This window comes from Hakea prostrata, chromosome 10, assembly GCF_041222555.1.
Source record: "Hakea prostrata isolate BN-2017 chromosome 10, UWA_Hpros_2, whole genome shotgun sequence".
NCBI lineage: Eukaryota > Viridiplantae > Streptophyta > Magnoliopsida > Proteales > Proteaceae > Hakea > Hakea prostrata.
The window spans coordinates 26,878,961-27,023,139 of NC_142609.1; the positions used below are offsets into that span (position 1 = coordinate 26,878,961).

At 40.3% G+C, this 144,179-nt stretch overlaps 3 protein-coding genes across 5 annotated transcripts in view; 1 reads left to right on the top strand and 2 right to left on the bottom strand.

Annotated features, from left to right (window-relative positions):
- Nucleotides 1-10,937: 10,937 nt before the first annotated feature.
- Nucleotides 10,938-61,935, bottom strand: LOC149002386 (mitochondrial Rho GTPase 1-like). Its single transcript, XM_089137266.1, has 15 exons — nt 61,785-61,935; nt 61,388-61,607; nt 61,005-61,137; nt 60,740-60,889; nt 59,945-60,121; nt 59,544-59,795; nt 53,404-53,472; nt 40,055-40,110; nt 39,173-39,254; nt 34,403-34,614; nt 34,181-34,250; nt 33,732-33,844; nt 13,601-13,751; nt 12,786-12,972; nt 10,938-12,134 (listed from the first exon to the last, which is right to left on the bottom strand). The coding sequence occupies exons 2-15, from the start codon at nt 61,600-61,602 to the stop codon at nt 12,061-12,063; spliced, it is 1,941 nt and encodes a 646-aa protein (XP_088993392.1). The 5' UTR covers nt 61,603-61,607; nt 61,785-61,935; the 3' UTR covers nt 10,938-12,060.
- A 39,277-nt stretch (nt 61,936-101,212) lies between these two features.
- LOC149002387 (histone-lysine N-methyltransferase, H3 lysine-9 specific SUVH1-like) overlaps nt 101,213-144,179 on the top strand; it is a 43,731-nt gene continuing 764 nt past the window's right edge. Inside the window, exons 1-3 of one of the 3 annotated variants that reach the window (XM_089136693.1) lie at nt 101,213-101,696; nt 101,974-104,419; nt 127,149-127,349. In XM_089136693.1, coding sequence (XP_088992819.1) covers nt 102,157-104,361 — 2,205 coding nt within the window. In that variant the 5' untranslated portion in view covers nt 101,213-101,696; nt 101,974-102,156 and the 3' untranslated portion in view covers nt 104,362-104,419; nt 127,149-127,349. Of the gene's footprint in view, nt 101,697-101,973; nt 104,420-127,148; nt 127,350-144,179 lie in introns of those variants that run through there. The other 2 variants (XM_089136692.1, XM_089136694.1) reach the window with 2 other exon arrangements.
- Nucleotides 132,433-133,653, bottom strand: LOC149002388 (uncharacterized). Its single transcript, XM_089138706.1, has one exon. The coding sequence runs from the start codon at nt 133,651-133,653 to the stop codon at nt 132,433-132,435; it is 1,221 nt and encodes a 406-aa protein (XP_088994832.1).

The following is a 144,179-nucleotide window of genomic DNA, read 5'->3' on the forward strand; positions in this document are numbered from 1 at the left end:
TTTTGCCCCTAAACAGAAGATTGGGTCCGACCCAACCGACTGGTCCATGTTTGGACCCCATCCAAACTCCGATTCTGATGATTTTTGGCTTGTTGGAAAGGTCTTTCAACTATCTTCGATTTGATACCTTATTTGCATCAATTGGATTCTCCATCGTCAATTTATGGACGTTCCAAAATCACCCTTTTTACACCATTGTGATTAATCTTCTCTCTTCACTTAAACTCTAGGAGAGTTGTTGAGTCATCACAAGGATAATCCACCAACATTGGTTCTATTTCCAATCCTTCAAGCTTGACTTGAATGGTCCACAGTTGTCGCCGACTCGAGGCCCAGGTTCTTGGTCTTGAAACCACGGGTTAAAGGGGTAGAAATTTGGGGGATTTCACACTATTTGCCGTTTTCTTACTCCCAATGCTACTTCGAATCCAAGCAATGAACTTCCTCCCAAGTTCTCTAAAGTTTTGGATGGATCTTGGCCTTAGGCTAGTAAACCATTTCATTGTTGGGCCCTTGAGAGAGGATGGGAAGGTTCGGCATAGCAACTCATCTTCTCTCCGATCACAGCCATGACTGACTTGAAATAGCTAATGTGCTCACAAGGATTAGACTTACCTTCAAAAGGAACGAATGTCGGCAGAATGAAATTGGGCGGAAGAGGTGCTCTCATGACTTCTTCAAAAAAGGGCTATCGATTGACCACATCATAGTCATTATCTTTATCTTGCTCCTCAAGCTAGACCATTCGCATCCTGATGCCCTTCTTCTGGAGACCAAATGCTTCCAAGATCAGAATAATGGGAGGAAGACAAGTAAGAGGATCGTGTTTGGTTGGTTGACTCTCAAGTTACCCGACCTTACCTCTCCCCTTCCTCGGCTTTCGCCCTCTTGTTCATGAACTCTTTCAGAAGTCTCCTTGGTAAGTCTTGGGTTTGCTTGACCCCCTGGACAAACGATTGAATACACTTCCCTGAGTTTGATTTCCTTGCAGAGGTGGTTCTTGAATATTTACTCCTTGATTTCTTTCTCCAACACTCTCATTCGATTGCCTTGGGCCTCCATCGATTCTATCCTTCTCAAACCTTGTTCTCAGGGCGTCATCTAGTCTGAGTATGCTGAGTGGCTTCATGCACTCTCCCTTCTCGATTATTTCAAGAGTGTCACATCCCCCCAGCCGGTACCCTATCTGGAATACCTGGAGGTGTGATCCACAACCCCGAAGATCAATTCTCATCATCCTCCCACATAGCACAATAGTATAATCAAGAGCAAGAACAAATCATTGTATAAATGTAATTAAAAAGAAATAATCATTGAAATGATCTCAGAAGGATCACAAAAGATTAATCCGAGTGTAGAAAAATGATACCAATATAGAATTAGAGTATAAAGTATAGCGGAAATAAACTCTAAAATCAATGCGGAAGGTAGATTGAATCTAATGTATTACAATTGAAAGAATTGAAGAAGTCTATAAACTAATTTAAAAACAATTTGTAATAAGTTTCCTTATCCATAGGATAATGTCTAAATTCGAAGATCTCCGTCTCTCACATGGGACACTCCTACTCCAAGATCGAACTAATTCTGGTACGCACAGTCTTCACACTGACATACTTTACTGTGAAGTTTGTGATCGCCAAAATCTTGTAGATCGTATGGATCACTCGCCGTGGTCTTGTAGTCCTGGATCTTGCGCTCATCTACACCTATAGCAAAGTCTAAAACATTGTCCCTGAAGGGTGATGATGTCAAAAGAACTCAACAAGTAATTCAAGTACAAATAACCATTACAATCACAATCTACGAACAAGGCATGAATGCAAAATGATATGAAACAATGTGCAAGTATGCTTCTAACTCTATACATTCTGGTCTCTATTGGCAAACACACATTAAGATAGAACACCATACTCCTCTGGGTAGTCTTAGTCACTCTTCCTCAACAATCTTTGTCTATTGGGTTCTCCATGGCAGTCAAGTCAGGGCATCCTTCTTGATTTTCCATAGTTGGGGTTAGGTCACCTCTCTCCCTTCACCATTGGTATGAGTACTGCTGCGTGTCAAGGTTATACCTAGCCCAATGCACATCTATTGAGTCACATCCACTTTAGGGTCGGCTACTTTGTGAAACCCAGCCCTAACCTTGACCTGGAAACCCTATTGTTTGTAGGTACGACAACCCGAAGTAAGGCAAGAAGTCAACTATGGGCCATCCCAGTGGAAGACTTGGTGTTTGGCTTAGAATCCATGAGTGTTGATGACAGTGTTCCATTTATGGAAACTACACCGTGATGAAGAAGGAATTAGTTAATGGACTTGGAGTACTCTCCGACTTGGTTCGAAGGCATTTCTATCTACTAGGTAAGTCATTTGGTGTGTGTGCAAAACCCCTTTATGTTTGGATTTGATCTGAGCCTTCATTTCCCTGTTTTGGACTTGCTGTTCTGATTGGTCGACTGGGCCAGTCGACCAATCAATCGACCAATGGGATCTGATTTGCTGATTAGGTCTTTGCTTGCTCTATTTAAGTCCAATCTCGAGTCTACTTCGTATTTTCTGCCTCCAAACTCTTTCGAACGAACCAGAGCCCTCTGCAAGTCATCTCCTCTGCATCCTTGGTGATTCTCTTGACGGATCTTTGTCAAATCTCTTGCATTTACACGAAAAGGTATGTGATCATCCTCTTCTATATTTCGTCTTTGATTCTCCATTATTTTTCTTTCCTTTTCTGATTGAGGACAGTAGAGATGATGTTGCATCTCTGTTGCAACTATCACTTTACTCATTCCCTCTCTTTTCCTAAGGATCTAAAGCTTGGTGGATGATCTTCATCAAGATCATCACTCGCTTTTGAAGGAAAACATGTATCTATTCTCTTTCCTTATTTAGATTGATGTTCTACAGTCTTAGATCTATTTTTCTAGAGAATCTATGCATGCTTTTCATGAATTCTTTAGCGGATTAGTGATCCATTATCCTATAGTTTCTCGTCCATGATTTTTGCTATGAATTCTTCAAGAACCATGATTGATCTAATTATGGTAAGTTTTTGTTTCCTAATTTGTAACTTGAAGACTTGATATGATTAGAGTTTTGAAGTCCTCTATATACTAGCATACTATCCTTGTAGTTTCCCTCTTGTTTGGTACCCTTTTGAACCACCAAATTCGGTTTTGTATTCAAAAATCTCTGATTTTGTAGGCCACTATCTCTATTGGTCGACTCATTGGTCGACCATGGCAGTAGACCAATCAATCGACCAATGAGGACAGCAACCTCATATTTGGTCTGTTTTGGATGATTTGATTTCTTTCCTTTTAGGTATCTTTCCTAATGTGTTATATACACTTGTTTAGGACTTTCTTTCTAGATTTAGACAAGATCTTACTTGATTCCCCAAGATCCTTTGCGAGTTATATAAGGTAAGGATGGTTATTTCCTTAATTACATAGATTGCATGATCTAGTTTCTATATTTGAATCTCTTTGATTTATTTCCTTAATTAGATTCTTATACTGATATACTACTGATTCAACTACCTTGATTACAGTAGCATTACTTGTTTATGCTAATTGATTCATGTATGATTTACTTACCAATTATATACAAGTTGGATGTTGTTATTGATTTCTTTCCATATAAGAAGTTATCATATATGTATATATGTGATATGATGGATTTATGTTTGTGAATGATTAAGTATGGTTTGGAAAGGGGAGGTGTCCTTTTGACACTTCTGTCCTTGGACAACTACGTGAATATTATGGATGTTTCCGGAGGTGCCCTTTGGACACCTTCCTAAACTGTTGGATGACATATTTAGGGTTGTCTAGTAGTGTTTCGCTAGGATGTCCTGTTATGTCAGACCCTAATCGGAGGGGTATTGAGACCGAACGACCTGTGGTAGCAATGGGGATTCATGGGCGCTCAAGACCGGTAACCAACCCGTGAGAGGACAAGAATCACATTGTGGGGGCCATTTATTGGTAGGGTTGCATATGGATAGACTTGGGCTCACGGGCGCTCAAGACCGGTCACCAACCCATGAGGGGATGTGAGAGCTTCCCGTTTACCATATGTGGATAACCAATAGGGTTGATGAGTCTGTAGTCAGGGACTATGAGGACTCTAGCGTGAAGGATACCGGAAAGGATCGCCAGGGGCGAGGAATGGACGTATCTGGATCTGACTTTATGTAACTAAGTAGGAGACTTGCATTTGGCTAGGCTTTGACCCTGACATGCGCCAGTACTTCGACCAATGGTGATGTGAGAGAGCGGTGACTTAACCCCCAGCCATGGAATGTCTCGAGGGATACCAGACCCATTACCAACTAATGATGAGTGATTGAGACTTTCCTAAAGGAGTATGGTGTTATGACTTAAAGCATGTTTGCCAATAGAGACCAGCATACATAGAGTTAGAATCATATTGCATCATGTGTTTCATATCATATAGCATTTTACTCTGCTTTGAAATCCTGCTATTTATGTTGTTATGGATTAACTGCCTTACTGGGTTTCTTTGAAACTCATTCCTTTTTGTACAATATCTTTTGTTAGATTACTCTACAGGTATTGATGACTATGGAGCTCAATACAAGGAAGCGCAAACTGAAGAAGCGTACTTCACGCAAGGTGTTGGCAACTATGAAGATTACGTTGAGGATTCCTCGAGTGGTCCTACTTTGTACCACGATTAGCCCTATTGTGGAGTGGGAGTGTTTGAGCATGATTGATGAAATCTATGTTTATGAAGACGTTCTTTATAAAGTAGAATAGACTCTAGCTTAGTTTGATTACATCTTTCTTTCTTGTCTTTAAAACCAGTTGTAATCTTCTTTTGACTTGCGATCTACTTTTCCGCTGATTTGTAGAGTGAGATTCCACCTCACTTTACTTATTGATTTAGACATTCTGATTGTCTTTCGTACTCTGATGATATGTGGTTTATTCTTTCCTTATTTGGATCTTTTGATTATACTTTGTACATTGATTATTTATATTCATGATTATGTTATTGTTTATGTGGGAGGTTGATTACCTCGATACTTGATCTTCAGGGCTGTGGATTACACACTCGGGTATGCCAGGTAGGGTACCGGCTGGGTGGATGTGACATACTTCCCTTCCTCGCTTCTAACGATCCGTTCCAGTATCCTTCCCCCTAGAGTCACCGTCTCCTTCTCGGTTATGTAGACTCCTAACCCTATTGGTCATCCACATATAATAAACAGGAAGCTCTCGTGTCCCCTCATACTTCTTGCACTCTTGGGCACCCACGAGCCCAGGTTTGTTATGTGCAACCCTACCAATGAATGACCCCCACAATGTGATTTGTGTCCTCTCACGGGTTGGCTATTGGTCTTGAGCGCTCATAATCGTGTCGCTAACCAATCAAAAATAAAATCCTATACTAATCTAGCTACCAGAAAGTACGGGGTCAAATTATGGGGAACTAAAAGGCAAAGTTACTAATATTGAATTCAACAAAACGTAATTTAAATTTAATCTATTAACCAATGCAAAACTTTAACGATGAATACTTGAGAATTTTTGGGATTTCGAATCCCCAATGCTTTTCACTAACTGATATAACTCTACGCTTCAAAACAATGGATGGTCTTTCCTAGATATGCCCTATCTTCGCAAGACTATTGTCCTTTGCCGAAGCTTGTCACACTTAGTTTGCTTAGCTATAGAACATCTTTGGCCAGACTCGAACACAATCAACTAGAAATATAAAACAATCAAATTAATGAAATAAGCTATGGTTCATCTACATCCATAAGAAAAGGAACTAGCTACTCATTATAACAAATATCATAAAACAAATAAAGATGAAAGTTAGAGAGAGAGAGAGAGAGAGAGAGAGAGAGAGAGAGAGAGATGTGGTCTTCTTCTTGAGCACTGAGAGAGATGAGAGCCAAGATCCGTATTCGCCGTCCTCTTTCTCTTCTCTGTGGCTGGCTTCTCTTTTATGTATCCCGCACACAATGAATTCGTCCTCTTTACCCATCCATTACACTTTTATTCGTTCGAATGTGGGTTATCTTTTCCCATCCATTACACTACAAATTTGTAGATATTTTCGTTATCTTTCCATAGCATCTTGAATCACTGCAATAAGAGTTCATACGACAGAGATATGCCCAAAATACTCAATGTGGGTTTGTTTACCCGATTTTCATATCTTATTACCAATTTTGTTCCTTGGACCTCCACCTATTTCCAATTTGGCTCAGATTAGTGCTCTCCTTGCATTAATTAAGTTAGATCTCAGCAGCAAGATGAATCTAGTCATTTTATTTTAATTAAATCTTCTAATATATTTGCCAACTTTGCTCCACACTATCTGTAGTAACCAAAATCACCTTATTCCTGAAAAAGACACAAAATTACTTAATTAGCTCTCTTTTAATTAACTATGGGAAATTAAATCAAACAAATAATGATAAATGCATGCTTATCAGCCCACAAATCCCCATTGCTGACACGGGTCACTCGGCCTCAATACGCACGCTGATAGGGTGTGATATAACAGGGTTTCCTAGCCAAACACATCTAGACAATTCCTAGATATGTCAACCAATAATTATGGAAAGAGCCAAGGGTCACCATAGGAATGCGTCACATACCACCTCCACTGGTGTCCCGAGACAAAAATACCAAAATGGCATTCCCCATTCCACAATCAGAACCTAGGCAATCACATTACAATATGATTCCATATATAATATCACATCATAATCCATTCACATTCATAACAAATATGCATATCACATAATGAATATCATACTAAAATTACAAAGGCATACCTATCATGAACAAGTCCTAAAAACAGTAAATAAGTCATGCTCTCAAAATATAAAGTAAATCATGCTATTTGTAAGTGAACATCCTTACCTTATGTTTGATTCGAAATCTCCGAAGAATAGATCGAAGGATAGGTTCAAAGTTGCCAAAGAAACCTAATCATACATTGTTTAGGTATTAGGAACAAATTATAAAGGATCGAAGATGAAACGGGGTCAACACAAGGCAATTTGTTGTCATTGTACCCTTTGATCGCTTGGGGAGACCAAGGCAAGCCGCCAAAGCTGTTGTGTACAGACAACAAAACCTAAAATCAATTGGAAACTCATCGTTTGGGTTCCAAACACTATAGGAAAACTCTGAAATAATATAAGGAGACTATCTAACATGGTTTAGGCCTCAATCATGGTCAACAGAATAAAAAAAAAAAAAAAAACCTAATGGATCACATACTAGGCTTCATCCGAAATCAATCTGCAGTTTTCACGGATAGACTAGAGTGAATCTCCATTTACTCTAGGACTTAGAAAACAATAGATCAAGGTTTGAAAATAACTAAGGAATAGATCTAGCATGGATTAGAAATCAAATAATCAAAGAGAATACAATCATGATGGTCATACTAGGCTTACCAAAATCACACAGTGATGTTCACGAAAGGAATATAGTGAATGGGGATTCACTCTAAGACTATGAGGATGAAGGAGTAGGTCATTATAGTAGCATAAGACCTCCCTCACAATCATAACAATGGGTAGAATCAATAGAGAGAATAGATCTAGAAGGACTGAGAGTGTTTACGAACCTTGAAGAAGAAGGTTCCTCGAACGAAAAATCTCACGGATGCTTGGGGATGTTCCTTGGCCTTGAAGAGAGTGCTCTAGGGTTCTTCTAACGTTCTCCAACAACTTTAGAACATAATGACATGTTTTAGAACGAAAAACTCTTAAATAGAGCTTCAAAAACCTAATTTTCCTAGAAGTGATAAATCTACCCTGGTACCCTTGGTCATTTGGGTTGGTCACCTGGGGAGACCAAGGCAAGCAACCAACTTGTCCCTTTCAAAAGTGTGTTTTGGTGTTCCGAAAGCCCTAGCTTCTTCTTGGGTCCTTCTCCAAGTTTTAAAAGGGACTACTTGGTTCTATAGGACCTTCCACTTGTGTCAACATTGTACTCATAGTCCATCTTTCAAGTCCATCATCATTCAAGTTGCATCTTCTTCCAAAGTCAGTCAAGGTTTCCATAATAGGATCTTCATCATCAACATCCATTGGTTCTAGGTCATACCTAATGGGTTCAAATGAGAAGGCTCATAGCTGCCTTCTTCCTTCACTTCGAGTCTTCAGACCTACATTAAGGATTTCCGGATTAGGGTTTTGTGGGATTTCATAGAGCGGGTCCTAGTAGTACCTCGACTTGATGAACTAAGCCTCGCACAACTCCTTAGAGTTCCAGCATTTGTTGTTGCATTTCCATTCGCATATTTTGTAGATCAGCTGTTGTAGCTGGAATTGGGAGTTGGTTCGAACCTCCTTCTCCAAATGGAGTTGGTATGGTTCTTGGAGGAACCTCTCGAGTCCCCTCTTGACCTTGCTCTTGACTTTGATTTTGTTGATTGGGAGAAAGGTGAACCTACTCTTGAACACCTTGATTGTGTCCATTCCCCATCTCCCTTCCTCTTCCTCGAGTAGTGACTCAATTAAAATTCGAAACAACATGGTTGATGGTTTGCCTCACCATGGCTCTTTGTTATGTTCCCACAAACAATGTCAATTTGTTGCGTCTAGACCTTCTTCACGTCAACCGAGTAGTTGGACGACCTCTTGAGGGCTTCTCTAACATGACTTAAGTAGGTTTGATGCTTGTACTCACAAAGGAAATTAGAGCAGCCCGACATTGAGTTGGTCAAGGGACCGCCTCTGACACTCAAGTTAGTCTAGGCAACAATGGAAGGCTCTGAGAGGATTCTCAACGCGTAGAGAATGATGGTTAGTAGAGTCTCATACCTTGCCCATCTTAGAATGGAGTTTATACAGTGGTTACCTAGGGGCAGCCCCTCCGTCTATTTCACCCACTGATTGAAGAGTGGGGCGAGTTGCCTTAGGAAGCACATTCCTTTTCGTAGTGGGACTAATGGAGCCGTCCCTCCATCAACCACTTCTGTTTTTGAGTGGGCATGATGGGTGATTATCTCTAACTGACCGTTTTGACTTGGTCGTCTTCAACGTTCCTCTTCAGACTTAGTATTAGGTGTTCTCTCATTACCCGAGTGTATCTTGAGTGACTCTCAAGGGATTCTCTAGGGGAGAGGTTCTCCAAATTCCCAAGGGAGTACTTTGCATATTCCTCGAGGGGGGAGGTTCTTCAACAGCAGGGTTCTCTATACCTTTCCTAAGGGGGAAGGTTCTCCATGCTTTTCCCAATGAGGGGGTTCTTCGACTTCCTAAGAGGGTGTAAGCGATTCTTCCCAAGGGGCTCTCCATTATCCCGAGGAGGTGTAAGTGGTTCTTCCCAACATTACCCCGAGGAAATGCAAGTGATTCTTCCCAATGGGCTCTCCATTACCCCGAGGGGGTGTAAGCGATTCTTCCCAAGGGACTCTCCATTACTCCGAGGAGGTGTAAGTGGTTCTTCCCAACATTACCCCGAGGAGGTGTAAGTGGTTCTTCCCAACATTACCCCGAGGAGGTGTAAGTGATTCTTCCCAAGGGACTTCCCAAAGCATTCCGTCTGATATACGTATTGGTTCACCCTGTGAAGCAAAGTCGGACAAGGGGAAAAGACATGGAATTGATAGGGAACCATATCCAAGTGGCTAAGGCATGAGTCTGCAAAACTTCTATTCAGCGAATCAAATCCGACCGATTCCTACAGCGCCATTCCACCCATCATTTTTTTACATGGTTAGTGGATAGAACAGGGCTCCATTACCCCGAGGGGGTGTAAGTGATTCTTCCCGATTCAAGTTGATTACCTCCACAACAAGTAAAAAATGCTTCAAAATAAGAAAAACGATTTTGAGATTTTAAAATCGTGCAGAAAACGGTTATCAGTGAAAATGTTAATTTACTTTTTTTCAAGGACATGTGTAGAGCAGAGAGGTGTATGGGGAGCATCAGGGAGATGATCCGGACTCCGTCGACTAATTAAACCGCATGTTTCGGACATTTGGTAACCAAATATCCGACCATTGTTGGCTAATTTTTCGACCATTTCAAACCCCTCAAAGATTCAACAAGGTTTCAGAAAAACATAATTGCATGCATTGATTCGTTTGGTTCTTATAGTCCTGATTATTGTTAACATCTTTTTCCGAACATTTCAAACCCCTCAGAGATTTAACTAGGTTTAAACTCATTAAACCGCATGTTTGAGTCATTTGGTTCTCATAACCACAATCACTACTAAATTCTTCTTCCAAACATTTCACCCGTCAGAGATTTAATTTGCTTTCAAACGAATAAACCGCATGTGTTGGTTTATTTGGTTCTCGTAATCCCGATCATTATCAACTTATGTTTTCTAACCATTGAACCGACTGTTGAACCAGCTGTATCAGACGGGGTAAACCCAACATAACTGTGTGCGCTTTCTTTGTAAAGGAGGTATAAGTCAATAAAAAGAGTATAAAAGACTTGAGATAATCTGTTACAATCTGAACGGATGTTCACGTTTCTAAATTAGTATGAGGGGCCAATGAAAGAGTAGTAGGATGGCTAGGAACCTGCTTTTCAGTGGAGAGGTCACGGGTTCAACTTCTACTGGTGGCATATGTAATATCCCTATCCCTATATATAAAAAGTGCCTTTGTACCCAAAAAATTTAGCATGAGGGGTCCAGATGATAAAGAATTTTTTTTTTTTACATTGAATCTGAACTATGTCAAACCTTCTGGGTCCAATATAAAAATACCTAATTCTAATTAAAACATAAACGAGACATGCTCTCTAAATAAGATCCCCTAACCCAGTACTCCATACCTTAAAATCCCCTCTCACAACACAAACCACCCTAACAACCGGTGGACTCAGAGAATTTTTGGAGGTACAAAAAACTAGGGGTAGAGGATCTAGCCCCAGGAGTCTAATTGAAAAATACCCAATTTTTATTTTTATTTTTTGGTAAAAAAAATACCCAATTTTAACTACACAAAGGAGAGAGAGCATGTAAATGCGTTGGGAGGTAAAATATTTCCACTTCACCCCAAGGCGATAGTGTGACTTGCTTCCTCCCTTGATTTGTTTTTCAACATTTTAAAGGTCATTACCAATCTTTTGAATATCAGTATTGAATGGTCTCATAACAGTGTCGATTCGCACTTCTCAATATTTTCTACCAAAATCTAACACATAATATGGATATGTATTAGCTTGTATCATATCGCAAAATACTTTAGACCTTGGCTACAACAAGGAGTGCCATCAAGAATTTAATTCCAGTCTCAGGACACTCACGAACAGCATTAATGCTCCATTCACTTCAATAACATCAAAAGAAGCGGCTACATAGGCTGAGAACAACCATAATAACAACAAAAAGCCTTTTCCATTTTACTAAATGGGATTGGCTACATGTATCCTCGAAAAAGTTCCAATAAAACCACTTCCATCGTAGCCTATTTTCCAGGATCCATGGAAAGCTTCTAACAAATTTTAAGATGAAAGTAAAGTAGAAAGTGAATGGTTATTGAGTTTCTTTTAGGGTTCAGGTGATATGCCAGCATTAAAAGCAGAAGTATATGCAAGTATATCCAACTTGATACTTCAACATAACAATGCTGAGGTAATCCGATTACTCAAGAACCCAGAATTACAAAATCTCATAAACCCTAGCAGAGCCTTGGCAGCGTCATTGGACCCAATTCACTTCTCTCATACCCTGAGAGTCGTTCGCTTCTCAAGCAGCACAAACACAAGAAGATTTCTGGAGTGATAGAGCCCCACCCCCGTCTCATACTTCGCCAATGTTACTAGATAATTTAGGATGCACGTTGGAAAGAGGTTTTACATTTTTATAAGTTAGTATTCTATCAAAAATAAGTAAAAGTAGCAGAGGGAAATAAAAATTTCAAATTAAAATTGTTAGAAAACAACAGAAGAGGCCTGCACCGAAGAAAATTGCATAGGTACTGTACATATTTATGTATTCAAGAACAACCACATAGAGGCTAGAGGTGATATAAAACCCAATTCTAGCAAAAAGGACAATACCAGTTGACAGAATGCAACCATAGAAGCTCCTTTTAACTGGAAGTATTCTTCCTTGAAGAATAAACACGGTATGCAGCCAATCCCACTAGAGCTACTGCTGTCCCAACTGTATAAATGGTGAAACACAAATCATGTAAAGAAAGATAGAAACCAAGACAGGAAGAAAAACATACTACGATGAAAAACTCCTAATAAATAAATTCTAGCTTCTGGTAGATTACTAATATACCCTTTTGACCATTATTTTACATTTGAATTTCCTCGGACAACAGTGCAGCAGTAAAAACAAACATCTAACAGCAATGGCAGATGTCATTTTGGATTGACTGATCTCACAATGCAATTCTGTAACTAAGCAATAAATATTTTAACCAACGTGAAACTTATGGCATCATGCAATGAAAGAAGCAAGAAGAATTCAAACAACCTAAAGGTTGGTCAATTTCTGAATAGAATCAAGATGACATGTGACATTTGTAAAAGCATTTGTTGAAAATTCCTACTCCTTGTGGCATATATGATGAAGCCAAACTTCGCAAACCTTTCAGAATCAAAGGTCACGAGGAAAAGACAGACAGTCATTTGGAAAACCATATCTTTTTTTCCAAACAATCTATGCCATCTTTTTTCCCCCTCATCATCTGCGAAAAGAGTTCCTTTCAAACCTCAACCTCATTTAAGAGAATTCTTTTCAAGCTTCAGTAACACAAAGAACCAGTAGGATTTTCCATGAACTATCAAAAACCAACAAACGTACCTGAAACAATCATAAGAGAACGATTAACAATTCGATGGTAATGCTTGCGGGTTCTTCCAGCTTCTGTTTCAGGAATGCTCAAATGAGGGTGCTCTGCTGCAGTAATAATCCTTCTGAATATACTATTGTAATCTCCTAACTTCATGCTCACAGGAATAGGAGCCTCAATTCCCATATCTTGACTAACCTATGGAAACAAATTTAGTATAATGCATGATAAGCATACGAACAATAAACACAAGGATAGACAACTTTATTCAGGAAAAAGATGAAGTACACCATCAATGAGGAATAACACCCAAAAAAAAGAAGAATAATGAGGTCAAATATATTAACCAAGTAGTATGTACTACAACTGCTAATCTAGGTAATCATAAGATCTTGAAAGCTGGGACATGGCATCAAACATGTTCGAGAAAACTATTCACTGGTATGGACAATCAAAAGGTATATACGGTACAGTGCATGCACGGTTTACCAATTAACGAAGATACATACAGGTGAGTAAGTCATGAATCTCCCCAGAATGATAACTTGGCAGAACCTAGGCCACATTCTTGTTTAATTCAGATGCATTAATAAATGAAGAAAAACCACATGATAATAATTCAAGTATACAGATGTAAACAAAACATTATCCTTGTGGAGTCTTAAGATTATTAATGTAGATACATACAGGTAAATAAGTCATGAATTTCCCCAGAATGATAACTGGACAGAACCTAAGCCACATTCTTGTTTAATTCAAATGTGTTCATAAATGAATAAAAACCCCATTATGGTATTTCAAGTTACAGACAGACACAAAATATTACCCTTGTAGAATCTTGTATAGCCATTGGATATGGATCACGATCATCCTTTGCAGCGACAATGAGGCAAGGCACCTCAAAGCCACTAGCCTCCCCATGACTAGCAACATCCACAAGCAATTCTGTTGCCCTCTTCCAAGAACTTTCATCAGAACTGTAAACGTGATAAGCATTTCCTGTTAGTACTCCTGGGCATAAACTAACGTGCTGGTGATATAAATACTCTGTAAAGAAGTAGATGAATAAAAGAAATAAAACAATAATTTTAGTTTACAGAAGCATATAAATTCCAGAAAACAATAACAGAAGAAAGCACACTTTGTATTAATACACTGAACTTCTTAAGAAAATAAACTGTAATAGCTAGCACATAGAAGCCAGAGAGAACGTAAAAATCATAAAAAATAAAAAATAAAACAGGGGAAAAAGAAATTCCTGCATGAAGGGTGCCTAACCAAATCAAAGATAAAAGAAAGAAACAGCATACGAATTTTACACACAGAAAATTCCAATTTGATTGGGATTGTACTCCCTGCACATCTGGCTAAGCTCTTGTTTTTCAGATTCTTTAGGGGATCTATAACCATGATTCAGAGATTGGAGAAGCAAAATGCAATAATCTTACTTGGGCAAAGAATCCGCTTCCCACTATGATACTCAAATTATAGTCCTTTATTTGGGGTTTGCAAGAAAGAACAGGTGGGGGGCACAATATACCAGAGAGGCTATAGTGCCTCCACTCCTTGACCTTCCAAGATCCTAAATCCAAGATCAAGGAGTTACCTGAACATACTGCCTAAAAATTAGAGTCTAGACCACTCCAAATTATTGGTCATCAGCCAGGGCCTACTAGCTAATCCAAACATGCATTAAGGTTCTGAGTTAAAAGTAAAACCTGTCCAAGATTCACTTCTTCAACAATGTCCAAATCCACAGAAACAAGCCAATCTAGCATTCACTATATTCTTTGCACGAGCAATGGAGCTTGGACAAAACATCCACTCCCTCAGCTGAGGTCAATGAAAGTTGGCTCAACTTAGAGATCCAACATAATCCTTTTGGCATCTCATTTCAGCCTCACTGAGCTCAATGAAAGTTAGCTCAACTTAGAGAATCAACATAATCCTTTTGGCATCTCAATTCAGTTAAGGGGTGTCCAATTGAGGGAACTAGCAGCTGGAACAAAAGATTCACAGCCCTCAGCTTAGCTGAAAAAAGTTCACTCAAATCGGAGATTCAACACAAATCTTTGGTATCTCGATGCAGTAAAGGGTGTCCAGTTGGGGAAAAGTAAGTACACAGGATAAGGATGTAACATCAAGCATTTGGGTTAAATTAGGATACTTCAAAGTTAGAAAGCATTCTATTTTCCTACCCAAAAATAGAAAAGGAATTCTACTTTCAGCCCATTTATTTAATTCAGTAGGTTTAGAAGTGTCCTTTTATGAGTCAACCAATGACTTTAGGTCCTTGAGCAACAAACACAGAAACCTATAGCTAATGAGTCATACTATGTAATTTTGAAGAAGGTTGTTGAAGCCAGTTTGGGACGAGATCCATTTCTCAGTGAACCAATTTAGCATTATGCCAGCCTTGCCAGGTAGATGCATGACAGAAGCTATTTACTTATTGAGGCTAGCTAATGGAAAGAAAAAGAAAGAGCATGAAGGATCATCATGATTTTTCATTGATCATGAAAAATTCAATAACAAAGTTCGAATAGATCTATTTTTGACATGTTCGGTATTAAGTGTCTTAGACTTTTAGCACCCGTAATCAGCCCAGGGATTGAAAGAAAATTCAAAAAGAAGAAGAATAGAAGAAGGGAGAGAGCATGCTTGCATATTTGGCTCTCCCCTGATACTTTATTTATAATGTAAAATCACATCTTTATTTTCCTAAACTGGGTTATGTAAAAAGGAAAATTGCATATTACATAAAATCTCCTAAATCTACTAAAAAGGAAACTATCCTAGGGAGATTACTTGTCAACAAGTAGAAAATAACCAAAATAGAAACCCTAAGTTTTCAAAACTTGTGACTGCTTCTCCAAAATAGGAACTTCTCCGATAGAAACTTGTGCAAATTGTGCACCAAGGTTGTTGCAATTCTCAACACTCTCCCTCAAGCTGGAGTATATACAAAGAAAACTCCAGTTTGAACAATAAGAATAAACTTGAAAGGCAGCACACACCAATCTTGAACCGCTTAACAATAGCAGACGTCGATAAACACTGAGATAACTTCACCCCGGAGATAATTAAAACTTTAAAAACAATCTTTAATTCTTCATGCCAAACGAATCACCCAATAATGAGAATAGTCAGGCAATATTGAAGATGAACAAAACCCATAAATATAGTAGTGTCAAAGGCATGATCCAAATAATGCCAATAACATCGAGGAATCTCCACAAAAAGTTTGAGCCAAAAGTCAAATATCACAAATAGGTAAAGTGCAGATCTAATGTCCATATAAGCTCTTCACAAGAAGGCAAATAAGTAGATAAAGCATGAATAGGTAAAAGACAATATTTGTTACTGTGGACCAAGTAGATATATTACAAGTATTGGTTACTGCAGACCAACTAAGTACCTAAAAGGCAGTATAGGTTAGTGCGAACCAAGTAGGTAAAGTAGTATGAGTAACTACGGAACAAGTAGGTAGATTATAGTATAGGTTACTAGGGACCAAGTAAGTAGGTAAATGCAGTATATGTTACTACAACCAAGTAGGTAGATAAACGTAGTATAGGTTACACGAACCAAGTAAATAGATAAAGGTAGTATAGGTTACTACAGACCAAGTAGGTTAAGTAAAGGTAACCAAGTAAATAGATATTATTGTTGAATACCATCTTAGGAGGATAAAAAATCTTCAAAAATAATACTCTTCAAAAGACTTGGGTAGATATAGACTCAGGCAGCAATCTCCCCCTCACGTGTAGCATTACACTTAGACAAACCATGACGGCAAATTACCAATATCTCAAAGCCTAAACTGAGGAACCACTTGGGTTCTCGAAGGAACCATGTTGCATGATGAATCCAAATACCAAAACTTCCAATCATTACAGTAGAAAATTCTGAACCATCAGCATTAGCTCAAACAGGGCAATAACAGAAATAGTACTCATAACATAACAGCAATAAACCACTTATTACTAAGGGAAGCAGCAACCAATCAGGAAGAGCCAATGACCAGTAATGTCCCTGAAATCCAAAAGGTAGCAAATCAACTTAGAGAAAATTACTACAAAACTAATGGTCATTGATATACTATTCTATCTACTAGAAGAATAACATAATTGAAGTCGATTCTAGTAGACAGAGGAGCAGGAAAATGGGGATTGTAGTCGATTCAGGTAAGTAGGACAGCAATACCATGTAAACAGAAAATTTTCCAAGGTGTTGGTTCACCCGAAACAATCAATGGCAGCATAGGGACACAATATGGAACCAGCAGAAATTCTTCAGAGCAGAAAAATTCAATAAAACATGGGCAACTATAATATATCTTGCAGCAAAATCCAATACGACAGCAGCAGTATTTTTCAGAACAAAAAACCTTAATGACCAAGGTGCATCAGCCGATGCAGTTGCTAGTATAGTAACTTTCAGACCCCAGAGAAAAAAAGGCCATCAATAAAGGAAGCAGCAGCAGGAAAATAGTTTAATCAGCAGATTTCTATTTATCAGACGATAAGGAACTACTGTTGATTCTGATAAATAGAAAATGACATGATAAACCCAACAATAGCATTCACAAATATATGCACAACATCGTAGTAGTAATGGCAAAAGTGATTGGAGCAGCAGCAGTAGATATATAAATACCTCAACAATGGTTGGCAGTAATTGCAGAAAAAAAGGGAAAGGTCATCACCAATAAAAGGACAGTAGAATGTCTAGTTTATAGACTAAACTAACTTAGACGCCAAAACAAACATCCTAGAGGATCTCGTTGGGACTGACATATCTCATGAAATAAGAATTGAAACAGCGATAGGTGGTAGCAAACCAGGCAGAAAGAAAAAGAGAGAATATTGAGAGAGAAGCAGCAGTCCCTAGGCTGATTAAACTCACTGTGATTAACCTAGGGACTGAAAGGAAATTCAGAAAGAAGAAGGGAGAGACCTTGCTTGTATATTTTGGCTCTCCCCTAGTACTTTATTTATAATGTAAAATCAAGTCTTAGTTTATGAAAATTTCCTAAACTAAGTTACAGTAAAAAGGAAAATTACATATTACATAAAATCTCCCAAATCTACTAAAACAGAAACTATTCTAGGGAGATTACTAGTCAACCAAGCAATAAGAAAATTAGAAAGTAACCAAAATAGAAAATAACTAAAGTAGAAAGTAACCAAAATAGAAACCCTGATTTTTCAAAACTTGTGCAACAAGATGGTTCTCCAAAATAGGAACTCCTCCAATAGGAACTTGTGCAACTTGTGCACCAAGACGTAGTATTGTATTTGATTGATCAAAACAGTAGCCAAATAGGACACGGAATCAAGTTCAGACTTGATAGACTTAAGATGAAACAGAATTTAGATGTGAAAGAGGGTGAAACTAGAGTGGTATAAGGATAATAGCATAACAATACGGGCAGAATAGATCTTCAAAACAGGAGCAGAACTATGATGAATAAATTGATGGGACAATATGAGGGAATTAAGAATAACAATGTAACACCCGGGCTTCACACCACAAGGTGGAGCGATTGGATCGAACACCAACCTACCTTGATCAAACACAAGGAATCTCCACAGAGAAGTAATGCTAACAAAGCAATTTGATTTCAATTGATGAGTTATGTAAGACACCTCTTACATAAGTCTCTTTATATAGCATTCTAAAGATACATAAACATTAATGGCAACATCCAACTACTAGCTAACACCACCTACCTATTAATAAATCAACTACTACCTAACTCTTGCCAAAGGAAAACTCCATTGACAATGAGTTCTTATATTTTCAAAGCACAACCCCTTTTATTGATTTTTCAAGAACTAGACTTGGGCTTAGGTCTAGGTCATGAATATGTGGGCTAATTTTAACCCACTAAAACAGCCTTAGCCCATGAAAGTCATGGGCTGATTTGGGTTATAGCTTTAGACCTTTCATGGGCCTGACCCAATGAGCTTCTTCTTTCTTAAATATGTCTTCAATTCTACATCAACTCTCCCGGCTTGAAAACATTCGTCTCCGACGAATGGATGAATAATATGTAATGCTCACACCAATGAAGATTGAGTTTCCCAAGATTTTCAGCATGAATCCAAGTGCTATCATGTCGTGGACGATTCTTCCATTTCAACCCGCCCTTGCCTTGCTTTAAACATTCGGTAATAGGTGCCACGACTGCACTGAAGTTCCGAATGACTCTCCTATAAGACGATGCAAGTCGATGGAAATTACGTTGTCCTTAGGTTAGGCCAGTTGATGATGCTTTTTATCTTCTTTAGATCAACTTCAACCCCCCCTGTGTCATAACCCTTGAAGGCGCTAGGTGCACTCGGCAGACCAAAAAGCATGACTTTCCATTTAAATAGTCCATCCTTGGTTTTGAAGACAGTCTTCCATTCGTCTCTGGGCCTAATACAAATCTGATGATAACCACTTCTGAGGCCCAATTTAGAAAATATCTTAGCCCCGGACATCATTTCAACATGTCATCAACCCGCGATATAGGAAACCTATACTCAACTGTAATTTTATTGATTGCTCGACTGTCCACACACTAACGCCATGAGCCGTCCTTTGGAGTGAGTAATGTTGGTACAACACATGGACTTAAGCTCTCTTGAATGAATCCTTTATGTAGCGACTCATCCACCTGTCGTTTGAATTCATTGTGCTCTACTAGGCTGAGGTGATAGGCCGGTAGGTTTGGTAACATCAAACCCGATACCAAATTAGTGGCATGCAGAATATCGCGCATAAGAGGTAGCTCATTAGGCAACTCATTAGGAACCACCTCAAAAAAATTAGAAAGTAACTCTTTGATAAGTGGAGGGAATGTCACCTTAGGTTGAGGGGTGACTTCTCTCATAACAAGAGCCAATACCAGCCCTGTGTTAAGGTTAGTGTGAATGAACTTCTGGTGTTCAAGCTTTACCTTTTAAGAGTCACCAACATGCTTATTGAATGTAGGTTGTTCTCCAGTGAAATAACTCCATATGTGCTCTTCAAGGGTTGGTAGCACAACAGGAATCCTTTGGGGCCCTCTCCCTGTATTCATCCGGGTAGGAAAATTAGCTATAAAGTGAGTTGGCTAGGATTCTTCACCAAGTGGAGGGTGTTAAGCATGAGTAGAGGCAACAACTCTAGCCTCCATTGCTGAGAACCACTCTTCCACTTGCTTGTGGCTTACAATGATTTGGTTGCTCTATTGTTGCAACATCCCCATCATTGCTGCCATAAGGTCAGTATCCAATCCAGAAGTTTCACTCCCTATCATGGCTCTGATACCAAATAATGTCGTACTGTATTTGATTGATCAAAACAGTAGCCAAACAGGACTTTTCACACGGAATCAAATTCAGATTTGATAGACTTAAGATGAAACATAATTTGGATGAAACTAGAGTGGTATTATAAGGATAATAGCATAACACTACAGGCAGAATAGATCTTCAAAACAGGAGCAGAACTATTATGAAGAAATTGAAGGGACAATATGAGGGAATTGAGAATAACAATGTAACACCCGGGCTTCACACTGCAAGGTGGAGCGATTGGATCGAACACCAACCTACCTTGATCAAACTCAAGGAATCTCCATAGAGAAGCAATGCTAACAAAGCAATTTGATTTCAATTGATGAGTTGTGTAAGACACCTCTTACATAAGTCTCTTTATATAGCATTCGAAAGAGACATAAACATTAATGGTAACATCCAACCACTACCTAACACCACCTACTTATTAATAACTCAACTACTATCTAACTCTTAACAAAGAAAAACTCCTTTGACAATGAGTTCTTTTATTTTCAAAGCATAACCCCTTTTATTGACTTTTCAAGAACTAGACTTGGGCTTAGGTCTAGACCATGAATATGTGGGCTAACTTTAACCCACTAAAACAGCCTTAGCCAATGAAAGTCATGGGCTGATTTGGGTGATAGCTTTAGACCTTTGATGGGCCTGACCCAATGGGCGGGCTTCTTCTTTCTTAAATATGTCTTCAATTCTACATCACCAAGGCTATTGCCATTCTCAACAAAATGCATATGTGGATGTAAATAAAGATATATATGAGGGAGCTAGTGTGACATTATGGAAGTCAAGGTAAGGACCCCCAATTTAACATTTGGGTTTTTTATCAAGGATCAGCCTTGAGCTTTTATCTATTTGAAATTATCATGGCCGGCTTACCAAAAGCGTCAATGCAGGCTCGGGAATAGCCTGCTAATGGTGGGCTTTCACCAAAGGGGAATTAGACGAATAGGAAGAGGAAGAGAGAAACCTAAAGTGGGCCCAAAGGCCCACCCAAGCAAGCTAGCCAAACCCCAATACAGGGGTATTTTGGGCATTTTAGGCTCTATTTCACTCCTGGAACCTAATTCCAGAATTCAAGCTTCACTAGTAGAGTCCCAGTTAGTTTCAGCCTATTTTAAATTTCTTATTTCAATTGTGATTGAGTTTGGTTTCATTAGTTAAGTGTTAGTTAAGATAAAACTCTTTTTACAAGAAGAGTTCCTATCTTTTAAGAGTTTGTTTTAGATTGGAATTAGTCTTTACTAGTGACTATGATTCACTAAGGTACGGAGATCCTAATCTAATCTGGATGGATCCCCAATTAGTCTAGAATAATCTTGTAAAGGCTATAAATAAACCTCATAGCTCATTGTAATTCTCAAGTCTGGGTGAATAAAAATCGTTGATATTGCAGCCAAGGAAGGGGCAGCAGGGTCCTATTTGGGTAGGACCTTGCAGTTGTTTAGTTCTCTCAATCTCTCCCTCTTTCCTACAATCCAGCAAACAGTTCAGCAACACTACTGCAGCCAATCAACAATTTCAGCAAGCATCCTTCAGGAATTTTCTGAAAACCAGTGAGTAAATCCCCTCCCCAACCCTTGCCCCACTTCTTCTCTTCTTTATTCTTTCTCCTATCCTGCAGAACCCTCTCTCCTCTTCCCCCTTGCTGCCATGACCATCCCCAAAACCCCAGCACCGTCGCCTCACCCCTTGGCCCTTCCCTACCCTGCAACACCCCCTCCCTTTTCTCCCATCCTCCCTGCCCACTCTCTCTCTCTCTCTCTCTCTTTCTCTCTTCCCTACGGCAGCAGTATCATCCCTCTCGTGTTAGGTCCCTAATACCCACCCCCTTGCCTGCTCTTTCCCTCCTAATTGAATCACACATCACCCCTCATCCCATCCCTACCCATATTTCCATCTAAAGCATAAAACCCTAACACTTCTACAAATTATGTTCATCTTCTTCTTCATTAAAATTCTGCAATACATCTTCAACCTCTAGACCTAAACCCTAGTTCAACCTGAACCCTTACCCACACTCTAAATCCACTTAGGATTAGCATCTCCTATACCTACACTACTTCCCTTTCCAAATCCTAATCCTAGCCCTAGTAGACTTCCCTAAGAGTCACAATCTCAACGGGAAACCTCCAATTGACCCTAAACCCGTTAATGTGAACCAGGTCTACGGCAAAGACAATATGGTAATTCCCAACTCCCAAGGCCTAGGGTTCAGTCCAGGAGTTTCCAGCAATAGAAAGAAGAGTTTCCAAGGGGCTTTAGGCTATTTAAACCTGCTGCAACAGAGTTTCTGATCTGAAATAATATGAAGTTTTAAGTTCAGATCAGAAAATAGAAGTCTTAGGGCCTGTTTGGTTACATGAGTTTGGAGATTTCAAAAATCTAGAGATTTCAAATCTATAGATTTCAGATCTATGGAGTTATAATTTATAAAATTAGATGTTTGGCTGGAATGGACTCTGTGGACTCATCCCTAAAAACTATTTGATCGTATTTTGTGAGTTTTGCTTTGAATCCTACCCTGTATCTTTCGTTTAGGTTCTTTTTAAAAGGCTAAGATTCATGAACTAGAATGAGATTCTCTAGATTCATGTAACCAAACAGGCCCTTAGCAACTGGGACTAGATTTAGGTTCTGGTTGGACTCTGAATCCTTCTGTAGTCTTTCAACAGAAGTGTCCAAGGTTAAACTTCAATAAAATCTGGTAAAGATGAAGTGCAGGTTTTTACTAATTCTCAGAATTGGACAGGTTTGGGGAAAATAAGAGTAGGAACGGATTCTAGAGGCCAGGGCGATTCTGACAACGGTAGATAGGAGAGGTTTGGGGCTAGCTTGGGGGGGGGGGGGGGTGTTAGCTTGCAATGGGTTTAGGAGTACTTAGGGGTCTAAAAGTTGGGTGCGACAGAAGGGGGACGGGTTGTGGGAGTTGCGTGGGCCAAGAGAAGGGGTGGGAATCGCTTGTACTTGCTTGGAAAGTGCTGGAAGGTTGATTCTTGTGCAGGAAGGTCTTGAAGATCTCTTGAAATTGCTGTTAGTTGAAGAAGAAAGCAAAATTCTGAAATATAACTCTCAACCAAGGCCCACCCAATGAAGAAGAACCTGGTCCTAACTCACAATTCACTTAATTCATCGAACACTGAAATCAAATTACAAAGAAAGGTATCTATAGCCTGCGAAGCAGACAGTGTCTCAAACTTAGGATGTCCTTCTGAAAAGGACTCCTTTACAAACTAACTTGGGACTCTTGAATGTAAAATACTAAATTAACTAAGATAACAAAACTATCCTAACTCAACTGGACTCTTTTAAACTTAACTTGACTCACAAGTAACTTATTCAAAACAATTTCAAATTGACTCAAACAAAACCCTGAAGACTCCAAATCACAGATTCCAAGTTGGAAGTAAATCCAACTCTCCAAAATGGGGCAAAATGCCCAAATTACCCTTCAAGGGGGTTTCAGCCAGATAAAGGAGGTTTTTTTGAACCCTGATGAAGGCTCCACTTGCTGGTTCGATTTGGAGCAGATTTTGTGTTCACATCACCTATTAGGACTAAATCTGAAATTACAGACAACAATGATAGCTCCATTCCCCCCAACTAATCAAAACCTTAAGACCCTAGTTTTAAAACCCTACTGTTGAACTCCAGATCTAAAACTATTTAACAGCAAGGTCCTAAGTTTAAAACTCACCACCCCTTTAACCCAAGCCTGGCCGAATTCCTCTAGGCTTTTACCTAACCCTTGTGAGCCCTAAACCCAGTCCAAAACACCCCCCCCCTTTAAATTAGGCTTATTTGCAGAATATTTTGGGCAGCCCTTAGTTTTAGGAAAAATCCACAACCCTAACCCTAAAATTTGGTTAACATCAATTGATATCAAAGCTGCAGTTTCTAGCAAGTCCTACTGTCCTAGTACACCAATACCAGAACAATAGACTCAAAGTTACAGATGAAGCAGAAGTAGCCAAAAGTATGGAGAAACCAACTAGGGACTACATCTGATGTAACCAGCCAAGGACAGCCCAAGAGGGCCCAAGCCCACTCACAATTTTAGCAAAAGCCTGGGAGGGCAAACCAACACAGGGGCATTTTTGTTATCATCCACCCCCTAGATGGAGTCCTATTTAGCTGGAAATAAGTCCTGCTATTTTTAGAGTCCCTTTCTACTTTTCTTTTGTTAGTTAAGAGTCCCAATTTAAAAGTTATTTGAAAGTTTTAGTTTAAGTGGAATTTAATTACTTAACGGTCAAGTAATTGGGGTCAAGTAAATCGTAGCAGTTGGTTTCCTTTCAAAGAGTTCATGTAGGACTCTTAGTCCTTTCTATAAATTCAAGTCGAGTCTTGTACTACAGATCAGTTTTGAGCATGGAATAAATTTCGGTCGAAATTTCGACTGAAATGGCTGCATTTTTTCAAAACGAAATGAAATGCAAGCTTTTTCGTAGTAGTAGTATATTTCGACTGAAATTTCGGAGATTTCAACCATTTCGGAGGTTTCAACAGAAATTTCAACTTTTCAACTTGTTTTTCCTTTATTCATCCAAAAAAAAAAAACTTGTTTTTCCTTAGTTTTTGTTGATTTCTATCCCATTTTCACCTAATTTCCACAACTCCTTTGCCTTCAAACACCTCTTTTGCTCATATTTTGCCTCCAAACACCTCCTAAGCAACAACAGCTACAAAGGAAACTCCGGCATCAATAGAATGTGAAGCATAAGCCATACCCAACAATTCCAAACTTCCCTTAAATGATCTTGTATTGCCTTGAAATTAATATATGTTTAGCCTAGGACTATGATTGTGTTTTGCTAAACTTTTTTTCTTTTTAATTATTTGCTACCATTTATTTCATTTTATGATTTTAAAAATTGTTTTCTAAATTATGCATTTTGAAAAAAATACTTATGTATATATGATATATGGGCTTCAACTTAATATATGTGAGATACCATCACTTGATCTAATTGGTCATTATATTTTGTTGACTTCAATATGTAACCTTTCAATCAAACACAAGTATGCTAATGATTCTATGCCTGCATGCAATATAGTTTGTACTTGTCAGAACCAATAATTTGTAAGTGTACTTGAATGATAAATTTTCAGTGATTTTTTTTTTGGCAAAATGCTAGTTCCATTGTGTTTATTATGCTTTAAATAGGTAGGAGGCAATAAATCAGATGAAATGGATGTCATATAAGGCCCGAAACCTAAGATCGAAATTTAAAAAGAAAATAATATGTTTTGACCGAAATTTCAGTCGAAACCTAAAAATTTCGGCCTTTTCTTGGGTCGAAATCCTGGTTTCAATCGAAATTTGATCCTTGTTTTTGAGTTAATGAAATACTACATCAGTTTTGAGTTAATGAAATTTTGAATTGAGAGTCTTGAGAGAAGTCATGGGGTCCAAAGGTGGGAGGCCTGCGGCTGGTTGTGCCTGTGTTTTTTAACCCAACTTGGGATCACACCAAGCTATTCTCACAAGATATGTTCACAAAGCTGACTAAGATGAATACCAGGGTTACAAACCTTGAGCAGGCCACGACAGAAAATCGAGCACAAACTCCACCCCCACTCCCACTTATTAGACTCAAACTCCCAAGTCTATATACCCCACGGTGAAGGAGGAAGTGGAGCCAGAAGATATAGAGAAGATGAGACAGAGCCATATCATCCTAGGCAATCTAAAGTCAAGAACGGCTACACCAGAGAGTCCCAATATGACGAAGAAGAGTATGAAAGGTACAATCAAGATAATTGGCAGCAAAGGAGGGCCCCAACAGCCCAAAAATCGTTCGAGAATTACATGAGAGCTTACTTCACTAGAGGCCAAGAATGGAGAAGAGGTATTGACCATCACAAGGTAAAGTTAGAACTAAAGGAGTTCAATGGGTCCTTGACCCACAAGTTTTCTATGATTGGAGGGCAGCCCTAAATGACTATTTCAACTAGTATGACCTGTCTGAGGACAAAAAAGACGCAGCTAGCCAAGACCAAACTGGTTGGCGCAGCCAAGGATTGGTGGAGCACTATGGCAAGCGAACTCTACTATGAAGGTAGTGAACCTACTACTTGGAACTAAATGAGAAGAGAGCTGACAGACAGGTATCTCCTAGAGCATTATAAGACTAGAGTCCAAGAGCAATTCCATACTCTGAAGCAAGGTAATAACCTATCAGTTTCAGATTACATCCAGAAATTTGATTCATTGGCTTCTAGAATGGGTACTAGGGAGAGTAAGCTTCAAAACATGACTACATTTAAGTTGAGGTTAAAGCCAAACATCCAACTGGGCTTGGGGGTTACTGACATTATTGACTTGACGGACTTATTTGACAAACCCCTAAGGGCCGAAACTTTGTTAGCCCAAAAGAAACAGCCCATTCAGGATGCCAGGAAAGATCCAATATACACCATACCTCCTCCGACTTCAACTATCATCCCTAATGTTCCGCCACCTAAGATTGATGTTAGGAGGAGTTTCCCCACTACCATCAACCCTAAGGAACCCTAAGGGTTGTTATTGCTGTCATCAAATGGGCCACTAAGCCAAGAACTGTCCACAAAAAATAGGAGTGGCAGTATTTGACTCCAACCAACAGGAACATGAAGAAGAGGTAAAATATGCCCCACTTGAAGAAGAATCAGATGCACCGTTCCTGGAGAAGATTACAGAACCTAAAAACCAAAACGTGATGGCCAAGATCTTCATATTGCCAAGATCTTACTATCAGAGACTGAACCAGGAGACTAGAAGAGAAGCAGTATATTCTACACCAGGATCAAAGTAGGAAGGTTCTTAGCCCGATAACTGCTGACAGTGGCAGCAATGTTCAGGCTGTCTCAAAGCAGGGCTCAAAACTGAAAAGCACCCTCAACCATACAAGGTGTCCCTCTTGAACAATGCAAGAATGGAGGTCAGTACCAGATGCTTAGTCCCAGTCAATCTTCACTCATACAGTCATACTCAGCAAAAAATTGGTGTGACGCTGTTGCCATGAAGCTTGCAGATATCATCCTAGGCAGACCCTGGCTCTATGACGATGATGTCACCATCTCTACCAGAGAGAACACGTGTACCTTCAAGTAGAAAGGCAAGAAAATTGTGTTCCTACCTCTCAACCTTACCAAAGAAACAAAGAAGCATGCTCTGCACACCAATCAGAAGAATACCAATACAGAGCACCAACTCCTGATGGTCTCACCCAAGAAGGTACAAGAAGAGCCTGTCAGAGATCTCAAGTGCACTGAGCCAAGACAAGCTAAGATCAGTCCTTCCTCAACAACCAGAACTATCAAGAAGGTTCAACCAATGCACGCCCATAACAGCCATTCATCGGGGAATATGATTTCAAGAAGGGAAAAGCTGATGTAACCAGCCAAGGACAGCCTAAGAAGGGCCGAAAGAGGGCCCAAGCCCACTTGCAATTTGAGACAAGCCGGGGGGGCCAAACCAACACGGGCATTTTGGTCATTATCCACCCCCTGGATTGAGTCCTATTTAGCTGGAAATAAATCCAGCTATTTCTCAGAGTCCCTTTCTACTTTTCTTTTGTTGGTTAGAGCCCCAGTTTAAAAGTTATTTAAGAGTTCTAGTTTGAGTAGAAGTTAGTTAGCTAATTACGTAATGGTCAAGTAATCAGAGGTTAGTTGGGTTTCTTCAGTTAATTACTTAGGGGTCAAGTAACTAGCAGTTGGTTTCCTTTAAAAGAGTTCACACAGGAGTCTTAGTCCTTTCTATAAATTCAAGTCGAGTCCTGTACTACAGATCAGTATTGAGTTAATGAAATTTTAATTTGAGTGGGACTTGAGAGAAGTCCAGGGTCCCAGGGTGGGAGGCCTGCAGCTGGTTGTGCCTGTGTTTTTCTGCAATTCTGAGGCTTCTTCTTCAAGCTTCAGCAGCAAGTTAATTCAACCCTTCCAAGTAAGTAGAGCCCCTTCTCCTATAGTTTCAGCCATGTACCCTATCCTTTACCTAACCACTGTAGCCTTCCCCTCCCTCTCTCCCTTCTTCCTGCAACAGCAGCAACTCCCCCCCCCCCCCTAGACCCACTTCCCCAGCCTCCTTGAACCCTATTTTCCTCCCCTAGGATTGAACCAAGCCTTAAAGCATATTCCTATGATCATTTTCCCAATCCAGGCCATTTCCCCTAACCTAAAAGTATCTGCACTTCATCTCCTACCTAGGGTGAATTCTGCAGAATTTTCAAAACCTCTGGAACCATAAATTAGATAAACTAGACTACCTTAAACCCTCTAAATCCTTGAAACCCAGTTCTGAACTTACGAAACCAGCAGGACAAACCCAAAACCTACCCTGACCAAGCCTAGTCCAAACCCTAAATTTGATGTTTAGTTTGAATTTTGAATCTAGACGTTCAAATTACAGTAAATTTCAGACCAGATTCTCGGTTGCAGTAGGGTTATCGGAAGCCCTAGAAGACCCTAAAACCTCTGAACATCCCTCCTTTTTGCTGGAAATTCCTGGGCAACTCTAAATCTAGGGAAATACCCAAAAAATACCCTTAGCCCTAGATTTATATTACAGTAAATTTCAGACCAGATTCTCGGTTGCAGTAGGGTTATCGGAAGCCCTAGAAGACCCTAAAACCTCTGAACATCCCTCCTTTTTGCTGGAAATTCCTGGGCAACCCTAAATCTAGGGAAATACCCAAAAAATACCCTTAGCCCTAGATTTATTTTTACATCAACATTCTATACTCATCATCATACCTACAAAAGGACACGGTAACCACAAAGACCTCCAGAGAAGTACAAGTTCAGAACTTATAAAGGTGTCAATGACCTTCAAGTATTCTATGAGTAGCTCTATGTTCTTGTTCTTGATCACTAATTGGATTAGCATTACTATTCAGAGAATGGCAAGATGGGGTTAGCATATAATCAACTGGTGGATACGCTCGTGAATAGTGGATACTATTCGAGACGAATGATGTATTAAGGCACTAAACCCAATACTTGGGAAGAGATGTCAAAGGTATTGAGCCAATTATTCTTCCAAGAACATCAAACTAGGCGACGCCAAAAACTCCATTATCACCAACAACATTACTCCCAGAAGTTCACTAAATCTGATGGAAGAAACCAAGAGGACTAATCCAGAGGAGCAAGGGATAATTATATCTGCAAATTCAGCTATGAGAATCCATTGTTTGAAGATATTAAAAGAACCCATCATCGCTCCCCACCCACTTTGGAAGAGTTTATTGGGTCTTTTTATTTTCGTGAGTGATCAAAACTTATTAGAGTACCGTCCATAGGAGGGATCCACCATCCACCAATACCTCCACAATTTTTCTGTACCCTCCTAGGATAAACCAGAAGGGAGCATGCTACACCAACTACATCAACCGTAGCTACTACAAGAAGGCTAATCTAGCCAATGAGTGTCCTCAAGAGGGGGAGATACAGCCTCCCAAATCCACCAACCAATTCCTCCAAAAGAAGCACAGTGTAGACCTCTAGAAGCAGCCCTAAAAGAACTTTCTGATGAAGGACTTAGACAGCCAAAAGGATCCTGCTGAGATAGTAGCACATACAGTGATACCGCCCAAGCTTTCTAAAGTAACGATAGAGGAGTTCCAAAGAGACCACATAATGTAGTATTGTATTTGATTGATCAAAACAGTAGCCAAATAGGATCTTTCACAGGGAATAAACTTCAGATTTGATAGACTTAGGATGAAACAGAATTCAGATGTGAAAGAAGGCTCTAAACTAGAGTGGAATTACAAAGATAATAGCATAACAATACGAGCTGAATAGATCCTCAAAGCAAGGCAGAATTGTAAATGAAATTGGCAATTAGGCTGAAGTGTAGATCACTAGAGTAGACTTGTCAATGATGAAGAAATTAAAGGAACAATCTGAGGGAATTGAGAGACAATAAGAACACAAAGTAACACCCGGGCTTCACACCACAAGCTAGATCGATTGGATCAAACACCAACCTACCTTGATCAAACGCAAGGATTCTCAATAGAGAAGGATGCTAACAAAGCAATTTGATTTCAAATGATGAGTTGAGTGTCTCACCCTCTTACATAAGTCTCTTTATATAACATTCTAAAGAGACATAAACATTAATTGTAACATCCAACCACTAGCTAACACCTACCTATTAATAACTTAACTACTACTTAACTCTTGACAAAGGACAACTAAATTTTTTTTTTTTCAAAGCACAGCCCCTTTTATTGACGCACTACTAAAAAGACTTTGTTGCACATATGCTAGGAAATTGGAAACTTCTTCGACTGGGCATTCGGCCAACCTTCCGTCATGAGTTATTGGTGCTCAGACGCACCCCCACAGCGAAAGGCTATCTCTCTGTCAAAAGGCGCTTTCAAGAATTAGACTTGGGCTTGGGTCTAGACCATGGAGATCAAAATATGTGGGTTGATTTCCCACTAAAACAGTCCTAGCCCATGAAAGCCATAGGCTGATTTGAGTGATAGCTCCTTTGATGGGCCTGACCCAATGGGCTTCTTTGTTGAATATGTCTTCAATTTTGCATCAATTCTCCTTGGCTTGAAAACATTCGTCTCCGATTGGATAAATGGCATGTAACAAGTGAGATCAAGGTTAGACCTTTGTCAGTGGCTGCATAGGACAGCCTTCGACCTCCATCTTCAAGTAAACCCCAGCATCAGAAAACACTCCATTCAAGGTCCTAACCAAGTACTACTGGAACCCTCATTAATCCTTTCTTCTATCACAACTTTTTTCTATTCATGAATTCTATTGAATTCTTGGTATTCCCAAGACACCCAAAATTCAGGTCAGATCTATGCCAATCAAAACTATTAGATCTACTGCATACTTTTAGGTACATCATGCCCCCAACCTAGTGATCTTAGATTCTAATCTGTCCCCTTTTTATTCGTCCAATTCCAAGATAAAAATGTCTTAATTGAATTTTCAAACTCCCTCGAACCCCTAAAACAAGAACCGCCGAATCTTCTAACTTAACCATCCACACCCAACCAAACTTTGGGGGATCACTTCCTGTATTATTACGATGTTACCTATATTCCATCCAAGTCTCAACCATTTTTACACCTATAGACCACAATTTCCCATCTCAAGGAATTTATCCCATATCTCCCCTTGGATTGGGCTACAAATCCTTGAGATCCTAAATACCGTTTAAGAGTGTATGATTTTTAACCACAAAGCCCTAACTAAAGCTTTTTCCCAAAAAAAAGTCATCCCATCACAAACAATACCACAAAGAGGCCCCTACATCCCATAACCAAAATTTAAAGAAACCATTTTTCGGTCCCAAATGAGCAAGGTATTACATTTCGCCAAGCACCGAATGAAATGTCAATTGAAATCCAGAATTTTAATATATAGGCGAAATATTGCCGAGATATTGCTCAACGGTTGAAATCTCGTAGAAATTTCAGCAGTTGGGCAATTTATCATGGGAAGTTTCAATTCTTGGTGACATATCAATGACATTTTGCCTATAAAAATCAAAACCAATGCAATACAGAGCTGCAGTTTTCCAACTACATCAACAACCATCAGCAGAACATGTCAGGGATGTCTATGTACATTTGTTGGACAAGAGGATCATACCGACAAACTTGTGCCCAAGCCAGAGGATGGATCCACTGAGGCACTCATCTTGGTATCAAGATGATGGAGCCACCACAGCACAGCAGACAGCAGCATAGCTTAGGTTATTCTTATTTCTTATTCTACACTTGTATAGTTGTACAGCTGTAATTGACTACTTGTGTAGTTGTATACTTGTATATTGAATTTCAGTTGCTAAATTTTTTTTCTTGCATGTTAATGAAGATCTATGTGTTTTATTGCATCATTTGCATATTTTCATTGGTTAAAATTCATATTCCAGACTTTCAGTTTCGCCTGCATACAGTCGGGCATGTGCTAATCAAGAACACCACTTCAAGTTAGGTTTTAAGCAAAACTAACACTCTTAGTGTGTTTATTGGCCTCAAATTAGGCTAGAAACTGGGCTGAAATTTCAGTATTTTGATTCCAAGATGACCGAAACTGGCAAAATTTCACACCTTGCATGTGAGTTGATTCTCTAAAAGTATCATGGAAGGAATGGCCCTCATTAAGTTGTGGCTGCATCAACCAAGGGTGTGTTTCAGCATCAACCAAGGCACATGAACACCTACGCACTGCCTTGACGACTATTGAAACTTTAAACCTAACCACTGGATTTCAATTCTGCTTCAATACTAGGCAACTGGTTTCTGTTTTGAACCTTCATACAGTTTCATAATTGAAACTGATGACCAGTTTTCCTGCTATGAGCAATAAGTCAGATTTCAGTTCAACTGATCTGCAAGTTCGGTTTTCTAGGTCGTCTCAGATTTCTGGCCATCATTAGAATCTTGTTATTTGGTACTGAACTGATCTGAACTATCCATTAATTCTCAGACTTAGGAAGTCCTTCAAATAGGATCCTTCAAGTGCTAAGAATTTGCCCATCGGGTCAAACCTGATTTCCAATATATTAAGTAAAGCCAATGAATGACCAGAAATTTTGACTGAATCTGGTCCATTGAGTCTTCGTGTTGAAGTTCTTCAGGAATCAGGTAACATCATACTTGCAATCCTGTTGTAGGTTGATCTCGCATGGGATCTCATTTGTTCAAGATTCACACTGCCTTACATCATCTGCTGAGTAAGGCATCTGTAGATTCTGTAAACAAATCTGTATATTAACTTAAGGTTCTCCTTAGCATAATTAATATTTATGTCTATGAGCTATCTATGAAAAATCAATTATAATAACAAATTATGAGTTATAAACAATTTCCATCTGGTTACTACTAGATATAATATAGTATATAATAATAAATAGGTTTGGTACCATTGGGTGAATAACATATTATGTACCATTAGTTTGGTGTTGGATTACCATGTGAAGAATATGTCAGCTTTACTTTTGGTTATGCATCGCTTTTATTGGTTTGGGCTAGTTTTGACATCCCTAAAATATTATTAAAGTGGAAATGGGAAATGGGAACAATGTGGAGGTTGGAGAGGGAGAAAAACAAGGTTTTGTTATATTTTTTGTAATTTTACAATTTGACCCCTACTTAGTAGTAATTATGCACATATTCATTAATGGTAACCCACATAAACAAAAATTAACAATTTATGGTGATATATGATAAACAGCCCTTGATCTATTTATGAATTTACGTTTAGATCGATTTATTTAATGAGAAATATATAAGGGACATAAATCACACCAAATACATCTATTTGTGTTTACAAATAACAGGTCAAACAATCATACTTTCAAATTGCACCAAAAAGAGCCTTATATCATTAAAAATCTCAACTATAGAGTTTACAATAATGAGGATCTCTCCCCAACCTTCCCACAAATCACTTGGAGAGAAAATAATGTAACACAGTTAAGACCAAAATGCAAATTATTGTCATGATTGAGATCAAAAGGGCTCCAAATTAAAAAACAGCCCAACTGTCAAAATTTGAATTCTAAGAACACTAAAATGGGAAATTTCAAGAAGAAACAATAAAATCATCCTTTTTTCTTAGGCTAAGTTAAACCAATGAATATAACAGCAATATAATGACCTGTCATGAACAAACATTGCTATGTCACAGGCTGCCAAAAACTCTTTATTAGACAGCATATGTCTAACCCTTTCTTCCGGTATCTCTCGCAAGACAAGAGTCTTCTTAGGTCCCTTCAAAGGCAAGAAAATATTTTTACCAGATAAGAAATTTCAGAATCAATAAATCCAAAGAATGAAACCACAGTACTTCAGTACAGATATATACAAACATGGTATGCAAGCAAAAGACAGTACTTCTGCCAAGCTATAGGAGGTGAACCCCGTGCATACCATAGTTGTGAAGGCACCAAGGCAACAAGGCATCTGTGGGGGCGAAGAAAACCAAGGCGACACCAAGTAAGGCTGACTAGGCAACACCTGCACACCTAGCACAGAAGGGCCTAGAAGCCAAGGCATCGCCTAGGTGCCATGACAACCATGATGCATGATTCTTCTAGTAGTACTTACCTCTAGGGGATCAACGACGTTCACTGCAAAGCACTCATTAGTGGTCGGAGTAAAATTCTCAGAGAATGGCCTGCATCCAAAATAATAAAAATGAAATATCATTACACTCAACTGAAGCAAGGATGATCGGCTGTATTGACATAAACAGGTTAAACTAAAGCAATTTCTTAATTGATACCAAGGAACTGAATTTAAAGCAGACCACTTAGTTAAAGTATGCACCTTCCAATAAATGAATTCAGGAGTGCTGATTTTCCAGCATTTTTAGGCCCAAAGACAAAGCACTGGAAAACAGTTCTTTCAGATTGTTGCTTCTTGCGGTCTATCCGCCTTTTTCTGGTCACACGGATTGCTGAAGCAGGATCACTAGCATAACCAATGTATATCAAATTTGCTAGACAACGGGCAGGATCTAGCAGGGTCATGAGGGCCCACTGCAGAACATTTCCAGATTCACATCATTTTATCATATCATGGCTAAAATCTACAAGCTAAGAAGTTTCAGAGAATGATAATTGTATGATAGCCAAAGTACATGAGAAGATAAACAGAAAGCAGCAGTAGATGATAATGTTAGCAAAGAAAAAAGGGGAAACAAACAGTACAGAAGACAACTGAACCAACAATTTTTCGAGCAGGACAAGCTAAAATCAAGAACACCTGAAAAAGGGTCTAAATATGACAATAACCTCAACATTAATAGTATTGCATAGAATACAGGTGTCTTGCAGTGTAAATAGTACCAACTGGCACCACCAATTTTCAGAAGAACTATACAGATAGCTTGACATGAAAAAACATTATTTCCAACAAATGCTAAATGAAAGCCAAGCTTATACAGGGGGTAATGGCTGGGGGAAAAAGTCAGTAGATAGCAGCAGCAGCATCAAATCCAAATAGTCAGTGGCCTGTACTTGAATGAGCAAACACATACAAAAAGTGCAATTACTTGAATCAAGTTTCTGGACTAACCTAGAAATTAAAAAAATTAAAAAAAATGCAAGGAGTAGATATGGTTTTCTATTATAACAACAATCCCATTTGGATTATGCCAAGAAGAACCATGACAGAAGCTACTTATCAAACTCAAGGAAAGATTTAGAGATTGCAAGAAGAATCTCCATATGGTCTTTATTGACCTAGAAAAAGCATATAACAGTCCCAAGGAGTTAATCTGGCAAATACTAGACAACAGAAGTGTTTCAAGAAATATGTGGACATAGTGGAAGATAAATATCAAGGTAAGTTGACAAGTGTAAGAATGGTAGGGGCCAAGGTAGTGAATTCCAAATTACAATTGGGTTACATCAAAGATCTACTCCAAGCTTGTAAACTATCCTAGAATCAGTAGCCAGTGCGGGGTAGAGAGAAAAAGAAAAAGAGATTGAGGGATAAGAAGAAACCATGACTTTGAGATGAAGCTTCACAGTTAGTCCACCCTTGCACTTCATTAAAACTTTGGTAAACAAGTCTGCTAGTTGTTCACCTAGGCAGACATCGTTGGAAGGAATCACAACTTGTAGTTTCTCAAAAACAAAATAAAACTCTACTTCAATATGCTTGGTAGTTCATGACAAGCCAGATTGAATGCTAAACAGCAAGTTCGTTATCACACATACACCTTCATTGGTGAATCATCAACAAGACGAGTTCTTTTGGTAATTGAGGTAGGTCAGGAAGCCAAAGATAGCACGGAATTTGGGCCCAAAACTGCCCCCTGGCAATGTGGCAGCAGGCTGACCAAATGCCTTAAAAGGTATTTTGGTCATTTTCACAACCCTCCTTGAGGTCTCGTGGATCCAGTTAGTTTCCTTGTGGTGTCAGGAGTTAGAATCTATTTTCAATTTTTAAGTTGATTATGTAATGGTCAACCTATTCAAGAGTCTTAGTATAAGTCGGAGTCCCAATTGGAATCAATTTTAAAGTAAGATTCCTTCTAGATAATTGTTATTTTATTTGGTTATTTTTGTGGTCCTTAGAAGACCCCTTTCAAAGTTGCTAGTTATTAATTAGTAGTTGAGTTGTAAAGGATTCCCAATCCAAATTGGATTCCCTAAGTAGAATCCAAGTTTGTTAGTTAGAGTTCAAGTCCAAGTGTCTTTCCTTCTATTTAAGAGCCTATATAAAGGCCCCCACACCTTGTATGAAAATTAGACTGGACTAATAAAATTTGAGCAACTGAAGGAATTGGAGTAATGGGCTCCAAGAGGGATCCCCATGGCTGAGTGTGATCAGCCTTGTGATAGCACCTACAGCAGTTTAGAGTGTACCAGTCCACTCCCCCATCAAGTAAGTGAACCCCAGCCCCCTTCCCTAACCCTTGCGCTAGCCACCCCACCCCGCTCTTTCCCCTGCAGCAGCAACACCCCAACAGTTCCTTTTCTCTTCTCTTCTTCTTCTTCCCTTACTTGATCTTGCAGCAGCTTAGGAAGAAAGAAGAGAAAAGAAAGAAATGAAAAGAGAGAATAGAAAGTCCAAATGTTGGATCCAAGATGTTAGTAGGATACAAAATCTACTTTTTTTATTGAATTTAGGATAGTGTTGAACAAGTTAGTGAAGAGTCCCAGTTAGATTAGGAGTCCCAATTAGAAAGGGATACCCTAGTTACAGTCCAACTGTTACAAGGAGTCCAGACCTACTCTTATTTTGTAAGTTGGACCATCCCAGGAGAAGTTATGACAGTCCTTGTTAAAGTGAGATTCCTAGTCTAGTTTGAGTCACCTTCTAATTTTGAGTCCTAATATGATTACACTCATGTAAGGCTATAATAACTAGTTTGTAAAGGCCAGACTTGACTAATGAATAAACTTGAGATTTGAAGGTGAACTACTGGAGTCAGGGTTTCTTGAGAAAGGAAGCCTGCGGCTGCTGTTGTGCTTGATTTTGCTGCGAGTTTTAAACACTGTTTTCCTAACAAGTACGCATTCCCCACCCCAGACCCTATTCTTATACTCCTTCCCAATTCGCAGCCTGTCTTCTTCTGCTCTCCCTCCAGCCAGTGGCAACCCATCCCCATCCCCAGATCCAGTTTTACTAAATCCCAATCCCCCACCTCCCACCACAGCCTTCTTCCTAGATCCACAAACCCCCAGGACCTAAATCCCATTGTTTTTCATTTTAGGAAACCTCACCCCCTCCCCTCCCCTAGTTTCTATCCCAACTTTAGTCCTAACCACCACCCTTAAACCCTAGGAAAGCTGATCCTTTCTTCTTCCCCTAAACCCCAATCTCCATATCCTTTTTTTATTTCTGGACTCTTCGAACATCTCTAAAGACCTAAAATTCAATGTCAGGCCTACGACAATCTTACCGTTAGATCTGTCCCAAACTTCAAGAACCTAAACCTAGTGACTTTACTTCTCAATTTCAGCCCAACCAGATCCTAACCTAAACCCTAATTCCCTTGCTGCCCTAAATTTCCAAAAACCATAGAAACCCTACCCTTCTTTTACGGTTTTACCTATATCTTTCAAACCCTTCACTCAAATCCTATTGCCTTTAGAACCATCATCCCCAACCCTCCTTTAACTTTGACCTTAACCCTAACCCTAGCCACCCTCTAGAAACCCTAAATTCTAGAAGGAAAAAAATAATAATGATAGTAAAAACTGATCTTCCTAAACCCTAGACCCAAAATTTCAATTCTGAATTTTAAATACAGCAAGGTTCAGATTTGAGATTCATCAAACCTTAGCTTCTAAAGCATACCTGACTCTTGTTTACCCGTCCCCAACCACAGAATCAACCGAAGGCAGCCATATACCATAACCGCAGGGTTAGTGCAACCCTATTTTACCACTGGGTTCACTTGATAGATCCTCAAGACACACCCTAGATTTAGGGTTCACATCAAACATTTTACAGGACAACCATATGACCAATTATGATTTATGGTGCCAAATGTTGAGAAATTAAGAAGCATCATATACAAAAACTGAATGCAGCAAGGACGAGCTGCAAAATTAGGAAAGGTAAAGAAAGCAATAATCATATTAGAGCAGATTTGGAGCAATGTTCAAAATCTCATCTCGTCTCAATGTCTCAACAAGGTCGAGACAACCAAGATTTCCAACACTGATGTACAATGTTCCAGTTAAGTGTTTAGGTGGGATTAGGTGGTTTTGGGTCTGATTTTGTGTGTACAGCCTGTATAAGACAAATAAATACAATGACAATGCTATTTTTTACTAAAACCTAACACAAATTCGCCTTCCTGATTCAAACATGCCTGGATGTATGTGGACAAAATTGGATCATGTATTTTCACAAATCTAAACATGGATCTAAAAGAAAACATTGAAACTTTCAATAAAATGCAAGAATAAATACTGAGAAGTACTGAAATCTCCATTATAATTTTAAAATATAAATTACAACTTATATTATACAACCCTTTGAAATTTTCAAAATTTCACCAAAATTTTGGCAAGATTTCATCGAGATTTTGTCAATTGACTGAAACTTGCTTCAGACAATAATTCATCTCACCAAGGTTGACATGGCCAAAAATTCATGAGATTTTGAACCCTGATTTGAAGAAGATTCGATACATGATAGGCTACAAAAATTTGCAGTGGCATGGTCATGTTCAAGGGATGCCATACTCCAATATGGAGCTAGAGCAATCCCAAGAGCAGACCTAAAATGCTCTCCACTGGCAGGACCTCGTGCACTGGGTTTGCCCTTTCTTTAGGGGAGTAAAAGAGCCAGGGGGAGACCCAAATGACCTTACAAGAAGTCTGTGGAAACAACTACGTAGCTTAGGCCTGCATAATCACCCTGGCAAGAGTTGATTGTAGGGCAAGGATACATGTAGGAGACCCAATCTGGTTCGGATAACACACTGTAGTCGTAAGCTAGAAATTTTAGACCACCAAAAACAAAATCTAAAAAAAATGATACAGGACAAATTTAAACTGAAATTTACGTGAAATATTTGGGGTGTAACATTAATTCATAAACACAAGGGAAAGAAATAGTGGACATACACACCAAAGACAGGAACCCATCAAGTGACAAACCATCCAATGCTGTCTTCTGAGCTGAATCTTTGTAAGGAGCCTCTCCCCAAGGACTGACATGCAGATTGTCAAATAAAACATAAGACAGCATTTATTAAAAAAAAAAAAAAAAAAGGATACAGAAAAACAAGGTCACTTCCAGATATTACTGTGACAGCATCATTAGCAGAAAGTTCGCAATTCTGGAACGGATGATATAAGTTGTATACCACCAAAAATAAATTAAGTACCATCAAATTTCAAAAGAATTCCAAAGGGGAAGAGGAGAGATCAACAACGAAAAAGTCAGAATCCAATTCCTCCAAATTTCCTTTGCTAAGCATTGTGTTTTTAATTTTTCTTTTTGGGGGTTGGGGGTGAAGAAGGGGGAATGAATTGCTAAGCATTTTGTTATCTTAAGTATAGGGTAAAAGAACCAGCCCAAACCAAAAAACAGAAAAAGACTCAACCATGTGCCAATAAGAAACCACCTTAGAAATAGAGGACCTATGAGCAGATGCAAGGAACTAAGCAGGTACCAGTCACAGTTTTGAAGCATGAAGCTTCAGGATAAGGAAGCCACTCCCCTAAACTAACCTCACGGAAAAGGCTCAAACCTTAAGCCTCAAATTCTTGCAAAGGTAAGTAAAGAGGTCTAACAATACCATGCCAACAAAAACATAGTAATCAACATTTTATATATTACTCATTATTCAATAACATGAATAATAAGTACCTAAAAGCAGTTTCAATAAGTTTATCAGTTATAAGGGGAAAGGAAAAAGGGTTCCAAAAATAATCTGAAAGAGTAGAAAAAAATAGTGCTTTCTGATGCTAATAACCAACCAACATAAAAACAGTAAAAGCAACCTACCTTACTGGAGCAGTCGAAAAAAGATCATCAAGTTCAGCAGGTCGTAGGGCCCCATCCTGGTAGACACAATATACATATCTTCAAAAACTTTACAAACCGGGAATCAGAAAAGGAGAAGGGGGGGGATGCAGTACCTCATGCAACATCTAAAATGGACAAACAACTAAATTATAAGTTTATTTCATTATGGAGGTGTTTTTATTTGATGATTTTCTTCTAGTTATGATGAAAATCTTCAAAAACATAGTGCATTGGCATGTCAATTTCAGGCAACAAAGTGAACCAATTATGGCATAAAAACAGAATAGATAACACTCAAGCTCATTACATCTATAATTAAGTTTCAGCCTGATCCAGTGATGCAAAGATACTATTCCGCGTGTTTGGTTAATATAGCTACAATTTTGCCTTTCACCCAAACCCCAAACCAGCTGTTAATGGGGGGATAATTGAGTAATTATGACCATCCACAGACCACAGAATAGTGGGAGCCTTGTACACTGGTCGCTGGTATTGCCCTTTAAAAAGAAAAGAACGAATGCAAGAAATGAACTATGCAGTTTCTATACAATACAAATGAAAATGAAAATTAAAACCCATGGAGGCAATCTCAAATCTCCAAAGAGGCTCTCCCATCAATTTCAAAAACCTGACGTGTAATGGAAATCATTCCTCAGTTAACTATGCTCATTCAACAAAATTCTGTCCAGTCTTTAAGCAAAGCATGACCTTTCTTCTTTCCTTCCCATCAAATATTCTTCTACTCATCCCATTCGACGTGGTCCAAATAAAAAAGTTCTGGAGATCATGTTCTTTGCCATCTTTGCATTGGGAGAATCCTACCATGTCAAAGAGTTCCAAGAACAACAAGAACATTGCCAAGTTAGATGCCAAAAATATAGAATAAGTAGTGATGCAAGACAACCAGCCAGGCATGGAAGAAGATCTCGCTCTCGAGCAAGATCTCGCCTCCTAGAAAAACTGAGATCTCGACCATCTCGGCAAGATCTTGGTCAAGATATACAATTTTTTGGCGACAACTCGGTGGCCCATCTCAATGGATTTTAGGGTCCCAATTGAGTTGAAACTTGGTATTTGGCCTATTTAAGGCATTTTGAACACATTGGTGGCCTTGGATTTGTCAAAAAACAACCCTATGTATGATTTCTAAGTCTACCCATAGTGTGAAACCAAAATGTTGTAGGATTAGGGAATGCGTTATACAACATGTAATATAGAACCTTTAAGGCATATAAATGAAAAACAACTGTATCAAATGCATCAAGCAACCTTAATATTATCAAAATTCCATCCATATGAGTATCACAATCTCAATTTTCAAGAATAGAATAATAAAATTATACAACCATTAGAAGTTCTATATAAGTCATTAAATCATAAGTTTATAACACAGATAAAGAATGATTGATCTTCCTTTGATGTTGTAGATGTGTTAAGAGTAATTGCAAGTGAAAATTCAGCTTGAAATCCCAAAAAAGGCAAAAACTAAGAGTTCCAACGAGATCCCAGGCGAGATGTGGCGAGATATAGCGAGATATGGCGAGATCTCAAGCAAGATATCCCAACTCTCTACTCTTGACCTCCATCTTGTCTCGCCTATGTGAAAAAACGAGATATCTCGCGAGATCTCCCACATGAGCCAGGAACCAATTCGAACCAGCATTGAAGGCCACCTCAAAGCACAAAAAAAGGAACCAAAATACTGTCCACGTGAGCAGTGTCACAGCCCATTATTTGGCATATTTGGAAAGTTCCACAGAGGATTTGTGAGGCCCCAGATCAGATTTTATGAAAATTTCATTCTTGGGAGATTTAGGACCTTAGTTTAGTTCCTATTAGTTATTCATGCATGTGGCTAAAATATAAAGCCCAGGAGTTTCTACTTTAAATTAGTTTCTATATTTATAAAATACTATTGTCATTAGTAACTAAGATATTAGTTTCTAACTACTAAGTTTCTATTTCTTGTATACCTTTAGCCATGCTATAAATAGGCCCTTACATTGTAATAAAAAGACTTATGGAAAGATGAGTGGAAGCTTCAACAGTGGACATTTGCAGCTCCTTCTCCCCACCCCCTCTTTCCTTTTCTTCTTGTTATGAGTGTTCTTCTCCTTCTTTAACTTCTTCATCTGAGATTTCCCCTTCTTCCCCCATCTTCTTTAACCTTCTTTCTTCTCTGTTCTTGCCCCACATCAATTTGGCATCAGAACCCAAAACTGGGTCACTCTCTCTGTCTATTGAATTCTTCACTCTATCGAGCTTGCTCTCGACTTTTCTTCCTTGCTAATTTCCTTTTTATGATTTGTCTTCCCTACTAATTCTTCTTCTATCTAATTTGTCTTCCCTCTCTTCTCTATCTTATGGTCTATTCAATCTTCTTGTCTCTCTTCCCTAGTTTTCTGCTCCTCCTTGAGATCTATCTATCCCTTATATATTTCCTTCCTCCCTTTGCTTTCCCCTAATTTCTTTTCCTAGTGATTGTGACCGAACCGTACTGCAGCCACCTATCTAATCCTTTTTCTATGTTGCCGATCATGAAGTTGACTTATCCATCAAACTCAAGCACGAATTTTTTAAGAGGGAGAATTGATGCAGGATAACCAACTGGGAACCAATTTGAACCAACATTGAAAGCCACCTCAAAAAAGGAAAAGGGGAGGCCAAAATACTTTCACGTCAATACTCACGTGAACAGTGTCACCGTCCATTATTTAGCATATTTGGAATATTCTATAGAGGATTTGTGGGCCCAATATCAGATTTTATACTTAGGAGATTTAGGACCTTAGTTCAGTTTCTATTTCAGTAGCTTTCATGCATGTGGCTGAAATATAAAGCTTAGTAGTTTCTAACTTTAACTATTTTCTATATTTATAAGATTCTATTGTCAGCAGTTACTAGGATATTAGTTTCTATTTTTAATCTATTAAGTTTCTATTTCCTATAAAGCTTTAGCCAACCGATAAACATGCCCTTGTATTGCAATAAAAAAAAGACTTGAAGGAACATAAAGAAGATGAACTGAAGCTTCAACAGCTCCCCCCCCCCCCAATCTCTCTCTCCTCTCCTCCTTCTTCTTATGAGTGTTCTTCTCCTTCTTCTCCTTCTTCGAGACTAATTCTTTAAAAAAAGCACCCAGACAAAGAATTTATGTATATAGTCAATGACTCAATGGTGGGTTAGTAAAGCGGTTAAAAGCCCATACTCCCATGGGGAGGTCTTGGGTTCGCATCCATCCGGCAACGTTTCATTTCCAGTATTAAAAAAAGCACCAGTACCAAAAAAAAAAAAAAAAATTTATGTATAGAGTAACATGTGACAAAGATAGATAAAATGCTGACAGAGACGCATAAGAGGTATTTGATGTAGAACCAAGGCTGGACAAAAGATTACCATAAAGATAGGAAACATTTGAATCAGACAAGGAATGAACCAGCTATTACCAGTTCGAACCAGCATTGGAGACCAGCTCGAACCAGCCAGCTGATCCAACTAGAAGGTTCCTTCTCTCTGTAATTTTGACCAATCAACCTGGACTGTTGAAATAGGACAAAATGGAGAGAGGAAGCCAAAATACCGTTCAGATCAGTGTTCACGTGAACAGTGTCACGGTCCACTCTTTGGCATATTTGGAATATTTACAGAGGAGTTGATGCAGCCCAAGGTGAGAACACATCAACATTTTATTCTTGGGAGATTCAGGACATTAATTTAATTTCTATATCAGTTGTTTATGCATCTAACTGAACTATAAAGCCTAATGGTTTTTATTTTGATTAATTTGTATTTCCATAAGATCCTATTGTCACTAGTTACTAGGATATTAGTTTCTATCTTCAGTCCACAAAGGCTCTCTTTGGCATATTTTATATTCATGTTTATGAACTATTTATGAAAAATCAACTATGATAATAGATTGAGCGATAAACAGTTTTAGTTTGGTTACAACTAGACATAATGTATTATATAAAAAAAAAATAGTTATGGTACCGTTGGGAGAATAATATATTATGTATTATCATTTTGGTTTTGGCGTTTTGGTTTACCTTGTAAAATATGTATTGGCTTTAGTTTTGTTTTTTCCCTTTTTTTGGCTCACTTTTATTGGTTTGGGCAAGTTGTGATATCCCTAAAATATTGTCAAAGTGGAGACTAGAGCAATGTGTACTTTTGGTAACTTTTTACACCTACTTAAGCAGTAATTTGCACATGTTCATTAATTAATACCCGTATAAATAAAATTAACAATAATGGTGATAAATCATAAACACCGCTTGATCTATTTATAAATTTCATTTAAATCGAGTCATTTTAATTACTAACAGGGGGTCATAAATCATACCAAATACATCTATTTATGTTTATAGGCTACATAATCATAAACTTAAATTGTATCATAGAAAGCATAAATTTATTTTCATTGTAAAGCTTTAGCCAAGCTATAAATATGCCATTTCATTGCACTATAGGAGGAGACTTGACAATAATGGTGATAAATCATAAACAACCCTTGATCTATTTATGAATTTTATTTAAATCGAATCATTTTAATTAATGACAGGGGTCATAAATCATACCAAATACTTCTATTTATGTTTATAGGCTAGATAATCATAAACTTAAATTGTACCATAGAAGCATAAATTTATTTTCATTGCAAAGCTTTAGCCAAGCTATAAATATGCCATTAAATTGCACTATAGGAGGAGACTGGTGGAGAAATTGATATGTGGCCTAGTAGCCTCAATTATGGAGCAAAATCCATGTTCAGCAGCTGAGATAGCTGTAGGTGAGAGACCCAGAGCTGAGATAGCCCATCCCCAACCCCAACCCCTTTCTTCTATCTATCCTTCCTCAATATCCCTTTCTTCTTCTTATACTTCCATGTTCTTCTTCCATATATTTATCCAGTTCAACGTTGACTCTTGCATTATTTGGTATAAAAGCTATGGCTGAAACAAGCTCCACTCTGTTGTCCAATAAGGCTTGCCAGCACGGCAAACTCAATCATTGCAGCCATTGAATCCAACCCAGAAGCATAGTACTACTTTTCAGTGAAATGAGGCAAAATTTCGCCATTTCGCAAAACTCTTGTCGAAATCGGAAAGTGTAAAAAATCGTCGAAATCTCGGCAAATTTTTCAAAATCTCACTGAAATTTCAAAGCAATCTTTACCCTTATGACACTTCCTTTAAAATGGGTTGTTTTATGAGGATGATTATAAACCTACCTATATGGGTCCGATGACGTAGGCTGAGTATGTCCATCGTTCGCAGGGGCAAGCCTACAAGGTTGAGACGATGGAGCCACCGCAGCACAACAATTATTACTAGGTTATTCATAGGTGTGATGTGCATTGTAAATTTGTAATTTTTACATCATTACTATTATGTTACACACTTATACTGTTTTAACAGTGTACTACTGACTATTAACTTACACCTGTACTTGACTACTTATATATTGAATTTTAGTTGTCTTTTTTGTTTTGGCAGATTAATGAAACTCTTAATGTTTTCTTGCATCATATCCATATTTACATTGGTTAAAGTCCATGTTCAATACTTCTAATTTTGCCCGTATACAGGCAGACATGCACCTATCAAGAACACCACTTTGGGTAAAGTTTTAGACAAAAAAAAAAAAATCCTAGTGTGTTTATTGGCCTCAAATTATGCTAAACACTGAAAACCAAGCCAGAATGATCCCAAAATCCACCAAAACTTAAGGTTGAAATCTGAATAAAAGATTCAAAAATTTCGGCAAAATTTCGCACCTTGCCCATAAGTGCTTTACTATGTTGAGCCACAGTTGGATGGCATATGGGCTACCAATGTTTGAGAGTTAAAACTAGGATTATGATTTTGATGAACCTATATATGAAGTACGCGTGGTCTCAAGGATCTGTCTTGCTGAATCTGGCAGAGAGGATTGGAAAAGACACACCATCTTCATACATTAATGAACAGCAGGAAGTCCAATGCTCAAGTGATGTTGATAGTAGGCGTTGTGTAAATGTAGTCTTGCCAGCATTTGTTACTGATAGCCACCTTAAACTGAACCACATCCAGAGCTTCAAGAAGTAAAGCACACTAACCAGCCACAGGGTACCCAAGGGGGATCGCACAACTTTACCGAAGCCAATTCTCAAATAAACTTTATTCAATCAACAAAACTGACTCTTACATTGAATTCTTAGGCTGTTTATAGCCTCCCAATAACATACTAGACTCAATAAGGAATCCCTACCCATTGGGATCCAAATACTAACTAAAATAGCACAAAAAACTACTATTAAGATAAGGTTTCTAAAATTAGGGAACACCATCCAAACCAACTAACAATTCATACCAACATTCAAATACCAAAATTAACTCAAAAACTAGAACTCCAAAATTACGAATAAAAACAGAATTAATTACCCAAAATAAAAGTGGACTTTGACTAAATAACTATGACTCCATCTGGGGGTAGAAAATGACCATTCTACCCCTGGTCTGGTTCAGGCCACCCTGGGTTGTCTATTGCTCGCTCTCAGATGGGCTTTGTCCTTTGCAGGCTGTCTAGGGCTGGTTACATCAAAGATCAAGTTGAATTTCAACCCCTATGAACTGAAAAATAGAGATTAGTTGAGGGAATATAGGGATTTAAGGTCAATGGCCTTATAAGGGTTTGGATGGGGCAAAAATGTTATTGGAATGGAGGAAATATATAGAGATTGTATTCCCCTAAGGGAGACCATAAATTGGTCAGGTCTAGTGCATGAAATATGCAGTTGCAGGCTTCCTGGTTTGACAACGCTTAATGGAGGATGCCAATTCAAATCTGAAAATAGAAGTAAAAATAGAAGAGGTGAAGAATAGGCCCAAGACCTAGGTATTGTTGCCCGCCAACAACGAATGGCCACCCAGCAGCTTCGAAGGTCCCAGGCCTGATGCTTTAATAGAGTCCCACTTCCACTGTTATGACCCTTCCAGAGAGGAAAACATGCTGCAGCTTAAACAGCTCATAATTCAAAAAAAATTACTATATTATAATCTTTAGTCTTCCACATGGGATTAAAATAGTGGGCGAGTACAGCTATACAATAGAGTCCTAGATGACTGAGATAACAGAAGAAAACAACTTCTTATGTAGGGAATGAGAAGTACCAATAAGATAGGCAAACCCCTTAAATCTAGGTAGTAGTTTCCACACTTAATGAAAACTGAATTACTAATTATCCCATGCTAATATAAGCCTTATTACGTAATGGTAAATGAGAAGACCCGAATATCCAAAGTTCCTAACTAAAACTGGACCCATAATCAAAAACAAATTGGACTGGTCTGACCAACTTAAAACAAAAAACTCAGAAGTAAGACCTAAAGTATGCGTTTGGTAACGTTTCTGTTCTGAGAAACCAATTCTTATGCAAAACCGTCTTTTAATGTTTCTGTGCTAAAAGACTGTTCTTTGCTTGAAATTGGGCATTTGATAAATCTGTTCTGAAAATATTTTTAAAACACTAGTAGAATATGTTAGTTTTTTTTTTTTTTTTTTTTGGGTTAAAAAATAAGTTGGTGTTTGATAAACTTGTTCTAAGGCTTCAATTTGAACCAATTTTATCACTTCCATTTCTGTTCTTTGGTAAAAACATCTTTTTTATGTTCTGCAAAAAGTGTTCTTTAGAACACTTTTCTGACTGGTCCGTTCTTAAAGAACAGAAGAACGAACCGTTTTATCAAACGCCTCTAACCCATTCTTCCGTTCCCAAAGAACAGAAGAACGCCAAAAACGTTTTTTAAGAACGTTATCAAACACGCCCAAAGTAACCAAGTATGGGAAAATTTTGTACTCAACCCCATGTACTCATGTTATAGGTCCATCAAGTTGGTCAATTACTGATAAGAACCTTCAATTCACTATGGAATTCAACAGCAAAACGGAGGGAATTCAAAAGATAAAGCTGGTTTTCATGGTGCCAATCACCCTCCGACACCTCACGGTGCCCTCAGCCTATGGCTCCTATGGCTGCCCAAACCCACACATAAAATAATCCATAAACTCTTCTCACATCTTACCCCTATTTATAACCCCTTAATCAACCCTAACCTCTCTCTTTTCTCCACGTGGCACAATCCTGGGGCCCTATCACTACCAACCCCTTGAAATTCACCTTGTCCTCATAGTGAAGGAAAATTTGAAGCTTGGTCTTCACATGTTTGCCACACAACCATGCCATTTCAGCAACATACACAGAGACCCAACAACAGACCCATCTCCAAAATATGCAACAGACGCCCAAAACTGCCTTCACAATGTTCATTTCCATATTCACTTATCGCAGTCACAGCTGTGAGCATCTAATTGTGCATTACCCCAATAAAATGAAGCTCTTTGCCGTTTAGCGAATCCATGGCAGCTGCAGTGGGCAGCAGATCTACGACCGCAATAGCCTAACAACCTCGTCCCAGCTCTCCAGCAAATCAAGAAGAATTTCCGGCTCTGGATCGATGAAAAAGCACCAAAATCTAGTGTCCTCCGGCCTATTTTTCACATTTGTCACTAGAGTCAAACCTTTGAATCAAGAATTCTTTCGAAGGACCAAGGTCTCCTCTGCCTAAATCCCACTGTTGCTATGCCAGAGAACCGGCACTTTTCCCACCAGCATCAAATTACGCAAGTAATAGGAGAAACAGCGGCAATTGTTGGGGTTTCCCTGTCGACTTCCTTCCACCCCATTCGTGGCTGCAAGTAGCCGCTTCTCAGATTGTGAATTGAAGGTAGAAGAAAGCGGAACAGTGACGTTCCACAATTGCCCGTGATCATAGTGTTTTAGAAATGGACTGAACGTTCTCTAGGTTGGCTGGGTATTTCCTAGCCCACATGTTTGGCTGGGGCCCTAAGTAATGCCCCTTAATGGGCCCTTGTTCTTCCTTTTCATCCTCTAGTCCATAGCCCAAGAACTCTGGCATTTGGAATTTTGGATAGCTGGATCTTGGGCTTCTCAAGGCCCATTCCATTGGTTTATTATACAAACACAAATATCCAAAAGGCCCATGGGTCTAATAGACCTGAACCACTCTTGGACCTGACTCACCGACTCAACCAGGTACTCTCCTTGGAACGTCTCTTCCCAAATGAGACTCATGATAGAAACCTTAGGTTTCTCTTCAAATGCTGCGGCTGACAATGATCCTCCCTCTCTCTCTTGAGTTGCCTTTAATCCAAAAAAATATTCCTTAAATCTTGCCATTAATTCTAATCAAGCAAATGAATCTTCAAGATCTTCCTCCATTGGAAACTAAATTAGGATCTTACCCTGAGATCGCACCCATGTGGCCCAAGGCCTAAGCCATTGTTGGATTTGCAACGAATGCCGCTTCTACTGCTGCCTCTGACCACACCCACGGGGGTTTCGCCGGAGCTCGAGCCACCCAGCCTATCTACCCTCTTAATCGAAGATGCCTCTTCCCTAGCCCAAGAACAAAGCTTGATGCCAAACTGAGTTTCGAGTAACCAAAGCCCCTTCTCTAGCAGAAACAGTGTAAGGATCGATCTCAAACTCAGGGAAAATGGTTCGAACGATTGACTCTCCCTTCTGCTTTCTTCCGCATGTTCGCAAGGAACATTCTTAGCCACTGCTGGAAGTCTCCATCTTACTCTGCCAAGCTTCATCTCTTTACAATTCTCAACGTAACTTTTTGATTCATCCTCGCGTCCCTTAGCATCAACTCCGACACGATGGGTTTTCACAACCGAGTTCGAATCCCATCTACCCTTCACCAAAATCATGTTGCAGAGCTGCTTTGAAGTGTGTCCAATCGAACACTGGCCACTTCAAGGCTTCTCGATCCAAGTGCTAGAGAACCAGACTGAGTTGTTGCTTGTACCCAATCTGATTTGCCCAACAGAAGAATAGTACCTCTATCAACCATTTCCGTGCACTTCCATCACCAGAAAATAGGGATAATTCAGTCTCCATATTTCTTCCCGTGGATCGGAACTGCTCTAATACCAATTTGATAAGAAACTTCAATTAACCATGGAATCAACAGAAAAATAGAGGGAATTCACAATATAGAGCTGGTTTTAATGGTGCAAGTCACCCCCAACACCTCCCTCAGCCTATGGCTGCCCAAAAATATGTATAAAATAATCTATAACCTCTTCTCACATCTTACCCCTATTTATAACCCCTTAATCAACCCTAACCCTCTCTCTTTCCTCCACATGGCAAGATCCTGGGGCCCAATCAATTACAAAGGAAACCCATCCAATGGAGGCCCAATACACATATGACCCAATCCTAGGCCTAACCCTAGGAAAAAGAACCTAATTTGGGGCTGGATCTGCATCAACTCTCCCCATGTGGAAAAAGTCAGTCTGCTAATTTGTACTGATATAGAGGGAGTAACATGTGTTCTGCAGCCTTGAACATTTCTTGGGCAAACTCTAGTGGTGTATGAACGCTAGGAATAAAATCTTGCAGTCTTGCAGCCTTTCTCTGCAAAGAACCACGGGGCCTGAAAAAGTAAATCTGATTACATTCAAAATCAGCAGCATTGCTCATGGATCTTCTTTAATCATAACCTCAGTTGGTACTACTGCCTTGGTCATGTCTTCATGAATCTCTAAGTACCATTTGCAGCCCTGTCTTCCTTGTCTTTGAAAATTTTGTGGCACACACACTCTATTTCTTCCGGAACAACATCTTCAACTTTGAAGGCTTGAGGGAACTCAATTACTTCCTTATCTTCCTCTGTGTCAACTTCCCTCCTTTGGTTCCTTCAAAAAGCTCCTCGAGATAAAGGATTCAAGGATACAATGAGTGTCACATGAAGTGGGGGCTGGATTGGGCAACACTTCAGTGTTGCTTCAAACTTCATGGGCAGCAACCTTTTGTCTTCTATTGTTTTAGCACTGCCTAACTAGGCCCCTATAGTGATTCCTTCTACCTATGGAACCTCTAATTTTCAAGCTTTATAAATTTTTTCTTTCCCTGATCACAGTTTACCTTGATCCCTTGAGCTGCATTCTCTATGAGGCTTTCTAGGCATGCAAAATTTGTGTCCATCTTTCCAGCAAGCTTCCCCAAGCTAGCATCACTTGATTGTTGTTGTTGCTGACATTCTGATTCCTCAGAGGTATTTAGATCTAAGAATGAACCCAATATTGATCCCCAATAAGGCAAATGTTATCGACTCCAGATAGAAGGTATTCTTCCTTTGAAGGTGCCACATTAAATGAGACTTATATTCTGAAATTTTGGATGCCTGACTATATCTCAGTGATATAGGCCTCACAGTGTCTTCAGCTTTGACGGGTCTATGATTGTAATGTCACTGAGATGAATTTATTGATGTTGTTGCGAAGCTCTATATTCTCAAGGGAAAGAAATTTTACTAAAAGTTCACAATCATCTCCACCGAAGTAATAGGTTTACTGCCTCCGTATTCCATGTTCCTTTTTGCATTGATCATCGTTAACAAGTATAAACCCCTATGCAAGTCACATCTTGCTACGCTCAGGCAACTCATGCCAATCAAAAGAAATGTTTAAATCATATAAGTATATAACCATTCATAAAATATCTGGGCATTATTGACACCATCAAATTTCTTGAATTCATACACCTCTGAAGGTCCATGCCATTCCCTTATGTCTCTGTACCTATGTCAATAAACTTGAGAAATATACTTGACGTCTGTAGTATTCGACCCTAGTTGGTTCATCCTCACTCTGATAAAACCTGATGCAGCCTTGATTGGATGTCCAAGCAAGGAAGCAATACACTAGGATCCTCTCAAAACAGAAACAAATCTGATTGCTTCCAAACAGTACTGTAAGCCTTATTTGGAGGGGCTAGGACGGTCTATTTGAGATGCGGCTGTAGGGTAGGCTATTGTGGGTAGTGTAAGGACTGACTCGAACTTTAGCCTCAATGAAAGCTCCTAAAAAATAGGGGTTAGTTGAGGGAATCTAGGGACCTAAGGCCAATCCCCTTCTAGGGTTTAGATGGGGCTGAAATATTATGGGAATGGAGGGAAATATTATGGAGAGTGTGTTCCCCTAAAGCAGACAGTAAACTGGTCAGGTTTGAGAATATAAAAAAATGCTGTTGCAAGTTTTCTGGTTAGATAAGGTTTAATAGAGGAATTTTGGTTTAAAATCTGAAAATAAAAGGTTAAAATAGAAGGGTGGGAAGGATAGGTCACAGACCAAGGTATTGTTGCCTGCGTGAGACTCCCCTTTGAAGCCTTGCTTGGCCAACAATGGATAGGTCAGGTCCCAGCCTGATGCTTTAATGATGTCCTAACTCCCACTGTTATGACTCCCAGAGAGCAAAATATGTTGTAGCTCCTACAGCTCATATTTCAAAAAATTTTACTCAATTCTAATTCTAATCTGTCTTTATTCTTCCACATTGTGAATAATAAATAGCAGCTGTGTACAGCCACCATACAAGAAAATCCTAGAGGGCTTGAAATAACAAAAAGAAAAGACATCTTACGTAAGGAATGAAAAGTCCTAATAAGACTCTAACCAACCCCGAAAATCTAACTAACAGTTTCCAAACACAACTAAAACTGAAATACTAATTATCCCATGCTAACATAAGACTTACCATAAATCACATAATTGTAAATGAAAACCCTAAAACCAAACTTATGTAGGACCCATAATTTATAAAAATAAAAATAAAAAAAGAACAAACATGCTGGTCCAACTAATCTAAAATAAAAACTTCAAATAAAACCTAAAATAACTAAGTACGGGAAATTTTCATATTCAACCCATGTACCCATGTTTTAGGTCCATTAAGTTGTCGGTTACAAAGGAATTCCAATCCAATGGAGGCCCTATACCTGTATGACCCAGCCATGGGCCCAGAAAACAGAACATAATTTGGGGCTGGATCTGCATCAGCCCAGGTATGCAATTTAATTCCTTTAAAGATGTTAAAGTTCATCAGATATAAATATGAAACTTAAAGTTCATCAGGTATAAATATGAAATTTAAAAGAATCAGCTTAGAAACAAGCCCCAAGCCAAAAGGGGGGCCAGGAGGTCATGTTGTTGGTGAAGAATAAAACAAATGGGTGATTATTTATACTAGATTATATATATTTCAGAGTAGCCAATGCATCCAAAACATGAAACTGAAGAACAATTAATCAAACCATGGAAATGCTTTTAACACTACTACATTGGTGTGCAAATGAATCAATCTATCATAACCAGCATCCACGTGAACTACAAGAGATACCACAATATGATAGCAAAATGAAATAAAACATGGTATTATAGAAAAAAAGAACAGGGAAGAGAATAATCCGTACACCATCAATGTCGAATAAGCAGAAGATTCCCTTTAGGAACTCCACAGCTTCATTTGTCAGTTCCACACTCTACAACAAGAAGTTCATAATAAGTATTTCAAACTAACAGCAGAAGCTTTATACCTCATTCAAGTTTTCAAAAGTAAAGAGGCTTATTTCCCACAATTTTAAGAGGATGTCAGACACCAATAGTTGATCATTCTACCATAAAAAAGGTAGAGTACATGTATACAGTGAAACAAGATGGAGAAGTTTTATGTAGACCTCAGAGAAACTCTTCTCCCCGGCTGGCAATGAAAGGACTTACTAGTACAAGTATAACATAAGAATGTGTAAAAGGTAGTCAGTGTGTCTATTTACATACATACAGAAATCACTATCAAAAACAATATCACCAGAATGCATTTTCGTCTGTGGGCATGAAAAAGCTAGGATTTCATGAACTTTTCCACATTTACAGTAGTCTAGATGATGTGAACCAGAATTTTCCCCTATGTCGAAACCCTAAGTGGGGTCCACCAACCACACCCTAGGGGGAAGCCTCCAAAGGCTGGCCGAACCTTAGGGAGCAATTTTGTCCTTATTTCCTCCTAATTTTGGCATGTGTTTTTTTTTTTTAAGTCTTATTACCAGCATGTGAGCCTTAGTCTTTTAATTAGCATGTGTGTCAACTAGAGTTCTAGTTAATTAGGATTTTATTTCAGCATGTGTCTATTAGAGTCCCTTAGAACTTATAATGTTTGGTCGGTTGAGATCGATTAATGTGGTGAGGTCCTAATCTGTAAAGACATCCCACTTAAGAGTTACGGTCTTTTAGTAGGCTATAAATAACCTATTCTTTCTTTGTATTGTTAAGAGTCTGCTTGAGCCTTTACGAGAAATTGTGTCGTGGTTCTTTCTGGGAGGGCCACAGCAATTTTACAGCTCTTAAAATTTCAAGCGCAGCAACCTTCTTCAATCTCCAGCAGCATTACAAATTCAAGAATCCCACCCCCTCCCTCTCTTCTACCTCCATCACAGCCCCTCCCCTTTACTTCCCTCCCATCGCAAGACCTAGGAAACTCCTCCCCTACCATTGCACCCTACCCCTCCCATTCCACTGCAATTACAGCAGCTCACTTCCCCTCCCCTGTTCTGCGCAACGACCAAGACCCCTCCCCCCTGCCGTCACATCACAGCAGCAGCATCCCCAGCCCCTGCGACTCCTCTATCCCTTCCTCTACCCCCTGCAACCATCCACAGCCCTTCCCCCACCCTCCGCAAAACTTGCTGCAAACCCCACATGACTCCCATCTCTCTCGGATTCTCTTTTTGTGATGCCCCACATCTTTTTATATTATTATTTTATTATTATGTGTGAATGTATTACTCTTTAAGATTATTAAAGGATCCGATGGTTAACCAACGGGGGTTGGTCCAAGTGGTAAGCAGCTTGGTCCGCTTAAGCAAGGTTCCGGTATCGAATCCTTGTGGATGCAAAAAATCCCCACTGGGAGACTCACCCACCAGAGCTAGGTGTGCGACGCGGGTCGAACCCCTAACCGGGGTGGCAACCAAAAAAAAAAAAAAAAAAAAAAGGATCCAATGGTTGGTTTGATGATTTAATCAAATGATCTGAGTATAGTTAAAGGACAGCTTAAATGAGGCTAGATCCAATTGACATTTGGTCGAGGTCAGACATCACTTGTGGGTCCGACAACAATGAAATTAGACTGAACTGAAAACGAGGAAATGATCAGCGTAAATTTCTGAACCCAGAGGTATGTATATTCACACCTCAAAGTGGGCCCTGTGTAAGTAATAGAGCGGGCCCATGAACCCATAAAAAATCCCATTAGGTAATTTTATATATATATATATATGTATGAGATATTATTATATATATATCCTTAACCGATTAAAGAGGAGAGAGAGAGGAGGGAATGACACCTCCCACTCTCTCTCACCTGACATGGTAGATTTTTAGGAAATGAGAAGGGAGGTGTGAAAAGTAAAATTTAAGATGAAAAACGTTTTTTTTCTTATTACTTTGTGCGTGGGACATAAGATGAAAGGAGAGAGAAGAAAGGTTTCAGATTGCAGAAACAGTTAGAAGTTACTTTAAGGAGGATAGAGAAGATAAAGAAAGGACAGAATAAGAGAAAGAGAAGTACAAAGCAATTAAAGAGGAGAGGAGGAGAGAGAGAAGAGAAGAAGAGCATAAGAGAGAGAAGAGACAGAACGTGCAAGAGGAGAGAAAGAGAAGTGAGCAAGAGGAGAGAGAAGGAGTGGAAGTGAAGTGAAGAATTCAAAATTAGAGAGAAATAGAGAAGGTAAAGGGCAGCCATTAAAGGCCTTGAGGAGAGAGAATTGAAAAAGAGAAAAGAAAGAGAAAGACAATACCCATGTGTTTTCAGAATAAAAGGAAGAGAGAGAAGAAGAGTAGAAGAAAGGAGAGAGGAGTGGGGAGAAGAGAAGAGGAGAGAGAAGGAGTGGAGAAGAAGTGGAGAGAGAGGAGAGAGAGGAAGACCGTGGGGAGGAGAGAGAAAGTAGGAAGGAGAAAATAAAAATAAAAGGGGAAAAACTCCCGTTGGTTCCCGCATATTCGAAATAGCCAGTAATTACTCGAGGTACAAGAGGGAGAGCGGAGTTTAACAGAACTAGGGTCAAAAACACACATGGAATAGAGACAGGTAAGTGATATTGACCAACCTATGTATGTTAAGTGAGTGATTCCCTTTAGTAGACATGTAGCATTTACATGATAATATGAAATCTATTTTGTTTATTTGTTGATGCAATTTATGGAAAGTGCATGATATATGTCTTTGTGTATTGAACAAAATGCATGGGATTGGATGACAGTTTAATGACTTGATTGAACTGCTTGAATTAGAATGTTGATAGTATTCTTGAACTGTTAATCATGAATTTGAAATGATGTTCATGCTTGTTAAATGTAAAATTATCATGCTCTCATATTTAAATGATTGAATTGCATGAACTGTGTTCAGATGAGACTGAATGATGATTGAAATGAAAAAGATACATTGAGATAGACAGAGCTCAATGATGAATTGAATATGAAAAGAGTAAAAGAAAAAAAAAAAAGAAATGAAAATGTAATGGTTTCTGTAAGTCCTGGTGCTTAATGTACCCAAATGGGAGGGCATGAAGCAAGACTGAAAAGTGAAAAGAATGAGTCTGTGCCGATGGCAAATCACGAGGTGTACAAGGCCTTGTGCCTAGAAGCCACTTCGGTGATGAAGAGATAGAAGCCACTTCGGTGGTGAAGGGACAGAAGCCACTTTGGTGGTGAAGAGATAGAAGCCACTTCGGTGGTGAAGAGACGAAGCCACTTCGGTGGTGAAGAGATAGAAGCCACTTCGGTGGTGAAGAGATAGAAGCCACTTCGGTGGTGAAGAGAAATGTATATCCTCTGGATATGCCTAAGCTCAAGACTATAATGTCAGATAACAGAAATGAAAATAAATAGAAAGGAAAATTGAAATGCATAATGTTATATGACTTTGATGTGATAATTGATGCATGATGAATTGCCTGACTTACTTACATGGTTGTTTATATTGCTTACTGGGCCACAAAGCTCACTATTTTAAATGTTGATAGATTCACAAATATATGACAAGGGCAAGGGTGCTGCCACTTGATAGTGCATTTTAAAAGTAGAAGATGGAAAACTTTTCTTTTCTTTTCCTTTCTTTTTGTTGCAACTGATGTTGGTTTAACTGGACAGTGAATGTATATATTTCTTTGAGACTATATGTACTGAACTAGACACTGTTGAAAGGTCAAATGTAAATATAACAGGACCTTTAGACTGTGTGCATATGTTGATGAGTCAAACTGTCAAACAAGTTGTTTGTTTGTTTTTGAGAATGTTTAGTTTAGCATTTTGTTTTGGTAGTTATAAACAGGTTGATAAAGGAAGGAACTATCACGTGCCCTAGTTAAATGTCCATAATGTGGGCCTCACCAAGCATGTGAAAACTGGGGTCGTGACACTTTTCCCTCCCCTCTCTGACTTGCAACAGCTAGGAAACAGAAAGAAAAGAGAAGAGAAATGAAAAGATCCAAGGAAGATTTCTCAAGATCCAACCCATATTGATCAATCCCTAAATTTGTCCCCTTTCCCAAATTATCCCATCCTATGTAATTTTGCTAAACCCATACCTTACCCATAACCTCCGCGTTTAGATCCCATCCTACTTTGACAATATTAACCTTCCACCTAGATTTGACAATTACTTTGCTGGAAGATTTTGGGAGAACCCTAAATTTTAGGGAAATCAGCTTAAAATAATATCATCAGAAAGCATGCGTATGTGTTTAAGAACATGGAAGAGGTAGGATCTATTGAACAGTCCCTTCTATAACAAAAATAACAAATCTCCAACTACCCTAAAAGATGATTCATCAATAACCCCATTAAACTCCTAGAAGGGAAGTCAAGAAAAAAAAATGTCCTTGGCTGCATGGACCCAATAAACAAATAAAACAAGAACCCAATATCCAATAAACTTGGAATCAGCCTATATACACACACAAACACAGAGACCAAGTTTTCTTTTTCTTTTACTTTGAGGGTGAGGGAGGGTGGGAGGTGGAGAGCCGTGTTTGAGATTTGTGGACCTGTGGTGCCTTTCAACCAATAATTATAGAGGTACGAGTAGTGATCTAATATTCTCGGTCAAAACCTGTTGAAACCATTGAAATATCTCAGCTTCTCACAAAGCCTTAATTTTGCTATGATCACTTCTCAAAGAATGTACATTCAGTCATCACCAAAATATGTCTAGGTATCTTCAAAACCAAGATGATGTAACCCAAGTTCTAGGGTGTTGAGAGTTGATATCAGACCCTAAAATTTGTGTTCACCACCTCTTTGTGAACCAGCTATCAAACAGACATTCATCGGAAATTCACTTGGCTATGGGAACCCAGGGGAAGGAAATTTAGTAGAATAGGTTATGGGGGCAACTGGGTAGTTTAGGGTCTTAACAAGATGGGATAGGATTGGGGAAAGATAGGGTTTTAACTACCCAAAGAAACCCAAAGTGGGATGGATTGGGAAATTAAGGTTTCAATCAACTAAGATGGAATAGATTTTGGAAGGATTAGGGTCTTAACAATTTGAGAAAATAGTAATTCAACTATGGAGGAGAATTCTCACTTGAAACTGGAGTGAGGATTGGGTAGAAGGTATGGGAAAGGAAGGGAAGGGTTAGGGAAACCTGCGGTTAGGGGGAGAAAAGATGGGACACCTGCGGTGGGCCTGGGGGGGGGGGGGTTAGGGATGAATACGGGAAATTGGGTAAGCAAGGGGCTGGATTTCACTTACCCCATTTCTCTCTTTCTTTTTTTTTCTCTTGGCTTCCAAAGCTGCCGCAAGAAGGGGAAGGAGAGGGACTGGTGCTGTCACAAGGGACAGAGGGGTGGGGGGTGATTTGTGCAATGGTTAGGGAAGGTAATTGGGTAAGCAAGGGGCTGGATTTCACTTACCTGTCGGAGAGTGGTCTGGTTACGTACACCAAATTCTAGGTTTACCTTGTAGGGATGTTGACCTAGATATGTAGGTTTACTCCAGGATCCTCTTTAATAGAACCAGCAGTATATTAGGGTTTTAGACTACCCTATGGATGAGGGGAATGGGTTGATTGTGGGTTTCTAGCATTACGTTTGGCTGGGTTTTAGGGTAAGATGCCAGGGCGGATTTCACTTACCTGTCGGAGAGTGGTCTGGTTACGTACACCAAATTCTAGGTTTACCTTGTAGGGATGTTGACCAGATATGTGGTTTACTCCAGGATCCTCTTTAAGACCGCAGTAAGGGTTTTAGACTACCCTTGGATGAGGGGTATGGGTTGATTGTGGGTTTCTAGCATCTTGACATTTGGGTTTATTTGGGGGGTATGGATAACGGCTCAAAAGAAAATATTTCCAAGGGAAAGGTTAGGTCAACTGCCCCAGTCAAGATATAAAAAAACCCAACCCATTTTTCTAGGGGAAATCAAAGTTATAAATTAAATCTAAAAAACTAAAACTAAAACTTAAAGTCTAATGTATCATCAAGCTTATACAGCCAAACAACATTTCAGCAAGTTTTTTCATTATGAAAAAAAATCACACTAAGAAAAATACCTGATCAGGATTTCGTTTAATTGGGACTGGAAGTAGATCATCCCTGAGATTAAGATCATTATTGTATCCAAATTTCCTCAAGACTGTCCATGTTGTCTCAAGGCGACCTTTTTCTATAAATAGTGCATGAAGGAAAAGGAATCCTGTCAAGGTAAGACCACGACTATTGACCCCTTCAGACAGTTTCTCCTGTACAACCCTCTTAACACCAACTATTTCAGATGGCTGCAGTGGAGCATTAAAGCATTTAACCTGTTCACAGGAAAATAAGAAAAAGCATACTCAAAATTGAGAACCATAAAAAGTTGCCTTGCATATCCCCAACTACTAAAACACATGTAAGGGGAAAAAAACTTTTATGTATATACAACTATTTAATTGATAATAGAGAAGAAGAAAACCTGGAAATCATTTAATTCTGCGTCATTGAGAGCTCCATCCCGGTCATAGTCACATAGAATAAATATCCGTTTCAATGCCCTCACACATCGGGGCTTCAAGGTCTGAGTTTCTTGATCAAACAGTGGGCTTGTCGGATGGAGAACTGCCTTTTGAGCATAATAGAAAACCTCAGGGACCTGCAAGCAGATGAATAAACTTAGTACCAACCGAAACAGGGTGTGGCACTCGGTATCACATGATGGCCACAAGTTGGCCAAAGCTAAACATCAATAGCAAACAAAGCGCACACACACACATAAAGATGGCAAGAAACAAAAGAAACGCATTAGATGAAAGACAGTATTTCAATCTAGCTTTAAAGGGGGTCACTAAAGCAAGTGCCCAACCTCAGGGCACAAGTGTAGGGGCCACAAACCAAAGGCTACACCTCTTGACAACCTGTCACTAGGAAGATTGATTCTAGAAGCCCAATTCAGATTAACTAGGCTAGAAACACTTGATTCCACAATAAAACTCGACACCCATTGTAATAGTAAAGTTGCCAACCAAAAAGAAAGATAAATTTACAATTTTGATAAATTCTATAGAAGCTGCATAAATTTTGTTGCTCAACTCTTGTCTTTTTCATGTGGCATCAAATTAAGTATTTACCGATAAACTACTGCAGGTGGTAATGTTTGAAGCCTATTTCAGTTTTGCCAAAACTGAATGGATTAGTGCTACTAAAAGAATACTGACGCCAAACTAATTCCTACTGAACAGCTGAAACTAAGGAAAAATAAATTACACCATACCTGAATTAAGTTGAGCGCAGAACATTCTATACAAGTCTCTATCTCTCTAAACTGCTGCATGATGGGTGACATCACCTGTTCCAAGCTCACAGTCTGTTGATCATCACGTAGATCCAGCTTGCAGCCAACCACAATCACCGGCACCTTCACCTGTATTTTTCCCGATAAGGAAAGGAGAAAGGGGACGCAATCAAGATATGCACACAGAAAATGCAATACTACCAATCAATATAGAACCAGAAGAAGAAACCATAAAAGGCCGAACCCCTAGTCGACGAAGCTCTGGCAACCAAAAGGTACTAAGTCGCTCAAGCGTCACAGAAACATCACATGCATAAGTTAATACCACAGCATCAGCCTTCTTCAATTCTTCAGCAAGCTTATTTCGATTCTCTGGGCTAATAGAATAAGAAAAACGAAATCCAAATAAACGTCAAACTAAATACAGAAAAAAATTAATTGCAACAAACAGGGAAAGAGCCCAACTCAACCAACAGAGATTGAATAAATTTAGAAATCCATTCTCTAAGCTAATGGGCTAACAAGAATGAAATACAGATCAACGTCAAATTAAAAACCGATAAAATTACTGCAACAAACAGGGAATGAGCCCAACTCAACAAACAGAGATGAATATAAATTTGAAACCTGGATGAAGTATCAATGATCACAAGCGGTACCCGGTCGGGATAATAGTCCGCTGGCAGCCGTTTAGGAGTCAACAGAGGCGCAACGTTGCTAGGAAACGCTTCAGAGGCAGCTGTAACAATCAGACTCGACTTTCCAGTTCCACGGTCTCCAACCACGACGACACGGACACTGCTCAGAGAAGGTGAACAGGCACTCCCATCTGAACCCGCCATTGAAGCTGGAGAGAATACAAAAGAACAAAATCAGAAGATTTTACAGTTACGACCGCTTAGTTAATCCCAATTAATTAATACCCATACGGCTATACCTATATATTCAGATACACAAACAAGTCACTGAACGATGAAAAGCTAGCCTGAAGAGTAATTAAAGAGAATCAAAGGGAGAAATGAACCTGATTCTAGTGCTGAGACCCTCTGGAATTCTTGGCAGTAAAGAAACCGCCAGAACCCTAATTCTGGGTGCCGGGCGTGAATGTACACTAGAATCCTTGAGGAAGAAGTTAGAACACAGAACGAAGATGAGAGTCCAGGGCTGTCAATTTGCAGCACAAACCATTAACACCGAACGCACCGGCCTGCTAAAGCCCAAACCGGCACAAACCGAAACTTCCGCACTAGCACGAAACCGAACCGTAACCCTTTATAACCCGTTTAATAATGTTACACTAAATACCATTTTACCACAAGGTAGTTGGCGTACAATCAGGAATATTGAGCATAAATTCAAAGATTAAATAATCATTCTACTAATTATAAGGGACAATCAGAAGGATTAAGTATGGATGTCCAACGCATAAAGTTTATCTAAATTGAGTAAATATTTTATCCAATCTAAATGTATTTCTTTTACCTGTCAAACTAAATACCAACCAAAAAAAGAGATGAATTTTATAAAAAGAAAAAAAAAAAAAAAAAACTTTACATTCTCACTTCACTGAATAAGAACCCAATTTAAAAACAATCAATCATAGCACAAGATGAAATTTAAAAGGGTTTTTGGTTTGAAGATTTGTTTTTGACGAACCATTCGGTGGAGTCTAATAAATGAACTTGTAGTACTCTCTATATTACTACTGATGTGTCCAAAATCTGCTCAGCCCTTAGATCTCCTGAGAATGACCTACAAAAACAAACGTCAAATGTGGGCCGACCGCTGGGATCGGGAGTCCACCTCCGAAGGATAAGTCAGTTGATGAACTTAATTACAAACGGCTCTGCTAGAGCACAGAGCTAATGAATGAATAACGAGAATACGATTCAGATTGTATATCCTCCTCCCTACCTTGTGAGTAGGTGATGTCTTATATAGAGTGTACCTTCGAATCTCCATCGTTTGATGTATTTGAGCCTTCTTCGGATAGTCGTTGGATCTTAACAGATAAATCCATTGAGTAATAGATCTCTATTAGGTTGGACTAGTAGATGACTCCTTTGATAATACGATCGTTATATGGTAGTTATCCATATAATACCGATGAGTGACAACCGTCAAATACTAGCCCGTCTTTAGGTTGATTAGCCTATTCCGATCGTATCGGATTAGGGCGTGCTTGTGACTAAATTAGTTTTCTTCTTTAGCAACCTATCTCCCGGACCCGGCTCACTCGGAAGCGAGTCGATTCATTTCTTCCTGACCAGAGTCGAGGATAGAATCAAGTTTGAACCAGGTTCGATTATATTTTCTCCATATCACGAGCCCCCCAGACCAAGCGTTCGGTCGATCCCGAGGGCTTGGTTTTTAACTGGGTTCTTCGTCGAACAATAGTTTTGCATAATCCCCAACCCATTAAATGTCATGTCACATTTAATGCAGCTGTATCGCTTTTTCCTCGAGCATTGTGAGTATTCTCACTTTTTGTGGGGGTGACGCCACGCGTCCTTTGTAGCCGAAACTATGGTTGCTCACGAAATCGAAACGACGGTTTGACGGTTTCTGAACGCCTGTTTTTTATTCTTGAGTTCAAACTTTCGAACCGTCTCCAAATCTCGATCGTTGATGTTGAGTCCATCTCGATCTTACACATCCTCGAGCACTCGTGCAAGCGCTTAAAAGCGGTTCGTTGTCTTCGTAGGTTTCATTCTCTTTGTCTGGAATTTTGAAACCTCGTCCTCTTCTTCGCGCCCTCACGATCTTCTAGCTCTCGAGCTTTCTACCTCAATGATTCAGTAAGTCTACTGTCTCCTTTGCAAAGTTTACTTTCGTCTCTAGGTTTCTTTTTTCTTTAGAAACCACCATCAGACTTTTTAGTAATGGAGGGCGGTAGGGTTTCTTCATAAATTCCTCCTGAACTTAACGCTGGTAAGGGCGATACTGGTGATGAGGCCTTTGCCTCTGTCCCCTCTGGGCCAGTCGGATAGCGACAAGAAAACCCTAACTGCTCTCTGGCGTGACTTCGCAGAAGTTAGCCAACTAAGAAAAGTAGAAGAAAATGCTAGGGCTTCTTCTGCCCTTCCTGAGTCTGGACCATCCAGAACTCCAAAGGCGACTACCGAATCCTCTGGGCAGTCCAAACAACCTATCAAGTCCACTGATGGACCTGGCTCTGTTGCCTCCTCCTTTACTAAGGAAAACCTTCCTTTAGCTGTCCAACGCTTCGACTTTCCTTCTTCGTACCAACTTAGGGCCCCTACTTCTAATGAGAGGGTTGATTCGATCCTTCCTAGCGAATTTTCCATGTACATAGATACTCTGGAGAGCGGAGTTCGCTTTCCCTTCTTCAATACTTTGTTTTCTGCTATTCTGAATCATTGGGACATTTGTCTCGGAATGCTTCTTCCCAATAGCTGGCTTCTTATCATTGGCTTCTTGGGTTTATGTTTTGAGCTTGGTATCATACCTTCTCTTCCTCTTTTTGTACATTTTCATGTTCTTTCTCTTTCCCATCCTCCTGGTTGGGTTGTGCTTTCCAAGCGCAACAAAGTTGAGCTTGACTGGTTGGGCAGCATTCTTGCTAGAGAAACCTGCCCTTCCAATCACAAAGGGTGGCGCAAGCGGTATTTTTTCTGCCAAGCGCCTCAATCAGATATTAACTTCCCGACCACCTGGAAACTGTATACTTTATACTCTGAGGGCAATCGGGTCCCTCAACTATCCAAAGAAGACAGAGCTGTTGTCAGAAAGATCAAGTCAATTCCATGGTATCAAGAGATACATGGACATGAGATGGAATACAACTCCATTCTCCAATACTGGGGGTTGGCTCAACGTGAGCTTTCTAGCTGCCACGTTTTGCTTTCTTGAATGTACTGCGAATTTTTTTCAACTTTCTGACTTTCGTCTTTCTTTGTAGTGCCTCCAAGAATGAATCTAGATAGCCTTCGGGTGAAGGCTGCCAAGGCCATTGTGACTGCAGAGCAACGATCTCCTCGGACATTGACTGCAGAACAGGTGGCCTCAGTGCCGCCCCCAGACCCTTCTTTCAAGGGTATTAGAAACTTGAAGCCAGTGGTTGAGGCTTCGGGGAGAGGGAAGAAACCAATGGTGGAAGAGGTCGAAATTCCCTCTCTTGTCCGAACCAAAAGGAAGCACGACTCGGTCGATGCTTCTGCCTCAAAGAAATCCAAAAAGAATAAAGATTCTAAGGAGATCTTCGTCCCCCAATGGTCATTGACACGGACAGACCGAGTCACACAGGATCCCGAGAAGGCTGCTGAGTGGAGCTCTCTCGGCCTTATGCCTGTCAACCGTCAGGCCTTTGAAATCCTGCAAGACGACGTTCTCATTCGTCTTTCCACAAGGTATTACTTTTCTTGAGCTTTTACTACTTGCTTTGTAATCTTTCTTGGGATTTCTAATAATCCTCCTGCCTTTCTAGGAATGTTGTGTTGAGCTTCTATCAACACATGGAGGCATTGAGCCGAGTTGGTCGTAGCGGCTCCTTGTTGCAGACCTGCGAAGAGAATTTGGCGAAGGCCAATTATGAGGTGGACCGGCTGAAGAAAGCAGCCGAAGAGTCACAGGAGAAGAATGAGGAGGCCATGAGTTCTTTGAGAAAAGAACTTGACTTGTCAGTCAGTCGTGTTGTTGTTGCCGAACGCGAGGCCAAGAAACAAAAAAATGCTGCTACCGCGTTCGGTGAGAGGCTCGAGTTTAAGGCCTTGGAGAACGAACGCTTGTCGAAAATGGTAGTTCCTAGTAAGCCCAAACATCTTCCACAAGATCTTCGGAGGGACCGCATTCGAAAGTATTTGAACAGCGTTCCTTTCAATGACTTGTTGGGTTCCTTCAACCTTCAAGCTTATCGAGAGGGGCATAATGATGTTTGGAGAAAGATTCTTGAATCTAATCCTTCTTTCGACACAACTCCCTTTCAGGAGGTGTGTCACAAGGAAATCTTCGAGAAGCTTAAGCTGCCTTTCCCTGATTGGGTTTTGGAATAAGAGGATCCTTATCCAAAGCAGATCTAGACATCGAGAAGTATCTTGCTGATTCACTGCCTCTTTCCGAAGAGACTCAAAAGCCTTCCTTAGACAATGATCCTTCGGCCGAAAATGAGAAAGAACAATAGGAAACCATCTTTTTTTTATTTTTTATTTGTAAGGGTTGGCCCCCCATGGTCTTCTATAATGAAATAGAAATTTGCCTTCTTTTTCTCGAACTCTTCCAATGATTGCGTTCGGGAGAGATGCGTTCGGTAAATTTGATTCTTCCGAACCTTTTGTGACACTTGAACTTTATCTCCCCACTGCTCCTTCTTTATGACGAAGCCCAAACGTTTCCTTGTATTCGCGTACAAGTTGCTCTTCCCAAGGAATTGGAAATACTCTCTTATTTAATATTGGTGTGACAGTTGGTATTTGGCAGTATCCTCGTATCAGTGCACACTTGTTCCATGCGGAAACCTAGGCCAGCCTTCAAGTTTCAAATTTGAAGCGCCGTTATCTCCTGACCATTGATCCTGCATTTTTTGGAATTCGAAGCGTCTCTTCCATCCTGTCCCTTGATTAACTTGGGCTTTCAACCGTCGCATCACTCCTTGAGGCTATTTAAGTTCCTCAAGGGTGCTTCATCCTTATCTCGCTATCTGCAAGTTAGTCTTGTCTGCCATATTTGCAAAGTAGTATTTTGTCTTCCTTTGCCGTCTCCGTACTCTTGTCCTCCAACAATATCTTCGATCAGAACCTGAACAAGTAAGTTTTCTCCTCTGTTATTCAGTTTATCATGAACTTCTCCCTTCTTCGTGAGTAATCTCCACAGTATTTGTACTTGAGGTTTACTCATTACAGAAGTTCCCTGTTGGGTATTTGTTACTTCATCTGTTCGACAGAAATCTAGGGTTTTCCCTTTTCTGCTATATTTTGTTGGATTTCTCGTATTGACGATGCTTGCTTTTTATTTGTAGTGCCTCCAATAATTAACTTGGATAATCTTAGGGCAAAATCTTGCAAGAAGACTGCTCAAGGTCTTGACGAAGGTTGTTCCCTCTGAAGTGATTGCCGTTGGCGAATCTTCTAAACGTGGGTAGATTGCTGTTGGTGAATCTTCAGATCAGATTCCCACAGCTTCTGCTGGTGCTTCTCCCACACCTCCTTTGCCTAGAGAGACCGTTTCGGTCTCCTAAGGGGGATGTGGCTCCCTACATCATTGCTCGCACTGCTGAAACCCCTTCCGGCACTACGCTGGAGTCTTCTTCCATGATGAAGACCCTTCGGGCCTCTGAGGAAGATGTGGTCCCCGCAACTGTCGTTCGGGTTTCCAACTCTAGTGCTTGTTTGGCATCCTCCTCCACTCCTTCCAAGGAGGTTTTCCATGAGGCCGAGGATTTTGCCACTAGGAAGCGCCCTCGGTTGGCCGATGACGTGTTCCATCCTTCTTGGTCGTTGAAAAGGTCGACTTGGTGACAAGCGATTTTGACAAGGCACTAGAATGGTGCACTACTGTTCAAATGCCTGCCGAGAGCAGAGCCCTCTCTACGGTCCCAGATAGAGAACTTATGAAATCACTGGTGATGTAAGTTTTTCTTCATTACCTTTCGTTCTGAAGATTTTTTCTTTTGCTCTTGACTAACTCTTAAGTTGTTGCAGGAGTCTCACTAGTAACTTCCACAACCAAGTGGAAGCAGCCTTTAGACTCAGTAGACTGAGTGATGAAGTTTCCAGGCTTCGGGAAGAATCCAAAGCCAAAGATGCTGAGAATACTCGTCTTGGAAACCAAGCTTGGCAGATTGCCCGAGAGAAGAATTCTGAGAACGAGCGTCTTCGTTTGGATTTGGATGATGCCAGGGAGAAGATCCGGCAGCTGGAGCAGGAAGTAGGAAAGCTTTTAGCAGGGGCGAAAGGGTCTGGAGCTGTGTTAACGTCCCAAAGGCAAGCTGTTACCCTTTTGCCTGAGTCCCTTTCAACTAATGTTCGCAGGGCTTGCATCTTCAAATATTTGCAGAGTAAGCCTTTTGTTGACATGCTGAATGCTTATAACTTCCAGGCATACCGGGATGGTGAGAACGAGGTATGAAAATCGATACTAAGGAGAAATCCTTATTTCAACACGACTCCCCACAGCGCCAATTGTCATCCTGAAGTGTTTACAAAGCTGGGACTTCCTCTTCCTGCTTAGGCCAAGGATGCAACGGACCTTCCACCTCCAGATCCGGATATAATGCATCATCTTGACGACTCTCCTCCTTTGTCTCCTCTGAAAGGATTCAGCTATGAAGAGCTTGCCTTGAATACAGGTTTGATCAAAGATCAGGCTTCTTCTGGAAAAGTTGGATAAAGAGTATGGAATTGCGGAGGATTTTGTATTTACAGAATGCTTCACAATCCCCGAGGGAGATAAACAAATGATAACATATGTTTTCCCAACTCAGTTCTTCTTCTTCTTCTTGAATCTGTGTTGCTTCTTGACTTTGTGTTGCTTTTGACAAAGTTGCTTCGATCTTGTTTAAATTCTTGACAATCACCAACGATGACTTTCCTTTTTGACCGAATGAAGATTGTATCTCAACACTTGTTATCTCATATGTATATTTGATGTAAAGGTTGGCCCCTTCTGGTCGTTTAAAGGAATAAATAATTAACTTCATCTTTGAACTTTGTCAGTCACTTGAGTCTTTGTTGCAGTAGGTCTTAGTTGTTCCAAAACAATGCCTTTACTTAGAGATTTCCGTAGAAATTCAATAAGTTTGAGAAGGAACTCACTCGGGTTTTAAACCGATGCCTTGTAGAAGGTCCCACACGGGTTTTAAACCGATGCCTTTACTTAAGAATTTCCGGAGAAATTCAATAAATTTGAGAAGGAACTCACTCGAGTTTTAATCCGATGCCTTGTTGAAGGTCCCACAAGGGTTTTAAATCGATGCCTTTTGATTTTGTCGCTAGATCTAATCTTGAGTGTTGTGTAATGCCCCCAATCAAACATGTTGACGAGAATTGTATTGATGGTTGAATTTGTTACACATGAATGAAAATGATAATCTCCTCAAGGATAATATTTCTTCAGTGCCGGCATCCCGATGTCCACTCTTTCAGGTTGTCTGTTCTTGCTTATAGCTCCCGAACCGCCGTTATAACCATATTGGACCTTCCCTGAGGGTCCATTTCCTTTGATGGCGTGGTCCGGCGGTTTTCTCTCCGTCTCTGCTTGTTCGCGTTCTTCCTTGGATTTTGTGCGCTTCCTCGTGTTGTTGGTTCCGCTTTGTTTGCCGCTTCTCTCAATCATTGCTTCTAGCTCCTTGTTTGTTCGCTTTTCTTGCTCTCTTCCCGTGTGCTCCCCTTCTCCGTGCCGCTTGTCCATAAGCCAATTTAAAAGGAGTTTCTCCTGTGGGTGTTTGAACCGTAGTCCGATAAGCCCACAGTACATTGTTCAATTCTTTGACCCATAAGGCTTTATCAGCTTCGAGTTTTGTCTTTATCCCCTCAAGTAATGTTCGGTTTGTAACCTCTACTTGGCCATTGCTTTGGGGGTATGCCACTGACGACCTACGATGCTCGATCAAATAAGTTCCGTAAAATTGTTCAAATTGTGGGTTATCGAATTGAGTGCCATGATCGGTCACGATTATTTTTGGCATCCCGAACCGATATATGATTGACTCGAGCATGAACTTCTACACCTTTTGCTCAGTGATGGTTGCCGGGGCGCTACCTCGACCCACTTGGTGAAGTAGTCAATCGCCACTATGAGATATTCTCTTCCGCCTGACGCCTTGGTGAATTTTCCCATGAAATCGATTCCCCACATTGCGAAAGGGATGGGGTCTAGAATCGAAGTCAAGGTTTCAGCTGGGCGTTTAGATACCATAGCATGGATTTGGCAATTGCTACATCGATGAACATATTCCATAGCAGCTTGCTGAAGCTTAGGCCAATATAGACCGAGCCTCAAAATTTTGTGTGCCAGGGATCGACCGCCCATGTGAGCACCACAAATTCCTTCATGTACTTAGGATAGAGCTAATTCCAATCCTTCGGGACCCAAGCATCTCAAAAGGGGTCCGGAGTAAGATCTTCTGTATAGCCTTCCATTATGCATAATGAATCGTGCTGATCACACCTTGATTAATCTTGCTTCCTTCGGATCCTCTTGTAATTTATCATCTCTCAGATATTCAACGATCGGATCCATCTAGCATCGCTCTGCTTCAATATAGGATATCTCCGTTTCCCGATAACTTGGGAATGTTATTTCTTCTATGTAGACCGAAGGGTCTAAATTCTTTTCTTTGGCATTGGCAAATCTTGATAGCTCATCTGCCATTGTATTTTCCTTTCTTGGGATCTGACATATGATCGTGTCGCTAACCAATCAAAAAAATAATCCTATACTAATCTAGCAAGCAGAAAGTACGGGGTCAAACTATGGGGAACTAAAAGGCTAAGTCACTAAGATTGAATTCAACAAAACTAAATTTAAACTAAATCTACCAATTAATGCAAAAACATTAACTATGAATATGTGAAGATCTTTGGGGTTTCGAATCCCCAATGCTTTTCCTTGACTGATATAACTCTACACTTCAAAGTAAATTAAGGATGGTCTTCCTAGATATGCCCTATCTTTGCAAGACTATCGTCCTTCGCCAAAGCTTGGCACGCTTAGTTCGCTGAGCTATAAAACATCTTTGGCCAAACTCAAACACAATCAACTAGAAGAGATAGAACAATCAAATTAATGAAATAAGCATGGTTCATCTACATCCCAAAGAAAAGGAACTAGCTACTCATTATCACAAAGTTCATAAGAAAAATAAAGATGAAACATAGGGAGAGAGAAAGAGATGTGGTCTTCTTCTTCAGCAATGAGAGAGATGAGAGCCGCGTTTGCCGTCTTCCTTTTTCTCTGTGGCTGGCTTCTCTTTTATGTATCTCACACACAGTGAATCCACTCTCTTTACCCGTCGATTTGACCTTTATTCTTTCGGATTTTGGAAAAACTAAAAACTGAAAAGTTGTGGATATTTTTAGTATCGTTTCATAGAATCTTGAATCACCGAAATCCAAGCTCATACGAGAGAGTTATGCCCAAAATACTGAAGGTATGTATGTTTACCAGATTTTCAGATTTATTACCAATTTTGTTCCTTAGACCTCCACCTGTTTCTAATTTGACTAAGATCTCACTTTTCATGATTTCTTGGGCAGCAAGATTGAATGCCATGATTTAAAATCCACCAATAACTAATATATTTGCCAACTTTACTCCATATTATCTCTAATATCCAAAATCATCTTATTCCTAAAAAATACACAAAAATACTCAATTAGCTCTCTTCAATTAAATAAGTATTGGGAATTAAATCAAATAAATAATGGTAAATGCATCCTTATCAAATACCCCCACACTTGAGTGTTTGCTAGTCCTCGAGCAAAACGAAACAATAAATGCAATACGGGAAATAATAAAAGAAAAACCTAACTCACTTTCGTAGGAATCACGGTTGCACTTAGCATGTGCAACAAGCCTTTAAACCCCTAGGTTACCCTAGTGGGCAAGTTGTGTCTCGTGAGTGTTTGCAGAGAATATACACACAAAATTCTTAAGTGCTCTTCTAATTATTCTGGCAGTAGTAAGAGTAAAAAGATAGATTCCAAGACAAAGACACTCCACTAAAGATTGAAGGGAATATAGGCACCCCCACACTTAAGCTCTTTACACCCTCTCTTGAGTCTAGCTCTAGGCAAACAATTCAATCGAGAAGTCTCCTCTTATCTTCAGTCTACCAATTCACCCTCAGATAAGACTAAACTAGGTACCAAATAATACCAAGAACTCAAGATCTAAGCAATATTGACCTTCTTAGACATTTCACTTTTATAAGCACATTAATTCACTTCTTTCTTTAATGGTCACAGTTCTAGTCCGTGCAATGTCTTGCCTCTTAAGCTTTCTAGATGGCCTATGTAACGAGTGTTGGGTGAGCCGCTCTCAAGCCATATGGCCTTAAGGGACTAGGTGTAGAATACCCCTCGAACTTACTTACTCAAGCCAACTAGGCTACAGGCCAAGATTGGACCAAAGACACCCCAACTGTTTGACGCGAGGCACGATGTTGGTGACACCGAGACCCGGTTACTAAGAAGGAGGTCTAACCTTTAAACTTCAACATATTTTTTTTCTTTTTTATTTTTTTCACATTATACTTCAATTCACTTCATATTTAAATAGTCTAAAATCGGTCTCAACTTGTCACCATAAGCACAAGGCAATACAAGACAACTAGATGGTCAAACCTTTTGGACTACCTGGAGTTCCCATTTTCCAATTCAACCTCAGTCTCAAAATGTAACCCATTACTATTCTCTCAAGAAGGTGCTCATTACATAATATGGGATTTCTAAAACACTTAAATTCTCATTTTGTATCTAAGCAAGGAATTAAAACACTTATCTTACCAAAGCTAGAAAAAATTGGGCACTTTTTATCTTTGTGACAATGCTCTACCAACTATCAACAAGTCTTACTTGAGTTGACACCCCCCCCCCACACTTAAATTATGCAATGACCTCAGTGCATGCAAGATATATAAAAAAAATGATAGAAGCAAATAGAGGAAAGAGTTTACCCGATGTTTGAAATCATGGTAGAGCACGCAACAGTAAAACCTAACAACAAACAAAGAAAAGAGAAGAAAAATAACAAGAAATAACATCTAAACAAATGGGTTGCCTCCCATAAAGCGCTAAGTTTAGAGTCTTCAGCCAGACTCAGTGAGATGCAGCCAATGGAGGTGGAGGCTCAAATCTAAATGTGAATGGAAACTTCTCCAAAGAAGTGGAAGAGTCCAACAATGTGTTGAATTCCTCAATATTTAGGTTAGATTCCCCAAATGGCAAGTAATGTTGTAGGGGATCATCAATAAGCATGTTTGGAATATAATCAACCACTACCTCATCAATAAGGTTAATCGCAAAGCACTCTTCATCCCTATTTGAGCTTAAGGATGCATTGAAGATGTTGACTCTAAGTTTCTTATTGCCAAATGATATGTCCATGACACCCAATCTACAATTGATGCAAGCATTCGATGTGGCTAAAAAGGGCCGTCCAAGAATGACTGGTGGTAACTTATTGGTAGTTGTATTGTCCATATCTAGGATCAAAAAATCAACAGGAAAATATAGATCCTCAACCTTTACCAAAACGTTTTCAAGTAGCCCACGGGGTCGTTTGATTGAACGGTCTGCCAATTGTAGAATCATATCAGTGGATTTCAAATCTCCTAGACCAAACCTATCATAAAGTGAACCGGGTAAAATATTCACTCTGGCTCCCAAATCAAGCAATGCTTTACTTATGGATAAATCTCCAATGACACTTGAAATTAAAGGTGTACCTAGATCTTTAAGTTTAGGGGGCTGTTGGTTGGAAATTACCGAGCTGACTGGTTCAGTTAGGTGCACAATTTTAGGTGTTTGAGTCTTTGACTTACGCTTTTGGGGGCACAAATCTTTTAGAAACTTAGCATAAGCTAGGACTTGCTTGATAGCATCTAATAGTGGGAGATTGAAACGAACTCATTGGAATAAATCAATCATCTCTTGCATCTTAGCAGTCTTTCTTGAATCTGGAATTGAGGACTCAAGAGCTTCAGGGAAGGGGGCTTTGGGAGTGTAAGATTTAGAAGTAGGACCCTCTACAATCGGAATGTGCAACCCCTTACAAGGAAATTGATGGGGAATACTCACAGGTGGTGTTTCTTTACTAGGCTTGTGTGCATCATCGCCAGTCTCATGGGTCAAATCAACCTCGTCTCGACTCTCAAGATCAATGGGCAATGGCTTGAAAGTAGGCAAAGGTGCATAATATTCCTTCCCACTACGTTTCACAATAGAGACTGCTTGGACTTGTTATTTCCTAGACCCAATTTGATGATTAGGGTTACCTATTGGTTGACTAGGTAACTGACTGATATGGAGAGTTTATGATCAGACCGGGTTTACACCTGGTCCGACCCTCGACCCCGGTCGAGACGGAGAAAACCGAATCGCTCCCGAGCGAACCGGATCCAGAAGATGGCTTGCTGAAGAAGAAAGTTTATTCTGCTGCAAGCGTGCCCTAATCTTACTTATGGATTAGGGTAATCACCCTGATGACAGCAGACTCAAACAGACGGCTGCGGATAATCATCATCAAAGGGATAACTATCGCATAACCTAACGGTTATCTCAGGAGTCCTCTACTAGCCCAAACTAGTAGAAGTCTATCGCTCAACGGATCTTATTGATAAGATCCAACGACTACCCGAAGAAGGCTCGAGTGCATCCAACGAAGGAGATTCGAAGGTACACTCTATATAAACCTCACTACTATACAAGGTGAGGGACGGATCAATTGATCAAGGAGAATATTATCCGAGACTCGGGTTCGGATACATGCGATAGACCTCAACTATCGGCGTCCTGCTATCTAGATCACCTTTCTCGTTTCTTCATTCATTAGCCCCGTGCTTCTAGCGAGCCGTTTGTGATTAAGTTCATCAACCGACTTAGCCTTCGGAGGTGGACTCCCGACCCCAGCGGTCGGGCCACATCCGACGCTTTTGTTTTGCGAGACACTACGTGGAGATCCAAGGGCTGAGCAGATTTTGGACGCATCATTTGGCGCCGTCCGTGGGAAAGACTTGAAAAAGCCATGGTGACTAGATCAGCAGCCGCAGCAGCCGCTGCACAACGCAATTCCGGTGTTCGGATACAGGGGTGAATAATCCGGATATTCCCAGGAAAGCCAAAATCCTATCGAAGTGGATAAGGGCCGGGGAGGACGCAATCCTCCGATACAATCCAAGATCAATTGGATCAGGTAAAGATTCAACTCTTGGAGGTGAGCCAAGCACTCCGCTTGCTCACCGGACGAGTGGTTTTACCACAAGAACCCGATCAACACGATTCGGGAGACGTGCATTGCCACGTGACCAAAGAATGGTGAAGACCGGAATGTTGATCAGAATTTTCGTGAAGGAGATCGAGGACTTCGGAGGATTGATGATCAACTAAGGCGAGGCGATCGGTTCGATAGACCGCAAGAGAGTACAACCGATTCAAATACAAGGTTGGATTCTGGGTAAGAACTCACTCACCCTCCGCCGGAAGAACCGTTCGTGATGATTGAGCGATTCGTGACGAGAGAAACGTTCGTGAAGGACGGGCTGTTCGTGATGATCGAGTAGCACGTGATGATCGTGTTAATCGAGGTCGTGATCGTATTGCTGAAGATCACCGGACCCAGTTGGTCAAGAATTGGCCAACATCAATGAGAAGTTAGGGCAATTGGCTAAGGGAAGAATAACGAGGATATATACTCGGTCATTCGGAAGACTCCTTTTCTTGAGCCAATCGCGGGATATCGGTTTCCCCATAACTTCCGTTTGCCTACCTTCTCAACATTCGATGGCTCCGGAGATCCAATAGCTCACATTGGCTATTACCAACGAGACCATGGCGATTTCGAGTAATTCGATGAAATTTTATGCGGGGTTTTCGGATCATCTCTAACTGGAGCGGCACAAAAGTGGTTTTCTAACCTCCCCTCTGGAAGGATCGTAAACTTTGACGAATTGGCACGCCAATTCATAGGGCGATTCCAGTGGGATACGAGTCAAGAAAACGGAAGAAACCTTGTTCTTGTCGGACGGGAAAGAACGAATCAATCGGAGAGTTTCGAAAAGATTCAACAAGGTGACGATGGAGATAGAAAACTTGGATGAACAGTAGCCGAACCGCTCTATTCACAGGACTCACAAATCGGAAACTCCTGGAGTTATTGCTACATGATATACCCACGACTTATCTGAGTTGGTACGGAGATGCCGAAGAAGGGCTGAAGTCATGGAGATTCTAGATGCGCGCCAAGGAGATAATAAAGTCTCCAATAAGGAACAAAAGGCTCTGACGAGCGAAGCCAAGGAAGAATGTTCGTATCGGGTTGGAAGATCCCAACCTTGGCGCCAAAGATCCCCGGCGAGTGAGTACACTCCATTGAATGCTCCTCGGGCCGATATTCGAATATCCTCAAAAGAAAAAATATTTTGAAGTGGCCGCCTAAAATTCTTTTGAAACCGGAGAGCGGCGGGATCGGGAAAAGTATTGCCGATTCCACAAGGACTATGGTCATTACACTAATGACTGTCGTCATCCGAAGCGGATATTGAGAGATTGATATCTCGGGGACATCTGTCCGGTTTGTTAGCGAAGAAGGGGAGGAGCCACGCGGACCACGTGCGGCTGCCCCTAAAAGGAATCGTTCGGTCGGTTCGAACGATCAAGGAGGCCCCGAAGTCCAAAAAAGGCAAGGAGGTGATTGAAGCTGCTACTCGGTCACCGATCCTTACCATCTTCGGGGTCCAGAGCCCGAATCATTCCGGAGTTTAAAAACCAAATCCAAATTTGTTGGAGCCGGAGAGGCGCGAAGCGGAAGAAGCTGAATGGTGAAGATTCTATCACCTTTAGCGAAGAAGACGAGAGAGATGTTTGTTTACCTCACGATGATGCTATAGTCATCAAGGTAGAGATTGCACGGCGGGAAGTGCATAGAGTATTGATCGATACGAGTCTCTGCACCTAATATTTCTTACGAAGTGTATCAAAAATTGAAGGTGGATCAAGATTTGATGAAACCTTCATCAACACACCTATATGGCTTTGCGGGGTCATCTGCGGTGGCGGAAGGATCGGTTCGGTTGGATCTTTCCATTGGAAGTTTTCCCAAAGAAACAACTGTCCGAATCAACTTTCTGGTGGTTCGAGAACTACCAGCCTATAATATGATTCTTGGGCGACCATCTTTATCCAAGATAGGTGCTATTGTTTCGACAAAGCACCTGAAGATAAAATTCCCGACGATATGGGAATCGGTCAAGTCTCCTCTCGACCAGAAGATCTCTCGGCGGTGTTATGTTGCCTATTTAAAAGACAAGGAGGGTCCGAAGAAGGTTCTCGCCCTCCCCATAGAAGTTCGAGATGATCGGGAAGAGACGAGAGATGCAAAGGCCCGAACCGTGGAGAAACTGGAGCAAATCCAGTGTGTACCGAGGATGAGAAAAAGATTACTTATGTCGGGTCCGAGCAGTGGAAGAGTTTAAAGATGAATTGAAGTTATTTCTTCAACGGAATAAAGATGTATTCGCGTGGTCTGTGAGGACATGCAGGATCGATCGGGCCATTGCAGAGCACAAACTCTGGATAGACCCTAAGGCGAAACCGGTGATACGAGAAAGAAGAAATTTCTCTATTGAAAAGTATGAAGCCGTTCGGAATGAAGTTGAAAAACTTAAGAATTCTGGTTTCATAGAACCAATCGAGTGCCCAACTTGGTTGGCCAACGTGGTGATGGTGAAAAAGGCGAATGGGAAGTGGAGGATGTGTACGGACTACACGGATCTAAACAAAGCTTGCCCAAAAGATTGTTACCGTTGCCTCGGATTGACCTCTTGATAGATGCTACTGCGGGTATGAAACTTTAAGTTTCATGGATGCCTACTCGGGGTATAATCGGATCCTTATGAATAAGGAAGATGAGAAATATACGGCTTTTATGATGATCGTGAAAGCTATTATTACAAGGTCATGCCTTTTGGCCTGAAAAATGCGGGAGCAACATATCGAGGGCCGTCAACAAGATTTTCAAAGAGCTGATAGGAAAGAACGTTGAAGCATATGTTGACGACATCTGGTGAAAAGCTTTACAAAAGCAAATCACATTGCAGATTTGGTGAGGTTTTCTCGGTACTAAGGAAACATCAAATGAAGTTGAACCCCGAAAAATGTGCCTTTGGAGTCTCCTCGGGCAAATTCTTGGGTTTCATGGTATCACGAGAGGGAATTGAGGCAAATCCTGCCAAAATACAGGCTCGATTGATATGGAGGCTCCCAAAACCGTTCGGGATGTACAATGTTTGACGAGGGGAGAGTTCTTGCCTTAAATCGATTTATCTCCAAGTCGAGAAAAATGTTTGCCTTTCTTCAAGGCACTTAAAGACCTGAAGGGCGGTAAGGAAGCAAAGTGGATGAAGAGTGCCGAAAAGCTTTCGAGGAATTAAAAGAAGCACTTGGACAACCACCGATCCGTCCGGACGGAGAAGGGGAAAATATTACAGCTATATCTAGCGACATCCCTTTCCATCGGTTGCAATACTTGTTCGGGAGAAAGATAAGAAACAGTGGCCGATTTACTATGTAAGCCACGTGTTCTGGATGCGGAGATGAGATATTCGCAGATTGAGAAACAGGCTCGGCTCTCATGACGGCCGCCGGAAGCTAAGGCCATATTTTCGAGCTCATCCAATTGAGGTATTTACATCTTTTCCTCTTAGTAAAGTTCTTAACAAACCTGATTTGTCCGGAAGGATGGTATCCTGGTGGTTGAGCTAAGTGAGTTCCAAGTGAGCTTTAAGCCCAGGACGCAATCAAGGCTCAAGCATTAGCCGACTTTGTAGTAGAAACTACTGCACCAATGGAACCCACCATTGAAGATCCCATTATACCAACCACTTGGGAGGTATATGTCGATGGTTCGAGTAATAAAGATGGAGCAGTAGTTGAATTCTATTAAAAAGTCCGGCGATTCATTATTCGATATGCTTTGAGATTCGCATTTGATGCGAGTAATAACGAAGCGGAGTACGAGGCCCTAATAGCAGACTTCAGTTGTCAAAGGCATTAGCTATTGTAGATGTTACTATTTATTGTGACTCTCGACTTATAGTCAACCAAGTCCGGGGGAGTATGGCATTAAAGAACCACGCTTGCAAAAATATCGGAAGATAGTGCGGGCATTTCAGAACCAATTTCGAATTTGAAGATATCTCGATTTCGAGGAATGAAAATTCATGGCAGATGAGCTATCCCGACTAGCCAATGCCAAGGAAAAGAATCTAGACCCTTCGGTCTATATTGAAGAGGTAACTTTTCCAAGTTACCATGAGAAAGAAATTTCTTATATTGAAGGGAACGTTCTTGGATGGATCCAATAATTGAATATCTAAGGGATGACAAGTTACACGAGGATCCGGTAGAAGCAAGGTTGATCAAGATTCGATCAGCTAGATTTGTCATTCAAAATGGAAGACTATATAAAAGATCTTATGCTTGGACCCCTTATGAGATGTATAGGCCCCGAAGGAGCAAACTCACTTTGGTGAGGTTCTGAAGGAATTTGTGGCGCTCACATGGGTGGCGAGCCCTGCCCACAAAATTCTAAGATTGGGGTTATATTGGCCTAAGATCCAAGAAGCTGCTATGGACTACGTTCGTCGATGTAGTAACTGTCAAATTCATGCTACAGATGTCGAAGCGCCCAGCGGAGATTATGACTTCAATTCTAAATCCCATTCCCTTTGCAATGTGGGGAATTGATATCATGGGCAAATTCACCAAGGCATCGCGACGAAATATCGATAGTAGCAATTGATTACTTCACAAAATGGGTAGAAGCCGATTACCGCACAATTCGAGAAAAAGTGGAGAAATTCTGCTTGAATCAATCATATATCGCTTTGGGATTCCAAAGATAATTGTCATCGACCATGGTACTCGGTTCATTGTCCACAATTTGAGCAATTCCTGGAACATATATGATCGAGCATCGTATGTCCTCGGTGGCATACCCCAAAGCAATGGCCAGGTAGAGGTTACTAACCGAACGCTCTTTGGAAGGAATAAAGAGAAGACTCAAGGCGACAAAGCTTCTTGGGTCGAAGAACTATATAACGTCTTGTGGGCTTATAGAACTACGGTTCGAACACCTACAGGAGAAACTCCATTCAGGTTGGCATATGGATCCGAAGCATTGGCACCATGGAGATAATGGCAGGGACGTTAAGGGATCGTGAGTTCGAGGAAAAAGCAAATGAACAACAAGGACGCTTGATAGTCTTGATTTGTTGGATGAAGTTCGGGCAAAGGCAATAGCACGAACTCAACATTATCAAAGAAGGATAGCGTCTCATTATAATACTTGAGTGAAGAATCGTCGGTACTTAGCCGGAGATTTGGTGTTGAGAAACACCCTAGCTTCCGACCCGTCACCAAAGAAAGTTGGACCCTTCCGGGAAGGACCTTATATGGTTGTGAAACCGGTCGGTTCAGAGCTTACAAGCTGAAGAACATTGATTCCCGAAAAGAATTGGATCGTTCGTGGAATGCTAGGCATCTCAAAAAGTTTTATCCTTGAAGATGATTTCAATTTTGTTCGCGATGTAATCATTTTCAACTCAATCAATGCAATTTTTGGTTTTCAACAAACTATCTTTTGATTGGGGGGCATCATACACCACATTCAAGAACAAGATCCAACTATAAGGCATCGGATGAAAATTGTGTGGGTCCTTCAACACTTCAACACTTATGGAAAATCTTTCGAACTTTCTTAAGTCTGGGCATCAGATGAAAATCCGAGTGAGTTCCTTTTGCAAGGCGTCGGTTTGATACCCGAGTAAGTTCCTTCGAGACTTATTGAATTTTTGAATTATCCTTAAGTATAAGGCATCGGTTTAAAACCCGAGTGAGTTCCTTCTCAGACTTATTTTATTTCTCCGGAAATCCTTAAGTATAAGGCATCGGTTTAAAACCCGAGTGAGTTCCTTTTTCTCCGGAAATTTAATATAAGGCATCGGTTTAAAACCCAGTGAGTTCCTTCTACTTATTGTATTTCTCCAAATCCTTAAGTATAGGCATTGTTTCAGACAACTAAGACCTAATACAACGACGATTCAAGTGGCTAGCAAAGTTCAAGATAAAGTAATTTCTTATTTCTTGAAAGATCCAAAGAGGCCAGTATCAAAACAATTACAAGAGCTGGATACAATCTCCGATCAAAGAAGAAGGTCATTACAGATGTTAACAAGTTATACAAGATCGATGCGACTTTGCTAGAACAAACATATGAGTCAACCATTGAGAGGAGTCAAAGAAAAGAAGAAAGAAAGGAGGATTACAAAAATATTCCAATATTCAGAAAATCCTCTGCAATTGCATACTCTTTGCCCAGCTTGTCCAGAGAAGAATGGTCCTCGACCAAACTTGCATTCGCACAAGCTCGCATAATTGACTTCTTCCAGCGGAGAATAAACAGAGAATCTTCCAGATATTGCATAATATATGGATCGGAAGGTGGAGGATCAATCTTATCCTTGGTCCAATGAGGAGGAATACTCAGGTTGGTAAATACTTCGGATGGCAAACGACCTAGTCTATCAAATGAGGATCTTTCCTTAGTATTGATTCCCATACCGTTCTCACCATCCCTCCCTCAGTTGTAACCATTCAACATATCAACAAAGGCTTACTGTGTAAATGCTTGAAGACACAGCTCTGCGAACATCGTTGGAAGGGATTCGGGCAAGAACACCTTCCTTTCTAATGTTTCATCCTTTAGCTCCACTTTCCAACTTTTCATCTTCTCCAATCATCCAAATCGACAAGCACCAATCATCATTCTTTCTCACCTAAGCTAGATTCCAATCTCAAATCTTTAGCTCGAGATTCCCAAGCCTAGAAACTTCATTGCTCAACCTCAGTCTAGTACCCACTTGTTGTGGAGTTACCAAAAAGACTCCTGCAAACAACTCTCGAGTTAGGAGGAGCGAAAGTAATTTTTCAAAATCGGAAAATAAAAAGACTTACATCACCAGTGACTTTGTAAAGACTTTATCCGAAGTTTGAAAAACTGGCTCTCGAGTCATTCCTACACCATTAACTTTGTCAAACTCGTTTGACACTAATTCATAAAGGATGAGCTACATCAAAGAAGACAACTACACCAAGAGAAGGATGAGCTTCATCACTTGTCTCTCTAGAAATCCTCCAACTCGGGGGGATGCCAAAAGGTTAGAAATGGAGCACACTCTCCACACCCTCATCGACGCCAACATAGTTGCCTGATGCCAAGAGTCTCCTTGTGCACCGACAGTTCACCAACGCTCACCGATTGCCACCATCAGGTGATCAAGATCTTCTGGGAAAACAGCGGTCACTCAAAGGAGCCGAGCCATCACAGCTGCGAATCACTTGAAGATTCACCGCCCAGCCTTACGCTTGAGGATTCACTAGCTGAAACCACCGACGCCCCAATCACCACCACGAACGATATTCTTCAGATTTTGCTCGATAAGTCTGTTGATCTTGGGAGCCACTATACAAAAACAAACAGCCGTATCGATAAAACGCGCTGGGGAAACCCTAGTTTTCTAAAGCATCACGGACCAAAAACTAAACCCCAAGTATAACTACGTCGTACATTGGGAAGGAAGGAGATGAGAAATCTAAAACTCACTTGTTTATGGATGAGTTCTCGAATACGGAGCCAGGACAAAGTTGCTTTGGCACTTTAGCAAATCTAACTTCAAGTCATAGATGGAGGGTACAGAAGGCTTTAAATAGCCTCGGTATAAGACGACGGTTGAAGGCTAAGGACAACCGACGACCCGATCGAAACGACGCTTCGAAATCCGCAAAAAGCAAGATCAACGGTCGAAGGGATGCCACATGGGAACATGTGGAAGCGAGCACCTGTGCGAGAGAAACCTCCAATCGTCGCACCGCCATTAAAATAATGGAGGTATTTCCGATTCATTGGAAACGGTGAATGGTACACAAAAGCGGAAAACGTTTGAACTTCGCGAGAAGGGAAACGTGCGGACTTTGCAATAAATGAAGTAGTGGGGAAGATTAACGCATCTTCCCGAAACGCATCTTCACAATATTTCTACAAGATCATTATTCAGCGAGGAATGAAGAGTTAAGTGATAAGTTTATCATTAATACTTTGATATTCAAGGCAATACTTCGGCAAGAGATGGGGAAATTTTGAGACCAACATGAGTAAAGAAATGTCTATTCATTAAAATGAGGGTACATCTTTACAAAAGAACAACACCCTAGGCCTTTTCTTCATTGTTGCCCGGGGACCCTGGTCGGGATGACTTTTCTCAAGATCCCGAGAAGAGCCTTCCTCAAGAATGTCATCGGCTGAATCCTCTCAGCAACAACTTGAGACTCGGCTTGTGATTTCTCCTCCGGAAGTGCCGGCTCGTCCTCTAGATATGCCTCATATTGAGGGTCAGCTGAAAAAGGATCATCTACTCCCCGGCCCGGTCCGGAGATCCATACCAACTTTCCCGAAGACCTCGGGTGGCATACCTCACGAAAAGGAGCATGTCGAGTCGGGATCGTTCAAGGATCCGCTCCCAAACGTCGTTCGCCCCATGCGATAAGCCCGAATGTTGTAGAAACCTAGCAATTCGGAGAAAGGTCGCTGTCCCGGGTATTTCCGGATGCACTCCTTCCGAAGGTTTGGCTTGATATGTTCGGGCTTGCTAGGGATTGCCAACTTCGGATGTTCTTCGAGATCCCTACTCTTATTTTCAAGGCTGTCACCAAACAACGTGGCGCTGCCTTTGCTTCCGGCCTCGCGCTCGGCGCGGAGACACCAATTCTTGAAGCTTCAAGGGCTTCCTTGAGGGAGGTCACTTCTTCCTCATGCTTTTCTGCAGCTCTACGGTGCTACGGTCGGTCTATTTCAGAATTGGCCTTGGCCAATTTCTCTTCACAAGTTTGCAGCAAGGAGTCAGTGCACCAACACGGCTCAAAGCTTCCATGTGTTGATAAAAGCTCAACACAACATTCCCGGGAAGACAGAAGATATCGGAAGAAGTCATAAGAAATTATGAAAACATAAATAAGCAAGAAGACCGTTACCTTGTAGATTGACTCACAAGGGAGGTGTCATCCGGGGCTTCAAACTCCCGGCGATCGAAGGAGCAAGGCCGAGAGAGCTCCACTCTGCAGCTTTCTCGGGATCCCGAGTAACCCCTGTCGGTAATCTTCGAGTTCCATTGGGGGATGAAGACCTCCTCACCATCCGTCGAAGCTTTGGATTTTTATTTGAGGGAGAATCAATTGTGTCATGCCTCCTCTTGGTTCGGGCGGAGGAAGAGACATTAGCCCTCTCCCCCATTGGTTTCTTCCCTTTACTCGAAGCATCAGCTACGGGCCCGATATTCCCCGATACCCCCGTAAGAGGGGTCGGGAGAGGGAAGAGAAGCCTCTTGACTACGGTCAAGACCCCAGGCATCGTGCTCGGCGTCCCGCCCTAGCGGCCTTCACCCGCACTTCGTTCGTTCAGGCCCGCAAAGAAGAAGGACAAGAATCAGAATTCAAGACATATCACTTCACAAATCAAAGATGATGGTTAGAAGCTCACAATGAGCCAAGCCCCGATCAAGGATGGAGTTTACTCCATTTCATATCCATGTATCTCTTGATACCACGGAATGGATTTGATCTTCCCGATGGCCGCCTCATCTTCTCGGATAAGGAAGGCCCCGTTACTTCGGACAAAGAAGTAAACCTCCTCCGTGGTCAAGTTAAGACCGATGGAGCGCTCGGCAAAAGTATCGTCCCATCTTTGTGGTTAGAAGGGCAAGTCCTTTGGCAGATGCTACCCCCCAACAAGTTCAGCCCTATTGCGTTTGGAAAGAAAGACCCATCCGGAGGATGGGAGATGAAAGAACATGAAAATGTACAAAAGGGAAGAGATGGCGTGATGCCAAGCTCAAAACACAAACCCAAGAAGCCGACGATGAGCGCCACATTGGGGAGGGCATTCCGAGACAAATGTTCCAGGATTCAAGCCGGAAAATAAAGGATTAAAAAGTGAAAGCGAACCCCGCTCCGGTGTATCTATATACGGAAAATTCACCCGAAAGGGATGAATCAACCCTCTCACGGGTGGGGAGCCCTAACTCATATGAGGAAGGAAGGTCAAAATCTTGGACAGCGGAAGTTTATGATCGACCGGGTTTACACTGTCCGACCCTCACCCGGCGAGACGGAGAAAACCGACGCTCCCAGCGACCGGATCCGAAGATGGCTCTCAAGAAGAAAGTTTATTCTGCGCAAGCGTGCCCTAATCTTACTTATGGATTAGGGTAATCACCCCGATGACAAGAGACTCAAACAGACGGCGCGATAATCATCATCAAAGGGATAACTATCGCATAACCTAACGGTTATCTCAGAGTCCTCTACTAGCCCAAACTAGTAGAAGTCTATCGCTCAACGGATCTTATTGATAAGATCCAACGACTACCCGAAGAAGGCTCGAGTGCATCCAACGAAGGAGATTCGAAGGTACACTCTATATAAACCTCACTACTATACAAGGTGAGGGACGGATCAATTGATCAAGGAGAATATTATCTGAGACTCAGGTTCAGATACATACTGATAGACCTCAACTATCAGCGTCCTGCTATCTAGATCACCTTTCCGTTTCTTCATTCATTAGCTCGTGCTTCTGCGGCGTTTGTGATTAGTTCATCAACGACTTAGCCTTCGGAGGTGGACTCCCGACCCCGCGGTCGGGCCACATCCCGCTTTTGTTTTGCAGGACACTACCTGGAGATCCAAGGGCTGAGCAGATTTTGGACGCATCACTGACCAACCTCCCTCCTACTGATGGCATCAGTTAGTTGACCAAGTTGGGTTTCCAATTTGTTAATGGACTGAGAATGAGAATGCAACAATTGAGTGTTTTGCTCATCCACTAAGTGCTTTTAGTACCTTATCCTCAAATGATGAATTATGTGAGGGTTGTGTTGATGATGGTTGCTCATTCCTATAGGCATTTTGACGCATATTAAATGGAGGTGGCATATAAGGTATTTGATTAGAGGGATTGGGCATTGAGTTTTGCCATGAAAAATTGGGGTGGTTTCGCCATCTTAGGTTGTAGGTATTGGAATATGGATCATTCCCCAATTTAGAGACTCCTTGGGCCAAATGTGCATGCTCCTTAACAAACTCAAGGTATTGTGTAGCCAAACAACAATCATTGACATGATGGGATATGCTAGAACATAAAGAAACTTGTAAGAAGTGGAGATGGGGTTTGTTGTCCTAATGACAAGAGATTGTCCAATTTCTTTGATAGCAAGTCAACCTTAGTGCTCATCTCAATGGTAGGATTGGTCTCATAGAGACCGCTCATCTTTGGTTGCGTGTATTTTAGTTTCTAATTTCGAAAACTCTTAGATTCACTACTAATATTGTACTTTCTAATTATGATATACTACTGTAAGAACATTAGCACCTTACTTATGTTTTCTTTTTCATTATTCAAGTATATAAGCATGCTTACTCATGTATGTTGTTTAATGAATGATCATGCTTCTACATATTCTTTTAATGTCGGTTATGTATGATGTGATTGATTAGGTATGATTTAGGATTGGGAAGTGTCCTTTCGACATTTATGTCCTTGGACATCAGTGGGAATAGTATGGGATGTTTCCAATTATGCCTTTTGACACTTTCCCGAATTATTGATTGTCATACCTAGGGTTGTCTAGCAATGTTTGGCTCGGATGTCCCTGTTATATCAGACCCGATTCGAAAGGGTATTGAGACCGAACGACCCGTGGTAGCAATGGGGATTCATAGGCGCTCAAGACCGGTAACCAATCCGTGAGAGGACACGAATCACATTGTGGATACTCGTGAGAGGCCATTTATTGGTAGGGTTGCAAATAGTTGACTTGGGCCATGGGCGCTCAAGACCGGTAACCAATCCGTGAGGGGACATGAGAGCTTTCTGTCTATTATTTGTGAATGACCAATAGGGTTGATGAGCCGTAGTCAGGGACTATGCTGACTCTAGTGTGAAGGATACTGGAAAGGATCGCTAGGGGCAAGGAATGGACGTATCTGGATCTGAGTTGATATGACTAAGTATATGACTTGCATTGGGCTAGGTTTTACCTTTACATGCGCCAATACTTAGACCAAACGGTGGTGTGAGAGAGCGGTGACCTATACCCCAACCATGGATTGTCTTGAGGTGTGAAACTCAGCCCTAACCTTGACCCGGAAACCCTGTTATTTGTAGGTCCAACAACCCGAAGTAAAGCAAGAAGTCAACTATGGGCCATCCCTGTAAAATCCAGCCTTATCCTAACCCTGACTTGACCCGAACTTTATACTATTGCAGGTCCGAAGACCCGAAGTGGTGGTAGAAGAGACCTGTGGGCCCTCTTAGTGGATGATTCAATGCTTGATGCTGAGCCTATGGACATTGACAATGATGCCCCTCACTTGAGCACATTGTCAGTGTTGGGTGAAAATCTGCACATCGTTGAAGATTGAATTAGTTGAAGCACTTCCCGGAACCCCGTGATCAATCCGAAGGTATTTTCTGAAACTAGACTTGTTGATTGACTTATAGGAGAAAACCCCGCTCGATTTGACCCTGTATAGCCTTCCGAATCCACTCCTAAAGTTGTTGTCATAGCTTGGTCGAGTGCTTGGTCGACTGACAGTCGACCAGCCAGTCGACCAAGATTAATGGAATTCGAATTTGCACTAAATATCTTCCCATTTTGCCCCTACCTTTTTGGAACTCGTGAATGAGGACATAAACTAATCATTGGCACTCCAGAGCTCGAGGTTGGACACTCTCTTGGGCTATTCCTTGATGTTTGGGAAGATCTTTGACTCCAATCATTATTGTATACACTAATCATCAACTCAAGGGTATCAACACTGATTTTGGGACCATACTTGGTAATCATTGAATCTATTTACAACTTATTAAGGTAAGGACAGTCGTTAACTCAAGTATGTTAATTATATCAACATGCTTACATTATGGGAGTTTAATGGTTATGTTCATATGAATATTCCTTTACTATACATGACTATTATGTGTTTTCTTATCAGCAATAGAATGTATATATTATTTAGAATATCATGTTCGGTTTTACTTTATGATTTTATATATGATCAATCATGTTATGATATGTATTTGTTTATATGATGAATCATTGATTTAGTATAATATGATGAGATTTAGTTTGTGATTGACTACGTATGACTTGGGATTGGGAAGTGTCCTTCCGACTCTTCTGTCCTTGGACATCGGAGGGAGTAGTATGGGATATTCCCTGAAGGTGTCCATCGACGCTTTCCTGGGTTGTTGGATGACATATATAGGATTGTCTAGGTGTATGGTTAGGATATTTTCCCTTGTCGTATCAGACCCGAATCGAAAGGGTATTGAGACCGAACGACCCGTGGTAGAGTATGGTTGAAGGGTGCTCAAGACCGGTATCCACTTCGTGAGAGGACTTGAACTATACTGCGGATACCCGAAAGGGGCCATTTGTTGGTAGGGTTGCAAATGGATAGACCTGGGCTCACGGGCACTCAAGACCGGTAACCAACCCGTGAGAGGACGTGAGAGCTTCCCGTTTACCATTTGTGGATGACCAATAGGGTTGATGAGTCCGTAGTCCGAGTTGGTGCGTGCCATAAGATACGCTGAGTCTAGTGTGAAGGATACGGAACCGAGTTGGTCGGTGCCATAGGGAAAGTATCCAGATCTGACATGATACGATTGAGTAGATGACTTGCACTGGGCTAGGCTTCGCCGCGACATGCGCCAATACTTATACCAATGGTGATGTGAGAGAGTGGTGACTAAATCCCCAACCATGGCTTAATGAGGACCTTACCCAATTACCACGGCAGACCCAAGATATCTTATGATTGAGGGGGAGTGACTGACGACCCAAAGAAGTATGGTGCTATGGCTTAAAGCATGTCTACCTTAGAGACTAGCATACTTAAGATTAGAATCATATTTCATCATTGTCTCATATCATATTGCATCATATTTTGACTTGTGTTGGATGAGTTTTGGATTATGAAACGACTTGCCTTGCTGAGTTCTTTGAACTCATTCCTTTTGTGCAATTTGTTAGATTATACTGCAGGTACAGAAGACCTTGATGGCACGTCGCCACGTCCTATGACCCGAGCTATGATCCCACATACTACACTTCAGGTGATGGCTACGCGGAGAGTCAGGATTGCTATACCGAGGAGGATTATAGTGCGTACTAGGGTTAGCCCCACATTAGTGAGGGAGCGGCCACATTGGGTTTACTTCATCCACACATATGAAGAAGATATCATTAGGATAGAGGAAACCCATGTGTTGGCCCCATTTCCCTGGATGACTGTAATCATTTGGATATTCTCTCTCTAGTTCCTATGGATTTGTTCATAACACTAGTTGTAACTTAACTTGATTTACCACTGTTCCTCTGTTGTGAAGGAGTGACTTCTGATCACTCTTTCTCTTTGAGATTTTGTCACTTAGAAGTTGATACTTAATGTTTCCGCACTCTGATTAATTACCCTTTTCTCATTCATTTGATCTATTTATTGTTTACTTTATACATTGATTATATTGTTCATGATTATGTTATCGTGTATGTGGGAGGCAAGGCCACTCGATCTGGATCTTCGGGTTGTGGATCACATCCCGGGTATGCCAAATAGGATACCGGCTGGGTGGATGTGACAATCCCAGTGGAAGACTTGGTGTTTTGCTTAGAATCCATGAGTGTTGATGACAGTGTTCCATTTATGGAAACTGCACCCTGATGAAGAAAGAATTAGTTGATGGACTTGGAGTACTCTCTGACTTGGTTCGAGGGCATTTCTACCTACTAGGTAAGTCACTTGGTGTGTGTGCAAAACCCCTTGGTGTTTGGATTTGATCCGAGCCTTCATTTCCCTGTTTTGGACTTGCTGTCCTGATTGGTCGACTCATTGGTCGACTGGGCCAATCGACAAATCAATCAACCAATGAGATTTGATTTGCTGATTAGGTCTTTGCTTGCTCTATTTAAGTCCAATCTCGAGTCTACCTCGTATTTTCTGCCTCCAAACTCTTTGGAACGAACTAGAGCCCTCTGCAAGTCACTCCTCTGCATCCTTGGTGATCCTCTTGATGGATCTTCGTCAAATCTCTTGCATTCACACAAAAAGGTATGTGATCATCCTCTTCTATGTTTCATCTTTGATTCTCCATTACTTTTCTTTCCTTTTCTGATTGAGGATAATAGAGATGATGTTGCATCTCTGTTGCAACTATCACTTTACTCATTCCCTCTCTTTTCCTAAATATCTAAAGCTTGGTGGATGATCTTCATCAAGATCATCACCCACTTTTGAAGGAAAACATGTATCTATTTCTCTTTCCTTATTTAGATTGATGTTCTTCAGTCTTAGTTCTATTTTTCTAGAGGATCTATGCATGTTTTTCATGATTTCTTTATCGGATTAGTGATCCATCATCCTATAGTTTCTTGTCCATGATTTTTGCTATGAATTCTTCAAGAACCATGATTGATCTAATTATGGTAAGTTTTTGTTTCCTAATTTGTAACTTGAAGACTTGATATCATTAGAGTTTTGAAGTCCTCTATATACTAGCATACTATCCTTGTAGTTTCCCTCTTGTTTGGTACCCTTTTGAACCACCAAATTCAATTTTGTATTCAAAAATCTCTGATTTTGTAGGCCACTGTCTCTATTGGTCGACTCATTGGTCAACTGAGGCAGTAGACCAATCAATCGACCAATGAAGACAACAACCTCATAATTGGTCTATTTTGGATGATTTGATTTCTTTCCTTTTAGGTATCTTTCCTAATATGTTATATACACTTGTTTAGGACTTTCTTTCCAAGTTTAGACAAGATCTTACTTGATTCCCCAAGATCCTTTGCGAGTTATATAAGGTAAGGATGGTTATTTCCTTAATTACATAGATTGGATGTTCTAGTTTCTATATTTGAATCTCTTTGATTTATTTCCTTAATTAGATTCTTATACTAATATACTACTGATGCAACTACCTTGATTACAGTAGCATTACTTGTTTATGCTAATTGATTCATGTATGATTTACTTACTAATTATATGCAAGTTGCATGTTGTTATTGATTTCTTTCCATACAAGAAGTTACCATATATGTGATATGATGGATTTATGTGTGTGAATGATTAAGTATGGTTTGGAAAGGGGAGGTGTCCTTTTGACACTTCTGTCCTTGGACAACTACTGGAATATTATGGGATGTTTCCGGAGATGCCCTTTGGACACCTTCCTAAACTGTTGGATGACATATTTAGGGCTGTCTAGTAGTGTTTGGCTAGGATGTCCTATTATGTCAGACCCTAATCGGAGGGGGTTTGAGACCGAACGACCCATGGTAGTAATGGGGATTCATGGGCGCTCAAGACCGGTAACCAACCCGTGAGAGGACAGGAATCACATTATGGGGGCCATTTGTTGGTAGGGTTGCATACGGATAGACTTGGGCTCACGGGCGCACAAGACCGGTAACCAACCCATGAGGGGACGTGAGAGCTTCCCGTTTACCATATGTGGATAACCAATAGGGTTGATGAGTCCGTAGTCAGGGACTATTAGGACTCTAGTGGGAAGGATACCGGAAAGGATCGTCAAGGACGAGGAATGGACGTATCTGGATCTGACTTGATGTAACTAAGTAGGAGACTTGCATTTGGCTAGGCTTTGACCCTGACATGCGCCAGTACTTAGACCAATGGTGACGTGAGAGAGCGGTGACTTAACCACCAGCCATGGAATGTCCCGAGGGATGCCGGACCCACTACCAAAAGGCATTGTGTGATGAGACCTTCCTAAAGAAGTACGGTGGTATGACTTAAAGCATGTCTGCCAATAGAGACTAGCATACATGGAGTTAGAATCATATTGCATCATGTGTTTCATATCATATAGCATTTTACTTTGCTTTGAAATCCTGCTATTTATGTTATTATGGATTAACTGCCTTACTGGGTTTCTTTGAAACTCACTCCTTTTTTTGTACAATATCTTTTGTTAGATTACTCTACAGGTATTGATGACTATGAAGGTCAATATGAGGAAGCGCAAACTGAAGAAGTGTACTTCGCGCCAGGTGTTGGCAACTATGAAGATTACGTTGAGGATTCCTCGAGTGGTCTTACTTGTTACCAGGATTAGCCCTACTTTGGAGTGGGAGCGTCTGAGCGTGATTGATGAAGTCTATGTTTATGAAGACGTTCCTCATAAAGTAGAATAGACTCTAGCTTAGTTTGATTATATCTTTCTTTCTTGTCTTTAGAACCAGTTATAATCTTTCTTTTGACTTGCGATCTACTTTCCGTTGTTTGTAGAGTGAGATTCCGCCTCACTTTACTTATTGATTTAGACATTTTGATTGTCTTTCATACTCTGATGACATATGATTTATTCTTCTCTTATTTGGACCTTTTGATTATACTCTGTACATTGATTATTTATGTTCATGATTATGTTATTGTCTATGTGGAAGGTTGATTACCTCGATACTTGATCTTCGGGGCTATGGATCACACACTCGGGTATGCCAGGTAGGGTACCGGCTGGGTGGATGTGACATGAGGGATGAAGGACCCTTTGCCAACCGATGATGAGTGAGATGAGACTTTTCCTAAAGAAGTATGGTGCTATGACTTAAAGCATGTCTGCCTATAGAGACCAGCATACATAAAGTTAGATGCATACATACATTGTCTGTTTCATATCATACTTCATCATGTTATGATCTGCAATCATGTTATACATTGATTATATTATGTTCATGATTATGTTATTACATATGTGGGAAGATGATTTACTCGATACCTGATCTTCGGGGCTGTGGATCACACACTCGGATATGCCAAATAGGGTACCGGCTGGGTGGATGTGACAGAGTGGTATCAAAGCCCAAAGTTCAAGGAAATCCTAACCAAAGAAAACAATAACGGAACATTCCTGAGTCATAGATCCAAAAATGACTCAATCATTCTTAGAAGTGAATAATAGAACACTTGGACTATAAACTTGATTAATGAAGCATAATTGGTGATTTGAATAATACACAATAATTATGATTTAACAAACGTCATATAAATGCAATAAAAGGAAAGTGCATAATACACAATAATAAAGAGAAACAAAATGAACTTCATTAATTTTAAGAAAAGTTTACAACGATTACATCTGATAAAGCATAAAGGGAAATCCTAATTATAATCTATCTAGGTGATCAACTCTGATTTCTAAATTCTCTGAAGTCCTTTGCAATCTGAGTAAGCTGAGACTCCATAAGTTACGGTAATCATTAAAGCAGCCCAAGGGAGGCTTACTATATCCATGTAAATTATGTCCCTTATCTCTATGAATATGAAAGAATTATTCCGTTATGATTTATGACTAATATAATAATCCATTTTATTAAAAAAAATTCTATACTTTTCCCTATCCAGAAGAGTACGCGCGCATCCATTTTTCAGCTAGCTGCTAGTTGTAGCGCGCTAGCACGCGGAGACTCTATCATGATCTTACGAATCTAAAGATCTCAAAATGGAAGAACGAGCTCTTCTCTAACGACCCTCCTTTCTACAATGCCCATAGACGAAGTGCTTCACTTCAGATCAATTCTTCGCTGTAATCGCTTCGATCCACCCCCTCGGTGAAAAACCGTAATACGTCCTGAGGAATTCCTCCCACTCCTACCGTAACTCCATAGCACTGTACATCTGCTCCTATCTGACCTCATCTCCTCTCTAGCATGGAAGCCATCGATCTCATCTGTGCACCCAGATTGAAGTCTCTGGAACTGAGTGTGAAGGACCTCCAGTCTCAAAATGTGATGATCTGGGAATCTCATGATGCTCTGGATCAGCCTCATGCATCTCAGTGTCATCCCTGCCTGATCATCAAAATCTGAATCAGCATCACCCTCATCTGCTGGAACCTCATCGTCATCCTCAGAATCATCATCCTCATCACCCTCATCGGTTGGCTCTACCTCTGTCTCTTGCTGGTGTGCATGATGTTTTCCATGTATCTATGCTAAGGCAGTGCTTGGCAAGCTCGCAAAGCAGTTGCTCCAGCATGAACCTGAAGGTTTGAGTGCGGATTTGACATATGTTGAAGAACCGGCTGAAATTTTGGATCGGAAGGATAAGCAGTTGAGAAACCGGACTATACCTTTGGTGAAGATCAAATGGAAGAATCATTCATTTGAGGAAGCATCTTGGGAAAAAGAAGATGAGATGCGGTCCAAGTATCCTCATCTTTTCGAACTTACAAGTACATTGTAATTTCGGGGACGGAATTTCTTTTAAGGAGGGAGGGATGTAACAACCCCCGTATTTCTAACCCGGGATCCGTATTGCAGGTCCGAGAACCCGAAGGTCTAGTTGGGTAAAGTTGTGGAGTGTCCGGATAGAAGTCCATGATCCATACCCTGAACCCATGGATCTGGATTCTCTTGATGAAGAGCCTGCCTTGCTTGGTAGTTGGACTTCTAGAAGGCAAGTGATGTCTAGAGATGTCCGGAATGAAGGTCAGACCTCCCCCATGTGTTCATTAGGGTTAGGTTGTACTTGGACATAAACCCCCTGAGCAAAGCACCTTTGTATAGCAATATACTAGGGGGCGGTTGCTAGTGGCGATTGATTAGACCAAGCGGCCGCCTGGTCCTGATTGCGGGGTTTTGCCCTAATTTGCCCCCAGACTTCTATAAATAGCAACCCTTGCCTATTTTACAAATATTATATTCGGGATTGCTGTTTTTTGAGGTTAGACGGATGTGGAGACGTGCTGGAAGGAAATCTGAAGTCCTGTTAGTGTTCCAGAAGGTTCTACTGTCCTTCATAGCTGATCTGGTTGAGGTAAGTGATTCCCTGTTCACTCAAATTCCACCATCTGCTATGATTAAAGTAGATTAGTGTTCCTCTTTGGTTGTTCATGATCTTTCTATTGCAATTCTACCATTTTGATGATCTTGGTGAGATCAGATCCGAAAATGAACCCTGCTTTCGTTAAAAGGGTTGATCTAATCAAGAGGAAGGTTTCTAGATAACCAATTTGGTGTCAGTTGTTAGGTTTAGTATCACCCTTGGTTGTGGGAGTGATAGATTTGAAATTCGTAATATGAACATTCAAAATTCAGATTGGAATCGGATGATCAGAAGCCTGAGTTTTGGATTTGAAACTCTCTGTTTTTGGGGCGGTCACTAGTAGCGGTCGCTCAACCTAAGCGTCCGGCCCAAGCGACCGGCTGGTTTCCAGTGACCAAATGACTTTTGGATTTCGACTGATTTGATTCATTCGACTTATACCTTATTGTAACCCTGTATATAGGTGTTCTTTGTTTCAAATAAAAGTCTTATAATTGTTTCTCGTTTGCAATCCAAAGGAATTCTACTTATTTACAGGAAAGGACATACAATCCTATCTTTAGGTAATGACTTGAACATGCTAGTCCAGTGTTTGTCATTACTGTTCTTTCATTTCATATACTGCTGTAACCTTGTTTAACAATGCTAATCTTATTATATGCTTGTTGTTTGTACTGTCTTTACATATACTTTGTCAATTATGAATGTGATATGATGATGGTTGATGGTTTGTGGTTTGTGGTTCTGATGGAAAGGGTATTCCATTGGGATATCTTGGCTTAAGATATCAGAGGGTTGTGGTATGGGACACATGCTCGTTGATTTCTCTAGCACTATCATAACTATTGGATGACATACCTAGGTAGAGTCTAGAGTTGCATGGCTAGGTACCCCACATGCTACTACCCTTTCGGTTGGGGAATTGAAGCCGGATGACCCGTGACGGTAGTGATGTGACCTTGGTCCACTGTTGGTCATATAAATGGTAGGGTTGCATATGTTATCGTTGGCTCATGGATGCCCAAGGAACGGACTGGGTGTCTTGAGGAGTCATGAGAGCATTCCGCCCCAACAATATGTGGATGACCATAGGGTTATGGAATGGAGTCCAATAGCGGTAGCCAGTCCGTGAGGGTTCTCATTCCTAAGTTGCGAAGGATACTGAACCAAGTTGGTTGGTGCCATAGGGGATGTATCTGGACTTCATGTAGTATGTTACCATTATGAACTGCATTGGATTAGAAACCCCGACATGCACCAGTACTCATGCCAATGGTCGTGGTGAGAGAGTGTTGACTTAACCCCAGCCATGGTTTGAGAGCCAGGTGTGGACTTCCCATTTTACCCATGATCCCTACAGAGGTAACCAGTCATTGCCGGATCGATATACCTACCCAGAGGAGGGCTGGTGTTATATCTTAAAGCATGTCAACTGTTAGAGACTTGCATAGTTAGATTTTAGCGGTATTCATACTTTGCACTCATACATATCATATATGCATTTTTGATTGGTTTAACATATGGATGGAAATTATTGTTGTTCTTATTGAGTTCTCCATAACTCATTCATTTATTTGTCTATGTTTTATTAGCCTGTACAGATGGAGGAAATACGTTGGAAAATGGATTGGTTTCCTATGAAGGAACCTTCTCGTATGAAGAAGATGTGGCACCGACAATGGGAAATGGAGATAGCCTATGCGGGAGCTCCTGCGAGTGCATGGAATGCGCTTATAGCACCCATTGATGGGCGGAGGAGACAGGTTGCTAGGCAGTTTGCTCATCGAATGGAGAAGAACTGGAGGACCCCTTTTCTAGAAATTCATGAGAAACATTATCTAGCTTTAGAGAAAGAAACTGAAAAGAAAATCATTTAATTATTTTTTATTGCTTCCGCTGAACTCGTATTATTTTTTATCATTTATTATTTCCTTGATTATTTTATTGGAGTATTTGGACTCTTGTAATCTTTTATTTAATTATTGAACTTATTCTTGCTCATGATTGTCTTTATTTGCATTTATTATTATTGATAGACTAAAACCGTGGATCCTATGATGGATCACTCCCATGGGTTGTCGGGCGGGTAACTGAGACCGGCGGGTGGGGTGTAACATCTATTGTACTATTGAGATGTTGGTTATTACTATGCAAAATATGTTTATTATTTTATTTATCAAACCTACATCATAATTTATACATGTCTAAGGTTATTATATGTATTTGTTGTGATTTAATTTATAAATCTAAATATTCTAATTTAATTAGATCTTGATGCGTTGGCATTTATACAGTGAATTGTGCTAAGTATTACCGATGTAGCTTATATTGGTTATCATAACCTGTGTAATAATTTACTAGATTTCAATATATACTAGCTTGGAGTGAAGTCCAATTTAATGGATCAAGATGTTCCTTTAAAAAATATTTCATAGCTTTATAGGTATCTATTTTTAGTTTATAAGCTAATTTTATTAGTTCTTTTAATTCTTTAAACTATGATGAGTCATTTTATACAATGTTTACTTAGTTATTATTTTTCTTTTTATGAAATTATCTAAATATTATAATTTAATTAGATTATGATGTTTTAGCATTTAAACAACAAATTCTGCTAAGTATTGATGGTTGATCTTATGTTGGTTGCCATAATGTATGTAAGTATTTACTAAATCTTTATATATCATAGCTTGGTAAGAAGTCCATTTTAGTGGTTCAGGGTGTTCTACTGTGATTATTCTCATGTCTTCATAACTTTTTGTTGTCATTTCATAAAATGATTTTACTAATTGTTTTAATTTTTTAAAGGTATGATGAATCATTTGGTTATAAATTCTTTTGGTTATGTATATTATTTATTATTCTTTTTGTTTGTGAAATTTAAAAGTAACCACAAGTGCACGGTATTGTGTAGCTAACGGATCAATCTCAAAGAGATAAGCCACTTAGAATTCAACTTCTTAATAGTAATGTGAGAGTGGAATGATTCAATTTTTGTTAACTAATTAGCTAAACTAAACTAAAAAATCTTAATCCATACATCTAATGCAATCGAATTGAAACAAAAAATAAATTAAACATAATCAATGCATAAATAAAAGACAAGAAAAAAATGCGAACAATAAAAATAAAAAGAAAAAGTGAAGTGATTCGAATGTCAGCTCTAGATAGAGGGAAGGGGAGTATAATAATAATGACTTTGACCGTGGACCCTTTGCCGTAGCTTACAATCCACCGATCGGGGGAACGGATATAAAAAAGAAGAAAAAAAAGTCCAGAAAGTAAATAACAAAGCAATAAACAAAACAATAAAAGAAAAATGAAGCCCTAACCAAAGAGAGGCACGACCGGAGGTATCTCTGATCAATGATCCAGGAAAGGGAGAACAATAAATAAATGCTAAAAGTAAATTGTAGAAAGTAAATAACATAAAATAAATTGCAGAAAGTAAAATGGAAACCTTAACCAAAAAGAGGCACGACTGTAGGCATCTCTGGTCAAGGATCCAGAGGAAGGGAGAACAATAAATAAATGCTGAAAGTAAATCATAAATTAAGAATATGGAGGGGTAGATAGAAGCGGGAATGGAGGGAGGAGAGAAGATTAATAAAGAAGGTTACTTACTTGCGAATTGAACAAACGTTTCGAATCTCAACCAACCCTAACAACCATATCTAGATCTAGAATGATCTAAATCTGCAATTGCTAGACCCAGAGAAAAACAAATCTAAAAACTTGAAACTTGAACTTGAATTGCATTACATAAAAAAAATTAAACCTAAACATTCAATCTATAAATTAAAATCTCACAAATGCAAGCAAAGAAAACTAAAGAAAGCCTAAATAAACCAAAGAGAAAAGAAAATGTACTTCTCCTAAGCGCTAGAACACGCTCCATTGATGGAGTATGCTCTCCTTTTATAGAGTTTACATGAGATATGAGGCACGTCTGAATTTGAATAAAACTCAAAGTTCTTATCTCACTCAACCAATTAGGGTTTTGGCGTACCAATCGGACGGTCTTAGAGATATCAAATACATAATTCCACCGTTGGATTTAGGGTTAAGAAGTCGTAAAGCTCTCCTCCAAAAATCAACTCAATCGAACATCGGATGATTGTTCGGTGAAGGGCTTGATCGAAACTGGACAAAGACATTCAAAAACGAGATTTTTCCTCTTTTTCTTTCTTTGACCAAGTCCCAAATAGGAAATAAGATATCGAGGTGTGCAAGGACTCTTTTTCTCCATTAGAACTCTCTCAATAATGTCTATGTAGATTTAATTAATAATTTATAATCTCAGCCATAGATCAAAATTTGCTTATTATTTATAAAATACTTTGGAGTTGGCCCATAATCACATTTTTGGCCCATCATGCTCCAGGTCAGGCCCATTTTTGCATTTGATAATTTGAACGGACTTCTTGACGTGTAAAATCGCATGTTTAATACCCAAAACTCCAAATATTCGCTCAAGTCTTGAAAATTCATAAAATCTGCAAAAACAACATAAAACCCAAGGTAGTTCCACTCAAAGTGTATAAAATACATGCTTTATGACCTAAGATTTTACACATAAATGTGTTCATCACTTTTTCTAGCATTTTTTAATCTATTTTTGAATATTTTAAGTAGATGTGCATGCATTATTTATTAATTTTGTATTTAGTTTTTCTATTTTTATATATAGACTTTCCTTATATATTTATTAAATCATACATGATCATTTGTGGCCTAAAGCCTAAGATTTCTCTTACTTTCATTTTCTCATATAATTTTCTCATTATTTTATTATTTTCATTAAATTTCTTTATGATTATGATATTTCATTTTTAATATTATCCTGATATTCTCTCTATTATGAGTTCTCGTGCTCTGATTTCAACAATTATGGTGTCTAAAGTTTCGACCCATCCTCTCAGGGATTTTATTGTGATTGTGTTTATTGTGTTTTCTTAAAATTTTCAAACCAATGTAATTTAACAAAATATTTTTGTACCCAACATAAAGATAATTTTTGTCTTAGATTTCGAGATTCTAGACTTAATTCATCATTTTTTATTTTTATTTATTTAAATGTTTTGGGACATGCAGAATTATATAAATTTTAAAATTTTAATATTTTTTATTTATTGTGGTAAGCTTTTTTCTTGTGCCATAAGCTATTGTGGTAATTTAATATGATTAATTATTATTTAGTAATATTCCATCATTGAACAAAATACATCGCTTAGGCTAAAAGCAGTCGATTCCCGGTGACATGAAAATATGTAAATAGTAAAAGCTTCTATAGTGTCCTTCATTATAATTCCAATTATTTTTTGTTCCACTTTCTCAAATTGGTTCATAATTTCTTATAGTTCTTTTTGTTCCATTCTCTTAACATGATCTATAATTTGTTTCAATTTTTTATATAATCCTAAATTTTCTATGACTTGGTTACTATAATCTCTTGTTAATCTGTGGTTTTTTTTGTTTGTTGTAGTTTTTTATAAAATCTATTTTCAATATTCTTGGTTACTTTCGTTAATCATTTGTTGTTAGAAAATCTTTTTCGAATTTCATTATGAGTGAATTATTAGATATGCTCTAAAATTATACATTTCTAATAGAAATTCAGAAAATTGGTCATGTTATTTTTCTATAATTTTATATTTTTTTGTTTTCTAGTAAATATTTATTTTCTTTTAGAACTTCAATATTTTTATTGATATAAATATAATACTGGAAATATGATTCTAAAGTATAATATTCATTATAACAAGACATAAAAAAATATTAAATAAAAAGAAAATATTCAAAGGCATAAATAATTTTCATAATAGACTGTCTCAAATTCAGTAAAATTTCAAAAGAGATAGCAATATTTTAAAAGAAAGCTTAAACGAAGATTACAATAGATTTAACTGTCATACTCATTACTATCAAGTTTGGTGAGATGAGATCAAGACCTGGTGCATATGCACTCCTACATGATGTAATATTTAATTTTTTTGAGAAAATAACAATAGTTCATTTATTTCTAGCTTTTTCTTAGTCTCTTATCCTTTATCTCCTTTATCTAAGTTATTCTACTTTGGCCACCTTGACATTTTTAAAGCACACAACAAACAAGATTTTACAGAATTTTACGCTTAGTTCCTTGAGACTTTTGACATACTTCCTAAGATTAAGAAAATTCTATCCATAGAGGAACAATGCTCTAATACCAAATTTGCGGGAGCGTGGAGTTATATATATATATATATATCCTCAAATAAATTATATTTCTAAAAATCAACTATTAAATTTTGAAATTTGTAATATTTTTCTCACTCAATTAATATTTTATTATGAACTATCCTAATTTTGTAATAAATTCTCCCCCTACTGATATAAAAGATTTGAGAATAATTTTTGGATAATTCAGAATATTAGTTGAATGAAAAAAATTATCTTTTTAAAAATAAATTTGTTAATTATTTTTAAAAATATAATTTCTTTAGATAAAAAACAAGAAGAATATTATTAAGTAAATATTTTCTTAAATCTAAACTAGTCAGGGGTGTAAATAGATAATCCAAATCTACCTCCAAATTCTTCTAATTACTAATAGAATGTGTATATGATATACCGCTTTCTGCTGATTATTATCTTGTTTGATAAAATTATCCGATTAAGTTATTTACCTGAATTTATTCTTATTTTTATAAATTTTTATAAACTTTTAGTTTGAGATATATTAGTATTTTTTTCATTCAGAATAACTATTAGAGTTGTTAAATTCTTAAATTTGGAACCTAGTCCTCATAGATAAAGTGCTAAAGATGTGAACACTAGTTGAAAATGACTATCGACTAATATCTGAATCCGTTTATAACCGATATGATATTTTTCGAATCCATCCGAATAAAATAGGATGCGGATATTATTACTATCCGATGTATTTACACCCTTGAACCAACCGAAAAATTTTCCTTTATTTTTCAATTCTTATTTGAGCAGAGTTATTCGTATTATTGACTCAGAAGAACCATTTGGAAAGTGAAATGGATCGATGTCAAGAACAACCCGCAATATTGACAAAACTCGGAGGAAACTTCAGTTTTGAACGATATCGAGCCCTAAAGGTCGAAGAAGAAAGCAAATAATACAGCTGGGTTCAATTGTTTCTACTTCCTGTAGAAGCTGAAATTTGTTTGTCGCTGGTTTGTTTTGTGTCCACTATAAATTGATGAAGAAGGTGCCGTGCAAGCTTCGTTGTCTTGTGGGGTTGTTGGATTTATGATCAGTTTGATGCTTTGAATTGCCTTCTGAAGGTAAGGTGCTTTAGTGTTTCGGTTTCAATGTAACTTACTGTGTTTTTTTCCTTGTACATCTCGAAGAGTAAATTAATTGTTTTTGGGGCTTTTCCGTGTGATTCTTCTGTAGTTTTAGACTTCCAGTTCGAATGGCTTATTCAACTTCATGTTTTTCCTTATTTCTTGTTTGGGGCTATTTTCATTTTTTTCTCTCTTTCTTTTCTCGGTCTTAGCTGCTCTTTCTATGTCTTATTTCCTCGTCTCCCCCCCCTCCCTCGTCGTTTTCTGGATGCAGATCTGTTCTACCTTGCAATTCTGAACTATAACCATGTTGTTATTTTATTTTTGGGTGTCAGATTCGATCATGTAGCAATTTTAGAATCTGAAATAGGGGAGAATGTAATTAATCGTCTTTGTTAGTCGGATAGCGACGCTTTGAGTACTACTGTTATCCTGAAGGGGCGGGCCTCAGCTCTCCATGGAACGAGGATTGGGTTCAGACTCTGTTTCTCCAGCCGGTTCATTTGATAAATCTAAAGTCTTAGATGTGAGGCCTTTGCGTTGTTTAGCTCCAGCGTTCCCATCTCCACAAGGTTTTGCAGCATTTTACCCTCCCCAAGTTCCCCCCTTTGTATATGCTCCCGCATTTGGCCCATACCCCCCGGGCTTTACTGCATTTTACCCATTCTATCCCCCTCCAGAATATCGAAGGCCACCTGACCAACACCATCAAACACCAAGTGGAGCCACAAATCACACTGGGCCCTTTGTTTCCTGCTACCCTGTGCAAACTCCACCTGCACCAATGCCTTCCTATAGAACAGCTCCTCCCACATTGTCGTCCGTCGGTTCAGGGTCTACTAATGGCGATATAGGGTCATCTAGGAAGAGCTCCAAACATGTGGGTGTGGAGCTGCAAGAAGAGAGTGAAAACATGGGTGATTCTATCAGATTAGTGACAGAAAGTAGATGTGGTGACAACTTGAGGCAATCTACACAGCGGTCTTTTCACTGTAATGTTCATAGTACTGACGCTGAAGCCACTAGCAGCGGGGATAGACAGAAGGGTATGTCATCCAACAAAAGAGTAAAGAGCATCTCAGAGGTCAGATTGTCCTCAGCAGCTAGCGTTTATACTGAATCAGTTGACAGTATCGTTATGAAATTTGATGCACTCAGGCGAAGAATATGCCAAATTGAAGATACAAAAGATCCAGTGTCTGGAGTGACCAGACGTGCCGATCTAAAGGCAGGCACTATTATGATGAATAATGGTCTTCGAACAAATCTGAGGAAGAGAGTAGGAGCTGTTCCTGGTGTTGAAATTGGAGATATATTTTTTTTCAGAATGGAAATGTGCTTGGTGGGATTGCATGCTCCGAGTATGGCTGGAATTGACTATACTAGTCTCAGGTTTAATGAGGAAGAAGAGCCTGTGGCTATAAGCATTGTTTCTTCTGGAGCATATGAGGATGATGTGGAGGATGGGGACGTATTGATTTACAGTGGCCAGGGTGGAAGTCTAAATAGGAAAGATAGACAAGTAGTTGATCAGAAGCTTGAAAGGGGTAACCTTGCTCTAGAGAAAAGCTTGCACCGGGGTAATGAGGTAAGAGTCATTCGTGGTATGAAGGATGTCGGAAATCCAACGGGAAAGGTCTATATCTATGATGGTTTATATAAAATTCAAGAGTCCTGGACCGAAAAAGGAAAGTCAGGTTGCAATGTTTTCAAGTACAAGTTGGTAAGACAACCTGGGCAGCCTGCTGGATTCACCATTTGGAGATCAATACAGGTACGGAAGGAAGGTATCACTCCCAGACGTGGGCTTATTCTACCTGACTTAACATCGGGGGCAGAAAATCTACCTATTTCTCTTGTAAATGATGTTGATGATGAGAAGGGACCTGCTTATTTCTTATATTTCTCTGGTCTCAAGCATGCAAGGCCAGTCAGCTCACATGAATCCTCTTTTGGCTGCAAATGCAAGGGTGTATGCTCACCAGGTAATCCTAATTGTTCTTGCATTAAGAAAAATGGAGGTGATCTCCCATATATCGCCAATAGGGTTCTTGTAAGTTGGAAATCTGTGATTCACGAATGTGGTCCTTCATGTCCATGTCAGCCTCATTGTTCAAACCGAGCATCCCAGACCGGCTTGAAAGTGCGACTAGAAGTTTTCAAGACTAAAGATAGAGGCTGGGGTCTTCGGTCCTTGGATCCAATCCGTGCAGGCAGTTTTGTTTGTGAATATGCTGGAGAAGTTATAGATGGTATTGAAGTAGAGGAAGGTAATGATGTAGTTGAAGATAATGATTATACCTTTGATGCAACCTGCATTTATCGGGAGCCTGCTGATTTTAGTTACAATCCTGAGTTACTAGGTGAGGAAAAAGATTTTGATATGAACAGGGAATATAAAACACCTTTACCTCTCATGATAAATGCAAAGAATGTGGGGAATGTAGCCCGCTTTATGAACCATAGCTGTTCTCCGAATATTTTTTGGCTTCCGGTTTTACATGAACACAGCAATGGATCGTATCTGCATATTGCATTTTACGCTATCAAACACATTCGTCCATTGACAGAATTGGTATATGATTATGGGATGAGTGGGGCTTACAACAGGAGGAAAAGATGTTTATGTGGATCTTCAAACTGCCGAGGCTACTTTGGCTAGTGGCCTTGATACCAATACAAGGATGGTCATGCAGCTATTCAGCCGTCCCCAAGTTAAGGTTGGGATACCTAGAGTTCTTTTATTGTTTGTGAATCTATGCTGTAATATCTCTATATTCCTTTATCAAATCTTTACAACATTTCTCTGTCACAACATTTCTATGTGTTAAGTAGTTGGTTTTCCTTATATTGGTATTTTTTAGATGTCTCCCCAGCTTGTGGTAATACCAGAGTAGCTTTATTTAGCCCTTACCTTAAGCTATGCAGTTTCTTGCATGTTAGTGAATTCGTTCTCTTTCCACCCCTTTGTGTGCGTGTGTGATGGTTTATATTATAATGTAGGATTGTAGACTCAAGGGTAACAGTCCAAAATATGTTGTTCAAGCTTCAAGTATATCTGTAAGGAAACCCCAAGTTCAGCTCTAGTAGGCCCAGAAGTAGCAAGTGATGGCCATGGAGTCATCTAGCCAATGGCATGGCACCAAGACTGGGGTTGAGTAGGGTGGTGGATGAGGTGAACCCTGCAACTTCTGGAGAAAGGGTTGTAAAGTTGTCAAACTTCAATGTTTGCAGAAGAAAACAACTTGCAGGAACAGCAGCAGGATCACTCCAATGGTGTAGCAACTCTACTGATGGGTGAAAGAAACTGCAGCTTATGGTGTTCATTCACAGTGGTTGCAGCAGCTTTATTAACACAACACAATTAGGGTTTGAATGCAAATTGCAGGGGAAAGAGAAAAGAGAATAAGGTAGGTTACATGGTTCAAGGTCTCGCAAGATCTCGGTTCCATGAGACCTAGTGATGAGACTAGAAGTGAAATCTAGATTCTGGAGAATACTAAATCTCGGCCGAGATCTCTGTCAGTCGAGATCTCAGTCTCGACCGAGATTTCAGTTCAATTAGCTCATTTGAATGGAGGATCTTGTCGAGTCCAGATGAGATATCTCGACCGATTGTTTCGCTAATCACCTTCTTTTAAGTCGACATCTGCCCACCTTGCTGGTTTTCATTTTATGGCCAGATATTTCATTGGAAAAGTGCTCGGATCTCCCCATAGGTTGCATCAAAACTCCATTTAGCTCATCTAAAACAACTAATAAATAAGGATCTAGTAATTTTGAAGCCAATCTTCAAGCAACGAGAGTGTTCTTCCCAAATTTCATTTTTTTTTCAAACACCTGTGGTCTACATTAGGTGTTTCTGTGTCTTTATGTGGATTAATGTATGTAGAACAGCTTTCCCCGATCTACTGGTGTAATCAGGCCAAGCTCACGTAAATCCTATTGAAATTTGGACCGTAAACCAGGCTTCATGGGTGCACCGAAGGGCTCGCTGAACCCTCAAAAGGGCGTTATGGTATTTTCCCGCCCCCTTTAAACACTGAACGGTCCAGAAAATTCCAAGAGATTTTTAGGACCCTATATCTACCTTTTGTTTTTTGATTGGACTACTGGTTAGACTCCTTGTTTGAGTTGGAGTCCTAGTTGGAATCCAATTTTCAAGTAGGGTTCCTTTTGGAAGTTAGTTATTTATTTTTGCAAGTTATTTTTGATTTAAGAGATCTTTAGAAGTCTCCTTTCTAGTTTGCTATTAAGTTGTTGAGTTGTAATGTGAACCCAATCTAAAGTGGATTCCCAAGTTTGAGTCTAATTAAGTTTCCTAGATTGAGTCTAAGTCTGTTTCCCTCAAGACTAGGCTATATGAACCCCCACTTCATTGTATGCAATTCAGTTATAGATTAATAAAATTTCAGAGACTTGGAGTTGTAGGAAGCTAGCCCACGACCTGGTTTTGAGGGAATTGAGAGAGATTCTGCAGTTACAGCTTTCTTCTTCATCTTCTTCAAGCCTGCGGCCGCCCTGGAGTCCTCTTCAGCTCAGTCTTCATCCAATGGACCCCTCCTAAACAAGCAAGTACAATCCCCAACCCCATTCCCACCCCAATTCCCCTCCCTACCTCATCGCAAGCTTCTTCCCCCTCTTCTCCCCCTTGTGGCAGCAACACCATACCCCTCTCATAAGTCCTATATTCCCTACCTCCTTTCCCCTATTAACCCTCTCCTAGGATTGTAACCCTTTTCTCTCCCCCTGTTGCTACTTCTAAACTCAACTACAGCCCCTCCTTTGAAGTTGCAGAATTTTCCTGCATATCATCTTCTTCATTGAAACCCGTAAACCCTAATTCCATTAGGAAACTCCTCAACTCCTAATCCAAAGCCTAAACCTTTCTAGGACTAGCATCCCCACCCCTTTACCTTTGATCCAAACCATTGCCTAACCAAGAGTCCTGTACACATGAGGAGACCTAAACTTACAAACCCTAACTTCTGACTTCCTACAATTACAGTTTATTAAAACAGAATAGTTTCTTCCAATTTTCAGACCTAATCTCATCCTAATCATAACACTAAACCTCCCCTCTCAACACCCAAGGATTGGAATTCAACCCAAACATAGCCGCAGGACTTCCAGAGTGTTTTGAGTAAAGTTTTGCTGCTTTCTATTAGTATTCTGAGTTGGAGAGCAAGGACCCAACCCTAAGTGACCTATTTTGAAAGATACTTGAAAGAATAGTTGTTGTCCACTAGTTCCAGACCTAGACAGCAAGGTTACAAGCCTAAAACTACTGCCGTCCTTTGAGATTTGACCCTAAGTAGAAAGGTGTTTGTTGGAGGGTATTTTTGGAAACCAAAAGAAAGTTCGGGATTTAGCGCAAGCGAGCAGGAAGCTGCTAGTATATGAGTCCACGTTGGACTTTTCTTTCCATATTTTTGAAGTTGATTGTAATTAGAAAACCATTCTCTAAATACAGAAGTTATTGTGTGGAGTTTCTCCATCAATTGAGGCTCCTCTCAGTCTCAATCTCCTTCTTCTTTCCTCTATTTTCTACAACTCTTTTATTTATTTATCATCTCAATCTGCTTTTCTCTACTTTTATTCCGTAATTTACATGGTGTTAGAGCACTAGGTGATCTAGAAGACTATTGATTCAAGGCTATTGAGGTTCATACACATACCTGCACATCTTGGTGATCCATCACTGAAAATTGAGAGGATTTTAGGTCATGACTCCAGGGGCAACAACACCTAACGCAGTACTTTTCTGTTTGTGGAAGAATCAATGGAGTAAAAGAAGCTCTTAAAGCCTAGTTTGGTTGGAGAATTGCTGCACAGATGCGTTGAGGTAAAGATTAGACAGCCCTTTTTGGAGATTCAAGTATACTGAGTAGGATAGATTCCTTTTTTCGGAGAGAAATCTGCTATTAGCATCGACTATGAGTAGCAATTGTCTGAACCTTCCCTTTTTGGAGTTCCGTCGATTTCTTCTTTCCTTTTTTTCAGATAAAAATCTGCTGTGCATCGCCTCTTTGAGATTTCTTTTCTGATTTCTTTTCAAGGTCTAATAGAGGTGGATGGGGGGAAGGGAAGGCTATGGTAGCGCAGGGAGGGGAGGGAAAAGCTTGAGGACAAGGGGAAAGTTTGGGGGAGGGCTGCGACAGAGAGGGGAAGGGGTAGGGCTGGGTGGGGGTCTTCTACATACTTGGGAATGCTGGATTGAATGCTTGAAGGTTGAAGGTGATGGCTGAATCTGCAGAACTGAACTAGAACTTGAATGCTTGAATGCTTGAATGCTTGAAGATCTCTGAATTGAAGAAACAGGAATAACTAGAAAGTTTTTGACACCTGTCAGGGCCTACCCTCATAGGAGACCTTACATTCAACCACTCAATTCATCAACTTATCCAAAACTGAAAGTAACTTACAACGAAGAGGCTATTTATAGCATAAAATAATAGACTCTAACCCCAACTAGGATTTCCTAATTGATGAGATCCAATTACAACTCAAACTGGATTCTTAAATACTTATCAAATGGATTCAAATTACTATGCGATCTTAATCCTTGGATTTGAGATGTGATATTTTAAGTTATCTTTAATAGCACATGCTAATTAGATAACTTAAGACTCAAGCAACCAACTTAACATCAAATTGGACTTCCTCAAAGCCTAACTTTGACTCACAATAAAGGACACAAAACAAACCCAACTTTGACTCAAATTGACTTAATGAAATTCTGAAAATAAATCTTAAATTAAATTTAGGAGTAAATTGACGGTTAAAATGCCCAAAATTCCCTCCAACAGTGTTCAGCCAGCCTATGGAGGCATCTTGTATCCATCCTGGGAGCCCACTTAGGGTTTCGAACAGGGGGTCCCCCATTTCGCATAAATATTCCCCTTGTTGAAAACTTTAATCTCCTGATGAATGTGTTGCTCTAGTGCTCTTGGATCTACGCCTTGGTAGTCCTTGGTGTAGACTCTTCCTCTCATCTTGTAGTGGGGAGGAAGTAGTAGGTGGAGGGCTGCCATTACTGCTCCTAGATAGAAATCTTGAAGAGTGATTGCTAGAGGGATTTGGTCTTCAAGTCTAGGAGTCTGTCTTTTAATGAACTAGGAGGACATACGGTAGTGGCTGGTGTAGCTTTTGGAATCCTTCTCTGTCACCAATTCTATGAGTAGGGCTTGGGTAGTTCTTGTAGTATACCCCCCTGGGGAGGTAGTGTGAGGCCCAACTGCCCAAGGGAGGGCCTATCTCACAAGGAGTTGGGGCTGGTACGACCCTGATGGATGGGGGCAGCATCTTCTCCATGGTGCTAGAAACATATGGGGTCCTCAGTGGTGTAGGTACCTCTTTGGCTTTGACCAGTGAAGTTGGTTTGACATGCTTCTGTAGTCTGTTGGGGCACCCTTGTCACTTACTGAGTCCTTGTTATAGCAAACTTGAGTCTCCTCCTTAATGTCTATTGCCCTAGCTTTAGTGTCACTGTCAAACTCTTCTGATGTGGCTGTAGTAGTCATGGACAACAAATGTATCTCTTTTGTAATCTCTCTGGGCCCTTGATATTGGTCCAAGTAGGTTACCTTATAACTGTAGACTTCTAGGGCTTCCTCTGGTGGTTGCTGTGGTGTCTTTTTGTCAGAATTAGTGTATGTTGGGGACAGCAACTCCCCTTCTTTGCAGAGACTCCCTGGCTAAGTGCTCTTCAATTCCAAGGTTAGTCTTATCAATGTTCTCTGGCACTTCTTCTAGTGGGAGCTTCTGACTGGGTGGGGCTAGTCTTCTCTCTGATTTGGCCTGTACTGTGCAATCATTCAGGGTGCTATCCTCTATCTGTAGAACTTCTGGTTTGGCTTCTTTGGGACAAGATCTGAAAACTCAGTGAGGAGCTCTCAAATCTGCAATAGTAGTTCTCCTTCTGGCTGAGCAGTCTCTGATTTTGTGGCAAGTGCTAGGCTTACACCCGTTTCTTCTTCAAGGTCTTCAAGCTTCTTGGTGAGACTCACTATGGATTGGGGTTGGGGGACAAACTCTTTTACAATCAGATTCTTTTCTACCCTCTTTCTTTCTTCCTCATGAATATTCAGGGGAAGGAGTACAAGGTTTTTCCCCTGGTGCCTAAAGGTATACTTATTATCCCTACCATATAGGGTTACATCTGTGTCAATAACCAAGGTCTACCTAAGATGATATTAGTGACATCCATAGAAACTACATTTCACACCACACCTCTCCAGAATAATAGTGAAGACTAATAGGCACCAAACATCTGAAATTTACCTCAAGAATCTCGCCGTTAGGAAGCTACACCTGATATGGTTTGGGTTGTTCTTCTACTGGAAGTTGAGACCTCTGCATAACAAGTTCAGACACTACATTAGCACTGCACCCATTGTCAATGGCAGTCTGGATGTGACTTTTCCTGTCTTCAGTCAAGTGTGGAACAAACTATGCCTTCTCCAGTCTTCATCTTCAGATTCAGTAACAAGAAATTTGGAGAGGGAATTCATCGTTGGTCCGTGGTTTTGTTGCATAGGAAGGCTTTTTGCTATCTCCTAAATGATTCTGACTGTTAGGAATTCCTCAATGGTGGTTCCAAGGCTGCTGGAAAACTGAGCTCTGATATTAATCGATGAAACCACAGATCTAGGGTTAAGGGTAAAAATGTAATTTCCCTAGAATGTGACTGCCCAGGAGTTCCCAGCAAAGTAAAGAGGGGATTTTAGGGCTATTGTTATTCTATGGTCCACAAAGTGTCTAGAGGTGTAGCATTGAAGTAGGGTTGCTTTGAGAAATTTCTGCAATTTCCAAAATTCTGCAAATTCTTCTCCATGAAGAAGATGAATTGCAGGTTTTCTTTGAAAGTCCAGAAATAGGCTGATTAGGGGAAGCTAAGGTTAGGACTAGGTTATGGAGTAAATTCAGGAATAATTTGAGGGCTAAAATGCCCAAAATACCCCTCCTGTTGGGTTTAGCCAGCCTATGGAGGCTTCTTGGATCCATCCTAAGGGCCCTACTTAGGGTTTCGGACCCGGGGGGGGGTGGTCCCTGTGTTCACTTTAGACTTCTTGCATAAAAAGGCCAAAGGTAGGAGGAGAGGAATAATAACTTGAGTGAAAGGAGTATTGAGTGGTACTGATAGAAATCAACAGTAAAACAATGAAGAAGTTAATACCAACTCCATATGGATAGATTTAACTATGAACAAGCCATAACAAGGTAGATTTTCATTTTTCCAGATCGATTCTACTTTTGTAATCGTCAATGGATCAAAAGACCAAGCAATTGTAACATATAATATTACACCAGGTTATGTTGTGACTTGAATTCTTGTACCCAATTTTGAAGATGGATCCGCACTAACATATTTTGGTTGGCATCCTGAATTATCCGTTTTTGGAGATATATGGTGGAAGGGCCCAAGCCTGGAGCCCACCACTTATCTTGGTCTATGGAGGGGGTGCTAGGGCGTAGCCTAGTGGTATGGTAAAACACGACCCGATTGGTCGACCCATTTACCCAATTGGAGTCTCTATATATATATGTATCTTATGTTTGTCTACCACATATTATTGAGAGACTTGGGATTTTCAGTTAAGGTTTTGGGTGAGAGTTCTTGGAATGCCGTTTCTTGGTGATTGGTTGTGAGAACTTCTTCTTTACTTCTTCCATATAGTGAAAAAGTTCTTTCTCTTCACTCGTGGACGTAGCACACCTGTTGTAATATTGAATGAATCCTTACTTGTGTCATTGTGACACTACAGGCCTTTATTTATAATAATAGAATGAAGTGAAAAATACAAGAATACCTGATGTGGGACTAAAAATAATAGAACTCCTAATAGGAGAAAACCACCCTTCTTTGACTTACGACATTCCCCCTCAAGTTGGTGCATAGATGTTTATCAAGCCCAACTTGCTAAGAATGCTATTGAATAACTTGACACTCAAGCTCTTGGTGAAGATGTTAGCTTGTTGATTATCAGATGTGACAAATGAAATCTGAATCAGCCCACACTCGACCTTCTCTTTGATAAAATGCTTGTCAATCTATACATGTTTGGTCTTGTCATGCTGAACTGGGTTATGTGTTATACTTATAGCTGATTTGCTGTCAGAAAACAGCCTTTTAGGTCCTTTCTAGATCTGCCCCAATTCCTGGAGAAGGTCCTTCAACTATAATGCTTCGCAAATGCCTTAAGCTAGAGATCTAAACTTCGCTTCAGCACTGGATTGAGCAATTATTGCTTGTTTCTTGCTCCTCCATGACACAAAGTTATCCCCTACATAAGCACAGTAACAAGATGTAGACTTTTTATCTTCAGGACATCTTGCCCAATCTGCATATGTATATGCTTCCACTCTAAGATGTCCATGATAAGAAATCCAGATGCCCTTACTAGGAGAAGCCTTTAAATACCTCAAGATACAATATACTGCACCTATATGTGAAGAGTAAAGATCATGCATGTATTGACTAACAAGGCTAACTATGACGGTGATATCGGGTCTGATATGTCATAGATAAATCAAACCAGTTTTTGATAGCTGGTCTTATCAACAGGTTATCCTTCCGTTGACTTCAAATGCTGACTTGGTTCCACTGGGGTCTCAGCAGGCCCACACCCTAGCATCTTCATCTCTTCTAGTAGGTCCAATGTGTATTTTCTTTGAGATAGAGAAACACCATTAGATGAATATACCAGTTCTAGTCCAAGAAAGTACCTAAGTTTGGCCATGTCTTTTATCTCAAACTTTGTCCCCAAGAATGCCTTCACAGTTAAGATTTCTTCCTCACTACTTTTTTTGCACATATACATCTCATCTCTTATTGCATCCAATCACAGTATCTGACTGAGGACTACAGATAGCTCCCTAATGGGTAATTGGATCAACCACATGCCAATGTTGTAGTCATGCTCACCTGAATAGACCATGTAGTTTGGTGATACAGCTGACATTCTCTCCTTAATGAATCTTTTGAGTAGAGCTTCCACAACCACATCTGGAACCCAAGGGTCCTAAATGGGACCATCAGCAACAGTGGCTCCTGGACCTCAGCAGGTGCAACATCTAATGCGGTATGCTGTACATCCATCTAAATAGCTAGAGAGAGAGACAGAGATACCCGATATTCCTAGTTCACTACTATTGTCTATAGTCTGTGAATGCAACCTACCCTTCTTGGCTACGTCAAACTCTAGAAACTTAGTTGGCTAAGGATTCACAATTCTGGTTCATCCACAGGGTTGTAAAAACAATATCCCTAGAATGATCTGAGTAGGAAATGAAATAGCAACGAGTAGTTTTAGATTCCAACTTTCCTAATGTTGTATTATACAACCTTATCTTTGTAGGTTAACCCCAATCGCTCAGGTGGTTCAAGCTAGGTTTAGGACCAGCCACATGATGCGAACATAAAGACCCCCTGGCTGAAACCCTAAGTGTGCCTTGAGGAAGGATCTAAGAAGTCTTGAAGTGGCTGAACCCTACAGGAGGGGTATTTTGGGCATTTTAGCCCTTAATTTACTCCTAAATTTAATTTAAAATTTATTTCAGAATTTTGTCAAGTCAGTTTGAGTTTGTTTAGGATTTGTTTTGAGTCTTCTGTTATGAGTTGAAGTGTGTTTTGAAGAAGTCCAGTTTGATTTTAGGTAACTTGAGTCTGAAGTTATCCAGTTAAGCATGTGCTATTAAAGATAAAGTGTGAGATCTCAATCCAAGGGTTTGTAGTAATGTGATTCCCTTTTAAGTTTAGATAAGAGTCCAATTCGAGTTGTAATTGGACTTCATTAGTTAAGGAGATCCTAGTCTGAGTCAGAGTATTTATTTTTCAGGCTATTGATAGCCTTTTTCATGCAAGTTATTTCAGATTTGATGAATTAAAGCTTTTGAGTGATTAATTGCACGAGTGTGCTAGGATCCTATGGGGGGGGGGGGACCCTGCAGTTGTTTTTGTGAGTGTTCTTAAATTGATTTCCAGCATTCAAGCAGCTTATACTCGAGCTCAGAAGGTTAAATCATCAAGTCCAGCAGGCTACTTCCAGTTCCGAGCAAGCATTCAAGTGAGTCCCCTCCCCATTCCCAGCTTCCTTACTCTGTCCGCAGTGCTTCTCCACCCCTCCCTTCACTGCCGCAGCCTCCCTACCCTCTTCCCCTCTGGTTCAGACTTAGAAAACCCTCCCCTCCCCATCACAACTAGTCCCTGACCCTTCCCCTTATTCTCCTGCAAACTCAGCCCCTTCCTCAAGCCCTAGAAACCCTCCCCCTTCCTCCCCCTTCCCCACGGCATCAATTCCTAACCCTATTTGGAATTCCATATTCCCAGCCCCTTTCAACCCTCTTTCAGCCCTATTGGGATCGCAGGATCCATAGGTACAACACCCCACTGCCCTTCCCCCAGTCCAACCCTTCAACCCTAACTCTACAATACCTGTACTTCATCTTCAACCTTAGAATTCTGCAGAAAAATTTAATTCTCAAAAATCTGATTTTGTTAAAGTCTGATAAATTGGAACTCAACCTAATTTAAAGGACAGCAACATAAGCTTACTCTGGGCAGCAGAAACAGCAAGGAATTAGCTCACTCCTAGCCCTGACCAAACCCTCTAAAACCCAAAAACCTGATCCTTCAAATATTCTGAACCCGTTTCACAATGTGACTGAACTCGAGAGTGAGAAATACCTTCTGAAACTGTAGAATTCTTCATCTTATCAGCTCGAATACTCTTGGGTAGCTACATTCTAGGGAGGTTACAACCTAAACCCTAACCCTAGATCCGTGGTTAGATTAATTGGTATCAGAGCAGTAGGTTCCAGCAAGCTTCTAGAAGTTTAAAACACCATGGATGAGCCAGATTCAAGGCAACAGTTGGAGCAACTTCTGAAAATATGGCAAGACATGCTAGCCCAATTGACAAAGATGAACACAAGGGTACCAACTTAGATCAAACAAGTAATGCAGATCGGGTGCAGACTCCAAAACCATCACCCCCCCTCCCAAAACATAGATCTCAAATCTATGTACCACATGGTGAAGGAACAAGTGGCGCAAGGAGCCACAGAGAAGATGAACCAAAATCATACCACCCTAGAAATTCTAGAGACAGAAACGGCTACACCAGGAAGTCAGGTATGAGAATATAGCACAAGAAAGGTATGAGCCAAATGGTGGGCAACAGAGAAGGCAGTCAGCAACACAACAGTTATTCGAGGAGTACTTGAGAGCCTACTTTACTGGAGGTCAAAAACAAAGAAAAGGTACATACCACCACAAGGTAAAATTGGAACTAAAAGAGTTTAATGGATCCCTTGATCCTCAAGTTTTCTATGACTGGAGGGCAGCCCTAGATGATTACTTTGACTGGAATGACCTATGAGAGGAGAGAAAGATGTAATTAGCCAAGAGTAAACTGATTGGGGCAGAGCCAGAGAGTGGTGGAACACTATGTCCAGAGAGCTCTACTATGAAGGAAGAGAACCCACTACATGGGACCAGACGAGAAGAGAGCTTACAGAAAGGTGCCTCCCAGAACACTACAAAACCAGACTCCAGGAGCAGTTCCATACACTGAAACAAGGTAATTCCTCAGTGGCTGATTGCAGTTGCAGTTCGATTCTTTGGCCTCTAGAACTGGTACAAGGGAGAGCAAGCTCCAGACTATGACTAGGTTCAGACTTGGTCTAAAGCTAGACATCTGGGTAACTGACATTGTTGATCTAAGGGGTCTATTTTTGACAAAATATTAAGGGTTGAAACACTGTTAGGCCAAAAGAAGTAGTCCAGCCAGGACTATAGGAGAGATCCACCCCTCCCCAAACCCCCCAACCCCACTACTACTGTAACCCCAGTCAAAGCAAAAAACTATGGGCCTGTATTTAATAATAACCCTAGGATATGTTTCTTCTGTAATGAGAGAGGGCACTTTGCTAGAGAGTGTCCTAAAGGAAGGGGATTAGTAGTCTTAGATGTACCTCCACCAGACCCCATCCACTGAAGAAACCCATGAGTGTCCACCTCTAGAGTTCGAAGATGAGGAGTACAGTGAAGATAAGATTGAAGCAGTCCACCTCAACTTAGTCTCCAGAGTTTTGATGATCACATCTACTGCTGAAGAAGAAGACTGGAAGAGAAATACTATTCCATACCAGACCTAAGGCAGGAGGACTCAAAGCCTTAGCCATAGTGGACAGTGACAGTAGCAGAGGACTTGCTATTGACAGGTGCATTAATGCAGTAGTAGAGGACTTCCTATTGACAGTGGCAGTAGCATTAATGCAGTTTAGCAGAGGACTTTCTATTGACAGTTGCAGTAGCATTAATGCAGTAGCAGAAGACTTCCTATTGGCATTGGCAGTAGCAGAGGACTTCCTACAGAAGATAGGACTGACGGTAGAGAAGCATCCAAAGCCCTACAAGCTAGCACATCAGAATGACTCAAAATTGGATGCAACCACTAGATGCCTCATCCCAGTCAGCTTGCACTAATCTGATGCCATTTGGTGCAGTGTTCTTCCAATGAGGTCCACTGATATCATACTAGGAAGGCCATGGCTGTTTGATAGTCACCATTCCTTGCAAAGAAAATAAGTGCATCTTTGAGCACGAAGGCAAAAGATAATACTACTCCCACTCAATCTAGCTGAAGATATCAAGAAGAGGCAAGCCATGCACACTAACCAACAGAGTCTTGCTTAGAGCCAGCGGATCTGGATGAACTAGCCGAGCAAGACTCTTTCAAGGCCTAGTGAGATGATAGAAGCATTTAGAGCCCCAACCAAAGGCAACTGTTCATTGATGATGAATGTTTTCAAGAGGGGGAACATGATGTGAACACAAAGGCTCCCTGGCCGAAACTCTAAGTGGGCCCCCCAGGAAGGATCTAAGAAGCCCTCCATGAAATGGCCAAACCCTAAAGGAGGGGTATTTTGGGAATTTTAGCCCTTAATTTACTCTTGAATTTAATTTAGAATTTATTTCAGAATTTTTCAAGTCAGTTTGAGTTTGTTTAGGATTTGTTTTGAGTCTTCTATTATGAGTTGAAGTGTGTTTTGAAGATGTCCAGTTTGATGTTAAGTTGGTCACTTGGGTCTTTAGTTATCCAATTAAGCATGTACTATTAAAGATAACTTAAAGTGTGAGATCCCAATCCAAGGGTTGAGATCTCCTAGTAATTTGATTCCCTTTTTAAGTTTAGATAAGAGTATAGTTTGAGTTGTAATTGGATCACATTAGTTAAGGAGATTCCAATCTGAGTCGGGGTATTTATTTTCAGGTCATTAATAGCCTTTTTCATGTAAGTTGTTTTCAGATTTGTTGAATTAAAGCTTTTGAGTGATTAATTGCCTAAGTGTGCCAAGATCCTAAGAGGGGGACCTTATGGTCGTCTTTAGATGAATTCCCTTTTAAGTTTAGATAAGAGTCCAATTTGAGTTGTAATTGGATCTCATTAATTAAGGAGATCCCAGACTGAGTCACAGTATTTATTTTTCAGGCTGTTAATAGCCTTTTTCATGTAAGTTATTTTCAAATTTGATGAATTAAAGCTTTTGAGTGATTAATTACCTGAGTGTGCCAGGATCCTAAGAGGGGGACCCTATGGTTGTCTTTGCGAGTGTTCTTAAGTTGATTTCCAGCACTCAAGCAGCTTATACTTGAGCTTAGAAGGTTAAATCATCAAGTCCAGCAAGCTACTTCCAGTTCCGAGCAAGCATTCAAGCCCTAGAATGCTTCCTTACTCTGTCCACAGTCCTTCTCCACCCCTCCCTTCACTGCCACAGCCTCCCTACCCCCTTCCCCTCTGGTTTAGACTTAGAAAACCCTCCCTCTTCCCATCGCAACTAGTCCCTGACCCCTTCCCCTTCATTCTCCTGCAAACCCAGCCCCTTCCTCAAGCCCTAGAAACCCTCCCCCTTTCTTATTCTTCCCCACGACATCAGTTCCTAACCCTATTTGGAATTCCATAATCCCAGCCCCTTTTAACCCCCTTTCAGCCCTATTAGGATCGCAGGATCCATAGGAATGACACCACACTGCCCTTTTCCCCTATCCAACCCTTCATTCCTAACTCTACAAAACCTGCATTTCATCTTCAACCTTATAATTCTGCAGAAAAATTTAATTCCCATAAGTCTGATAAATTGGAGCTCAGCCTAATTGAAAGGAAAGCAACAGAAGCTTATTTTGGACAGCAGAAACAGCAAGGAATTAGCTCACTCCTAGCCCTAACCAAACCCTCTAAAACCCTAAAAACTGAACCTCCAAATATTCTGAACCCTTTTCACACTGTGACTGAACTTAAAGAGTGAGAAATACCTTCTGAAACCATCGAATTCTTCATCCTATTAGCTGGAATACTCCTAGGCAGCCACATTCTAGGGAGGTTACAACCTAATCCCTAACCCTAGATCCATGGTTACATTACCTCAGCTCCAAAGGAGTCAAATGAACAGATTTGGAAGGGACACAGTTAAGAATATAAAGAGTTGTCTTCAAGGCTTCACCCATAAAAAGTCAGGTAAATTAGTCCTACCAACCGTATTCCTCACCATCTATTAGGGTGCGATTATGCCTTTCAGCAACACCATTCTACTAAAGACTGCTAGGCATAGTAAATTGACCAGCAATACCAAAATCCTCCAAGTGCTTGGTGAATGAATCCCCTCTCTGCCATAATACTCTCATTTTTGTTCAAATCTAACAATTTTTATGACTTCCCCTAACTATTTCTCCCTTAAAGATCTTGAATTTCTCAAGAGATTCAAATTATCCCTTAATTGAGTACATTAATTTTATCGAGAGTAGTATAAATGTGATGAAATAATAATTTTTACACAAGGTGGCTGAATGAGGACCACTGATGTAAGTATGAATGACCTCTAACAGGTTAGAACTACGAACTGCCAATTTCTTTTTGGTTTTAGTCAACTTACCCTTACGACAGTCTATAGACTCTACACAAGTCTCTAGGTCATCTTCAAAGGTAGGGAGGATGTTGAGACTTTATCAACCTTCGTACTCTTTCCTCAGAGATGTGGCTAGGCCTCTTGTGCCACAATGTGTAAGACTATTCCTTAGGCGAGGGTCATTGGGGGCAATTTTTTCAACTTCATATGAGACATAGATATCCTTATTGGGGGTCGAACACAATCTATATAATCCATATGAAATTGTGTAGCAATTAACCTTATTTGAATTAAAAAAACATAAGTATTTTATTGTCTTTTACTTCAAAAGAATACCCTCACAAGTCTAAAGCTAAAAGAGAAACTACATTTCTTCCAAATGTAGGTACATAAAATGTGTCCTTTAACATTGATTAAGCCAGTTATATTAAAATGATGCCTTTAACTAACTCCATGCCTTCTTCTACGTATGTCCCAAGTGAGATTTGATTCCCTCTTAATTGGCTTCCTGTTGTTTATGAACCCATGTATTGTGGAAGTATCACTATCTAGTTAAAAGGAAGGATGGGACTATAGAAAAATTAGATTCACAAACAATGGCCGAAAAATCAATACCTTTATTCTTGCATTGGCAACCAAGCCATGTACTTAGTGCAATCAGCCTTCATGTGACCCTTTTTAAGTAATGGTCACCTCCCTTCTCTAAGGAAGCTTTCTTGGGTGCCAAGTCATTTGTGTAACCAGAATTTTAATCTTTACCCTGAGCATCCTTAATAAGTATGGTTCTAGAATATTTTTTATTTTTTTATTTTTTAAAAAATTTTCTTAGAAGTGAAGGGTGCAAACAAGGCTACATGAGCTTTGTCTTTCTTAGCTATAACCCTAGAGATCAGGTCATTTATGAACCAGGCATATTAGGAATTTTAATTGGTCTTTACAATTCCAAACTTAGGGGGAAAGGTGTTAAGGGTTTGATGGATAATACAAGGGTGAGGAAGAGAAATGTTAAGGGTCTTGAGTTTGAAAATCAACCGTCCTACTCACCTCCTCCAAACCATCATACCTTATATTAAAGAACCCTACAGAAACGTACTTGAACAACACTGGATGAGACTCCTTACCAGTGTGCCATTGCATCCAACAATTTATTTGCAGTGTACTCAATAGGTAAACCACTCTTTAAGTGTTTCTGATGGACCTCTTAATGGACAGTAAGTAGATATATTACTTTTCACCCAGGCAATATGAACCAATTTTTCATCTTTTGTACTCTTATTAGTCAGATCCGTTGGTTTCTTAGTAACCAAGAATGTGTGGACATCGGCCATTTCCATAACAAACAATATATCCTTTATCCATTACCTAGAATTTGACCCTAGAAGAATGCAGCAAGAGCCTTTGAACAATCCGTGCAAACTCTTTCTTGTGTTTTTGCTCCTTAAAGATTAGAACGGATAGGATTGTTCAATAACAACCTTATTATTGTTAACAGAAAAGATGAATAACAATCAAACAATTCATACTTTATTAACACAATGTAGGTAATAGATAACTTAAAAAGTTATAATTACGTCACTAGAGATCACACATTTTACCATGTAAACACCTTTGGGTAGTATTAATGACATAGAATTGTGATACTCCCTTACGTATCAGTAGCCATGGGAGCGTTCCAACCTTCGAAAATGTAGCATCTTGGGGTGTATAAACTGCTTGGATCATTGAACTCCTAACCATTTGGTGTATGTGTCACCCTTTTAGTGCCAATACACAATTACCACCTTTGGGTGTATGAAAGTGCTTTAACACTAAGAGACATCCCATTGCCATATGTGATTGATATTCCACAAACCTAACTATGAGTGCCACTTTGGCAATCGCCCACAATCAAGTTTATGAAACTCTCTCATATTGCGATATGTTTTATGTTATCCATAACAAATAACAATATTAGTTGTAATTTTAAATTGAATGGTAAGGGGGTTGGATTGCTCATAAAATCACAACACATGTTAATACATCGTTTGGAAAAGGTTCAAGGTTTCAAAAAGGCAATACATTGTTTAGAAAAGGCTCAAGGTTCCCAAAATGCAATCAAACTATATAGAACATACATGCTATACACATCATAATTGCATAACAATCATATGAAACATGCTCAAAATACAAAACCATTAGCAAAATGCAGATATCGTGCCCAAAAATATGCTCAACAGCTAAAGTACAAAAGCCATAAATATATCATATCATTGGTTCACCTATATAGGAGTGGAATTAGGTCTTGAAAATGGTTCTAAAAGAGACACAAGGAAAATAGCTTTGGTTGTTTTTGGAAGTAAAAACACTTTGTAGGCGTTTGATAAACTTGCTTGTGAAAACGAAGACATTATTAGCAAGGTATTAGCAAAGTTGTTATGTTTAGACTATCAAATTCCATGAATACCCTTCTCTAGACTCTTTCATCTTTAGCACACATCCAATTTTTTGCTTCAAGAAGTAGACAAAACAATTTCTTAAAGTAAAAATTTTCATAAATTTCAATTTTAAGTTAAAAAAAAAAAACCTGAAACAAAACAGCTTTATCAAGTGGTTTTTACCCATTTCTTTTTGTTTCTCGAAACAAGAAACATCATAAACTATTTTTTGGTGGGTTATCAAGTGCGTCCTAACCGTATAGCATTCTAGTCATAGTTGTCAAGGTGTCGCTTTGGCGTCTTGGCGGTCTTTGTGGAGATGAGGCGACAAGCGCCTCATATAAAGGCCATAAAGCGGTCGCCTCATGCTTTGTGGCGTCGCCTCAGACGCCTCGGACACCTCAGACCCATAGGCGACCACCTTTGTGGATTTTAAAAACCATCATATTTTTTATTTCGAATCAAAGGTAAAATATGAATTAAAAATTAAATTCCAATTGGGAATCATCTAATTGTTGAGTGCATATATAAGTTTTACATGAGATACATGGGATCATTCTAACATCAAATCATTAACCAAAAAAGAAAAAAAAGAAGAAAACCCGAGAATCACTCGATCCCAATTGTTTGCGAGCCCTAACTCTCTGCTCTAGTCGTCTTTGTCTCTCGGCCCTCTCCCTCTGCTACTCTCTTCATCGACGACGAAGGTCATCAACTCCGGCGACAGCTAAAAGTATCATCGGCGATAGCCAGAAGGCCCAGAACTCTCTTCAGCTTTTCATTTCTTGATTTCTTCTATCACGATTCACGCCTAGTACTATCTTCCTTTGCTACTCTCTTCAGTTCCTCTCGATCGATGACAAGCGGCATCCGGCGACATCCGGCGACAACCAGAAATATCACCGGCGACACACTGTACTGTCTTTTTCAGTTTCGAAGGTAAAAAATTGGTCGACTAATGCTACTAGCCTGCTACTCTCTTCTGCTTTTTTTTTTCTTTCCCTCATAGGCTCATACGAAAGCCACCGTAATTGCAGCGGCTTCGGTCACTTTCTCAGGTGACGGTATGTCGCCGGAATTTTTTTTTCTGCATTGTAACAATGTTATAAGTTGCTGTTTTTTTCTTCTTCTGGTTTGGTTTGCATTTTTGAGATATACTGCTTGGTGTATGCACTGTGTACATGAGATTCCTTTGAACTGCAATTCTTTTGATATTATTTGCTTTTATTTATTTATCCCTTGCATTTGATGGTGCTAGTATTGGTGACATTTAATGAAGGTATGTTGTCTAGTGTTTATTTGTTTTGCTCATACATCTATGTGTTTACTATTTAGTTACATTTTATCGTATCTTGATTCTTGTTAATGATAGTATGATACTTGAAATTTATTTAGGACTTACTATGTGTGGTTTGTAGTATGTTGGATGACTTGTGGTAGGCTAAATGGCTAAAACTAGTTTTTTTTTTTTTTTTTTTTTTTTTTTTTAAAATTTTTTTTTATCATATATAAGATATGTTTATAATGAATTAGTGTATGAGATGTACACTAAAAAGTAAAAATTTGACTTAAAATGCCTCGGCTGCCTCAAAAGCACCTCGGAGGGCGCCTCGTCAACTCATCACCCCAACTAGCTAAAACCGCCTCGCACCGCCTCGTCGCCGTGACAACTATGATTCTTGTTGTGACAAAACTAGATATCACAATCGAGGTGACATGTAATCAAATAAGTTTATATTTACTAAACGTCACCATGCAATTTTTAGCAAACCAAATCAACTAAAACAAGTTTAATAGAAATCAAACCTTAATCAGCCAAATGAACCATTAATAGCAATAAACCAGAACCGACTGAACCATTGACTGGTTAATCTAGGTTGACGCAACCGGGTCACCCCATCAGACCATCTAGTCGAGTCATGGATCGGGTTGGGTATAACCCATTGAGGGGTCAACCCACCATATTATCATACCTTTATTAATTAATAAAAAAACTATAAAATTGGGAAAAATTATTTGCTAGAGTGTGCTAGGATGCCACGTAAAGGAGCATTACTAGAAGATACATGGTCCTGCGAATACGGAAGATGGTTGAGAATAGGGGATCCAAGCCTGATAACTACACCAAATCTTGGAGATTTGACGGTGAAAATATACTTGATCTAATCCTTTAACCATACTGATAACCTCTGGCTCTGTGTAATAGTCGGTCATCTTCCAACCTACATCGATGACAGAAGAACAAAGCCTAAAAAGCCATCCCCCCAAAAAAAAGAAAAGAAAAAAGAATACTATAGATCCTCCTTGATCTTTTCAAAAGGGGCTTTGTGATCCTACACACATCAGTAATTCAGTATTGGGAGAAACATCATTTAGCATTAAATTCCTATCATCATCAGGCAAAGGCGATATAACATAGTGGTCATAAAAATCGTTACATATCATAGTCATAAAATGGGGTATAACTGTGGCTTTGAAATCCATCTATAGATATTATGAATAGAATTTTCAGTGCCACCCCGAGTTTCCCCCTAAAATTAATGCCACACCATGAGTTACCCAATTTATTAGTTAGACACTTAGACCCCCCTATTACTTATACCATTAGTCCTTTTATTCATCAATTTCCAATCAACTACCTAAAATGCCCTTAACTAATAGATGTGAATGAAAGGAATTCTCCTTCACTCATCTTCTACCAACCTTGCAACCACATCCAAACCCCTTTATAGCATTACACCATCGACCAAGATAGAAAATGGGTTCACCATTTATGCAGATTCAAAGAATGCAAATTGTCGTCAGCTATGTAGGTTATGATATACGCTAGAGACGAGGGAAGAGAAAAAGCGCACTAGAGACGAGCAAACCAGAAATGACGAGACGCAGAGTAGTGAGAGAGAAGAGGGTTTTTGGCTGAGAGAAGATGGGGCAGAGGCATTTGTAGTTTACTGAACCTTCGGCTTCTTGGACCCAAACAAGCTTGGACCAGTCATAAGAAAGAAACAAATGCCAGATTGACTCAAGATACAAGATGAGTCAACTGAACTGAGTCGATACAAGACCTGTTTTGGAATTGTTTCATTCAACCATTACCAATAGTTACTGAAATGTCAAGATCATCAAAATCAACCCAATTGAATGTTTAAATATATCATTTCCTCAATATAACCTAAGATAGATCTGCGTTCAACCATGGAAAGTTATTTCGGCGAATTTCGCCAGTTTCGCCCCCCGGCGAAACGAAACCAGGGGGCGAAACGAGATTAACATTATATCGCCGAAAAATCGGCTATCTCGGCTATATTTCACTTGTTTTTCGCCGAAATAACGATTTGTAATGATTTATCGCCGGAATATCACCGTCTTGAGTTTGTTTCCGCCCTTCCGGTGATGGCAAAAAATTAACTTTTGATTTCAGACTGAAATGACGAACAGAAGAAATGGAGAAGAAGATGAATAGTTTAAATTTGTTTTGATAATTTTTGAGTTCCGTTTTTGGTATTTGAACCTAAGTTATGGCATTTCAGTTAATGTCCACACACGTGGCTCATAAATAACCATAAAATTGTTTATAAAAAACACAAAAAGCAAAAAACTTAAATTTAAATATGAGAATGATTTGACTAGTTGACTTTTTCATATATTATTTTATATAAAAACACAAAAAACGAAAAACTTGAACGTAAATATGACTTTTTGAAATATTATTTTATATATATTTTAAACACATGACTGATGATTTGACATTTTGCAGGAAATTTTATAGTAATTTGGGGGCGAAATATCGCCTAGATTTCGGCGATATTTCGCCCTTTCGCCCGGTTCGCTGGGCAGCGAACCGAGCGATACGAACGAAACTTCGTTCATTGCGTTCAACTACCTTAGAATAATCTTTAATGTGACCACTATACTGACTGTCAGTTTCACAGCCAAGTGGTATCTATATTTCTCCTGGAATTGCTAGGTATTCAATCAATTATAGATCCAATGATGCAAGTAGAACAATATCTGAACTGTTGAAAGAGGAGAGATAACTGCACTGCTGGAGATATTACCCCGCATTGGTACTGGGCAAGTTAAGTAACTAGTTACATATGGTTCATAAGAAAGAAATGACAAATCCAACATTTTCGATAGACATTCTTCTAATCTGTGCCCAACTTGCTTTCATTGTATAACAATCCTCAAAATCACCTTGGAGAAACTTGAAGACCAAGAATTGCCAAACTGCTGAAGATAGGGTTAGATTTAACTTCAAACCATTCTCTTATGACCGTGAAGGGATGTTTACATGACACTAATTCACTTCTACAAGATCACCTCATCTGAATTGACCATGAGTAGTTATGTCAAAAGGTCTTGGTGGATCGAACCACCATCCTCTTAGAACATGCCTAAGACATGGTCTAAGAGGAGACTTGCTCTGCAAGTTTGACCCAAAGACCCATAATGATATATTTTGCTTGAAATGTTTCTATAGCTTGAAAGTTGAAATATTGTGGTAATATAATACAATATAGGATAATGATAGCTTTTTCTTGGACCTTACTAAGCCAACATCAACAAAATCTGAGCATCAAGAAATCCAAGAAGTTGGAAATCGAGCGTATATTCTTGACCCTTACTCCAATATACAATAACAACAATAAACCTTGTCCCAACTAAATGGGGTTGTCTACATGGATTCTTACCTTTCAATCGGTTATGTTTGAGGCCATGCTAAATACAAGGCGTAAGCTATGCATATCCTTTCTCACCACTTCTCTTAAGGTTATCTTAAGTCTACCTCTAGCTCTTGTAGTCTCTTCAATCTGGATTATATCACTTCTTCGTACATGGGCATTTATAGGTCCCCGTTGAACGTGGCCGTGCCACCTCAAACGACTTTCTTGAAGCTTATCACTTATGAGAGCAACTCCCAAACCAACTCTAATATGATCATTTTTTATCTTATCCTTCCTAGTTTTGCCACTCATCCATCTTAACATCTTCATTTCTACTACACTGAGTTTATCTATATGATTCTTTTTAACAAACCCAACACTCTGTCTTGTACATCATAGCTGGTCGAACAACGGTCCTATAAAATTTTCCTTTAAGCTTTAATGGAAATCGCCGATCACACAAGACCCCGGATGCACCTCTCCACTTCTTGCACCCTATTTTAATTATTTTGGAAACCCTTTCTCCAATATACTTCTTAAAAAATAGCCCAATATTTTTCACCCAAATAAATCCTTGATCTTCTATTTTAGTCCATACTTTTTGAGAAAATGGGTGTGGCAAATGAAAGAGTATTGTAAAAGCCCCTAATCTACTTCAAACCCCCCCCCCCCTTTTAAGGAATAGAACAAATAGAACCGACAAACTTGATTGAAATAACATACGTGGTTATGTACATTATAGCTGGAGGGGTCAGCAATCTTTTTGTGAGTTGAAAGGGCTGAAATGATGTGAATTTTTTTCCTGTGTATTTAACTCCCATTTATCCAACGAGTTTAACCAAAATAAGTCTACAAAGAAAAACAACAATTTGACCAAGTCTTTTAGGATTTTAGGGAATGGATGGAAGATTGGTAGGTTTCTTTAATTACAAAAATCGATAAATAGAACAAAACTGTTTCAGCAGTGTAAGCAAGTGGCTTTGGACTGGAGATATGATGCCTGGTAGGGCCTGTAATAGTGTATCAGTGGTATTAAATCTTGACATGATTAGATTGTTGAAGTAGTACTCCTTTTTTTCAAAAGATGGTTATGTTAAAACAAGACCCCTATTTCAACATATGTAAATCACCAGTTAGAAGTTATTAAGATTTTAAGTTGTCAAGAGTTCCAACTGCCACTTGTGCAGGTTTAGGAGGCTTGATTTAGTGTTTTCATGCTAGATACAATCCTTCAAGATTATTACTAAGGCAATTTGGGAGGCCTAATGCCCTCAAGTCATGCCCCCATGTGCCAGGCACCCCCTACATAACCATTAGGCTGGCTTCTCATGTTTGGGACCAGTCCTATATCATGTGTCAAGGGTGTGGAGTGCGGGGTGCTCTCTTGATTGAATTCAGTTTTTTATATTCACCTGAATTACTTGAACAGCTTGACTAAATCAATCCTTTCTGCCTTTCAGGGTGCTGTGCCATGCTAACTGTTAATGCCTACAGGAGAACTAGAGTGCACCTGTAAAGAAGGAAGAAATCAAAGAAAAGACATGTTACAGATGCAGTCAGAATTAAGAGCAACAAATGATGTGACTCAGAATTGTAGTATTTGTCTGGAAGCAGAGTAGTGCAGAAGCACACCCGAGGCCTTGATCCATAAAATCTCAGTAGAGTCAATATGTAAAGATTTGAAAGAAAATACAATCTTCAAATAGCTCACGAAGCAAAGGTCACAAGAAGCTGGAAAAAGAGTTTAATAGGATTGTAACTTTCATGATCGATCAACCACCATTCACGAGTACATCCCAATGTAGGCTGAAACTCCTCCCCATTACAAGATCTGGACTGGATCTGACTTTCACGGCCATCTTCCATCCAGAAGTTCCATTTAAGTTGTAATGACCCTGAAATCTGCTACTGTTGATTACTTAAGTTTTACCTTCAGAATTCCTTCTCTTTTAAAGGAAAACCATCCTCCTAAGAGATACCCATTGAGTCCCAAGTTACAGCTCCTAAAGCCCCGTCTAACCCCATTGACGTAAATATCATAATTTGTCTAGCTAACGCTAACTCAGCAAGCCAAATGTAGCTATAAGAATTGGCTGAAATTCATGCCAACCCACCCTGTAGCATCATTCCTTTTAAGCCCCATACAAATCTTATCGTTGTAGACCCCAAGCAGCCGCTCCCCTTCTAGACATCCAAAACCCCTATTTTCGCTCTGGTTTTCTGGTACTCCTGCAACTCTAGCCTTTCTTTGGTCCCTTTGGTCCAAGTGATGTGAACCAAATTCTAGGGTTCAGTTTGTTGGAATTATGCCCTAGAATTGGGCTCACTCTGGGATACTCTCTCTAGGGAACCAGCAGTTCTCTAGGGCTGTAGGTACCTTTAATCGAAGGACTCTTGGAGGAATTAGGACTTACGAAGGTTTTAAATAAATGCCTAGAAGGTTTTTGAAGCTCAAACCTTGCTGGAACTTAGATTTTAGATCTGGTATTTAGGTTTGGGGTTTAGTTAGTGGGTTTTGGGGCTGAGATGGAAGGGTATTAGGTTTGGCTGCTGCTGTCATGTAGTTTCAGATCTGAACTTTTAAGTAGGGTCTAGGAAATTAGGTAACTATGGAATGGGCTATTGTTTGTACTATAATTTTAGATCTAATACTATTAGGTTTGGGTTTGTTTGAAGCTTCCTACTTGGGCTAGGATTCTTAGGGAAGTTAAATAGAGTTAGCGGAAGGTGAAGGGTAGGAGACAATAATCCTAGAAGGGATTGAAGTTCAGTTGAGGATTTTGAGAGTTATAGGGTGTATAGTAAAAATAGGGTTTAGGGTTTCTAGAGGTTGATGATGAAGTGCCAAAAATTCTTAAACCTAATGGAGGATGACTTAATTGGAGAAACTAGAAGCGAGGTTTAATGTATCCCACGATACCATATGATACTAGCTGATACATATCCATATTTGACCCAACCGATATGATACTTCTCAATACGTCTCTCCATTGAATTACACTAAAATACATTAGCTAGAGCGATACAATACTCGATACAGGACGATACGTCTCTTAAAATCACCTAACCGATACGATACTCGATACTGATACTTGAAGTAGGACTAAGGTCTAGGAAGGGTGTGATCCAACAAGAAGGGAAAGGGGAGGTTAGGGGGTGGGGAGGGACCTAAAAGGGATGGGGTTTGCTATTGCCACAGGGAAGAAGAAAGGGCTTGGGATGTGCTGTACTTAGGAAAGAAGGAAGGCTACTAAAATTGATTAATTTTTTCTCGAATTGAAGAACTATTGCTGGAGCTCGAAGAAAACTAATCAAAACACTCACAAAGCCTTAGAGCAGGAAGGCTGGTTTAGCTTCTGTAAGCGAGGTACTTCCTCCTTGAAGTTTCGCATCTTCGAAGAGGGAACTCTCCCCACCAGTCACAAGAAATGGAAAGTCAGGTTTATCACATGCCGCGTTCCTTCTGATAGAGTCGTTCTAGATTGGTCGTCTTCAAGTCAGAGTACCGTTCGAAAAATGAACGTCTAACCCTCCTTGAGCAAGGAGTAGCAGGACCTTTACTCCCTCTTTGATGGAGGAAAAGGGACTCCCATCCATGGCCGAGAGATGGAGTTTGAGGCCCCTCTAGTTCTCGAGGAAGTCATGGTTGGTAAGTCCTTGTATCCTCTTTTCTTTTGCTGCCTTCATTCATCGATGTCGTCCTGATACCCCTTCTCTTTTTTTTTTTTTTTTTTTGTGTGCAATTCCTGAGATGTCCATCAACAAGAACTTCCTTCTTCAGCGCTACATGGACTCTCGCACAGCTGCCAGAAGGGAACATGAGAAGGCTAAAGGGACAGGAGTTGGCTCTTCTACGTCTGTGTCTGAACTCCCTAGTTTGGTTGCCAAGACTCCTCCAGATTCGGAGTTGAAAACCACATCTGAGATTACTCGGGAGGCGGTAGAGGAGGAAGTCGCCGCGACTGAGAAGATCGATGGGGCTCCTTCAAATGTTCCTGAAGAAGTCCGTCCTCCTGAGGTGGCTCCTGCCAATGAGGGTATGGCTCTTGAAAGCCACAAGCGTCCAGGTTCGTCTTTCCAAGACAAAGGAAAGGTGAAGATGGTTTGCTTTGAGAAGCCCCCAGCGTCTAGCCCTCAACCAGCCTCTGGGCAGTCCATACTAGGGGTGATTATAGGTGTGGAACCCATTCGTGGGGTCCCAGCTAAGGCAGTTGAAAAGGCCTTTCAACCCCCAGCGGCTGTTCTCTCAAGTGTCCCTGAGGAGACCCCTTCAATGGCCGTGACAGTGGTGACTGCCGCTGAGGCGAGGCCCACTCCTGAAGTCGTATCTCCTTGTGCAACGGCTACAAGTGAGGCAGTGATACCTGTAGAGGATACCCCACCTTCCCTTCCCCCTAGGTGGATCCAGCAATGGGAGCTCTTCAAGGGGTATAAGATCTTGGGGAATCTCACAAAATCGAGCAAATGGGCTAAGCATGCCACTGCTCTTGCCGATAGAGAAGCCTACAATGAGTTGATGTCTTTAGAAATTCATTCGCAGTTTGCCCAGTAAGTCTCGGGTTCAAACAACACCTGGTGCTTCCTTCATCTCTCGTTCTATTAGCTTTGCTGACATTATCTTTTTCTATAGGCACCTGTACGCTTCTTTGAGCTTGATGGAGTCATACGTGAGGAAGTATAAAGCATCGATCCATGAAAGCTCCAGCCTTACTCGCGACCTGAATTATCAGCTTGACAAGAACAAAGTCCTTCAATCTAAGTCTGATGATGCTTTCGCAGAGGCAAACAAGTCTAAGAAGAGTCCGGAGGAGGTAACGTTAGAACTATGCAAAGTTTGCTCTAACTGCGAATATTATCAGAGGGGTAGGGAAAATGCCCGAAAGGAGGCTGAAGTGGCAAGACGGAGAGAGAAAGTCGCTCTGGCAACTAAAGCTGCATTAATGGAGGAGATGAGCTCCGAGTTGTCTCAACTTTGTAATGACAAGGAGGCTGCAGACGACACGATAGCCGAGCTCCGAAAGGAAGTTGAAGCTGTCTCCACTTCTCATTTCAAGCTGACCGTTGAAAGGGATCAATTAGTTGCTGATCTAGCAACTTCCGAGAAGAAGGTTCATGATTTGACTGCACGCAGCCCCCGCAATGTTGAGGAGATCATCAATGAGTACAAAGCTTCATAGGAGTTTAAGGCTAAGCTTTCTAGTAGAGCCATTCCTGGTTTTGAATTTGGCTTGGACATAGCTTTTGATTTGATGGTGAAGAAGCTGCCGAAAGAAACCCTACAGAGGGTCTATCAGGATTCTCCTTTCGATGCTCATACTTGCGAGAGGCTATAGATTCCGGTTTTCAATTGACTACAGGAACGGACTCCTGGGATGCCTTTTCTGGAAGTTAACGCTACCCCAGCTAATGCTCAGCTTTTGCCTCCTGAAGACGATCCCGGGCAGACTACTTCTCCCCCTGCTCCCTTGAGTGACTCAGCAGTTGAAAAGTAGTTGTAAAGTGATTTATGATCTTTGAATATAGGATGGTAGCAAAAACGTTATCTTTGTAATCTCAGCTTCAAGAAAGTTTTTATACAAGAATACTTGTTCTTTCATTTTGCTGAAGTTGTGATTTCCTATGATTCGCCTTCCTTATTGGTAAAATTTCTTCAAGTGCGTGGCATTCCACGCATGGGCAAGTTCCGTATCAGCCTCTATATCCTTGAGCTTGTAGGTTCCTGGCTGTAGTTCTTGGACCACCAAGTAAGGTCATTTCCATCTCGTAGACAATTTGTTCCTTTGTCTTGGGGCTGAGATGTCAGTTTGTCAGAGAACCAAATCTCCTAGTTGAAAAGTCTTGCTTCTTACCCTAGAGTTGTAGTATTTTGCTACTTTCTTCTGGTAAGCAATGTTTCAATAGAAAGCCACTTCTCGGATTTCGTCAACGAACTCCAAGTTCGCTCTGAGCCCTTCCTCATTCTGATTTTCATCAAAGCATTACGATCTTATAGATCCTACTAATACTTCTACTAGGACCAGGGTCTCCATTCCGTAGGACAATTTGAAGGGAGTTTCCCCCGTTGGAGTTCTTGATGAAGTCCTATAGGCCCAGAGAACATGGGGAAGCCCATCAACCCATTGCTTGTGACTTTCCTCCAATCGTCTTTTAATGCCATCCAACAACGTTCGATTGGTGACCTCCACCTATCCGTTACACTGGGGGTACGCCACCGAGGGTTTCCTGAAGTCAATGTGGTAAGTTTTGCAGAAAGCTTCAAAGGCAGGGTTGTCGAACTGAGTTCCGTTGTCTGTCACAATATCTTAGGTAGGCCACACCTATATATGATTTTGTTGAGGACGAACTTCTCCATCTGATTTTCCGTAATGGTAGCCACCACTTCTGCTTCCACCCATTTGGTGAAATAATCAATAGCTACGATCATGAATTTTCTTCCACCAGACGCCGGCGAGAATGGTCCCAGAAGGTCCATTCCCCATCTGGCGAAGGGAACCGGACCGAGTATTGACACTAGAGGGACTGCGGGGGCTCTTTGGACTGAATAATGCAATTGATAGGGTTCGCAGTGACGAACATAGTTGTATGCATCTTTAATTATGGTCGGCCAGTAGAGTCCTTGCCTCAAGATTTTGAAAGCTAATGCTCTTGCCCCCATGTGAGCTCCGCGGATACCCTCGTGCACCTCTGCTAATGCGTACTAGGCACCTGCTTGGCCTACACACTCAGAAGCGGTCCTTCGCTTGATCATTTATACAAGGCTCCTTCCATCAAGGTGTTCGTGGCTTGTCTTTTTACAATGTTAGCCTGAATTGAGTCTTCAGGTAGCTGATCCTGTTTCAGGTACGCCGTCAACTCGTCCATCCAAGATGGTTCTGTTTCTTCGATCTCCATCATTTCCAAGGCATCGATGCTAGGTTCGTGGAGAACTTCCTGGTAAACTAAAGCCTCTATGTCTGAAATGCCAACTGAAGCCAATTTAGCCAAGATGTTGGCTTTTGAGTTTTCTTCCCTGGGGACCTGGACAAACTCACATCGATTGAATTGACCCTTCAAACCATTTGCCATATTCAGATAGTGTGCCATCTTCTCCTCCCTGGCTTCGTAACTACCCTTTATCTGGCTTACTATCAGCTGGGAGTCGCTTTGTATCCTTAATTTTTGAACACATAGAGAAGTTGCTAAGCGAAGCCCTGCCAGTAATGCTTCGTATTCAGCGACATTGTTGGTTGCCGGGAAGGCAAAACATAGCGCATAGTTAATGATAAAGCCGCCTGGACTTTCCAATACTAAGCTGGCTCCGCTTCCCGCAGCATTACTCGCGCTGTCTACGAACAAGGTCCACATTTCCAATGGTCTCTCTTGGCCTCCACCGTCGTCCCATCCGCTTGCAAATTCCACAATGAAGTCTGCCGACTCCTGGCCTTTTATTGCTATTCTCGGCTGGAATTCTACTTGGTGCTTGCTTAGTTCCACGGCCCATGCGACCATTCTCCCTGCTAGGTCCGGTCGATGAAGGATCTTCTTTAAAGAGGCATTGGTGAGAATCGTCATTGGATGGGCCTGGAAGTAAGGTCTTAGCTTCTTGATAGATATTATCACGGCTAGGGAGAGCTTTTCGATTTCTAGATATCGAGTTTCCGCATCTAAGAGAACATGAGAAACATAATAAATAAGCTTTTGGATGCCCCCATCTTCTTGAATCAACACAGAGCTTACAGCCTTGGGAGACGAGGCAAGATACATGAACATTTTTTTCCTGGGAGTGGGACGCACCAGGATGGGAGATGAGCTCAGCTTGTCTTTCAGTTCGTCAAAGGCATTATGACATTCATCGGTCCAGATCATTTCCACCGTGGTGTTTAGAGTTTTTAGGGCCGCAAAGAAGGGTTGGCAACGCTCACCAGATTTAGCCAGAAAGTGGCTCAAGGCTGCCACTCTTCCCATCAGGCACTGAACTTCCTTCATGGTTCGCGGCGGCTACATGTCCAAGATTGCTTTGATCTTTTTAGGATTTGCCTTGATGCCTCGCTGCAAAACCATAAATCCTAGGAACTTCCCAGACGACACCCCAAAAGCGCACTTCTCAGGATTTAAACGCATCTTGTGCTTCCGAAGGACGCCCCCCCCCCCCCCCCCCCTCCCCTCCCCTCCTCTTCCCCCCCTCCCCTCCCCCCCCCCTCCCCCCCCCCCCCCCCTCCCCCCCCTCCTCTTTTTTCTTCCTCCCCCCCCCCCCTCCCCCCCCCCCCCCCCCCCCCCCCCCCCCCCCCCCCCCCCCCCCCTCTCCCCCCCCTCTCCCCCCCCCCCCCCCCCCCCCCCCCCCCCCCCCCCCCCCCCCCTTTTTTTTCCCCCCCCCCCCCCCCCCCCCCCCCCCCCCCCCCCCCCCCCCCCCCCCCCCCCCCCCCGGGGGGGCCCCCCCCCCCCCCCGCTTTGTTGTTGTGGAATTTATTAATTTGATTAATAAATTAAATGCCCAAGGGCAATATTGGAAACTCACTATTAGGGCGGTTACAAAATAGGGTTATATATTTTGGTAACCACCGCATTAGTGAGTAAGTAACTGAGTGATTCATTCGCACGAGCGAATCTCTAAGAAACGGCGGCTCCATCTCTCTCTCCCTCTCTCTTAGAATCGCAGGCTTAGAAATTCTTCTTTCCTAGTATTTGATCTTCATTCCATTAATTCACGGCATTTGGGTTGTGGATATTATTCCCTTTCCCTGTGATTGAGGAATCTCGCCGGTAAATCTTTGGTGGTGGAACGAGAACATGGATCTAGACTTCCGCTGCGAATACTTCAAGTAAGGGAAAGCAAATCCAGGTAAGGAATTTTTTCCCCATCAATTAATTGAATTGAATTACGTTTGATGTATTACCAACATTGGCATCGAGCCATTGGTTCCCACGTTTATTGTCCCCCCCATTGGTTCTTTTTTGTTGGCCAATGGGAGGCGGTTCCCCGTTTATTGTTCCTCCCCATTGTTTAATTTTATTGTATGGATCCAATGGGAGGATCAAGGGTTTAATACGAAACCCATGGGAGAATTGATAGGGTTTTTGGAAACCTTTAATTTTGATTCGGATCCGAGTGGGAGATCCTTGTGAATTTTCCTAATGAAGATTTGCATGAATTGATAATCCATGATGATAATTTTTTGTTTAAAAATTTATTGTTGGATTTTTTTTTCATGTGTTTTTGGATGATTTTTTGAGTGAAAAAACGTGTTTTACCGTTTTTTTTGAAAAATTTCGTTCAAGAAAAATTGAAAAATCGCCGTTTTTTGGTCACTGTGGACCAGACGGACGACCGTCTGACCAGACGGTCGTCCGTCTATTATCAGAGTGGTCACAGTGACCCAGACGGAATTTCCGTCTGGGAGGCGGTCATCCGTCGGCGGTCACGGATCCGTCGGAATTTCGCCGTGGCGGACGGTCATCCGTCCTGGCATAAAAGCGAACGGAATTCCGCGCGACGGATTCCGTCTGGGAGATGGATTTTTTGGATATTGGTCCGTCCAGTTCAGAATGTGTTTCTAACTTACTGGACACCAATGGCCCGACAATCTGTGTGATGTTTGGGCATTGAGGGCCTATTGGGGCCTAGTGGGAGCTAATGAGGTAGAAGTGTTCTGTGTGAACCACCTCATAGCTTTAACATGATTGCATGTTTTATTTTAATAAAACTATTTTTTTATTTATGGGTCTATCAATCATGTTTCTTGCACAGAATGAAGCTAGTGTATAAGTCTATGTGGGTTTGCATGAGAATTTGATTGAATGTTTTTTTAGCATCTCTTTTGGTTTAAGTGCTTATCCCATAGGTTGACTATGCTAGTGTGATTTTTTGTTGCATGAGTTGTGTTTTATGCTAGATTTATTGAACTCATCCTAGTATGTAATGTCTCTAGAATAAATGGCTGCTACCAAGAGCATTGTTGCTAACTTCGCGAAAGGAGATAAACCGAATGAGAGGTATTATGACCTTTGGCACCGAAAGGTGCAGTATCTCCTAGAAGAATAGAACATGCTGGAAACCGTAAACTAGACCATGTCCCCACCTGAGGAAGGTACCACTTTGCACGGATAGCGGGAACCTTGAGCTTTACAATGCCTGGAAGAGGAAAGACCGGGTAGCCAGGATTACAATCCTGAGCTCCATGAAGGATGACCTGATGCTTCGATTTGAGAAGCATGGGACTGCAAAGTCTTTGTGGGAGGGCTGTGAAGTTCCGGTATGGAGGGACTTCCACCACAAGAGGCTGCCAGCTCGGACTCACCTTTGACGGTTATAAGATGCGCCAGGGTCACACCATGAGGCAGCATATAACCATCATGTCCAACATGATTGGTGAGTTGAGCGAATGTGGGCGCCTAAAGACTGATGAGGAGCAAGTCTCTGCATTCATTAGGTCATTGCCTAAGTCTTGGGAGCATATGAAGATCTTCTTGACTCATGTTGATGAGGTCAAGACATTTGATCAAGCTGCCAAGCACCTTGAGCTAGAGGAGGATCGGATGTTGGCCGATGTCCCTCACATTGAAATAGTTGCTGCTTTGAAGCAAGCACTCGTAAGGGTGCGGGCTTCAAGCGCAAGAAGGAGAGAGCTCAACCTCGGTGGTCTAGGCAAAGTAATAGAGGTGGGAACAGAAACAAGAGTGGTTTATGAGACATGGTTTTAGAGTTGTATTTGAAAACAATTCTTTGGTTTTGTATCTGGGTGATACGGTTTATGGTTGTGGTTTTCTTGTAATGGTTTCATTGTATTGGATACAATTGATTATTCATTTAATTCTAGTAGTGCTTTTGTTTGCCAAGATACTGTGTGTATTGTTTCTAATTTGTGGCATGCTAGACTAAGACATATTGGTTTAGATAGGATGAACAGGTTGGCAAGAGAAGGTCTCTTAGGCCAAGGTTCACTATCTGATTTGCCAATCTGTGAGTCATGTCTAGCGGGGAAAAGCAACTAGAAAACCATTTAAAAGGGCTTTGAGAGCCTCTCTTCCTTTAGAACTTATCCATTCGGATGTGTGTGGACCCATGAATGTGCATACTAGAAAAGGACAGTCATATTTCATCACATTCATAGATGACTATACAAGGTATGGTCACATTTATCTAATTTCTCATAAGTCGGAGCTCCGGAATGTTTTAAGAAATTCATGAGCTTGGTTGAGAATCGGTTAGATAAAAGGATTAAAACTCTTAGAACGGATAGAGGTAGAGAGTATCTCTCCGATATGTTCAAAGGGTTATGTGATGAAAAGGGGATATCTAGACAACTTACTATTCCAGGGACTCCACAGCAAAATGGGGTTGCTTGAGAGGAGGAATAGAACCTTGCTAGACATGGTGAGATCCATGATGGCGCGGGCAAATCTACCCATCTCTTATTGGGGAGATGCTTTGCTTGACTACGGCCTATATCCTCAACGAGTTCCAACCAAATCGGTTCCTTCCACACCATATGAGTTGTGGACCGGAAGGAAGCCAGATTTGAGTTACTTGCGCGCATGGGGATGTGCAGCATATGTTCACTCTACTTCTCACCAATATGGAAAGCTTGGACCCGAGAGGAAGAAAGTGTATCTTTGTGAGATATTCCGAACCCTCAAAGGGCCATGTCTTCATTGGACTAGATGAGAGTGAGAGGAGAACGGAACTTGAGTCTAGGGATGCAACATTCTTGGAGAATGATTTTCCATCTCTTTCGGGAGTTAACAAAGAATCATCGGAATTCTTTGAGATACAAGATAGTGGTCTTGTCACTCCGGGGATTCGATTCGGATAATGAACCTGGGGTTCATCCGGAAGATCCTAGTGGGAGTGGGAGTGCGGATGTGATAGCTACCTTAGACGGTGAGCAATCGACATGCACTTGCGCCGTAGTGGGCGCGGGCTAGTTCCTCGTCGACGTTTCGACATAGAGGATGAAGCCTACATGGTAACTCGTGAAGAGATCGGCTGTGAGATGATTTCGGTCGATGAGCATGAACCAAAGAGCGTGCGTGGAAGCTCTTGCGGGGTCAAGCTCAAAGGAATGGTTAAAAGCAATAAAGGAAGAGTTGGAGTCGATGAAAGTTAATCATGTCCGGGACTTGGTTGACTTGCCGCCGGGCCGAAAGGCGATTGGGAACAAGTGGGTTCTCAAGATCAAAAGAAAGGCGGATGGATCTATTGAGAGATTCAAGGCTCGTTTAGTGGCTAAGGGCTACACCCAACGAGAGGGCGTTGATTATGAGGAAACTTTTTCCCCTGTGGTTAGGTTTGCCTCAATTCGCCTCATGCTAGCCATTGTTGCTCAGTTGGACTTGGAGCTTTATCAGATGGATGTAAAAACTGCTTTTCTCAATGGAGAACTTGAGGAAGAGATCTATATGGATCAACCTCAAGGCTTTGAAGCACATGGACTTGAGCGCAAAGTGTGCAAGCTTAAGAAGTCCATATATGGCTTAAAGCAAGCATCTAGGCAGTGGAATGTGCGCTTCCACCAAGCTATGATGGAAAATGGTTTTTCCATGCTTGAGGAAGACCACGTGTTTACACCAAGAGATCGATAATAATTATGTCATTCTGACACTATACGTAGATGACATACTTATGGCTAGCAATAGCAAGGAGCTATTGGAAACCATTAAGAAATGGTTGTCCTCCGTATTTGATATGAAGGACATGGGTGAAGCAAGCTATGTGCTTGGTGTCAAGATTGTCAGAAATAGGCAAAAGAGATTACTGGGTTTATCTCAAGAGACCTATATTGACAATGTCTTGACGAGATACCAGATGCACAACTGCAAACCAATTGATACTCCAGTGGAGAAGGGTTTGCATTTGAGCCTTGATATGGGTCCTAAGACTCCAGAGGAGAAAACCAAGATGGAAAGAGTTCCATATTCCGGTGCGGTGGGTAGCCTTATGTACGCTATGATGTGTACTAGGCCGGATATTTGTTATGCGGTGGGTTTGGTTAGTCGGTACCAATCAAACCCGGGCATAGAGCACTGAAGCGGTCAAGAGGATATTGAGATATCTCGGAGGAGCGAGTAACTACATGTTGTGTTACCAAGGATCGGATTTGCGGTTAGTTGGCTATAGTGATGCCGATTGGGCTGGAGACATCGATGAGCGCAAATCAACCTCTGGATATGCTTTCTTCTGAATGGCGGGGCCATTTCGTGGTGTAGCAAGAAGCGGGCTTGTATATCCCTCTCGACCATGGAAGCGAGTATGTGGCATGCTCAGCTGCGGTTCAAGAGGCTGTTTGGTTGAGGAGATTCCTTCGACATACTGGGATTGTGATGACATCCAAAGAGGCTGCCCTTGTCTCTTTGTGATAGTACGGCGGCTCTTAGCTATGTCAAGGACCCCAAGTATCATGGGAAGACCAAACATATACGGTTGAGATATCACTTTGTTAGAGACATTACATCAAGAAAGAAAGTTGTACTTAAGCACATATCTACTAGTTTGATGGTAGCTGACCCTCTTACCAAACCTATAGCCAAGGATGTTTTTATTTCTCATGTAAAATCCTTGGGCTTGCGTAGATTGTGACTTATTTTTGTCTTGAGACTTTCTTATTAATGAATAATATGAGTTCATTCCAGCATTTTTTTATTCACTTTCGTGTGATTGTGTTTCTTCTAGCATAAAACAACATATGTCAATAGGCAAGAGAATGGCTCACTCACACGAGCATTCGCCTCTGGCGCCTTGGAGGCGAGCGAGAGATGAGGCGGATTGTGAATGACTTTGTGTAGGTCAATTCATAATCATGATGTCGCCTTGATTTGGAATCAAGATGAGTTTCTCTATTGTGAAGAGAATCGACATGAATGTTCCCACTATTCATGTTGCCTATAGGAGCCAGGTGCGAGTACTTTATGTGGCGCTAGGGTGGCGACAATAAAGAAACTCGGGTTAGGCGCAAGAGGTTGCGACTGGACTAAGACCTGTATGGTGTTGAGATGGACATACGTTCTATTGTATATAGAATGCTCCACCATAGCACATATATCATACTATGTGTGCTTAGCGATCATTGGAAATGAGAGGATGGATCCCTGCTCCTCTCATTGTGTGAGTCCTGGACCTTATGGTCCATTAGTGTTCTTAGTGACTTTCGACGACATCATGAAACGAAGGGTTGATGTGGCTACTTTGGGGTGTTACCTATGGTCATGATTGATTCGACCTAAAGGGGCACTACCGGGAAAGGAGTCAATCCTAAGTGTAGTGATGGTGCAGGGCGAAAGGAAAGGTTTGATTCAACTGCACCCTAAAAAGTGTTTCTTGGCGCCAACCGTATGTGTTACGGTAGTGAACATTTTAAGGACAAGAAGGTGATCTCTCGGAGGGATCGAGATACCTTTAGTGCGGTGAGTTTGAATAAACCTAGGACACTGTGTTATACTAATGCTTATTTGATTTGTTTCTATGAGTGATGTGCCATTACGGCCTTGCAGGAAGGTTTCTAGTTTGGGGCTCACGCGTGCGGGTATATCACCGGTCGCACAACCCATTTTGCCGTATGACTTGTGGATATTAGTGTCGGGACACGGGTGGTCTATGTATCTGGGATACATAGTGAAGAGATCAATATATATGTATATCATGGGGATATGCATGTGTGTGGGACACAAGAGGTCTATGTATCCGGGATACATAGCGGAGAGATTGAATGTGTATATCGGGATATACAAGTGTGTATGGGACACATTGAAAGATTAACACTTGCCCTTGTGCAAGTGGGAGCTGTTGGAATTTATTAATTTGATTAATAAATTAAATGCCCAAGGGCAATATTGGAAACTCACTATTAGGGCGGTTACAAAATAGGGTTATATATTTTGGTAACCACCGCATTAGTGAGTAAGTAACTGAGTGATTCATTCGCACGAGCGAATCTCTAAGCAACGGCTCCATCTCTCTCTCCCTCTCTCTTAGAATCGCAGGCTTAGAAATTCTTCTTTCCTAGTATTTGATCTTCATTCCATTAATTCACGGCATTTGGGTTGTGGATATTATTCCCTTTCCTGTGATTGAGGAATCTCGCCGGTAAATCTTTGGTGGTGGAGCGAGCGTGGATCTAGACTTCCTGCGAATACTTCAAGTAAGGAAAGCAAATCCGGTAAGGAATTTTTTCCCCATCAATTAATTGAATTGAATTACTTTTGATGTATTACCACCCCCCCCCCACCTTTCCCTCCTGTCATCTTGCACCTCCACAACAAAAGTTGCCCCTGTAGTAGGAGTTGCCAGTTGTTTCCGGATGAAGTTCAATTAGCACATCTTGGACTGCCTCTGATCTATTTTACAAGTCCCTATTCCCTTAGCAATGGGAAATTTCATCATCATGTGTCTGGGGGAGATCACTGCTCCTAACACCGTCAATGTAGGGCGCCCCAAAATTATGTTGTATGCTGAGAGATTTTGTACGACCATGAACATGGTGGGTACGATTATAGGTGAAACCCAGCCTTATCCTATCCCTGACCCTGACCCGGAACCCTTGTTGTTTGTAGGTCCGAAGACCCGGAGTGGAAGAAGGAGAGACTTGTGGGCCTTCTCAGTTGGAGATTTGTCGCTAGATTCTGAGCCCATGGACATTGACAGTGATGCCCCTTACTTGGATACATTGTCAGTGTTCAGTGAGAAACTGCACTTAGAAGAAGGGAAGCTTAGTTAAAGTACTTGATGCACTTCCGGTCTTGTTTCGAAGGTATTTCTCTAATCTAGACTTGTTAATTGACTTGTAGGAGAAAACCCACCTCAATTTGGATCATTACTAGCCCTTCAATTCCCTGATCAAGCTTGCTGTCACTGCTTGGTCGACTGGGTCAGTCGACCAAAAGATTCCCAAATCCAAGTAAAAGATGCTTTTTGGATATTCTCTTCTCTACTTAAGTGAGCCTCGTGTCTTCAACCCTATTTTACACTTCTAGCTTGCTGAGAACAAGGGGAGAGCTTCCCAAAGCACTTCCTTGGTTGTGGTGATGATTATTCCATTCAAATCATTGCCAATCATTGTCTCTTGTCTCCATTAGCATCTACAAGGTATGATTCCTCTCTCTTGCTCTCTATCCTACTTTTTTCTCTTCTTCTTCTTGCTGTTGTAACCTTGGAGTTGGTGCTGCAACCTTGCAACCACCACTCCAAGTGTTCATTGTTTACAAATGCATGATCTTATTCCATTCTTGCCCATGCTATGCTCTCATTTTGATTCTTGCATATGCATTTGATTTATTCTCTTCTTAGCATCTTGTATTCTTGTCCTAAACCGAGGTATGAAGCATGCTAAGTCTGATTTCTATGCTAGCATATGATCCTAATTTATTGCTTATCAATTCCCCTGCAATTTCATTTGATTTCAATTAATGCTATGATTCTTGTATTTAGAACATAGGGTTTCAATTTGGGGATTCCTAATTAGACCTTTAGATTATTCTAATTACTTGTTAGATAGTTTTTGTGAAACCCAGCCCTAACCTTGACCCGGAAACCCTGTTGTTTATAGGTCCGACAACCCGAAGTAAAGCAAGAAGTTAGCTACGGGCCATCCCAGTGGAAGACTTGGTGACTGGCTTTGAATCCATGAGTGTTGATGTCAGTGTTCCATTTATGGAAACTATATCTTGATGAAGATCGGATTAGTTGATGGACTTGGAGTGCTCTCTGTCATGGTTCGAAGGCATTTCTACCTACTAGGTAAGTCACTTGGTGTGTGTGCAAAACCCCTTGATGTTTGGATTTGATCTGAGCCTTCATTTCCCTGTTTTGGTCTTGCTGTTCTGATTGGTCGACTCATTGGTCGACTGGACCAGTCGACCAATCCAATCGATCAATGGGTTCTATTTTTGCTAATTAGGTCTTGCTTGCTCTATTTAAGTCCAATCTCGAGTCTACTTCGTATTTTTTGCCTCCAAACTCTTTGGAACGTACCAGAGACCTCTGCAAGTCATCTCTCTTGCTTCCTTGGTGATTATCTTGACGGATCTTCGTCAAAATTCGTGCTTCCACACAAAAAGGTATGTGATCATCCTCTTCTGTGTTTCATCTTTGATTCTTTGTTATTTTCTTTCCTTTTCTGATTGAGGATAGTAGAGAAGATGTTGTATCTCTATTGCAACTATCTCTTTACTCATTTCCTCTCTTTTCCTAAGGATCTAAAGCTTGGTGGATGATCTTCATCAAGATCATCACTCGCTTTTGAAGGAAAACTTGTATGCATTCACTTTCCTTATTTAGATTATTGTTCTTCAGCCTTAGACTTAATTTTCTTGAAGATCTATGCATGCTTTTCTTGATTTCTTATTCACAATCAGTTATCCATCATCTTATTGTTCTTGTTCATGATTTTTACTATGAATTCTTCAAGAACCATGATTGATCTAATTATGGTAACTTATGTTTCCTAATTTGTAACTTGAAAACTTGATTCGATTAGTGTTTTGAAGTTCTCTATATACTAGGATGCTGCCATTGTAGTTTACCCCTTGTTTAGTACCCTTTTGAACCACCAAATTCGGTTCTTTATTCTCAAAATTCTGATTTTTGAAGGCCACTGTCTCGGTTGGTCGACTCATTGGTCGACTGAGGCAGTAGACCAAGTCAATCGACCAATGAGTACATCAACTCCATATTTGGTCTGTTTTGGATGTTTTGATATCTTTTCTTCTAGGAATCTTTCCTAATATGTTGTATACACTTGTTTAGGACATTCTTCTCAAGTTTTGTCAAGATCTTATTTGATTCCTTAAGATTCCTTTGCGAGTTATAAAAGGTAAGGATGGTTACTTCCTTAACTACATAGATTGCATATCTTAGTTTCTATATTTGAATATTGTTAGTTTATTTCTTTAATTAGATTCTTGCAATGTTATACTACTGTTGTACAATCTTGATTTCAGTAGCATTATTTGTTTATGATTCATGTATGATTTACTTACCAAATATATGCGAGTTATATATTATTATTGATTTCTTTCCATATATGTTATATATTATTATTGATTTCTTTCCATATATGAAGTTGCCATATATGTGATTATTATGGATTGATGCTTGTGTATGCTTAAGTATGGTTTGGAAAGGGGAGGTGTCCTTTAGACACTTCTGTCCTTGGACTACTATGGGAATATTATGGGATGTTTTCGGAGATGCCCTTTGGACACCTTCCTAAACTGTTGGATGACATATTTAGGACTGTCTAATGGTGTTTGGCTAGGATGTCCCGTTATGTCAGACCCTAATCAGAGGGGTATTGAGACCGAACGACCCGTGGTAGCAATGAGGATTCATGGGCGCTCAAGACCGGTAACCAATCCGTGAGAGGACAGGAATCACATTGTGGGGACCATTTATCGGTAGGGTTGCATATGGTTAGACTTGGGCTCACAGGCGCTCAAGACCGGTAACCAACCCGTGAGGGGACGTGAGAGCTTCTTGTTTACCATATGTGGAAGACATAGGGTTGATGAGTCCGTAGTCAGGG

Coding starts and splice junctions, on each gene's coding strand:
- LOC149002386 (XM_089137266.1), bottom strand. CDS start 61,602: ATGGCGGGTTCAGATGGGAGTGCCTGTTCACCTTCTCTGAGCAGTGTC. Junction 61,138..61,387: donor ATCATTGATACTTCATCCAG/GTTTCAAATTTA, acceptor TTATTCTATTAG/CCCAGAGAATCGAAATAAGC. Junction 13,752..33,731: donor GCAATGTTTGTTCATGACAG/GTCATTATATTG, acceptor TCACGTTTACAG/TTCTGATGAAAGTTCTTGGA.
- LOC149002388 (XM_089138706.1), bottom strand. CDS start 133,653: ATGAAGGAAGTTCAGTGCCTGATGGGAAGAGTGGCAGCCTTGAGCCAC.